At 37.7% G+C, this 144179-nt stretch overlaps 1 protein-coding gene and 1 pseudogene across 1 annotated transcript; one reads left to right on the top strand and one right to left on the bottom strand.

Moving 5' to 3' along the window:
- Positions 1-15445: 15445 nt before the first annotated feature.
- Positions 15446-32657, bottom strand: LOC140793635 (plant UBX domain-containing protein 4-like). Its single transcript, XM_073145241.1, has 4 exons — positions 32022-32657; positions 29351-29639; positions 16113-16208; positions 15446-16022 (listed from the first exon to the last, which is right to left on the bottom strand). The coding sequence occupies exons 1-4, from the start codon at positions 32465-32467 to the stop codon at positions 15639-15641; spliced, it is 1215 nt and encodes a 404-aa protein (XP_073001342.1). The 5' UTR covers positions 32468-32657; the 3' UTR covers positions 15446-15638.
- A 15274-nt stretch (positions 32658-47931) lies between these two features.
- Positions 47932-99211, top strand: LOC140793723 (uncharacterized; annotated as a pseudogene).
- The last annotated feature ends 44968 nt before the right edge of the window (positions 99212-144179 follow it).

The following is a 144179-nucleotide window of genomic DNA, read 5'->3' as shown; positions in this document are numbered from 1 at the left end:
GAGTCCCTTCTCATCCTTTGTTAATTAATTTTAGTATAAATGCCTAGCTGTCGTTTTTCTTTCTCTTATTGATTTCAATCTCATTAGTCAATTAGCCGGTCGGCGACCTTGGGTCGCCATTGCGTAGGTCCTAGGAGCTTCACCTCATGAAGTTCTCATGATTGCAGCCCTTCGTGGGCTCTTCTCGCCTTTGGAATAGGCCATATTACCAAGTGGCCTCTTCCGGGGTGAGATTGGCCACTATCGGTGCCATGTTCTCTCCTTGTCTAGTCAAAAGCTTTCCTTTTCAAGATGAAGCTCTCAGTGCCATCCTTTGGTGCCCTTATGGCTGGATTCGTCGGGTGACTCATCCCTCTAGCAACCGACCATGGCGTGGGGGCTTGACCGCTGTTGGCTGCCTCGGTCGACCTTGCGCCCCCTCGTGTGGAATGTGTGTGTCGTGTGGGTGAGTTTGGTCCTATGGGTGGTTGTGTTAGTGGCCGGGATCTCCGATGACCCCCTTCCCCGTTGTGGAGCCCTCCTTGCTTACGACTCCTTGCTCGGTCTCCAGTCGAGTCGCACCTCGGGTGTCGTACCCATCGTGGGTGTTAACCAATGCATTGGCCTTGGCTACCAATGGTGGGGCACGCTGGCAGCCACCTCCTTCCCCTTGTTAGTCATCTATTGGGTGAGAAGGAGGTGGCAAGGTGTGGTGTATGGGTGGGCTGCCTAGCCCTACTCGGGCTTGGTTGGATTGTGTGTAGCCCAAGCCAAATGGTGGGCTTGGGTTGTGGGCGGCCCAACCCAAGTGGTGTGTGTGGTCTGCAGGCAGCCTAGTCCAAGTTGTGGATGTAGCTTGGCCTAGGTTGCTTTATTGGTTAATTTGGGTTTTGAGTCTAAACTTAGTGAGTCAAGTTGGCGATCTTTGGACAGCCAGCCCATTTCTTTAGGCTTTGGGCTGACCCAAATTGATTAATTGTTTTTTCATCTCTTCTAATATATTTTTAAATTCTTTATTTAATATCAATGGAAATTACATTTAATTATTTTAGAAGGTCGCTTGCTTGATAATCATCATAGAATGAATCTGAGTTTAGCCAATTATTCTTTATCGTCTTTATCTTTTACTTTAGCCGTTAGATTGCCTTTATCTTTCTAGGAGTAGATCATAGCAGTAGAAGCATCCCAACCTTCTAAACCCTAGCCACCTTCCTCCTCCAGCAGCCACCCTACCTTACGGTCGTCCACCTCCACCCTTGGTTATCCACCACCCTTCGACGACCGCTGCAACATCGGTAATTTACTGTTCTGCCCTACCTGACCTTGCTCCACTAATTTAACCATAACTTTTCATCCAAATCTTTGATTAACTTCATTCTAAAGCTATTAGATCTGAGACTTCTACGGTTACTATCCCTCAAAATCTCAAGATCATCCTATGGACGGATCGTTCCAAATCTAGTTTGTAACAGAAAGGTAGGATGACGTAAACCTAGTTGTACCTAATAACATAGGGCGAGGGCGTCAATAAGCGACGGCTTATGATTTCCACACGGTGTTACGATGATGTGGAGCCGAGAACTTAGATGGTAGTATCAATGTGCGGTACAAGCCTATCTAATGGGCTTGTGGTTATGGTCTTTAGTTTACAATGGTAGATAATTGGTCATGTTGTGTATCAGTTGACGTGCTAGCGAGTTACCACTAGGATCTACCCTCATGTGGGTTTGTGTGGTCGAGTGTGAGTGTTGGTGTAGCCTACGGGCGTAGCTTTACTTGAGCCTAAGTTACAGGCTTGGTAGTCTAAGATGATGTATATCATGTGGTGTATAGCGTTGGCATGGCCTATGGGTGGAGCTTAGTGTGAGCTTGGGTTTGAGGATATGTTGGGCCAGATTGGCGCATGTCATGTTACTGTTTGCTAATGCATGTGTGCATTGGATGAGCATGATGAGTATGTGGTACTGATGTATTCTATTTGATTATAATGCACATATTCATATTTACATATTATTGCATCATTGTTATACTACTTATAGATTGTAGAAGTAGATACTTGTTGGGCTTTTATACTTACCACCTCCTAGTAGAAGTATTTTTAGATTGGTAGATGACCCTTAGCCCATGAAAGATCTAACGAAGACTAGTTTTAGTTCTTTTTATTTTTTTTATTTTTGTAAAAGTAAGCTAGATAGCTTGTGGGCATGGGCATAATTATCTTATTTTTCGAATATATATTTTGGGAGTTGTTATGGCCTTTGGTATTATAGGCTTAAATTTTTGTTTGTATTATTTGTAGAAATATGGGCTTTCCTTTTATTTATTGTGTTGAAACATTGACCAGCTGGTTATGTGGACATCACGTGAGTTCCACTCACTTAAGGGGCACATGTATTTGGTGACGACTGTTACAGTAATTTTCATTTCTTTATGCAATCCTAATTGAGAAAGATAGTTGAACGCTGCATTTTATGTCATAGCCTAGGCGATGCTGTTGACTGGATGATCTCTGTATCAGCCTGTGGAGCTATAATTAGGGCATCTCTTGGTGCTTGACCTATGCCACTTGATTGGGAGAGATCATGGCAGGTAAAGATTCCTTGCTCTTGATTGTCACGAGAGATGCGCATAATGCTTTAGATCATTCCAAACTATTGGTACTACTATGCCATTTTGATTTGATGCTAAGTGAAAATCTTCCTTGTAGGAATGGCTAATCTACGACACCTATGGTGTAATTACGGGATATTTTGTTGAGATGGCTGCATCGTGGATGCTTATATTAGTGCTCAGAAGACAAGTTCATCCCAAAGATGACTAACTTCTGGGTGATGAAGGGCCATGGACCATGTTAGTACATGTAGCATCAAGAATGGGCTGCATTATTTGCTGCTCATGAGTTCTCATTTTAATAGAAGGTTTTATCGTTCAGTTGTACCATGTATGATGTATGAGATAGATTTGAGACCTTTGTAATTTTTGATGATATCAATAGATTATTCAACCTTTCTCTCCTGTCGTGCGCCTCTGCGATACTTATTGTGCAACTATGATTACAGTAAATGATGACAAAAGTAGGTGTTCTTGCTTTTGGAATTCGACACTTTTGACTATTGGTAGTAATTTTACTAAGTTGGCAAGGCAAAGTTATTTGCTAGTTCCAAGTTTGCCACTGAAGCCTAATACTTGTATCATGTTTTTAATTTACAAGTGACATGTTTCTTGCAACTCTAAAAGCACAATCATGGATATAAACTAAGTACTTATTCTTTATTGTATACTGAAGAAAAAATCGCCATTGGCAACATCAACATCCAAAGGTTTCGATGTTTGTCTCCCTATCTCCTTAGTGGCTTTGAGTTTGAAAAGTTTAGGGGCATCAATGTAAGGAAAGTCAGTATCACCTCTGTAAGACCTTGGTGAGCTTAAAGTGCTTTCTGGATTCGCTGAGTTTGATTTGTACTTGTGAATCAAATGCATAAAAGATAACCCTTGACTTGGTGTTGTCTCCCCACTTTTGTACCCCGAAGTGAGGTCAATCCCTGCATCTCTAAGCCTTTTCTTCTCTTTTGCTACTTGTTGCCACTTCATAAGAGCTTTTGTTATCTATTCTTCAAAAATTGCCTTCTTCATGTGTGATCCCATCTACAAAAGAACATTAGCATCTAGTGGATTGGGATATAATAATATTGACATTCTGAAGTCTCTAAACTTAGTGAATAAATCAGGAATACAGAAACAAAAACAGCGATTGGCCCAGAGAATGCTATTGCATTATAAGGTCGCAATTGAACAGATCAAGCAAGTTTGAATTGACGTAACATGAAACCTATTAGTCCAAAAGCGCCATGGAGAGCGACAAAAGTTTACAGACCGCCTGTTCTTCTGCAGCTAACCCATTATAACCTTCACAGAAATAAATGCCAAATTTTCATTGTTTGCTCGAACTAAGCCCACAAACATAAAATGTTATTAACATTTACCCATGTCCATAAGAAGTGTGTTCAGCGTGAACTCCTATTAATTCGTGCACCATTTCACTTTTCTTATTTTTCATCCAAACTTCACCATTAATCATTGCAAGTGAGAGGCCATCTTGGTAAATTTTGAGCTAGTTTCGTTTCCTTGAAAAAGTTCGTTTATTTGCCGCCAAATTAATTCAGCGTGAACTACTATAAGTTTGTGCACCATTTCACTATCTTATTTTATATCCAAACTTCACCATAAATCTTTATAGAGGTTTCGTTTCCCGTGTGCTACTACGGGTGCTATAGCATTTTGAGCTTCATCTATCAGATTGTATCTATCCTTTCCCCACTTTTAGTTTCCTTTATTTTTCATTTTCTCTTTCTCTTGTAGCATGCCATTGGGAATAATGTCATTAGTGGGGAGATAGGGTAGCGCTACTTTCTACTTTCATCATGCCCATGTGACATTAAGTTACATAGAAGATTAATTAGAACACAAAAAGTCCTGATTTAATTAGCATATTTTACTAGTACATTATAGTAAATAACTTTCTCTTGTCCTTGTTATCAGTGTCATCCGCTCATCACAAATTCTAAAAAATATAGAAGAAAAAGAGAGTAAAGCACGTTTTACTACTTTTCACTTAATAACTGGACCTCTTTGCCTAAGCAAGCATTAATTACGTGTTTACATCAAATGGTGAAAGTTGGAAAGAGCACTGCATCTTAGTCTAGGTTTGATTTGCATCCTTTTTTTATTTGAGTAAGTAAGCTCGAGGTGTGTTCTACACCTAGTGCCTTAAAGTCTTCTGGCTTGGGAGTCACTAGCCCAACACTCGCTATATGGATCAACTAGAAAGCCTAATAGATAGACATTGCACAGTGTAACAAAATAATAATAAATGACAGTGACACTATGGTTTGGCTTGTGGTAGGATTGAGGAAAAAATATGAAAAGTGGACGCTAATTACCTTATGAAAATCTTGTGTTCTGTTATGCTAGTAAATGGGAGTAATACCTTAATGATTCATTCTACTAATTCGTTGATTGAGTGTTACTTGCTTCGACTACGTATTCTTATTTGAATAAAGCAAATGTGTATACATTGATGTTTGTGGGTAGCATCACTGCAAACTCTTATGAGACTAAACTCATCCACTAGGGTAACCTAGGGGTTTAAAAAAACTTGTTGCACATGCCAAGCATAACCGCAATTCCTGCCAAAGTAGTGTAGCTTATATTTCATTGTTATTAATTGCTAAAAGGTGTGATAACTCATATATTTTGTATACTAGAGTTTCGTGCTAAATTAAAAAAGTATTCATCTAATTTGTCAATTCCTTATAAAATTTCGGTTACATGGATAAATATGTAAAAAGAAATAAGTAGATTCTAATTATAATAATTGATTTAATGGGATTTCATTCAATTTTGTAGAATAGAGGAGCTTGATGAAACCTTTTCTAAAATATCTATGATGGCCGAAGAAAATGGAATAAAATTGTGACTAGAGCTAATATGGATAGAGATTGATGATTGAATTGGCAACCTAATTCGAATCCTACTGACACGTGTACGAGTTTGATTGCTAATAGATATTTCAGTATTCGGAGTCTATGGGCCAGAAATAGGCTCGAAGATAGATAAGGTAAATATGACAAATTTTGCTAATTTTGCCTTTCTTTAAAGCCCTTGATTGCTGCTTGAAGTTTCGATGGAGATATATAAATCTAAATTGACTGGAAGAAAAGGAGATGGAAAGTAAAATCCAAGTTGGGGATCAAAATCTAAAGTCAATAACCAAATCTGAATTGATTTAGTAAAAGCGAATCCTATTAGGTTTAGAAAAATTGAACCTAAAAATTGAAATAAAATAGAATGGAAATCTGAATACAACTCTAACTGTGAAAACCAAACTTAAGTTGATGAGAGAAAATCTGAATAAAAATAGAAGATGGAAAGCCGAGTAAGAGTAGGAAAAGTAAAAGCATAGCAAACCCAGTGATACAATTTTTTTAGCGTGGAAAACCTTTTAATGTGTCAAGAGGAAAAAAAAACCATGGCTTTGCCCGAACTGTATCAATCTATATTGTATTATTCGTAGAAATAAAAAAAATACTTACAACCCCTAAGATAGTCTATCATCTAAGTGTTGAAGTTTGCATCTTCAATCTTTTTCCCATGAACATTCTTTCACAAGTTATATGCGTTGACCTAACATTATATTTTAAAGTATTTTGTATCCACAAATTTGTGATTATATAATTTGCACTTACATTGCTATTACCAAAGGAGAGAGGATAAATCAAAGTTTATAAAAGAGGTCAGTCTTCCACTGAAAAAAGAAACTTTGGCTGGTTTTATCCTTGAAGAATTTTAGTTTTATTTTATTTTTATTTTCCTTTTCTCTCTTCTTCAAGCACCATTGTAGAAACTCTTGAATTATTTTTAATGAGAATATTGGTATTGTCATTATCCTATATTATTGGTGTTATAGTTGTGATGACAATGAGTGGCTAAATCTCTTTCCTGGAGAAAATAAAGCCTAATTTGAATGGCTATGTTAATGCTTATTTTTTTATGAATGTGATAGGTTACGAAACGATCTCTTCAAGATCTGGATTAATTGTAGAAAACAGTCCGCACAATTGAGGGACAATATTCACCAAATATTTTGTCATAGTCAGAAAATTATGAAACCAAATGGGATCGATCCGTAACTTCCTGATCTACGATTTTTATATTTATGCCCTTCGCAGATTCGAACTACAACTGAGACAAAAATACGATATAGTGCGGATAATGGTGGTGGTGACGGGTGGAGTGGATGTTAAGGTTATGGATGATAATGGAGATGAGGATGGATGGTTGATATTGTTTAAGGGATAAATATGAAGGGGAAGAAGTGATCGAGATACCAAGGAAGAGGGAGGACTCGACAGACGATGGAGATTAAAAGTTAGGAGAGACCTTGCCAACGGTAGAGGTGGTAGGTTAGTGAAGAGGAGGAGAGAGATTAGGGTAGAGAGAAGATAGAGAGGCAAGAAACTAATATTCTAATAGTATAATAATTTTGACTGCCATCCACATATTTATAGGGGCTAGCCAACAAGCCAAAATAACAATTGTTAACTCTAACCGATACAAACCTCATATAGACATTCAAATACGGCGTTCAAACGTGCCTGACCGAGTTCAAACGTGCATTTCGCATTCTTTATTTTTGCGAACCTAATGTAGGCGTTCGACCTATAGGAAATTTATTTTAATAAAAATAAATAACTAATACAATAAGAAAAGACTCTAACTAAGTGTATCAGCCCACCACGCTTCCCCCACCTTGCCCTCAAGGTGTAAAATCGGGGAAACGCTCCAAGATATTCGTCTCTAACTCCCATGTCGCCTCATCGAATGGCTTGCCAAGCCATTCAACTAGAACCTCCATCTCTAATCTGGTACCATGACGTCGGTGACGCCTAGCAAATACACGAACTAGCTCTACGATCTCTGTCTTCTCCAATGGCTCTGGTAGAACTGATCCAACAACCTCATGATTTCCAATCTACTCCCTCAGCAATGAAACATGGAAGACAGGATGTACTCTTGACCTTTTCAGCAGTTCCAAACGATATACAACCGGACAGATATGCTCTAACACCCGAAACGGACTAAAGTAGCGATGTGCTAACTTTTAGTTTTACATTTGACGTAAGGTCAACTGTCGATACTGTTGTACCCTCACAAATACCCAACTGTCGATGTCGAACTCCTGCTTCCGAGGGCTACGATCATAAACTTGTTTCATGTGATTTTGAGCAAGTTTAAGATGGGCACACAATTTCCTCAATGTGGCGTCTCTATCCATCAAAGCTAAGTCCACTTTCATCCGATCTGCAGATGCCACTAATCATAAGCGTGTAATGTCGGAGCAGTGCGCCCATACCACTTCGAATGGGGTTATGCCAATGCTGCTGTGGTAAGCGATGTTGTAAGACCACTCTGCCCATGGTAAGAACTCCAACCATCGTCTCAACATCTCTCCAACAAAGCACCTCAAGTACTGCTTAATATCTTAATTGACCACCTCAGTTTGGCCGTCCGTCTATGGATGGTAGGCTGAACTGAAGTTCAATTGAGTCCCTTGCAATCTAAAAAACTCTATCCAAAAGTCGCTCATAAATACACGATCACGATCCGAGATAATTGTGCGTGGCATGTCATGTAACCGAGCAACATCTCTAACAAAAAATTCAGCCACCGTCTTGGTTTAAGGGATAAATACTTGCTCAATCTGTCAACCACCATAAAAATAATAGAATAACCACATACCAATGGAAGACCTTCTATGAAATCCATAGAAATGTCTTTTCCAAACACGGTCCGGTATCAGTAGAGGCTGAAGTAATCCGGCCGGTTTCAATATTGTTGCCTTAGCCTTTTGACAGACTTCGTAAGCACGGACAAAGCTCCTCACATCCCACCTCAATCCTAGCCATGTGCAGCTTTGTGATATCCTCCTATAAGTCCTCAAGACACCCTCATGACCAGCCTCTGGAGTTTGGTGAAAGTGCTCCAACAATTTCTATCGCAATCCATCATTTGCGGGCACCCAAATACATTCGTGGTCAAGTAGCAAACCGCCACGATTCTCCAACTCTAGATGGCGCTCCGAATCATCCAATACCTTCTTCAACAATCTCAAAACATCTAGGTCAGATGTACATGCATACCTCAGCTCATCAAGGAAGGAAAAAGTAGGAGAAGAATAGGCTGCAAGCTTAGTGGTATCGGGTTGGCATGATAGTGCATCCGCCGCTCTATTTTCTATTATGTTCTTGCATTAAATTTCATAATCATACCTCAGCAATTTTGTGACCCATCTCTGCTGTGCCGAAGTGTAAATACACTGTCCCAAAAAGTATAAAAGGCTCCCTTGATCAATTCGGATAATGAATCGCCTACCAATGAAATAAGGCTTTTACTTTGTCACCGCATGTAGAATTGCCAACATCTCTCTCTCTTTGGTGAATTGCCAATAATTGCTGAGATTTTTATGATAAAGCCTTGCTAAGAAAGGCTATGGGACGTCCTCCTTGTATTAGTACAGCTCTTATGCCAACTTTCGACACATCACATTCCACAACGAACTCTTTGGTGAAGTTCGGTAGAGCTAGAACGGGCACCATTGTCATCGCTGTTTTTAGTTTTCAAAGGCTATAGTGGCTTCATCCGTCCATCTAAAAGAGTCCTTCCTCAGCACATATTTTGTGTTCTTTATATATGTGAATGTGATGCAGGCGTTCGCAATCACATTCGAACGCACATTTTGTACTCTCTGTATTTGCGAACCTGATGCAAGCGTTCGCAAGCGCATTCGAACGCACTCCACTCGCATTCGAATGCGACATACAGAAAACTTATTTTTCTATGAATTAAACACTAAAATAAGAATAAAAGACACTCTTAAAATTTATCCATGCTCGAGACGACATCGATAAAGTCTGAATCATATCAATCCACCACGCTTTTGCAACCTTGCCCTCAAGGTGTGGAATTAGGGAAGCGATCATTGAACTCTGACTCAAGCTCCGCCATGACTTGATGCTCTGCACTGGTTCCCCACATATCTGAAAATAGAGGAAGGGTTGGTGCTGAAAAGGATGCGAGCTCACTTGTGTCCGATTGGCGAGAAATGGCATCGGCCGCTCGGTTCTCGATCCCCTTTTTTTAGACTAGCTCGTAGTCATACCCAAGGAGTTTCATGACCCATCATTATTGTGCTAGAGTGTGCACACATTGCTCCATGAAGTAGGGTAAGCTACGCTGGTCCGTGCGGATAGTAAAGCGTTGGCCAATCAAGTAGGGTCGCCATTTGGTGACGGCGTGTAGAATTGCTAGCATTTCGCGTTTGTAGGTGGATAGCTGTCGCGATTGGTTTGACAATGCCTTGCTCATATAAGCCACAGGCCTGCCCTCTTGCATCAATACAGCTCCAATGCCTTCATCCGAAGCGTTGCATTCCACCACGAAGAGCTTGCTAAAATCTGGCAGAGCCAAAACCGGTACGGTAGATATCAGATCATCTAAAATTCACATGAGCAAACCTTTGATGCCATAATTCAGAATCATCTAAGGAAGAAGAATTATATATCAAGGTAGTATTCAAACACACATGGTAGCAATTATCTAAAGCCTAAATACCATGTACCATAATATTATCTTTTTGATCTACAATCACACATTGATTTTTAGAAAAACATACTTCATGACTAATACTCAAAAGATGTTTATTTAATCCCTCAATATATAGAACATTTTATAATCTAAGTAGTCCTAGAGTAATCACAACATCTCTACCTAGGACTCTAGTAGTGCTACCATCGCCAAAAATCGCACTGCCACCCTCAAAATCTTCTAAAGACTAGAGCAATGTTCTATCACAAGACATATGTCTAGAACAACCACTATCTATGTACCACATATTTGAATTTAAGGCCTTAAGAGCAATGTGCACAATATAACACTTAAGATCACTTGATCAACACCCGTCTAGTTTTCATACCAATTTTTTCAATATTTCTTACATTTCTCAAAACATAACAATTTGGTCTAATGCCTTAAAATACCACATTAATGACAAATAGGTACTTGATTCTTGTTTACTTGAGGTGTAGATTAATTTATTTTACTTGTAAGGAAATACCTCGAGTTTCAAGAACATGATATTCAGCTACACACTTCTAAATGCTTGCTGAAATAAAAGTAGTTTTAGTATTACTTATATTTCCTACATACCCAAGTTCATACCTATCTTTTTCGATGATTTGTGCATTTAGAATTTCATGCAGCTTGGTCTTTCCTTTCAAGAATGTAATAGTCCTGATGTTTCAAGTTTTGACTTCTCAAGAAGATCCTTAAGCTCCTTATTATCGTCTTCTATTTTTTTTTTCATTCCTTCTGTGATTTCACTCTTATCCTTTTCCAAATTTTCAACTCTTCAAGAGCTTTGTTTATTTTAAATTTGTAATTTGTCTTTTTTTGCTTTTGAAAGTTTCAACTTACCAAAAAATTTTATGTTGTTTTTCTTCAATTTATATGACTCCTAGTACAATCCATCATATGTCTTTTAAATATACATCTCTCCATCATTGCCCCCGTGCTCGACTGTGCTCAAATCGATGCAATAAAGGCTATAAAGTTTTCTTATTCCGATTCAAACTCATTGCATTTAGACTCATCTAAATCATCCAAATAACTTTCATTGTTTTCCCTTTTCTTTTCAATCGGTTTAAACATTCTTGTGCAATATGTCTAAAACCTTGACATTTATAACATTGGATTCCTCCACTAGCGCTCTTTCCTTTTTGCTTCAAATTCATAGGTTGAATTGGAGCACTAGACCCTTTGTTTTTGTTAAGAGACTTAGACTTATTGTTGTTAACAGGAAAATCTTTTGGTTTCTTAAATAATTTTTTACCCTTTTTAACAAAAGGGCCATCATCTCGAGATCGTATCATTAGGGCAACCCTTTTAAATTTTCTAGGTCGTAAAAGAGTAGCTTCAAACATTCGAATGTTCTCAACCAGTTGTTCAACTCTAATATTGTCAATATCCTTGTTCTCTTCAATAGTAGAAATCTTAGATTGAAATATCTTAGGTAAGTATCTAAGAATTTTCCTAACAATTTATTTTCAAGTATTTACTCTCTGAAATTAAAACTAGAGTTGACAACATCACTAAATTTGGGATAGAAATCATCAAACGACTCAATTTCCTCCATACGAAGGGTTTCAAAATTAGTTATAAGCCTATGAAGCTTGGATAAATTAACAGTGGTGGTACCCTCATGCAAAGTCTCAAGGATATTCTAATCATTCTTGTCAACTTCACAAATACAGATCCAGCAAAACACATCAAGAGTGACACACTAAATATTGCATTAATAGCTTACTATTCCAACCACATAGTTCATAATCATATTTATCCCACTTGTTTATGGATTTCGTTACTTCCTTTTGATCAACTATCATAGTAGGAGTCCAACCATGAACAACAGAAATCTAAACTTGTTCATTTATTAATTTTAGGATTGCTCAATTTCTCATTTTCCAATATGGATATTTTGATCCATCAAGCAAAGGAAGTCTAACCGTGGATTGCCTTTCTCTTGGAAAATGTCTTTCCTAGTATATCTTTCTTTAAAGTAAGAGAGACCTACTTTGTATCAACTGAAATAACTTAGGCTAACCCTAATTTGGATAAAATAACATTCTGTAGAAAAACTTAATTCTAAGTAAATAATTAGAAATTAAAAAGAAATACGAACACCACTAGATTTATGTGGAAGAACTCAAGCCTGGGTAAAACCAAATATCCTTTTCACTAAGATCAAATCAACCACTAGAATAATATAGAAGTTATAAGAATCGCTTACGGACAATCCGTTGAATCCCACATATATATTTAAAGATCTCTTGCTAGCTAAATCTCATGATGGATTACTTCTCGTGGTTAATAAACTAATCTTAGTGACCCTCGACAACAAAGTAAACTGTTTCAGGCCCATCGATAGTTACTTGTTTCAAATATGGATATAGTAGCAATGATCAGGATATCTCAGAAGAAGCTCGAATCTTTAATTTTTCTCGAATCACCAAAGAACCCCCCACAATCTCTCCTCAAGGGCTTCAATATATGTTCTCTTGTCAATTTCCCCAAACTAGGGTTTAATGACTTATATATGTGAGAGAATAACAACTAGAAAATCACTTTAAATCATATACATATAAGTCATCTCCGGCTCAGGCGTTTGAATGCACAAAAAGTTGTTCGAGTGCTTGGAATGTTTTCTGTACCTCTATCAAAACCATTTGAATGCCCTAGGGGCCATTCAAATGCCTTGAGATGTCTTATGCTCCTCTATTAAAATCATTCGAATGCTGAAGGGGTCATTCAAAGATACTAAAATGTTTTATGCGCCTTTGTCAAAACTATTTGAATTCTTGATACATCATTCGAATGCCCTACAACCCCTTCGTCTTGTTAAAAATGTTCGAACATTAGATTGGCCGTTCAAACCCCTATACTATCAGTTGCGTTTTTATATTTTAAATCTCCATTATCATGCTCTTCACAAAATATTCTAATTACATTTATGGTAAAATTTTTTGTTTATTTATTTGCCAAAAATAATCTAACATAATTCTTGCTTAATTACTAATTCAGGTAATTAATATTAAATATTAAGTCATGTTCCATGTATTTATTACATCTTATCTAATCATATAATTGTGTTATACTAAGTAATTAGCTCAATTACTGTGAGGTCATTATTAGCGGTGTAAATGAATTGAACATGATTGAGCCTAGGTATGATCAAGCTTGTCTTGAAATTAATTAAAAGCCTCAATATGGTGTTCAAGCTCAGCACGATCAAATTCAATCCGAGCCTGATTCTTGAGCCAAGCTAGAGCTTTAGACGAGCCAATCAATATAATATCAAATTCAAGCCTAATTGAATCGAAGACTTAATTATGCTGGTTGACTCAAGCTTGATTTAAGCTTAAATTTCATAAGGCTTGATCCAAACCTTAGGAAAAGAAAGAGCCTAAGAGATAGATTGGAATAATATATTTGAACCATTAGATCAAGATCTAATAGTTTCAAACTATACATAGTATAATATATTAATATAAATATTAAATCGAGCCCTATTGAGTGGGGTTTTAGCGAGCTAGCTTGTACTTAATTTAAAATTAATTTCTAGCTCAAATTAGCTATTTAGTCTCGACTTGCTTATACTAGAGTCAAGCCTAAATCAAACCTAACTCAAGCCAAGCCCGAGCTGAGCTAGAGTAACTCGATTATTTTGCCAACCGCACTCTTTATTAGTGTTGATTTATTATTTCTCTTCATTTTTTAAGACTTTAGACCTTCTACGTGATAATTCTTTCCTTATTTCCATACTAATAATATGAGTTTTTGATAGGTCAAATTTACTGCTTTTGTGTTATTCTGAATATTATTAATGAATTTGTTTTTGAAGTAGATGACATAGGCCCGGGTATCCCAAAGGAGAAGAGAGCTTTTTGTTTTTTAAGAATTATATTCAGTTCAAAGAATCATGAACAGGACGTGAAGGAACTAGATTAGGACTTGGAATTAATTGTCCAGTCTATATGAAGTGTTCAATTTAAACACTCAGTTAAGTTTGATTAATAGTTCTACTGTTTTGGCCTTTTTTGCACCAATATTATTTCTTCCTCACAATATTTATTATATGAATCCCTTTGTAGGTTCATCTGATGGGTGGTGAGATTAGTATTAAAGATAAAGCACCTGGTGAAATAAGGAACTTGTTTCAGATTCAGTATTCTTTTGAAGCCATGTGAATAGCCTTTTGATGACGCAGCAAAAAAAGATGGATCAAATAAGTTTCACTTACGAGCTACTTCAAGTATCAATGACGGTACTATAAAAAATGCAACAGTCCTTAGTTTGAGTTAGTGTGTCCATAAGGTTTTTAGCATGGAAGGACATCATGCTCTAATATTCATTCAAGGTGATGAAAGCAAGAATAATTCTACAAAGATTGATGGAGAGCATTGAGTAATAGGGGTGTAAACGAGCGGAACTTAAGCAAGTTGGGATCAGCTCTGCTCGACTCAGACTCGAAAGCTAGATTTTCCCCGCTGAAGTTCAATTCGACCGATAGTTCAATGGGCTTAATGAGCTTATTGAGCTGAACATAATAAAACAAATTCTAAAAGGGAAATAATTAAAAATTATAATTTCTAAAAGATAAAATTAGTGCATATAGTAATACAGGATTACAATAAATAATTAACATAAAAATTATAATCACTCATGTGAATATATTATAATGCATTCATCTAACTTGGATTTATGTATAGTATCAAGCCTAATCAAGCCAAGCTCGAGCAAGTCAATGCCGGCTCAACTCGGCTTGATTATATTTTCAGCTCGGCTTGGCTCGGCTCAATTATATTTTCAAGCCTAAAAGATTAGCTCTACTCAGGTAAGCTCATTTAGAGCTCAAGCTAAGCTATAAACAAGTAGAGCCCACAAGCCTCACTAGCTTTTTTTAGTAGCCCTAGCATTGAGATAATGCCGCATACCTTAATTTAGATATTCTCTATTCTATTCTTGAAGCCCTAATTCACTTGTGAAATAGAAATTATTTTTTTTTCTAAAATAAACCTCCTTATTCTAATATAGTAACCAAACAACTACTAATTCATCATTGTCTCTCCTCTTATTTTATACAACTTTTAATAATCAATTTAACAATAACTCAAAATTATCATTTTGCCTCTAGTTTAGACAATAGATAATTACTACTAGTACTTTACATCATTTTTATCATTTATTTTAAAATATCACTAATTCTCAATACAAATTTACCATTTTTCATTATTTTAATATCAATTTTATATCACATCAAATATAATTATTATTCTTTATCGTAGCATTCAACTAAACAATAGAATAACTTATACTGATATTATCCCTCTTCTTCTGAAAACAAAGAAGAAAATCATTCACATAATTTGCTCTTTAGACATCAAGAGTCTGCAAGTATCAATGTTGACAATTAATTATCAGAAAAATTTGAGCAAATACTTCAGTTTGACTATCATTTAGTATCAGTGAGCAATTAGTTTATAAAGCTACAGTTTCTGAATGACAACCGAGTTAGCTAGCCCTTCTTCCTCAATTGTCCTGGAAACATCATCAAGCTCCTTGGGGGGGAAACCAACAGTTTGTAGACGGTAAGTTCTTGCTGCTCCAGGCCTCGATGCATCAATAAATGACCGTATATCACCTATTGTATGGTGCGCATTGAAACGTACTATCATTCGAGTGCCATCAGCCAACCTTAACTGAATAGAGGTAGATGGCAAAGAAGCATCCACTGAAAGGCCAATGTTTGGGGAAGGAAGAGTGCTTGAGGCTGCAACTGAAACAACTGGCTCATGAATGGAGGTTTCGAGAGATCCACTTCCAAGAGTTCTTCCTACACCCTGAAATGGACTGCTGCGCCTCACTGGTTCCTGGATAAGAAAGAACAGAATGATGATATGATCGTGAGGCATTACTTAGCATGGGGAAACAGGTGGGCAAATTTAGAAAAGGATACCCACAGGGTAATTTTCTTCCCTCCGAATGAGATTGACACTAACAGCTGACCTCCTACCGGCTGGCTCAAGCTCTTTCGGGCATTCAGACTTCCTAATGCTCTGCACAGCGTAAACAACAGACAGGTAGTTAGCAGATAAAAGTTAGATCCCTAAAAGGTAAAAATTAGGCTAGAAGGCTTGTCAACTAAGATCTATTTAGCACAAAAGCGACAATAACAACTTTCACAACCTCATGTCAATAAAGCTTCTAAATAGAGAAATAATTTCTCTATAAAAGAAAGTCATGTAGAAGGGTTTAGAAGGGTTGGAACGGGATTTTGAAATTAATTTCTAGGAAGAACAATATCGAACTTTGGGTAGAACTTCACCATGCCTGATCTATCTAAGGATTGATTGAGTCAACCATAGGTCGCCAAAGGAGAGAAGAACAAAAAGAGAAAAAAAAGAGGTAAAGTAAAATTGGGCGGTCCGAACATTAATAATTGACATTGCAAGTTGGATTAAGGTTATATCCAACTTATGATCTGACCAGCATGTAGCGCACATTACAAAAAACTAAAATTGTGTCTACAACTAGTACTGCAATTGAAACAGCCAATACTAGGTCGAAAGCAAAGGAAACCCTACTTCAACCCTGTTTTGGATCAGTAATAGACAATACCAAATATGAATCAATATGGGCCAATACTTCAAAACATAGCAGAGATAATATGTCAATTAACTTTAACTTATTCATTCAAAGAAAAAGAAAAGATTAATAGAATAATGAAGCATTTAACAAGGAATTGTAGAACTATATCCAACTATAAGGGAAGAAAAAAAATGCAAGTGAGTGATTGATCAATGTCCCTTTGTAGGAAATGTAGATCTCTCCTTGCTTAAGATAAAATAAGATTTGTTTAGTGAAGCATGTAACTGTTGAGAAGCACCCTAAATCAAAAATGACTTAGTCATGATTCCACTGTCTCCACCGCAGATAGTTGTGCCAACCAGCATTGGATTTCTACCACTGATCAGTATAATCACTGCATAACCCCATCAGTAGTTCCTAAGCTATTAAAGCAGCAGAAGAGAATAATAGGTGGTCTAAATTATGGGATTTTGATGGTTTTGGAAAATATTGTTTGAAGGCCTTGGCATCCCAAGGCCAATTTTAAAAGCTTTTATTGTGAAAGATCCAATGGACTTAACCAATTTGAATGGGGATTAGAGAAAGCAGATAGCTATCAGACACCAGAAAATCTGGAACCACTCCAAACATAACAATAGATGCTTCATGCGAAGGAAGAAGATGAAAGCCTCTTTTCTTTGTTTATTGCAAATAAAACCATAGACATAGTCACAAATAGACTTCCATCCCCGTCCCCTTTTTACAAAGTGGCAGATGAAAAATCCTTAAGACACAAATTCCTTGTTTAATTATGTAAAAATAGACCTTACAATATAGCTACAAGTAAAACCTAACAATCTAATATTTTATTAACACAAAATTCCTTAAATTGAGCCCAACTAAGACCCAATTATAGAAGTTAGGAAAACAGATTACAGTAACCCAAATAAATATTGAAAAATTGAAGGAAAAAAATAGACTAAAATAGTTTTACTTGAGTTGATTGACACAAATAATACACCAAAAACCAATTGATGACTCTGTACTTCAAAATTTGACTCAGTCCTTATGGTCCTGCATCAAAACTTCTACATTCCATTAAAAGAATTTATCTAGGTAATGAGAAACTTGTCATTCTAAACTCTACTTCCTTGCGTGATAGATCATCTCGAGTTCTTATCTAAAATCTATGGTTCGAGGTTTTGATTTTAATTTTGGTTTCAACTAAGGTTCCGAAACTCGGTATTAGGATCAGAATCTACTACTAGAAAAAACGATACATATCGACCATATTGTTTATATTGGTCGTATTGGCTACCCATATCAGATTAAACTTTTTTAATTACGTAAAATTTTAAATATTATTTAATAATGTATGAAAATTTCTAAAAATTTAGAGAAAAAGTAAGAAAATTAAGATTAATCGTGTATAAAGCCTAAAAACTATTAATAAAAATCAACTCAAAACCATAATAAATTTTGAGCTAAATTTGATAAATTTCTATGCTCATAAATTACTATTGTAAAAGTAAGATGAAGAGAGTTTTTTCTCTTCATTATTGTTTTGCACCAATAAGAAAAGAGGAGTTAAAAGAGTGAATGAGAAAGAGAAAACAAAATGAAAAAGAAACACTCACCCGAGTTCACATAGTACAAAGTAGCTGGACGAGCTTACCGAATCGGCTGCCGTATGAACTCAGTGAAGTGTGAGGGGTAGGAGGAGAGTATTTATGAGAGATAGAGGGTAAAAACTGAAAATATGAAAAAAAAAAAGAGTTGGGGACATCAATTACTAATGTCTCCTTAAGTCAGATCTATTTTAGATTCAACTTGAATCTTTGAAAAAAATTAGTTTCAACCATATCGGCGAAAAAATGGTCACATCTCAAATCGAAACTAGTCACTAGACTAGTTTCTAGTTGGGATCAGGATTGGCTGTTTTGGAAACCATGGTTTCAACGATATTTAGAAAACAAAACATTTCGATCGATTTCAATTCTAGTTTCATTGTGTCAATTTCAAACTTATTCTGATAAAGTCTTCTTTAGCTGCACTACATGATAAATTCAAAATTTCTTCCTTAAATCCCATCAAAATGTAATTTTTCTTCTTTCATTCTCTGAAATTATTATTTTTTTTTTTTGCATTTTACAAACTAATTTAGGCTTTTTGGGTCTACAAATACTAGATCTACTTCAATTTTGCTAAATTTATCATTTGTAAAGGTCATTTTATATAGATCAAGATAAATATTCTCTAAAATATAGGAATAAAAGAAAATTAGATTTCTCCCAAATTTTAAAAAAATCCAAAATTAATAAGTCAAATTCATTCAAATTGGGTCAAAATCGATATAGGAACATATTATATTAACTCCATAAGACCTCTACAAGGCCGAGCTAGTGGTGGTCATTTGGGTATTGGACATACTAGCCGAGCTAGATCATCTTCAAAACCAGTTTATCCGTTAGAAGACTTCGGTCTAATTAATGATGATGAGACTAGATATGATAATAGTGATAATGATGTAATGATGATACTAATGACAATGGTGATAGAATGATGAGACTCAATCTGAGACTAGTGTTAGTGAAAATGAGGATGAGATATGCATCCCTATTATACAGCCTTCTCAAAAAAGCATTGTTTATACATATGAGAAAAACTTTACACATGTCACCTAAGATCAACACCACAAAGCCAAACATAGACAAACATAAGGTAGAGTTTATTAGAGATAAAAGAATAGGAAATGAACCATCTCAGACTCAACATAATTATAATCATATAAGGAAAAGACTTGATTCTATAAGTAGCAAGACATCAAAAAACACTCTTACTATACTTCATATCCATAACCTGCATATGATTATGGTGTGTATGTTCAATATGGATATCACATCATATGAGAATTATAAGCTTCATACTTATATGAAGAGTATAAGACTTACAATGAGTAATACTATCAATAAATAAGTTTCTAGAATTATCGATATTATTTGACTTACCATTCTCGCGTTATTCTGGTGCCGACAAATGAAATCTTTGATCCTCTCGGTCAATGATGGTCATGGCGACCGACACAGGGTATGCCAATGGCATACCGACACGTGACACGAGGGATGCCGCACGACACCCCTCCTAGCAGCGATCCACTCACCGTCAACCTCATTGTCAAGTTTTTCATTGTCGTCGTCGTTTGCATTGTCAAAGCTCGTCAATGAAGGCGTTGCTCGACCGACCCGGATACCCTAGCTCTCGAGGAAGAAAACCTCTTATATGGGTGAATAAAAACTTAAGTTGCAGATCTTAAAAGTCTTCTTCCTCCTCGAGAGCTAGGGTATCTGCATCGGTTGAGCAGCGCCTTCATCGACGAGCTCCTACAATACGAACGATGGCAACAACGATGTTAAAGAGTGAAGAGAAGTCGCCTCTTTTTCTGTCCCTCTTGTGGCACGGCCACTAAGTGTCGCAACATGTGCCATGCCATGCCAACCAGTGGTCAACACAAGCCGTCCTATGGCACGGTTATCCTTGCTCCCAGTCATTCTACAACTAGGTTTTGGTTTTAATTATGAAACTATTGTCAATTAACAAACGTATTTAGTTATATTATATGTTGAATAATGTTTATAATTGATTTTTACTATATATTTACAAAAATATTTTATTTACAAAAATAACCTAAGAATAAAAGAATCTAATGTAGGCTTTAATGCATATATTCAAATAAAAATATCTCTTGAATACGCTAATATAAAATTAGTTGTGTGTCAAAGGCATGCCAATGCGTGCCAATGCCAAGCAAGGAAGCTGAGGGGGTGCTGAACAACACGCCCCATGCTGACAAAGGATCAGCACGGCACGAGCCTTCGACATGACAACACTTGATAAAATGTAAGCAATCAAGTTGATATTGGGTTAGGTATTGGATTTAAGTCAAATTCAACTTGGAATCTAAAAAATTGTTACTAGGGTATGTAATTACTGTCAGCAAGTTTATAAGGAATTATACTATAGAGTAAGCATATTTGATGAGACTAACTGGACACAGAATTAAGACTTGCCCTAAAGTGAATGATCAATATATGATGGAAATGAAAAGAGTTGTAGAGAAGGCTTAGTTAAGAATAAAAAATGCAATGCCTAAGCAAGTTACTTTGCTGAAATGATGTGATTCGGACCACACTGAGTTATCTTGTGCATGGATACAACTTATGGATCTTATTTCTTATTTTATTTTAGTTGTTTTCTTCAGAAAATAAAGATTATGGATGTCACATTTGAACGCCCCATGCGAACGCCTGTATACGTTCGCATCGATAGAGAACGCAAATTGTGCGTTTGAATGTGCTCGACCCCGTTCGAGTGCACAAGTGTGACCGCCTGCATACGTTTGCATCGACAATGAATGCGAATTGCGCGTTCGACCCTATTCGAATGCGGTTGGAGAGAATACAATATTTCTAGGGTTATTACTTATTAGTTTGGCTTGTTAAGTTGGTCTCTTAAGATGTGGATGGCAACCTAAGGGATAATTATGAATGAATATTGAATTCTCTTCCCTTCTTTACCCTAACTCTTCTCCCTCCTTGTTTAAGCCCTAGTCGTGTGTCATCTCGTCGTTGGTTACCTCTAATCCCCCTCGACCATCAAATCCTCCCTTCTCCTTGGGATCTCAACCAACTTCTCTCCCCTCATTCTTATCCCTTCAATACCACGTGCCACCAAATCCATCACCATTATCACCATCATCACTATCACCCGTCATCTCCACCTTCACCACAATATTGTGTATTTTCGCCCAAGGTGCAGTCAAAATCTGCGAAGGGCATGAATATCAAAAACGTAGATCAAGAAGATACGAAACAATCATCACTGGTTTTGTAATTTTCTGACTACGAGAGAATATTTTGAAAATAATCTCCTCCGACTGCGCGGACTGCTTCACTACATCCGAGCTTGATCGGGAATGGACGCACGATCCATTACACGAAAGGTTATGATGTTATGATATTTTTGTGGCTTTATGTACCTATTGGTTATTGTATGAATAGCATATGCATTTTACGTATCCTTAATTATAGGATGACAATTTATAATTTTACATGTATTGTAAACTACATATATATAATTTATTTATTGTCATATCCTATCTGTATCCTGTTTTTTCAAGATTTGTCGTATCGTGTCGTGCCTATATCCTATGTTCGTTTTCGTGCTTCATTGGTTCAGGGTAGTTTGATTTTAGACATAACTACGGGCAAACAATTCGTAATTTACCAAAAAAAAAAATATATGTTCTGAGGGGTGTACATGCAAATATCAACTTTAGGGAAGAATACAAGCAAATTAAGGATTTTTTAAAGGTATACATGTAAAAGCCCCATTTATTTTTCTTTGCCTTACATGTGCATTGAGACCTCCACCTTAGGTCTGACTCCCAGGTTGTTCCTACATCATTAGGATTTTAGAAAATAATGATGGAATTAAACGACTGTTTTTTGTTCTCTATTTCTTCTTGAAGCTAGAAGATGTTTGTACAATTATTTGAATGCTCCTTTTCCTTGCCAACAACAATAATGAATGTAACCCCCAATCCTCAATTCCTACTTTTAAGATATATTTTTAGATTATGATGGAATCTGAGAAGATATCAATGTTTTCTTCAGATGACAATCTCAAAACTCTTCCTTATAATACACAACTTTCCTTCATGTGATCTTTAGGTATGTCAACTAAAGTATTAAACTATTAATGAAGCACAGATAAAAAATGTCATCTAATCTTCTATCCTAATCAGTGGTTTCACTTTAATAACTACATGAGTCTCCTAATTTCCATAAGAAAGTACTATAAGTTCTACAGAAAACTAGCATGCATTTGCATAAATTGGAATTTATACAAAATATATTCAGTAGGTTTTGGTGATCATTCAGTTTACACGCTACTAATAAGCATTAATTTATTAATTTGCTTTTATTTTAATATTTTGATATTTGAATGCTTTTATAAAATATTTTCTTAATCCAAGATTTCAATTATCTACAAATATCAATAATGATACTGAAATCTTGCTGGGAGTTAAAAAAGTAATCAGCAGACTAAAGTTTGATATTCATAAATAAATCATCATACTTTGAGTGAGTAGGAACCTATGAAACACGGACACTTCAAATAGCATGCCGTGTCCGTGTCCGACACTTGTCGGAAACTGACACTCGTCGGATACTCATTGGACTCGTGTTGAATATTTCTACCAAGGTTCCCAGTATCGGGATTGGGATCGGTATCGGCCGTCCAGAAAAACGATACGTATCGGCCGTTCGTATCGGATTGGACTATTTTTTAATTATATAAAATTCTAAATATTATTTAAAAATGCAGAAAAATTTAGAAAAAATGACAAAAAATAAGAAAACAAAAATTACTCACATATGAAGTATAAAAACTTAAAAAAATGTATTAACTTACTCAAAATTTAAAACTTTGTTGAATACCGAACTGGTTCTCGTAAATTTCTATAGTCTTCATCATCATAATCACCATAAGTTTGTAAATATTGATGTCTGGGACCTGATGCTCCAAAAAGTGATTCCATCATACTAGTCATATTGTATGGATCTTATTGTGTGACTTGCGTTTGAGCAGGATAATAACCAGCATTTGGATATTGTGCCTGAGAATACTGAGGATACTGAGAATAATAACTAGCATATGGATCTTGTGATGGCTCCAAACAATAAATACTCGATGTACCATAATCATAGCAACCAAAATGCATCTCATGACGACGTCGCTGATATGTATATATATTCTCAGTTTCTCTGTCTTCACTCCTTATGCCTCCTTGACTTTCCTCAACAAATGTAAATGGAACGATCTCACCACCATATGTATCATCAAGACTATGACTAGTACTAGTAGGTATACTATCTCTCGCTGCTGAATGACTCGTACCAGCCTCTGCCCTCGTCGTGGTCTCTCCTAATATTTGATCTAACCATGAGTTATCTCTGTCATCTAATAACCTGTCCTCTATTTCTCTGATCCATGGAGTCAAGGGGTCTTCTTCATCAAAAACATGATTTAAATCAATCAGTTGTTCATTTTCTGCCTTTCTTCTTAAATTTCTCTCCCTCAATCTCATATTATAATGACAAAAAACTAACTTCTCCAATCTTTCCATTGTCAATCGATTGCGTGTTTTTGTGTGGATTAAGGAAAAAGTTGTCCAATTTCTTTCACACTGTGATGAAGACACAGTTTGACTTAAAATCTTCTTTGCTATTAGCGTCAAATTTGGTGCCTCCTCCCATCCATAAATAGACCACCATTCAGCTGGAGTGTTATGAGATATAGGCTGCAAAGAACTTTAGCAAGATCTTGAATTGCCCACTCTCAATCTATATCTCTCCATCTAAAATCAGAAATATATTATTAGCTTATTGATTATATTGAAAGTTAAAACTTGAAACAAATAATAATAAAATTATTTAATTGAATCATAACTCACTTCTTTATCGCACAGGATTTATTTATGAATATTGGGCTCAAGCTTGCTGATTACCTTTCTAACCCCCAACAAGACTTCACTATCATTATTGACATTTTTAGAGAATTGAAATCTTGGATTAAGAAAATACCCTGTAGAAATTTAAAATTTGTAAATTGTAAACATTCAAATTTTTAAATATTCATAAAAAAAGTAAATTAAAACTTAAAACTTAAAAAGTTAAAAGCATGCTTACCAGCAGCATGTATATCTCTATGTAGTTGTTTGTTCCATCTAGAATCAATCATCTTCCACCACTTCCTATAACTTTAGCCTACATTTTTTTTTTATTGATTCTTAAGCTATGTCCATTGCCTCATATAAGAAACCCATCTTAGACTTGTCATCACTGTCTACAAGTCTTAATACTTTGACAAGAGGCTCAAATACTGCGGTGGCAATTGTAATATTATCCCAAAATGTATTTCCAAGAGCCATATTTTTCAAAGTTTCACCTAAAGATTTATCTTTAGGTTTCATATTCTTAATTTTCATAGACCACTCCTGTGATGTAAACATCCGCATAATATCATCCTTGTAGCGCATGATGCTCTCCAAGGCTAAAAAGTGAGTGGCAAATCTAGTGACGCCGGGTCTGATGATCTCCCTATCACTAGTCATCTGCCTGAGTAAATTAAGAACCCAACCATGGTTCTATATAAAATTTGTTAACCTCTGACCTTCACATATGACCATGTCAATTTCAGGCTCTTTTGTAATATCCTCTAACATCAGATCAATACAATGTGCAGCACATGGCGTCCAATATAATTGAGGTCTTTTAATCATCAGTAAATTTCCAGCAGCTTTATAATTTGCCTTATTATCAGTAACTACTTGGACTACTCTTTTTTCACCGATTTCTTGTACCACCTCATCCATCAACTGACAAATATAATCTGCATTTTTGAAATGAGCAGTAGCATCCACAGACTTCAAAAATATTGTCCCCATGCCAGAGTACACTAAGAAATTAATTATATTTCTTCTGTTTTGTGTACTCCACCCATCACACATCAGTGTACAACCAAATTCATCCCAATACCGTTTAAATGTCTCAATATAAGTATGAAGTTCATCTACCTCTGAGTCAAGATATTTAGTAGTAATATCATTTGAACTAGGAGGGGGAACACCAGGCCCTACTGATTGTATAGCATCCACCATAGTGTGATAGTAAGGGCTATCAGCTACATTGAAAGGAATATGGTTGTAGAAGAAAAATTTAGAGATAGCTCTACCAATGTGTTTCTTTGCATTTTTAATTCCTTTGAGAGCTGTCTTAATTGAAGTCTGTGTACGACCCCTTTTTTTTAGAGATATGTATCCATTGGTCTAATATTTTCAAACTCTGCTGTAACACCAGGAGTCCTATGGGTAGAACTGCTGCCCCCATATTCTTTCTCCTCGTATATTAACTGATCTAGATCTCTGAAAGTTACCACCAGTGCTTCTTCTCATCTCTTCCTCTTCTCTATGCATATTTTTGCTCTCTTTCATTGCCCTCCTCATCTGTCTGTCCTCCTCATCCTCCTCACTTTGCTCACTGCTATCATCATCAATGTGTACAGGATTATGCATCAATTCTTTACGAATCATTGACTCTCTTTGTTGTGCAGATTGTTTATCCTTTTTTTGCCAATTAAATGAGCCAACATCTCGCTTTCTAACTTCCAAAGACACTTGAGTGCAAGCTGCTACATTTCCTTGTCTTCCAAACCTAAATGTTCTTTCAAACTACCGACACCACCACTCATTTCCTTTCCACACCCGCTTTGCATTTAACGCGTTTTTTATCTTGCCCAATAGTCTTTGCAATGTTGCCACCCAATATCGGTATCATATGACTTCTCTTTTGGAGCCATTGATATTTTAGCTCGCAACTAAAAACATAAATAAAAATTAAAATAAAATATAGTCTCTACTTACTCTACTGCTACGAAGAAGCGAGCCAGAGAAGTCTCGCCGCAGCCTCACGAGTAAAGATGGTTGGTTCTTTGCGGCCAGCGAAGCAAGAGATCGAGGTCATCGGATAACGTCGCCGGGAGGTCGAGATCACCGGGAGAGATGGAGATCTACTCACTATTCGATCACCGGTGAAAGAGAGTAAGAGATCCGTGAGAAAGAGAAAAGAAAGAAAAAAAGAGAAAGAAAGAAAAGAGAGAGGAAAGAGAGGAAAAGAGAGAAAGAGAGAGAGAGAAAAGGGAGAGAGGAAGGTGGGGGGGGGTGGAGACATCAATTATTGATGTCCCCCGGGTCGGATCCGGGTCGGATCTGACCCGTTCCCACCCGTTTCGGCCGAAACGGCCGAAACCGCAACCGAAACCAGTCAGGGATCGGGATCGGCCGAAACTGGGAACCTTGATTTCTACAACATATCCCATATTTAAAAAATTATAGAATAAATTCGGACACTCCTTAGACACTTTTAGACACTCTTGAGAAACTTTTTGGACATAAGATTTATCATATACTATAAAAGTTAATAACATAAATTATCGATTTTAGGAAATTCTTGCATATGCTATAGAAATATAATGCAACAATCACAAGTTAGTTCATACAGGAAAATTAATTTTAATGCAAAATCACAAATTTGCCTATGCCATCTACTGTAGTTAAGTAATGGTAGTTAGTTATTTATTCTCAGGTAGTTAGATATTTATTCTTATAATATAGAATTGTATTATCACGTATTAGCATTATTATTTTTGGCTTTGTAGTATTGTATACGTTTTGTTTTATCTCATAAATAATTTATGCATGCTTGTGTATTTATACTATAAGTTTAGAAAAATATTTCTTTAAACGTATCGATAATATATATAATACTTTTATTTATTTATTTTGCCGTGTCCTAAACGTATCGTGTCCTGTTTTTTTAAGATTTGTCATATCCCCGTGTCCGTATCGTGTCGTATCCTTGTCCCATATTCATGTTTGTGCTTCTTAGGTAGGAACCTTCCTTCTCTGACCGATCAAGATAGATTGCAATTCATTGATCTAAGAGACGAGATATTGTATCTTACTCAAAACAACTCTAATCTTTCGTGATTTTGATGTCTATTCAAGCTCCTTTAACTCCAACTTTAGAAGCTATTCTTTCACTAGCACCTGCACCTACAAGACGACTATTATTATTTGCCATTCTAAAGGGTGTAGGCCAAAAAACGATTCATAAGTAGTTGTTCATAAAGTTGAAGTTATCAAATTTTGAGGAGTTGGCATCAATTTATACATGATTATCCTTTGGGATAGAGAAGTGAGTTATTATTCAATTAAATAATTTTCTTATTATTTGTTTCAAGTTTTAATATAATCAATTTCTTATAAAATATATTCCATAACATATTTCAAATAGAGAAATAGAGATTGAGAGCTGGCCAATTCAGTATTGCTAAAGTTGCTACAATTATATCTCATAGTAGTCCAACTGAATGGTAGTCAATTTATGGATAGGAGGCACCAAATTTGACATTAATAGCAAAGAAGATCTTAATTTAAACTGTGTCTTTATCACAATGTAAACGAAACTAGACTACTTTCTCCATAATCCACACCAAAACATGTAATCGATTGACAATTTAGAGAAATTAGAAAATTAATTTTCTGCCATTATAATATGAGATTGAGGGAGAAATTTAAAAAGGAAAACGAAAAATAATTAGCTGATTAATTTAAATCATATTTTTGATGAATAAGACTCTAACTCCATAAATCAGAGAAGTGGATGATAGATTATTAGATGATAGAGATAATTCATGGTTAGATGAGGCATTAAGAGACCATAACTAGAACAGAAGCGGGTACGAGCTGTTCGGCAGCGAGAGATAGTATAGCTACTAATGCCAGCGATAACCCTAATGACCTTAATGATACACTTGATGGTGAGATTGTCCCTTCCACATTTGTTGAGAGAAATCAAGAAGGCATAGAGATTGAAGACAAAAAAGTTGAGGATGTACATACATATCAACGATGTTGCTTCCTATGACTATGGTACATCAAGTATTCATTATTTAGAGCTATCACAAGATCTATATGCTGGTTATCATCCTTCTTAGTATCCTAAGTATTCTTAAACACAAAATCCACATTTTGATTATGATCATTAGAGAAAACAAGATCCATTTGACATGAATAAAACAATGCAATCACTCTTTGGAGCACTAGGCCATAGACATCATTATCTATAAACTTATGATAATTATGATGATGACAACCACAGAGATTTACGAGAGCCAGCTTAGTATTCATCAAAGTCAACTTTTGAGTAGGTTAGTACTTTTTTTAATTTTTAGGGTTCATATGTGAATAATAATTATTTTTTTCTTATTCTTTTGTCATATGTTCTAAATTTTTCAAAATTTTTCAAAATTTTTAAATAATATTTAGAATTTTACGTGAAAATCTTATCCAATCCGGACGACCGATACGACTGATCTAGCCGATAAGTATTGTTTTTTCGGAAGGCCTATCCTAATCCTAATCTCGATTATTCAAACCTTGTGTCATACATCTACACGACACAATTAACCGAGTATAATTTTAAATGAGTAAGACAACATGACAAACCATATCCAATTAAAATAATAAAGGGAGAGAGAGGAGAGGTTAACCGCAAAGGCATGGGAAAGATGCTTGTCAGTCATAGGAAGGAGAAGTCGACCTTGAGGGACAACTTAAGGGAGGAGTGAAGGTTGATTCTTGCAGAAGAGATCGATCAGCGCAACAATAAAGGGGCTACGGAATGGGACATCGACACCCGCGATGACAGCAGCAACGCCAACTGTGAATGATTTATACTCATTTATACTAAACCCATTGTTTAAAGGGTTCAGGTGTGTGTCGAGTTATCGGGTCGAGTCAACAATTGCCACGCTTAGGTAGACAAAAATATATATTTAACCATGGAGAAATGACAACTGAACTGCAACATTAATAACACAATGGGAACGATATAGAAGCATATAGCGAATAAAGTCTAAGGAGAGGTGCAACAGTACAACTGAAAATATGTGTTATGGTAAGTTAAATGATTTGTAAAAAACAAATCCCAACTATAGTAAAAATTACCTCTAGAAAAGATGCATTTTCAAGATCATCAAACCTTCTCAGTGGACCATCATTCACCGTGAATCCGTTGCTCCAGAAATAGATGTTGTGAATAGTATTTTTAGGCTGTTGAGTAGCAGATGATATTGTTTCACCTGATAAAAGTCTACTAGTCCCAATGAAGCTCCTTGAACTTGAAGGTGTTTGATGGGACTCAAAAGGTCCCTGCATGGCACCCATCTGCTTAGCTTGCTCAAATATTGAATCCACATCCCGGCCACCTCTTGAAGGATCTCGTACGAGCATCCCACTAGAAAAGTACATTACAAACAAGATGAACATTTTATGAGAAAAAGAATTATTTCAATTTACAAGAGACTTTGATATTGAACCAAAGGAAACTAAATAAACGATGATGAACGACAGTTGTTAGTAAAATCAAGCCAATAGGAAGGCGGAGTTGGTATTAACAGTAAGAACTATAAAGTATCTAAATTTTTTCACTCCACTACATTCAAGTTACATCATATATATATTTCAATTTAAATATTTAGGGGTTATATGGTAAAAAGATGATGACCATAGAGCTACGATACCAAATTGGAATCACGCTAATAGGTTTTCACAGCTTGAAGGGTTTCACTTCACACCAATCGACACTTCCCATGAAGGAAGTAAAAGGAGAAAAACTTATTTCTTAATTTCTTGGGCACAAAGTAATAAACATTGTTACAAAAACTTCATCCTCTTTTCTATTAGGGATGGACTAGAAACCCTTAATGGACTCAAATTCTTACTTGGATTAGGTCAAAAGAGACTTTACATGTATAGGTATCAATAAACCTAACCATATACTAACTTATTGACCCAAAAGGCCTTTAAGTGAACCTGAAACAGGCCTAAATACAAAGGCTACGAAAATATATGTAAATATATCAATAAATTTATAAAGTAACAAAAATAGCTTAATTGCAATTAGACTTGACTCACTAAAGACTCTCAAAGACTAACTATTGATTCACTAATCTAAAATATGTCATTGATCTTAATGCTCCTGCATCACATGATATCAAAAGAACTACTTCATGCAAATTGCTTTCTTGATGTGGATTTGGTGGATAATTTTTTTTGAATATCTCGGAAAAAATACTCTATTCTATCTTTTACATATGTGCTTCTTTTAGACAAAAAGACTTATATATATGTACAACCAAATCTTGGGAAAGGGGGATTCAACAAATTTTCAAAAAGTACAGCTCTTGTGCCTCTTATTTATTTCCCAATTCCCTTGTCACTAAGAACAAATAACACATGTATCGATGTAAAGACACCTTATTATCCTTACCAATACCATCACTCTACTCAACCAAATGGTATCAATGGAGTTGTCCTAGTTATGGCATAAGAAAGGAATGGCCAACCTCGTAGATATGAGATTACATGAAAATGATAGGTAGTTTTCAAGGTCAAGTAGTGGAACAACATAAGTTAATGAAATGATTGCTTGAAAAATCAAATAGAGAGATGGTGACCAATGGATAGATATCCATCACTACGATCTAATTACTTAGGTGGATGGTCTTGTACAATGAGGCAAAGAAGGTTGCTAGAAGCAGTAGATGAGCTAGAGATGTACAAAAATAAAGTAAAATGTCTTGGCTGCCATATATACACTTTAGAGTGATTTACTTCTTTTAGAGCATAAATAAGCATAGAAATAAGAATTTCTTCTTCTAGTACAAGTTTTATGAATAAAAGTTTCTCCCATATTTTTCAATCTCAATGAAGTTCTATTTGAAGTCTTTATCTACAATTATTCTTCTTTTCTTTGCTTAGTACCATGTGTATAACTATTACTTTAAATTTGTAAAGATACTTATTCCTAATTATTTTGAATCCTACAAGATACATACTCATTATTTTTATTCTACTTCTAGTCATTTTGTAAGTCAACCTTACCATTTTCCCTAACAACAGACTATATTTCAAGCCAACTTATTTCTCTCTTTCTGGACAAGCCTCTTTACATGTACTCTTTGAAAATATTGCATGAACCTTCCTGCATAACCTTTTCAATTTGTAGATTGTTAAATTCAGGTAGTCAAGTAGCAATCTGCCAAGTAAGCCAAATTCTCCTTATTAGTAGGCTTGGCATTGATTGAAAAGATAGATAACTAAGAAGTCGAATTACATTGTCATACAGTCTACTGCTTTATTTTACTCAAAATGAAATCAAAATCATTACAATACGCCTTTAAAGAACTAGTCAACCACAGAAAAGGGACCCAACCTAGATGGCATTTGTTTAACCTCATTCAGGAGACCTACACTATAGGCATTCAATATTCTTTGGCTATATCTTTCAAATTTCAGTAGTAAATGGTGTAGAATAATATATAATACACATTGAAAATTTATAGCAACTATAGGTCATTAGGTTGCTTAGAACAATGGATTTGACTATATCAAAAAATTACCTTCATACATCCATCCCCTCCACAATTTCATCTTCTACTGCCACTACCCACAACCCCCGTTCTCTCAATACTCCCCAATTGTTTAAACGCAAAAAGAAGACATATTATTTGCTTGTCAATTGAGAACAAACATAAAGTGAAAATAAAATTGGAAAGTAAAATAAAATAAAATCTTGTCTACCAATTTTTGCCGCAATGTAGAAAATTTATATCACCTCTTCTCGCCGCCAGTATAGTACTCCTGTGGCTCATCGGAATCACTATCCGACCCAGAATCCGCCTTCCTGTTGAGATCCGCGAGAGTTCGGATGGTAGATCGGCTTCCGGAAGCTTTCTTCTCCGCCCTTGATCCCGAACTCGAACTCACAGAGTGAACTGGAATTTTAACAGCGGCGGCGGCCTCGGCCTCCGGGGGTAGATAGTCTTCATCGTCGTCGTCGTCGTCGCCGTCGCCGCCGCCGCCGACTTCTTCTTCGCCTCCGGTACTTTGCTGGGGCAGAGGTGCGTCGAAGCGGTCGTCATCGTAGTAGGAGTGGACGGCGGAGTCAAGGTTCCAGTTGTGGCTCTCGAGGAAGAAGACCGCCTCCTCGCGGGTGGCGGAAGTGACGCCGCAGAAGGTGTCCACCAGAGATTTCTCCTCCTCCGCGCCTCGTCCCTCCATTTTCCTCCCTCGGTCTGGCGTGTCTTGCTGAACAAGCACCGGGAGTAATTGTGTGCTCCGGGAGGAGGAATAAATTGTTAATTCACGGGCCAGCCAGAGAGGTAAAGCCCATGAAATCTCTAGGTCTACGGGCTGAAGAAGATCGGCCTGAAATTGGATTAATTATTACATTTTGATCCTGAACAATGCTAATTTTAACTTTCACCGGTATTTTTTCTACTTTTCTTTTAGGTTAAATATATTTTATCATGTTTAAAATTACTTTATCCGTACTTTAAAAAATTTCATATCAGTCTTTAAATTTATAATTAAAGTGAGATCGTTAGTTTTTCTATTAAACTTATTATATTATATTTGTTAGATAAAACATTAAGATTTTTGAGATAATATAACTAAATGATCAAAATAGTCATGATGCTCAGTTAAATTTGACAGAAAAACTTTCTGAAGTATAGGGGCAAAGTGATTTTAGCCATAAGTATATGGTGATAAAATATATTTAACCATTTTCTTTTCTTTTCTTTTCTTTTTTTTTCGTCATAGATTAACTTCTTAAAATTTGGGTTGATATTTAACGAATTTTCTACCATAATATGTATATGTATGGTTGAAACTACGCATAGTCTTTATTGTGTTGATTATATGAAAGTCAAATCATACAAGGAGTCAAATCATAAATCAATAATAAAGTGTTATGACTGACTTAAAGGGGTCTAGTTGGTAAGATCGTCCTTTTTATTTTCTGCATTGTTAATTTTTGCATTTGGTTAGGTTGAGTCATATTAATTATGCATTGCTTGTGTATTTGGGCTCTTTAGTCATGGGCTTACTAAGTTTGCTGGTCAAGCAAGGGTAGCCACCAAATAGTGTGGTGAGCACCCAAGTGAAGGATATTAGATATTTGCCCTAGTTTCTCTCCTACTCTAGCTTTCTTTTTCTCTCTCTCCTTCTCTCTCTCCTAGCCTCCCTTCTCTAGCAGTCGACGATGCCCAGCTCTAGCAGCACCACCACCAGCTCCCTTCCTCCCTATTCGACTCTCTGCTACCTTTAGCAAGGTCAGACCTCCCTCCTCATCTCTCATACTTCTAGTTCTAGTAGTCATAGCTTCCTCTTCCAAGCTGTCCTTCCATTTCTAGCAGCCCTTTTACACCGCAGCCATCATCCACAACAGCTGCTATCCTCCATCCAACACTATCTTCCCCATTCACTCTCCCTTAGATCTAGTCTAGTTAGCTTCCTCCTCTTTAGCCCACCTCCTCTCAGCTCAACCAGCTCCCACATTCTCCATAGCTACCACCACAACCACCATTATTGCTACTATTGTTGTCATTCCCCAACCACTAACTCCTCCTCCACTCCCCTCCACTTTTCCTGTAACAACCTAGGCAAAAAAAAAAAATAAACAATCTAGGCTCGACGCGACCGGCCACATTGTGGCCAGCCTCATGCCTAAGCCGAACCTAGTAGGTGAGAAATTTTTCTCACCTGCCGTGGCAAGCCCTAGCGGCGCCACGCGTCTCTAGCCCGGCCTACTAGCTCAGCAGGCCTCTCTGCCGTCGCCATCCTTCCTCCACTGCCTTTCTCTTTCGGTCTCTCTCTCTTATTTACTCTCTCTCTCTCTCTCTCTCTCTCTCTCTTATTTACTCTCTCTCTCTCTCTTTCTCTCTTTCTCTTATCGATGATGGCCTACCGCTACCATCGCTGCCACCGTCGTCCTTGGAACCCACTGCTGCCACCTCTACCAAGTGCTAGTGAGCCTTCCTACTCCTCCACCTCCTCTCTCTCTCTTTCTCTCCCTTTCTTTCTCGTTGTCTCTCGGGTTCGTCGAAACTAAGCTGTCAACGAGAGGCCAACTACTGGCTAGCCAGCAGCAGTTGAGCCCCTCCCTACCGGCCCAGCTCTCCTCGCTCCCCTCCTCTCTCTCCCTCCCTCCTCTTCTTCCTTCTCTTCCTTTTTTCTTCTTTTTCTTTCTTCTTTTTATATTCTTCTTCTTCTTCTTCTTCTTCTTCTTCTTCTTCTTCTTCTTCTTCTTCTTCTTCAGTTTATCCTCCTCCTCTTTCTGCAACAATGCTGGGCTGAGCACTAGTGGTAATGCTCTCTTAAATTATTTTATTTTATTTTTGTTTATTTATTTATGTTTTTTCTTTCTTAATTAATGCAAATAGATTATTTAGACATTAATTATTTTATTAATAATATATATTTATCAATATGATTGTTATTAATTATAATTAGTATAATTAATGATTAATTATCTTATAAGCTATTACTTTTAAATATAGGTAATACTTATATTTATTTATCTATTTATATTTCTATTAGATTAATAGATAGATTTGTAAATTATAGTCATTAGATTTATAGAGGTATACTAATACTCTTATGATATACATTTTAAGCAATTCTAATAATTTATTATATATTATTATTTTGTAACAAATGAAATACTAGGCTTATTTATTTATTTATTATTTTATAAAGTAAAGACTATATAGTCCCTAATTATTCAAGATAGAGTGAGAACCACAACTTAGTTATAATTAGTTTTTTTATCTATATTTATAAGTTTATTTATAATATAAGTATATATATAATTATATATTTAGCCTTTTATTTTATTTTATAATGTCATTCCTAGACTATTTTATCTAAAAGGAGCAACCATTTTATTTTTAATTCATATCTGACCTTTTATAATAATAGTATATTCTTAACATTAGACATTTATTTATAATGTAAATCTAACTAGCTATAAAGATAAGTAGAAAATCTAAAACTTAATAAATCATCATATTTTACATGAACAGATTTTAATTAGATAAATGACTAATTTCATGTTACCTAAATATTTTTAAATTTCGAACCCCTTATGTGAGACCCCGTGGATCCTGTTAGCGATGTTTGACCATTGATTGGCGGACTTGAGGGATACATGTTTTGTATATTCTGATCAAACTATGAGTAGTCTTATCCCCTATACGCTTTTATCAAATTAGAATATATTATATAATTATGTATATGTATGTTTTTGCCTCTAGCATGATTATATGATCTTATCTAGAGATGATTTTAATTGAGCATATTTTATCATACATTCGATTAGATTGATCTTGGATATAAGTATCCTGGTGATATATAGAGATTATTAGAGATGATCTCTAGCATGAGTATACATGTGATAGATTGGTATGGGGATGCATGTGTTAGATATATGATTGGAGACTAGATTGCGACCTCCGCTATCCCTTGACAATCAAAGTATTGTTCAACTTGAAATATCCAATCCATAACTACCTTAGAATTTAGGAAAGTCTAAGTGTGCAGTTCTCCCCTGAATAGCATTGTCGGACTCACGAAAGATCATTGGTTCAAGTCTAAACCTTTGTGCATGTTGATCTCCTTCTCTAAATCCTCGAGCACGTCCATCACTATCTCCGAAGGGATCAACCTCATCCTCAAAGTGTCAATCCTCCTTATTGACGAAAAGCACCGGTGCCTCACACCTCTCGGGTTCCACCACCGTTTGTTTTAGGTTTTGTATTGGAGGTGGGGGATGATGTGTGGGCATAGGTAAGAGGGGATCATTGACACTAACATGTCGCACCTGGACCTGTGGGGTATCGGATCGGTGTGGATCCACCGCTGGTCCTTCTTGAGGTACCGATCTTCGTCGAGGAGATGACGAAGCCAATCAATTCATGACATATTCTTTTAGATCAATGTGATACTTTTGTATTGCATCAACTCTATGCAGCAATGTTTGGAAAATGCCCCCTAAGTTCATCCGCTAAGCCTATGTTCACACCCATGGACGTTGGTTGACTTGGTCTTACCGTGGTCGCTCCAAAGGAATCGGCCTCACGATTAGAGTTATCGTGCGTTGAGTCTTCCCTTGTCGGTGTGCTCTCCATTGGTCTCCTTATTGATGTCATCTTTATTGTTTCAACCATTAATGGAGGTATGAGGTTCGTCTAGCCCTAATACCAAATTGATGGGTTCTTGTACTAAAAGATAGGTTATGGAACGATTCCTTCAAGATCTAGATTTATTACTGGAATCAGTTCGTGCAATCGTGGAAAAATATTCATCAAATATTCAAACTACAACTTCGAACTGCAATTGGGACAAAAACATGAAAGAACGCGGGTGATGGGTGGAGTGAATGTTAGGGTTATGGAGGATTATGGAGATGAAGGTGGATGATGGCTGTGGTTAATGGATATAGACGAAGGGGAAGAAGTGGTTGAGATCCCAAAGAAAGGGGAGGAATCGACAGATGAGGGAGATTAGAAGTTAGGAGAGACCTTGCCAATGGTAGAGGTGGAAGGATGGTGAAGAGGGAGGAGGGAGATTAGAGTACAGAGAATAGAGAGAAGATAGGAGGCAAGAAATTAATAATCCAATAACATAATGAATTTGGCTGCCATCCACATATATATAAAGGCTAGCCAACAAGTTCTAAAACAATAAGTAACCTTAAATCTAGAGGATTCCCGCCGATCACATTCGAATGCGCCTGATCGCGTTCGAACGCACAAAAAGCATACTCTGTATGTGCGAACGCGATGTAGGCGTTCAAACACAGCCGACTGCATTCGAACGCGCAATACACGTTCTCTATATTTGCGAACTTGATGCAGGCGTTCAGAAGGGCATTCGAACGCGACCCCTCCTGCGTTCAAACACGACCTACAAAAATTTTATTTTAATAAAAATAAATAACTAATGCAATAAGAAAAAATCCTAATTAAATGTATCACGTATAGGTAGGCTTTCTGATTAGAGGAGAGATCTTTCCTTACCAAGAGGAGCCATTCATCTAAGCGATGGAGGGTGGCACTAAGCCAGAGGCCAAGGCGGCTAGCGAACCAAACTGCCCTTGCATGGTAGCTCCCGAGAAGAATATGCTCAACAGTCTCGTCATCCTCCTTGTAGATAGGGCATAAACTCTCTATAAGGGGTATTCGCTTGTGTAGTAGTTCACAAGTAAGCTGCCATTGATACATCACCAAATAAAGGTCTTGACCCGGGGAATAGCACTTCCCTTCCAGATGTCTCTCTAGAGGCCTCTCAAGTTCACGTTTGATGAGGAGCTGATGCCATCCCCTTCCGATAGGAACTTGTAATTCGACTTTGCACTGAATTCCCCTGAAGGGTCACCGGTCCAAATGAGTTTGTCAGCCGAAGGAGAGGAGCTGGAGTAGATGCGATTCTAAGGATTCTATTCGCTATTGTAGTAGAGAAAAGAGTTCGGATCTGCTGGGTGTTCTAGCCATGATCGTGTATTAGGTTGCTAACCTAGGAGATATTCTCTGGTAGGTTAATGTCATCGAGGTCTAGCTCTTGTACCAAGGGTCTTCCTGTATAGAGATAGAGTCCCCTCTGCCTATGGACCAGCATAATTTGCTTCCAACTAGATCCCTAGCTTTGACAATAGCTTGCCACACCCAGGAAGACTTCCCTTTCACCTTGGCTTTCCAAAATGACGTATTGGGTTATAATACTTTCGGAGCCATAGCCCAAGTACTTGTAGGATTTTTCATCAGTTTCCAAATCAGCTTAAGCTATTAGAGCTTCATTCATAGCTTGCAGTTGACGAACCCCTAGTCCGTCGTTCAGAAAGGGGCCTGCAAAGTAGACGCCAAGCTTTTAGGTAGAGATGTTTTTTTGCCATCGTAATATCCCCACTAGAAATCCCTCATCAACCTGTTGAGCTCCATGATGATCCTCTTCGGAAGGATGGTAGTAGCCATGAAGTATATTGGAAGGGAGCTAAGGACCGATTTGATCAGGACAAGTCTACCAGGCTTTAGTATAAGGTGGCAATTTCAGGCTAAAGAGAATAGCTGACTTGTCAAAGTTTATCTCTTGGCTAGAGAGGTTGTTGTAGGCTTTTATGGCTTCTTTAAGGTTTCTAGCTTCTTCCTCAGTGACAGCACCAAACAATAGGAGATCATCTGCAAACATGAGATGGGTGAGGTATGGAGCTCCTCTTGCCAGCCTGATACCCCTAATGCCAAGGTTGCTTTGCTCCTCCAAGAGAATTATGGATAGGATATTGGAGCCAAGAATAAATAGATAGGGACTTAGAGGGCACCCTTGTCGCAATCCTCTAGTGGGGTTAAAAAAACCATTCGATTGGCCATTGATTTCCATCGTGAGTGAAGAGGAGGTTATGCATGTGAGGACGCGGTCAGCAAACATGTCCGAAAAACCATAGATTCTGAGGTAGTCCCTAAGGAAGGTCCATTCCATGTGGTCGAAAGCCTTGGAGAGTTCAGCTTTGATCAGGAACTCGCCTCGCCTGCATTTTGAGATTTTCAGGTGCTCAATCATCTCCTGTGCGATGATTTGGTTATCAAGGATTTGCCGACCAGGATGAAGGCATTCTAGGCTGGTTCTATAAGATTGTGGAGCATTGGTTTCATTCTGGTTGCCAAGAGCTTCAAGATTATCTTGTAGCTTTTGTTACAGAAGCTTATTGGTCGGAAGTCTGAGACGCAAGCCGGAGAGTCCTTCTTTGGAATGAGGATGATACTGGTTTTGTTAAGAGCCTTGTCGAGGGTCCCTGAGGTAAAGAAGGACCTCACTTCAGCGCAGACTATTGGCTTTAGCTTTGCCCATAATAGATGATAGAAGCATGTAGTTAGACATTGGGCAATGGATCCAATCTCATTGTCAGAAGGGGGTCACTAGCATCATCTTTAGAGATCGTTGGAAAAGATACGCTTCTTAGCCTTTCACATTTTTGAATAGATGGAGGGTTGGACAAGGTGAAGAGAGTCTTAAAATGTATGAGGAAGGCTTCTCTGATCTCTTTCGAGTCTTGAGTCCAATTGTTATCCTAGACTTTGAGTTGGGAGATATGGTTCTTCCTCTTCCTAGCAGTTGCAGTGGCATGAAAAACTTGCTGTTTCTATCCCTCCACTGAAGCCATTTGACCTTGCTTCGTTGATGCCAGTAGATCTCCTCTTGAAGGAGGAGGCGCTCATGCTGGCTTCTCAAGCTTGCCTCCTTAACCCAATTTGAGTCATAGGTGGATTGGGTTTGGATTTGAAGGATTTCTTTTTCCAGGTTTTTTAGCTTCTCTTTGATATTACCAGCGTGAGCCTTGGCCCAACCTTTGATTCTTCTTATGAGAAATGCACCGTGATAAGGAATAGTCAGGGCCGTAGGAGCTGCTCTAGGTGTTCTTACAGTAGGGCATAAATGAACCAAGGGTAGTCCAATTCTCGAACCTGAATTTGTCTGGCGTTCTTCTAGCAACTAGGGCAGTGTTGAGGAGCAATGAGTTGTGGTCACTATATATGGTAGGCAAGTGGAGTACATGCGCTTGGGGGAAGAGAGTGCACCAAATAGGGGAGGCCAGAGCTCTGTCAAGTCACTCCCTGATAAGGCTACAAGGCACTCTTTTATTGGACCATGTGAACGCCGGTCCAACATAGCCTAGATCCACCAAGCCAGTAGTTGATCAATATGCACAAAGGTTCAGATCTAAACCAAGGGTCTTTCGCGAACTCGACAATGCTATTCAGGGGAGAACCGCATGCTTAGACTTTCCAAAATTTCAAGGCGGTGATCCAACGGATTGGGTGTTTCAAGTTGAACAATACTTGGATTATCAAGGGATAGCGGAGAGCACAAAAGTCCAGATGGCAAGCTTTCACCTCCAAGGAATGGCATTGCATCTGTATAGATCGGTTATTCGTGGTAGAGGATTTATCGGTTGGGCTGATTTTAGTAGGAGGATTATATGTAGATTTAGGATAGCGACATATGAAGATTTTGCTGCCACATTAAGCAAGATAGTTCAAAGGACGACCGTATTGGAGTACCAAATAGAATTTGAAAAAGTTAGTAATCGTTGTGAGCTACCTTGGCCCGAATCGACATTGATGAGCATATTTATTTCAGAGCTGCGAGAGAAGATACAGGTGGATGTTCGTGCTCTATGTCCTACCACTCTTGAGGAGGCCTTTGAGAAGGTTGTGAGGATGGAGCAAAAGCATAAGGCTCTCAAGATGACAGCAAAAATAAGTTGGGACAACCGAGATCGGCGGTTTGTACTTAGAATGCCGGTTGGAAATTCTATAAAATCAAAGGCAGCGGCTGCTAGTACTAGACCATGACCACCTTTGAGACCTTTTTTCGATGTTAGAGGAGGCACAAGACCCCCCTGTTCGAACTCTCACACCTGCCTAGGTAGAGGAGCGAAGAGCGAAGGGCCTTTGCTTTCGATGTGATGAATGTTTCGCCCCTGGTCATCGGTGTTCCAAATCGATCGGGAGTGTGATGCTCATTGATGGTTTCGAGGAGGATGATGAGGTTGCTGATGATGGAGAGTATCCATAGGAGGTCCATGAGGAGGCCATTGAAGAGGAAGGTATCCGAGCTGAAATATTGATGCATGCATATTCGGGTACTTTCGCGTCGAGGACGTTACGGGTGGATAGACTCGTTAGAAAGCATTGTGTGCACATCCTCATCGATTCCGAGAGTACACACAACTTTCTAGATGAGAGATTAGTAAGGAGATTGGGTTTGGATACCGAACTGACCATGGGGTTTGACGTTGCTATTGGAGACGGAACGAAGCTTAAGACGGAGAGTTTGTGTCGCTGGGTCGATATACGGGTGCAAGGACACGACATCATTGTAGACTTGTTTCCGTTGGCGCTGCGAGGAGCGAACATTGTCCTAGGCACTCAGTGGTTACAAAGCTTGGGATCCGACATATTTGATTTTCGGAGCATGTGGATAAAATTTAAACAAGGAAACAAACATGTGCAGCTTGATGGTGCTCAATCTTCGTTGATTCTTATGATGTAGCCTATGCTGGGGCTGCCTTGTGTGTATGATTTGGCATATCTTCTTTAGTTAGGTCTAGTAGGAGATAAGCCTCAAACGAGTTCAGGTACTACCATTGAATTGTCTAATTTATTAGATAACTTTTCGGGACTATTTGAGGAGCCACAAGAGTTGCCACCGAGGCGAACGGCGGACCACCGCATAGAGATTGTGCCTGGGACTGCACTGATGAATGTGAGGCCATATTGGTATCCACATGTGCAAAAAAAGTTATTTCCAAGATGGTAGCCGAGATGTTGGAGCAAGCCCTCATTCAACTAAATCATAGCTCATACTCATCCCCCGTGTTATTGGTGCGAAAAAAGGACGGGGCATGACATTTTTGTGTTGACTATCGGGCACTAAACGCTATTACCATCAAGGATCGGTATTTTATTCCGATTATAGATGAGCTACTGGATAAGCTTGCAGGGGTGACCATATTCAGTAAGCTTGACTTGAGGGCCGGGTATCATCAAATTAGAGTTCACCCGACGGGTGCACAAAACTGCATTTCAGACTCCGACGAGCATTACGAGTTTCGGGTGATGCCTTTTGGTCTCACCAATGCTCCAACTACCTTTCAAGCCTCATGAATGATATATTTCGGCCTCTATATGTCTTGGTATTTTTTGACGATATTTTGGTGTATAGTAGGACTGAATTGGAGCATTGGCAGTATTTGGAGGATGTGCTGAATTTGTTGAAGCAAAACCAATTGAAGATCAAGAAGTCCAAGTGCCTATAGGGAGTACCACAAGTGGAGTATTTATGCCACATCATTTCAGCGGATGGTGTAGCGGCAGATCCTCAAAAGGTTGCATGCACGACCGCTTAGCCTATTCTTACTACTACCACCGGATTGCGAGGATTTTTGGGGCTAACCGGATATTATCGCTGCTTCATCACCTGATATGGCAAGATCGCTGCTCCTCTCACTTGCTTATTGAAGAAGGACTCTTTTAGATGGACGGATGAAGCTACTACAGCCTTTAAAAAACTGAAAATAGCAATGACGACGACGCCCGTTCTAGCGCTACCGTCCTTCACCAAAGAGTTCATTGTGGAATGTGATGTGTCGGGAGTTGGCATAGGAGCTGTACTAATGCAAAGAAGACATCCCATAGCCTTTGTTAATAAGGCTTTGTCATAAAAATCTCAGCAATTATCGACTTATGAGAGAGAGATGTTGGTAATTTTGCATGCAGTGACAAAGTGGAGGCCTTATTTGATCGGTAAGCGATTCATTATATGAACCGATCAAAGGAGCCTTCCATATTTTATGGGACATCGTATTCACACTCCGGCACAGCAGAGATGGGTCACAAAATTGCTGGGGTATGATTATGAAATCCAATACAATAAGGGAATGGAAAATAGAGCGGCAGATGCACTATCACGCCAACCCAATATCGTCGAGCTCGCAGCATATTCTTCTTCTACTTTTCCCTTCCTTGACGAGCTAAGGTATGCATGTACATCTTACCCAGATATTTGAGATTGTTGCAGGAGGTGTTGGATGATCCGAAGCATGATGTAGGACAACGTCTTGATTGTAGAGTTGAGAAGAAAAAGTAGGGAGAAATAATCGAACGCAATCCATCAATCGGGGTGTCAGAATCCACCGAAGTTGGAATCCACCAACAAACACTCAATAGGCAAAAGCTCTCAAAATATTCATTAACCCATAGAAGATGATTACAAGCCTTTATATAGGCAAAATAAAGTAAAGATAAAAGACGAAAATAGCCATAGAAGGTGACTAGTCACAACCCTCATTAAGCCAAAAGGCCACGGGTGCAGCCCTTTTGTGCTTACGAGAATACACGTGACGGAAAGTGGTGTCCCCACCAACTCTCCCGGGGTGGAAGAAACTCGACCCAGTCGAGTGGCTCTAATAGTACTCCAAAATGTCAGGGTCAAGCTGTTGTAACTCCTCGCGAGTGATTCACGTACAATTAGACTTTGGTCGCCCATGCCATCGAACGAGAAAACGGTGAACCCCTCCTTCTGCAGTAGATGTTATTTGATCATCTAAAATAGCGTTTATCTTTTCTTGTGATGTGGATGGGAAAAGAGAAGTGGTAGGTGGACAGTAGGGATGTTTGGAAGGGTAGTAGATGTAGCATAGGGTTTCATAGGGATATGCATAGGTGGATGGTAGACTGCTAGATCCTCAATATTAAAAGTACAACTAATGCCATAATCAGGGGGAATATCAATGACATAAGCGTTAGCACCGACACGTTTCAGAACTTGGAAAGGTCTTGCACTACGGGAATGCAACTTCCGAACAGCTCCCAAAGGGAATCGTTCAGGTCTGAGACGAATCATAACATGATCTCCAACATCGAACTCCTTGGCACGTTTGTGCAAGTCAGCATGTATTTTATACTGGTGATTACTCACCTCAATCCGCTTAGTGATCTCTTGATGCAAAGAATGAACATGATGTGCAAATGCTTTGGCAGATTCAGAGACTCTAGAATGAGATGACATAGGCAACAAATCTAGAGGTTTGCGTGCTTTAAAATTATGAAGAACTTCAAATGGGCTCATGCGAATAGACTTATTAATGGAGTTATTATATACAAATTGGGCTATAGGAAGAATGGCATCCCAATTTTTGTTATGATTACCCACGAGACAGTGCAAAAGATTTCCAAGACTATGTACAATTAATGACCTCGGTTTGACCATCGGTTTGAGGCTAAAGAGGAGGAAGATGACGATGGGTTTGGATTGGGTTGTAGGTAAACGGGTCGATTTTGGGTAGGTTTCTACCAATTCACTAAGGCCAAAATATGGGCTAGGTTAGGCTGGTGGGCTTAGTTGGTTAGTGGTCTTTGGGTTTTGGAATGAGGAGAGGTTTAGGCTAGTGGGTTAATGGGATTAGGTTTTGGGTTGGTTGGGATTAGATTAGGAAAGTAGATAAGATAGGTATTTATCTTAAAATTAGGGGAACTAATTTTTAAAAATTGTGGAAACTAACCCCTAAAATTGTGGAAACCAAGCCCTAAAATTATGGAAATCAATCCCAAAATTATAGAAACTAATTTTCTAAAATTAAGGAAAGGTAAATAAGAAAAAGAAGAAAAAAAATTATCTTCTAAAATTAATTTCAAAATTTTTGAAATTCAATATTAAAGATAAAGATGAAACAAATAAACTGAATTTCGAAATTATTTTTTTTCTCTCTTTTTTTTTCAAAGAGCTCTTTTTCCTTTTTTCTCTCTTTTTTTTCAGAGAGCCCTTTTTTTTCTCTCTCTCTTTTTTTAAGAGAGCTTTTTTTTTAATCTAAAATGGGGAAAGAAAATCTATTGAATAAAGCTTACTTGTGATTATCTCCTTGTGTGGAGATTTGGTGATAGTAATGGTTTATTGTTTTCCTCCTTGAGGGTGATCTCCTCACATAACTCGGATCCGGATCCTAATTTTATCGGGCGATGGATCTCGTAGCGATCTAGTGTTTGTGGAGCGATTGATTTGACAAAGAAAAGATGAGGCGCTGCATAGAATCCAGGCGGTGGAGCGTCTATAAACTAGGAAACAATTTGCTTTAATAAACTAGGAAAAGATGACAATGTCTTGATTGTAGAGTTGAGAAGAAAAAATAGGGAGAAATAATTAAACCCGTGGAATCCACCAATTGGGGTGTCGAAATCCACCAACAAACACTCAATAGGCAAAAGCTCTCAAAATATTCATTAACCCATAAAAGATGATTACAAGCCTTTATATAGGCATAATAAAGTAAAAGACAAAAGATGAAAATAACCCTAGAAGGTGACTAGTCACAACCCTCTTTAAGCCAAAGGGCCACGGGTGCAGCCCTTTTGTGCTTACGAGAGTACACATGACAAAAAGTAGTGTCCCTACTAGAGCGCCATCAAGAGTTGGAGAATCGAGGCGGTTTGCTGCTGAACCGCAGTTGCATTCGGGTGCTTACAAATGATGGATTGCGGCAGAAATTATTGAAGCACTTCCACCAAACTCCAGAGGCTGGTAATGAGGGTGTCTTGAGAACGTATAGGAGGATATCTCAAAGTTGCACATGGCCAGGATTGAGATTAGATGTGAGGAGTTTTGTCCGTGCTTGTGAAGTCTGTCAAAGGGCTAAGGCAACCATATTAAAACTAGCTGAATTACTTCAGCCTTTACCTATACCATACCATGTTTGGGAAGAAATTTCTATGGACTTTCTAGAGAGTCTTCCGCTGGTACGTGATTATTCTGTTATCTTTGTGGTGGTTGACAAATTAAGCAAGTATGCACACTTTTCAGCATTGTCACATTTGTTTTCAACCAAGTCGGTGGCTGAAATTTTTGTGAGAGATGTTGCTCGGTTATATGGCATGCCACACTCGATTGTCTCGAATCGTAATCGTGTATTTATGAGCGACTTCTGGATGGAGTTTTTCAGATTGCAAGGGACTCGTTTGAACTTCCATTCGGCCTACCATTCATAGACGGACGGCCAAACTGAGGTGGTCAATCGAGGCATTGAGCAATACTTGAGATGCTTTGTTGGAGAGATGTCGAGACGATAGTTGGAGTTCTTACTATAGGCGGAGTAGTCTTACAACAGCACCTACCATAGCAGCATTGATATAACTCCATTTGAGGTGGTGTATGGACTCAGGGCTCCGACATTACGCGCTTATTATCCAGTGGCATTTGCAGATCGGACGGAGATGGACTTAGCTTTGATGGATAGAGACGCCATATTGAGGAGGTTGCGTGCACATCTTAAACTTGCTCAAAACTGCATGAAGCAAGTTTATGATCGTAGCCCTAGGATGTAGGAGTTCGACATCGGCAGTTTGGTGTTTTTGAGGGTGAAACTGTATCGACAGGTGACTTTGCGTTCGATACGTAACCAAAAGTTAGCTCATCGCTACTTTGGTCCATTTTGGGTGTTAGAGCATATTGGTCCGGTTGCATATCATTTGGAGTTGCCGGAGGAGTCGAAAGTGCATCCTGTCTTCCATGTTTCATTACCAAGGGAGAGCGGATTGGAGATCATGAGATCGTTGGATCAGTTCTATCAGAGCCATTGGAGGAGATAGAGATTGTAGAGCTAGCTCAAGTAATTGCTAGGCGCCGACGACGACATGGTACCGGATTGGAGATGGAGATTCTAGTAGAGTGGCTTGGCAAGCCATCCGATGAGGCAACATGGGAGTTGGAGACTAATATCTTGGAGTGTTTTCCCGACTTTTCACCTTGAGGGCAAGGTGGGGGAAGCGTGGTGGGCCGATATATTTAGTTAGGATCTCTTCTTATTGCATTAGTTATTTATTTTTATTAAAATAAAATTATTGTAGGTCGCGTTCGAGCGCAGGAGGTGTCATATTCGAACACCCTTGCGAACACCTAATTTAGGTTCACAAATATAGAGAACGCATAATGCGCATTCGAATGCGGTCGAGCGAGTTCGAACGCCGACATTCAAACACCTGTATTGCGTTGGCACATACAGAGAATGTCTTTTGTGCGTTCGAATGCGATCGGTGGGAATCCTCTAGAATTAGGGTTACTTATTATTTTAGGACTTGTTGGCTAGCCTTTATATATATTTGGATGGCAGCCAAATTTATTATGCTATTGGAGTATTGATTTCTTGCCTTTTTATCATCTTTCTACCCTAATCTCCCTCCTTCCTCTTCACCATCCTTCCACCTCTACTGTTGGCAAGGTTTCTCCTAACTTCTAATCTCCCTCGACTGTCAAGCCACCCCTCTTCTTTGGGATCTCGACCACTTCGTTCCCTTCATCTATATCCCTTAATCACATCCACCATCCATCTTCATCTCCATAATCATCCATGACCCTAACATCCACTTCATCCGTCACCACCACCATCACCCACGTTATTCCATGTTTTTGTCCTAGTTGCAGTTCGAATATGTGAAGGACATAAATACGAAAGTTGTAGAGCAGGAAGTTATGAATTTAATTCACTTGGTTTTATAATTTTCTGACTATATAAGAATATTTGGAGAATAATTTTCCACGGTTGTACGGACTATTTTCTGTAACCTATCTTTTGGTACAAGAACCTATCAATTTGGTATCAGAGCCTATCTTTTGGTACCATAACCCATCAACCTAGCCCATTTGGAGGAGTCGAGGCCCTCCGAGGCCACCGAAACCCCTATCCTTGTCACAAGCTTAAGGGCAATAGAGGAGGACAAGTACTTCAGTGGCAAGCCATGTAGCTGAACCCAGAATTCATTTGAGTTGAACAACCCAACTCTCAACCGGAGTGTCAAGCTTTAAACTGGTTAAGGACGAAGGGGTCCCGGTTGAATGACTAGGGTGCTCCAAGCTATGTTTTCTACCGATCGCTTTCCATAGTGAAAACCATTAGGAAGACTTGCTTACCCACTTCAATGAACTCGACTAGGCTCTTAAGGTTCCAGGCTTTGGACATGGAAGATTTGAGTCCTTGGGGGTTGTACATCCTATCATTGATTAGCTTGCTCACTAGACATAAGTTAGGATTTTTGCTAGGGACAATATTCTCTTTTAGGAGGGGGATTGTTTCTTCCATATTAGATTTAGAAAGGAGTGCAACATATTGGTGGAGAAGGGCTTCCTCCTTCTCTGTGGCCATGAGAGGCAATAGGGGAAGACACTGGCTCAAGCGAGCACAAGTCGTCCAAACAAGGAGGAGAATAGAGCTGGAGGGAAATGGGGAGGGCGACCAGGGTGGTAAGAGAGCTGGGAAGGATGACAGGAGACTAGGGGAGGTAGGGGAAGGCCGGGGTCATCGGAGGGACGCACTCACAGGGTGGGGATATCTGGGATTGTCAGAGGGAAGCACTCAGAATGGAAATTGTAATTAGATGATCCTAAACATCAACATTACCCCCACCAATTTCTAACCTGTGCCTAAAAATTTCTTTAGTTTAACCAATAATTTTCACATCTGAACGTACTTTTCCCCTTCTTACTATCAATGCTGATCAGTAAATGAATATGATCGAATCCAAACTTAGGCATAATTTTAATAGTGTATAATGGATATAGTTCCTCCCACTCAGTAGAAGTAAATATTCTGTCCAACAAAGCCAACACTGGAAATTCCCTCATGTTGGACCAAGTGAACTTCCACTCATCATCAATTCTCTAACTTTTAGTTTAAATAGAACAAGATTGAATTCCTCCTTTCCTTCTCACTTTTAGGTTTCCCTTTTTATTATAATTATGTCTTATGAAATTGAATCTCCCCCACAATCCAAACCCCATACCAGCTCTTTTTATTCTCAATCAGCTCTTCCTAGAACTTCTCCCTAGCCCCTCTATCTTTGAAATCCTGATGCGAACTGGGTCAGGTCTGATCACATCATGAGGACATTATGTTTGATGGATTGAGTTTATCAATCTTTTAATTAATTCATGATGTAAGCCCTTAAGACAAGTCTAGTTAAGTCATGTAAGTCCATAAGGCAAGTCCAATTAAGTCATGTAAGCCCATAAGATAAGTCTAATTAAGTCATGTAAGTCTTTAAGACAAGTCCAATTAGGTCATGTAAATCTTTAAAACAAATCCTAAATTGAGTTATGTAAGCCTTTAAGGCTAGTCCTAGTAGGACTTATTGTACCCGACTTCTCTATATATAGGGATTGAGTTTTTTTGTTTAATAATCTAAGTATCCAATGAAGAATTAAGAATTATGTTGTAGCCCTAAACTATCTTAGGAGTAAGAGTAAGATAATCTAGTAGTAGAAGTTAATTAATCATAGCAGTTTATTTTTCTAGGAGTAGATCTAACTTCGAACCTTAATTTTACCTCCAAATTCTAGCCACTATCACCTCCACAAGCCACCCTACCTTACGGCTGCCCATCACCACCTTTGGTCGTTCGCTACCTTCTGACAACCATCGCAACGTCGGATATTTTCACTTTTATCCCGTTCCGACCTTCCTTCACTATTTATTTTGAATTTTTTACTTTAATCTCAGATTTACGTGAAACTAAAGTCATTAGATTTGTAACTCGTGATGCTACCACTCATAAAAATCTCATTACTTTCTTACATCTAGATCGGTCCAGGTTTGGTTCATAATAGTGGTGTTAGAGCCACTATTTTTCGGTTATTGGTGAACACACGATCTAAGACAAATCCGAGGGAGATCGCTGCCATGGAGGACTAAGAACTCATCTCTCTACTAACTATGTTTTCCCCAGCGCCACCACCACCACCACCAGCCACCGTCAATGACGACTTATCGGTAGAGGCAAAGGCATTATTCAAAGAACTTTCGGCCAATTTGAAGAAGATGCAAACCTCCCTCAAGGACTTGATTCAAGCTTTGACGACAAGTATCTTAACCCAACACCACTACCTCCACCTTCAAGAACTAATAATGGTGAAACCATGGAGACCATCCAAATCGCTACAACCACCTCTCCTCCAGCCATGTGGAGCACCCTCCATCCGTACAAACCGAGCCCTCCACTACAACAACACTAGAGCAGCCCCCGGTGACAGCCGCGATGCCATCTTCCCCATGTACGATGGAAGGCAGGGCCAAAAATCCTAGCTTTCCATCGGCGGTGATCTAGGCCCTATCAGCCCAAACCATTATGACCAGCCACTTCTTTGGACCTTCTGCACTCAAGTCATGACCTAAACTACATGTGCTAAGACCCTGGCTCGAATCAATCGTGGCTAGCATTTAGGCCTGAGCCACCCGCGGCTAGGGTAGACTATGGCTCAAACAAGTAGGCCCTAGAGTAGAAACTATCGTAGGGCCCTCCATATGGTAGACAATATCCACACGAAGATCGAGGACATGCAATTTGAGAGCGACAGAATGTCTGGAAACCATCATCGATACCTTGAGGACACGATGGCCGAAAGCATGGTGAATTGATACGAACCGAATCAGGTTGGATCACATTATGAGGACATTAGGCTCGATAGATTGAGTCTATCTAATTCATGATGTAAGCCCTTAAGGTAAGTTTAGGTAAGTCATGTAAGCTTCTAAGGCAAGTCCAATTAATTTAAGTAAGCTCTTAAGACAAGTCTTCTTAACTTAAGTAAGTCTTTAAGGCAAGTCTAATTAAGTCATGTAAGCATTTAAAACAAATCCTAATTCGAGTTGTATAAGCCTTTAAGGCTAGTCCCAGTATGACTAATTCTACCCAACCTCTATATATAGAGGGGTTATACTCCTTTTTTTTAATTATCCAAGTATCTAATGAAGAATTAAGAATTATGTTTTAGCTCTTGACTATCTTAGGAGTAAGAGTAAGATAATCTAAGAGTAAAAATAATTAATAATAGCAATTTATTTTCCTACCAATAGATCTAACTTCTAACCCTAATTCTACCTCGAACCCTAACCACCAGCACCTCCACAAGCACCCTACCTTATGGCCGCCCACCACCACCCTTGGTTATTTGCCACCCTCTGACGACCGCTGCAACGTCGAATATTTTCAATTTTTGTCCCATTTTGACCTTTTCTATTTTTAACTTTTCACCTCAACCTTAGATTTATGTGAAACTAAAGTCATTAGATCTCGTGAGGCTACCACCCATAAAAATTTCAACTTTTTTTATATCTAGATCGGTCCAGCTCTGGTTCGTAATATTGGTATTAGAGTCACCATTCCTCTGTCATTAGTGAAGACAAATTCAAGGGAGATCTCTGCCATGGAGGACTAATAACTCATCTCTATATTTACTGGGTCTTCTTTAGCACCACCACCACCACCAGCCACCATCGATGATGAGACACCGACATAGGCAAGAGTAATATTCAAAGAACTTTCAGCCAATTTGAAGGAGATGCAAACTTCCCTCAAGGACTCAATCCAAGCCTTGATATCTTGACTCTATGCTGCCACCGCTGTCGGCCACCGTGGAACAGCTGCCATCTCCACCTTCAAGCCCTTACAGTGGTGAAACTGCGGAGACCATCCAAATTGTGACAACCACCCCTCCTTCGGCCACGGTGAAGCACCTTCCATCCCTACAGACTAAGCCCTCCGCCGCAACCCTAAGCGACGCTCGAATTTACGTGAAACCAAAGATGTTAGATTAGTAAATCGTGAGGATACCACTTATAAAAATCTATACGTCTGGATTGGTCCAGATTTGGATCGTAACAGGCCCATAAACATTAGTGAATAGCCACATCTGACCTCCGTTCCTATTTTTCATAACTATAGAAATCTCCGCAATATCATTATTCATCCCCATTAATGCACACTTAGATAATCTAACAGATGGAAAGACAACCCCATTGGTAATTCTAGCTATAACAACCCAAAATTTTAAAAATAAATAAATAAATAATATATTATAGATAATTATTTAGATAACGAGGGATTTAGTTTTATTTTTTTAATTTTAGGATTTAGATTAAATTAAGTTAAGATTTTATTTATACTTTAGGCTTTAAATAAGAAAGAATATTAGATACCAAATTCAATTAGGAATTTCATATCTTTTATATATAAAAAAGGAAGACTTAGGAGAGAAAACCCTAGAGGAGAGTCAAAGAGAGAGAGGGAGGCGGCATTGTAGCAATAGTGCCGTGTCGTACCAAAGAGAGATGATAGATAATACAGAGAATGAAAAAAAAAAGAAAAAGAAAAGAAAGGGAGAACGAATAGTAGCAGAGAAAGAGGGACGAAAAGAGAAGAGAAAGAAACGGAGCATATAATACCAATATTATACCAAAGAGAGAGAATAGCGAGAAAAGAGAAGGACAGTGGTGGGCACATTGGAATCGGACAATGATTAGGATTAAGCAATTGAGGCGTTCATATTTTCCTAAATTTTTATTATTTTAAATAATATAGAGTTGATGAATTAAAAAGTATTTCTTTTTATTTATTTTTATCATGTCCAATTTTATGAGGTAAAAAGTTTTAATACGATGATGTCAATTATGCTACATGTATAAAAAAATTAAGAAATTTATTATTTTAAGAATTTTTATTGAAGAATTACAGATGTCACGATTATTTATTTGAATTTCCTATATTTTTACAATAAAAAGAAATTATGATGAAGGAATTTCGGATTTAAGAAAATATTTAATATTATATTTATTTCTAGAAAACAAGGGAGGGAATCTTTTTTGTCATATATTTTATTTAAATAAAATTTAGGAGATCTTTATAAAAAGAACGATTTTTTTTTAGTTGATATAAGGTGATACGACTCGGTCGGATTGGATCCACTCGGGTTCATTCGGATGAGCCTATTTATCTAGTTTATGTTTGGTTGAGAGAATAAGGCCTTTTGCCAATGGGCCATTCGAACGCTAGGGACCCGCATTCGAACACGATCGTTCGAATGCTTGCACGCGTTCGCAACGATAAAGAACGGTATTTGCACGTTCGAATACGATTGAGCACATTCGAAAGTACCACGGTGAAAATTATTGGTTTGTTAGGGTTTTAACTTATTTGGGTCCCTAGGATGGGCTTTTATAAATATGTGGAGGAAACCCTAATTGGAGTATGATCAGATAATTGAAATTGGCATTGTGCCTTTATCTCCTTCTCAACTGTCTTTAGCCATTGGCGCCCTCTCCCACCTCCCTTCTTTCATCGCCTAAGTCTTTGGTCGGCCTCCTTTAACTCGTAATCCCCCTCTTCGACAACAACTTATCCTCTTTCACACCAAGGAGTTAACATAGCACTTTATCTAGCCATTGGAGGGCTAACAAGCTAGGGTTTATTTGACCTTCAGCCACTGTTTGGTCGATATCTCAAGATTTGACCGTCCAAACCCTACAATCTTAGATTCGTTGGATAGCTCTTTTCAAGAGTGACAACATATCCAAAATTTAGGAAGATTCATCAGTTGGATTGTTTGCATATCCCTTAGAATGTTACGAGCCTAATCGAGTCCAGAACTATTTCGGATCGGATCAAGCTGGTTCGTAACAACTAGTATTAGAGCCAACGTTCCTCGGACCGTCGTGGCTACCACAAGATCGAATGCAGCAAAGCAAACAAGCGATCAAGGTTTGGAGATGGACTGCATGGCTCCGTTAAGATCTCCATCCCCAAAGAGCTCATGAGGACGGACAGAGGGCCCTCCTGATCTCACGCAAACCTTGGCGCACATGGCGCAAACATATCAAGGGACACCTAATCACCAAAAGGTGCTTCTGGCCTCATTCCACATTGAAGATGTAGCGGTGAGATAGTTTCAAGCAGCACATTGCGCACGCGCTTTCACCACTTGGGAGGAGTTTGCCGATGCACTTTGTATGCGTTTCAGACCCTCCGACTATGAGGACTTCCAAGCCACCTTGACGAAGCTAACCCAAAAGACCTCTGTAAGAGCCTATCAAGAGGAGTTCGAAAGATTAGTAATCCAGTTCACGAGTGGTCGGACTCAGCTCTCAAAAGCACTTTTATCTCGGGGCTTCATCATGATATCAAAGCTACTCGTCCTACCACCTTGCTAGAGGCCTTCTCAACGGCACAAATGATGGAGGAAAAGATATGAGAGTTGAAGGCAATACACTAACTAAAGTGGACCACATTGGAGTCGACAACCATGGAGCAAACGCCATTGAGCAACTCGAGACCGCTAGCCTTGGGTGTGCCATATTCAGGCCTCGGCCAAATCCAAGCAGGCTAGCCCCACCTCGATGAAGATGCCCAATCAATGAAGCAACTACATAAGGATTGGAAACCACCATGGACACCTTGAGGACAAAGTGGTTGGAAGCGTGGTGAAATGATACAACTCAGTCGGATTGGATCCACTCGCGACATTGTGTTCAATTGGGATGAGCCTATTTATCGAGTTTATATTTATTGAGAGAATAAGGCCTTTTGCCAAGGGGGCATTCGAATGCTAGGGACTCGCGTTCGAACGCGATTGTTCAAACACCTGCATGCATTCGCAATGATAGAGAACGGTATTTGTGCGTTCGAACGCACTGTGGCAAAAATTATTGGTTTGTTAGGGTTTTAACTTAGTTGTTGGTTTGTTAGGATTTTAACTTAGTTGTTTAGGTCCCTAGGGTGAGCCTCTGTAAATATGTGGAGAAAATCCTAATTGGAGTATGATTTGATAATTGAAATTGGCATTGTACTTTTATCTCCTTCTTAACTGTCTTTAGCCATTAGCGCCCTCTCCCACCTCCCTTCTTTCATCGCCCAAGTCTTTGATCGGCCTCCTTTAACTCCTAATCCCCCTCTTCTACAACAACTTCTATGTAACACCTGAACCCTAAACACGTGCATGACACGAGCCCACACAGCACGTGCGTAGCACCTGACCATTTAGTTAGTTATTAACAATCAAATAACCCTACTTGGGCCCCACACAGGCCACAACACATCATCAAGAGCTTTTCACAACTATATATACACAACGGTAGTATATACATAATTATACAAGTACAAAGTCATCTACTAAAATATAGGACAAGGATATAGACACACTTTGAATAATGTCCACTAATACATCGGATAAGATAACTCATCTGACATATAACACTAACCACACTTTACTCCTCACTCATCGGCAAGACCTCTAAGGGAGTATCCTGCTCCTCTCGTTCACTTGGGTTTTTGGAAAGGAGAAAACACAGGGAGTCATGAGCTAAAGGCTTAGTGTCAAATGCAATGGTGTATAAATTATGATAATTACTCAATAATCAGGTGAAATTCTCCGTATCACAGTCAAACACCAACATCTCGGTATACCATAATCACACTAGACCATTGTACACAGTTAACACCCGGTATCCAATCTCAACATCATGTCCGAAGGCTCAGAGCATACTCCGCGACCCGCAAGAGTATCTCAAATATAATCATACCCCGCCACCCGCTAGGGTATCAACATCCATCCAGAGCGGGCACCCACATAGTTGATAGAAACCTCGTGATAGGGTATCACCACATACGCCCTAGCGAACGGCATGTGTCCGATTGTCTGTGCGCGCAGACTCAACTGACCTCGGACATGGGCCACGAGATATCGCATATCAGCGACCATAATCATCACTCTAGGCACCCCTAACCCTAGCACCTACTCGGGTATCCTCACACTTTCTATCAACTATCCTATTAATCTCATTTCATGCTTTCCTTCTAAATGCCAGATCACATGCATATATCCAGCACGATAACGAGTCAATACATAACAGGAATTTAGGTGGAATAGGAATTAAGAGAAAAATAATGCAATGCAAACTCTAACTATATTTCTAACACATGCATACTCATGTTAGTCTATCACATGCACACTCATACTAGAAATCACTCCGACACAAAGTCATAACAGTATAATCATCTCTAATCATCTCTATTTATCATCACCATACTCATATCCAAGATCAGCCTAATTCTATGCATGATAAAAATATGCTCGACTGTAATCATTTCTAGATAAAGTCATATAATCATGCTGGAGGCCAAAACATGCATGTACATAATATATATTATAACCTAATTTGAGAAAGGTGTATAGTGGATAAAACTACTCACCACCACTACAAATACTAAATAACCACTCATTCACGTTGCTACGACAATGATCAAGCCTCAATAGCTAAGTATACGGGGTCTTGAACAGGGGGGTCGAAATCTGAAACTATTTAAGTAGTATGATGTTAGCCGTTTATCTAATTAAAATCTGTTTATGTAATATATGATGATTTAGAAGGTTTTAGAATTTCTACTTATCTTTATAACTAGCTAGATTTTTAATTACAGATAAAAATAAAAATAAAAATATAGATGAAAATCTAACTATAATTATATCTTGATTAATTAGAGATTACTTTATAAAATAATAAATAAATACATAAGCCTAGTATTTTATTTGTTACAAAAATAACAATATATAATAAATTAATAGAATTATTTAAAATGTATATCATAAGAATATTAGAATATAAATCTAATAATTATAATTTACAAATCTATCTATTAATCTAATATACATATAAGTAAATAAATAAATAAATAAAGTATTACCTATATTTATGTGTAATAGTTTATAACCTAATTAATCATTAATTAATTTTAATTAACAATAATCATAATGATGAATATGTATTATTATTAAAATAAATAATGTCTAAATCTATTTGTATTAATTAAGACAAAAATACCTAAATAAATAAATAATAAAATTAAAAAGAATAAGGGATCACTAGTACTAGTGATGGGCTTGGCTCAACACTAGCAGCTCGGCCCGAAGATCGGCTAAAAGTCTTTGGGCCGAGCCCAAAGACTATTGCAGAAAAATATGAAGGGAAGAAGCAGAGAATAGAAGAAGGGAAGGAAAAGGAGAGAGGTGTGGACCCGGGCCGGCGGGGAGGGCACCGACCACTATTGGCCAGCCAGCGATTGGCCTCTCGTCGGCGGCTTAGCTCCGACGAGCCCGAACTCGGGCGAGAGAGAGAGAGAGAGAAGGAAAGAGAGGGAGAGTGAGAGGTCTCACTAGAGGCGGCGGTGGCTCCAGGGAAGGTGTCGGTAATGGAGAGAAAGTAGTGCGAGATAGAATAGAGAGAGTAGAGTGAGAGGGTGGCCAAGAGAGAGAGAGAGAGAGAGAGAGAGGCGGTGGAGGGGAAAGGGGTGGCGCGTGCCGGCCCGCCATGGCCAGGGGCCGTGGGCATGTGGCACCCTCACCTATATGGGCACAAGGCCCCACTTTTTTTTAACCCTACTTGGGTTATTACATTCTCCCCTTCACACCAAGGAGTTAACCTAGCACTTATCTAGCTATTGGAGGGCTAACAAGCTAGGGTTTATTTGACATTCGGCCACTATTTGGTCGATATCTCGAGATCTAACCATCCAAACCCTGCGATCTTGGATTCGTTGGATAGCTCTTTCTAAGAGCGACAACATATCCAAAATTCAGGAAGATTCGTCGGTTGGATTGTTTGAAGATCTCTTCGAAAATTATGAGCCTAATCGAGTCCGAACTATTTCAGATCAGATCAAGCTGGTTCGTAACATAAAGATTACCTATGAGATGAATGAGATCAAATATTATATTATTATTTATTCATGTTTCTTTATACAATATATATTTATATAGAAAATATAGATATCTTGATTTATCAATAATTTATATATAATTTATATTTAGAAATTTAGAGATATATTTGAGAAACTATTGGTCTCCTGATTTATGAATATAAATTATATTTAGAAGAATTGAAATCTTGATTATCGAAAGAATTATGACATTTGAGATTCAATATGAATTGGTATAATTGAATACTAATAAAAGTGAGAATTGGAACCCAAATTTCAAGAAGATAAGTTCAAGAAAAAGATTCTTGAAATTTAACGTTGCGACGTGCTACCAAGTGACTACGCAATTAGAAAAAATATTCTCAGATTTTCATTTGTAGTGACTTTAATCTTACTTGATGGCTAGTGAAAAAGTCAATATAGGACTATAGAGTTATCTACTATGACTCTAGACGGATTGGCTATCTAGAAAAGTTTCGAGCGCTAACTTGATGGTGACTAGTAGTGTGATGTGGGCACGGGATAGAATACCCATTAAAGGAAGACATTATGACATATTTACTAATTTTGATGAGTTTTCATGATAGTACACTTTTAATAGAGATAAATTCTTGTTATATTAATTTATCTAATATGAGATATTATGAATGATGTATAATTCAATTTAGCATATATTGAAATTTCAAAATTTAGTAAGAGAGATCATAAAATTATTTATTTTCTAATACGGCTTATATATGTCGTTATGATTCATTTTCTATTATTAGATGTATCATGTGTTGATATTTGTCATTAGATATATTTTTAGTAGAGATGGCTATTTGCTGGGCATCTAGGTCATGAGGACTTGTCATTTTGTAGGAATTTAAGAAGTCGATTAGGGAGAACTCTGAAGGATGAGTATTTTTTTGCCATGTCAACCTATTTTTTTGGATTTGACTAATGATTGGGTTTTCATGTTTCTTTGGGTTTTATCCTAGAGATTCATGGCCATCATGTTTCCAGATCAAGGCATGACACTAGCGCCTTTTATAGACTGCAACATTCTGGCACCAATCTTTTCATGTTTAGTCTCTAGCAAACATATAAAATCTAGCATCTCCTAATAAATCAACTCATTGACACTTTTCCTCTTCTCAAAGTATCAATTCATTTAATCACCTCTTTCTCCCCCTCTTGATCTCTTTTCTTCTCCAAAGACTGTATAAATTTTAAGGCTTTATCCGTCTCAAAAGCCTTTAAAATCTTAATATTCTCTCACTAATGCCACATAGAGAAGCTATAGCAATTAACTCATTGTTAGAAAATTGAGAAAATTAAATATGGTGTAAAAAGAAAACTTTCAAACCTAAAGATTTTCTTATGAGAGAAAGCTCCAATTCTTTGGACTTCCCGGCTTCTTCCACCACCTTTATAATGCTCATTTTCTTTATTCTTTGTTTTACTATGTGAATGCTTCTTCTAGTAGGTTGTTGAGATCTCTTTCCTTTTCTATTCCTCTCATAGTTCCTTATCTTTGGAGATTATTGTTATGAACCATATCTGGAATTATCCATTCATAGGAAAATTCTAAAATTTTTATGGGTGGTAGCCTCGGAAGTCACAGATCTAATGTAACGCCCTCGCCCGACATGAGCAAGAGCACGTGCATGTCCACGCGCCCACACGGCACGGGCGACGCACGCGATAGGTCGGATGGGCCCGTCACGCACAAATACACTCTTGTGCCCATATTATTATGACATTATCAAATAAAATTGCTAACATATCCATGCTCACATAATCCATTACCAAATAAATTATACTATCAATTAGATAAACTTGTTAACATATGAGTGTTCAAGTCCATAGCAACCATAATAGACATATACATAATCTAGCAAGGCCTACACAGGCCACGACAAACCATTAAGATACAACTAAAATCACTAATAGATGAGTACACTATAATCTGACTTGTATTATACAAATCATTGTCTCGTACAATAGAGTACAAATATCAAATAATGATACAACTCAATATTTGGATAAATTATCTTCTATACCATCTCACCTCTATAGCTCATCTCATCTTTGCTCTAAAATATCTCTTAAGGATATCTCAATTCGCTATCACGTACCATAATATCTAGGGGTTAGAAAAAAAAAAAGAGTCATGAGTAAAAGGCTCAGTGAATATACCTTACCTCAAATTAGTAATGCCAAATAAAGAATAAATCATATACTGGATAATATGAATCCGAAAGAGCATCACTGTCATGAATGAGTATATGAATGTGTCCTTAATAATAATATATAAATGAAAGGTAGATAACATATCATAATCCTCAATAATAAATAAATAATATGTCACACTATCATCATAACTCTCTCTCAAATATAACACATAATGCATGCCGACCATGACCATGCTATGATATCAAATGCAACCATATATGATGTATATTGACCACTCGATAATCAGGTAATCGATAGTAATGAAATCATATGCATTTCTCAACATCTCAATCATCAATGTCATCTCTATAAGTCATCATCATACTAGACCACTATGCACCGTCAACACTCGGTACCCGGTCTCAACATCATGCTCGAAGGCTCGAGCATACTGCTATCCGTAAGGAGTATCTCAAATATAATAATACCTGTCATTCGCTAAGGGTATCAACATCTATCTAGACTGTGCACCCTTCTAGTTGATAGAAATCTCGTGAGGATAATTCACCACATATGCCCTAGGGAATGGCATGTGTCCGAATTTCTATTGCGCATATAAACTAACAACCTCAAACGTAAGGCTATAGGATTGCGACTATGTCGAGCGATCAATCATCCACCAAGTACATCTTAACCCTCGTGCCCACTCGGGTATCTCACGCTTTCTATCAACTATCCTATTAATCACATTTCATACTTTCTTTCTAAATGATAGATCATATGCATATATCTAGTATGATAACAAGTTAATGCATAATAGGAATTTAGGTGGAATAGGAATCAAGAGAAAAATGATGCAATGTAGTTTCCAACCATGTAGTCAACACATGCATACTCATGCTACGAGACTAATTATAACAATATAGTTATCTCTAATCATCTCTATTTATCATCATCATACTCATATCCAAGATCAGTCTAATTACATGCATGATAAAATATGCTCGATTGTAATCATCTCCAGATAAAGTTATATAATCATGCTGGAGGCCAAAACATGCATGTACATAATATATAATATAACATAATTTGATAAAGGCGTTTAGGGGATAAGACTTTTCACAATCTGATTAGAAGACATGAACCCCGTATCCGCCACATCCGTCAACCAAGTGTCAACTCATCACTAACAAAATCTACGAGGTCTCAAATAAGGGGTTTAGGGTCTGAAAATATTTAAGTAACATTAGTTAGTCGTTTTTCCAATTAGGATTAGTTCAAATAGAATATAAAGCTTTATTAAGTTTAGAATTACTTCTTTTATTTTGTATATAATTAGATCCACATTATAGGTATGATTCAAATACTAATTCTATTATTATCATAAAATGCTAGTTATAATATAAGGGGGAGAGGTGTGTTTATTTTTATGTAAAAATATATACTTATCAAATAAAATAAAAGGCTAAATAACTATAAATAAGATATAAGTATAGACAAGATCTATTTATAATTAAATTTATAATTCTTACTCTATCTTGATTAATCAGGAACTATCTAGTCTTTACTTAATTACACAAAATAATAAATTAATTAATTAATAAGACTAGTATCTTATTCTACACACAACAGTATATAATAAATTAAAAAAATTACTTAAAATGTATATATATATATATATATATTATGAATATTAGTGTATATCTATAGATCTCATGACTATGGTTAAGGAACTGTTTATTAATCTAACAAAACACACACACACACACACACATATATATATATATATATATTAAGTAAACCAATATTTATATGTAACAATATAAAACATAATTAATCATTCATTTTTACTAATTATAATAAAGAATAAGCATATTAATGAATAATGTATAATAAATAATTTAAGTATTTCCAATATTTTATGCGTAATAGTTTATAACAATATAATCATTAATTATACTAATTATAATTAATAATAATTGTACTTGAAGAATATATATTATTATTACAATAATTGATATCTAAATAATCTATTTGCATTAATTAAGAAAAAATACCTAAATAATTAAATAAATAGAAATAGAAATAAAATAAATAAAAACATTGCCAACACAAAAAGAAGAGGAGGGACTTGAGGGAGAAGAGGAAGAAAGGAAGAAGAAGGAAGAGGAAGAAGAAAATAAGAAGAAGAAAGAAGAGAAGAGAGAGATGAGGGGAAGGAGGAGAGCCGGGCCGGCGAGGAGGGGCTCGGCCACTGCTGGCCAGTCGGTGGCCCGGTTCCAACGAACTCGAGAGAGAACGAGGAAGAAAGGGAGAGAGAGAGAGAGAGAGAGTGAGAGAGAGAGATATAGAGGGGAAGAGAGAGGCCGTGGCGGTGGCGATAGGGCTGGCCACGTCGTGCCCATGAAATTTTTATTTTTATTATTTTTTATTATTTTTTTATGATTGGGTTGTTACATTTTCTTTCCCCGCTTATAAAAATTTCAACTCCGAAATTTAAATCACGCTAGTATTGTAAGAAAATCAACATATCTAGTTCCACTACCTTCTAATCAAATCGATAATTTTCTAATCTCACTTTTTCAGATCGAGATCGATAATTCATAATTCGTTTATTATTTTACTCATTAATTCCTAACATTACACAACCACAAGTAACTTCCATATAAGGATAAATTCCTAGATCTAAGTCAGTCAAGTAATCACACCATATCCATAGACATCGATAATACCACTGGTCTACAAGAAAGAACGTACACTAATTCTACAATATAAAAAGTGTTGTCATCTATTAATTGTATCATTTTCTACTCCAAAATACCACAACATGTTCACTTCTATCACTTTTTTTGCTAATTGCAATCATACAGTAATAAAATCACATAATTACCTATGATAAAACTAAATTATCTCCAAGATCTACAGAATGTATACTCCGATCCCTAAACATGCTTAATGGATTATCCCTCAATACTATGACTAATACCGAGTAGCACAATAAATACATAATATTTTAAGAACGTCAGAAATATTTAACTCATGTTTCTCTTTCTAAATAGATTATGTTGCTAATCTAAACATACTCACCATTATCTGATATCATCATAGAATTTAAGCAATAGTACAAACTCTCTTATCCAAAGATACACTACTCATATACTTAAACCATTATGCACTTTACTAAACAAATCTGAATGAGATATCACAACTATTCATATAAGACTACTAAATCACAGTCTATGTTCATAATACATTCTTCAAAATACCATACAACTCATCAAATCCAACATATCAATGTTAATCATATTGCAATATCAAATAAAATTTATAGAGCCTTTTGATTCCCTATATTATCTTCCCTCTTAACCTGCAATATCTAAATAGTGAAATTCAAGCTACCTCAAGCAACATACATGATAAAAAAAATTATAATGATCTTTCTATCAATTATTTTCTATATCCAAACTATCTATTCATTAATTCATATAGTTCCAATCCAATCATGATCAACTCAATCACTATTGTAAAAGCAATAACTTCCTAGTAAATTCTGTCAAATAATCCAACAGTCTTTTCCAATCACTCGACAATATAATACTCAACTCATAAAATAAATCCATATCCATTTTCTCTTTTATTTTAAATCAACTCACATCCTCAATTTTGTAATTCCTTAAAAATAAAAAATTTACAAACTATAATAGAATTATCAATCCTATAATCATCATCTCCTAATCAGATATCTTTATCTTAAAACTCATATGGAAACTTGTAAGTCATTATAATTATTAAAATCAATCTCATCATTCTAAAAAGCTCGCTCAATAACTTCTCGTAATAATTTATCACATAAATCAAAGGTTATAGAAATACTAATATAATCACTTTCTATACATCACTATCTATTTATCGTCTAGCAATATAATAAACATCTGTCAATATACTAAATATGGTCCATCCTATAAAGCAATTAGGCCAACTTCCAAATCGATCATAATGCATAGTCATATCTGTCATATACTCTATATATAATTCTGTCTACATACCTCTCTAGTTGTATTATAAAGACAATATCATAATACCCAATTTTATACCCATATCAAAAAAATCATCGTATCTCATTTTTAATAAATAATCACCTAAACCTAATAAGTCCTCAAAAGTTTTAACTTAATATTCTATTACATCCTCCGAACAAAAGTTCACCACATATATTGAACATTTTAATCTTATAAGATTGTTCAAAATTATTTTAAAACATCATCAGTACCACATAGTAATCATAAATCAATATAAGTCTATATATTTTCGACTCAAATCCAACATTATCAAAAACACACAATCTACATGCTATAATATTCTTATCTTCTAAATCTATATCAAAACTAAATAGTAATGCATTTTTCCACTGTCATACAAGGTATATCAAGTGCTACCATCTTAGTAAATTACAATCACCCTATACGGTTTATCTCATTATCATTCTTCCACTTAATCATATCCATATAATTAGTAGTTTCTAAACTAAACTCACTTTCATGTCATCCAAAATTACATTAAATCTCAACTACTAAAATCATTCCTAATTTGTAACCTTAGTTCATGTCATATTTTCAATCTTTATTATCATCTTTGTAAACATCAAGTTAATAATGTAACAGAGACGTTAAACATCTATTTGCTAGTACAATCATAACTTTTATAACTACTAACACAAGCATCTTGCAAAGACAATCTATCATATCAATCATCCTAAAATTTTATAATCCCCAATCATATCATATCGTCTAACATATTTTCACAGTATAAGATCATCCAACTACAATCAATGATTAAAATCCACATAAAGATTCAAATGGGTCTTCCTGCACCTATACCTTTTTACATCATCTCCTAATCCCAAGTGTATCCATTAAAAAAACAAAATCCAAAATATGCAATATCTGTTCAAAATAACCTCAAATCTACTGATAATAATCTTTCTGCACAAAATATATATCTCCACATGTTTACAAATTTTTTTTTTACAGTTTATCACATCATATGAACATATCTATATTTCTGATATTATTCTCCACAGACTATAACACCGCAACATCAATAACATCAATACATGATTTATTAACATTTCTTCCTAGTCATTAGTCGCATAGATAAATTCTCAATATACCAATATCTAAAATTATTCCTATCAATATCGTCAAGCATCAAACTTAATAACCTCAACATTATAACTCAGGCATCTATCTCAATCAATTAATATCAAACTCATTGAGATCGACTACCAGCGTAACCCTAAACAAAATCAACAACTAGTGTACTTGATGGTTTGCTAGATCATCCTTAAATATAAGCTCTGATACCACCTGAATTGTAACGCCCCCGCCTAGCATGGGCATGTGCACGCTCACGCGCCGATATAGCACGTGCGGCGCAGTGATAGGTCGGGCGAGCCCGTCACGCACAGATGCACTCCTGTGCCCATATTATTATGACATCATCAAATAAAACCTGCTAACATATCCATGCTCATATAATCCATCACCAAATAAATTATACTATCAATTAGATAAACTTGTTAACATATGAATGTCTAAGTCCACAACAACCATACTACACAACTACATAATCTGGCAGGGCCTACACAAGTCACGACAAACTATCAAGATACAACTAAAATTACTAATACATGAGTACACTATAATCTGACCTGTATTATATAAATCATCATCTATATAATGGAGTACAAATATCAAGTAATGGTACAACTCAATATCTGGATAAACTATCTTCTATACCATCTCACGTCTATAGCTCACCTAATCTTTTCTCTAAAATATCTCCTAAGGATATCTCAAGTTGCTATCACGTACCATAATACCTTGGGGGTTAGAAAAAATAAAGAGATTTCTGAGCAAAATGCTCAATGAATAGACTTTACCCCGGATCAGTGATGCCAAACAGAGAGTAAATCATGTACTGGATAATATGAATCAAAAAGAGCATCATGTCATGAATGAGTATATGAATGTGTCCTCAATAATAATATATGAATGAAAGGTAGATAACATGTCATAACTAATATAGAGGGGAAGATAACATGTCATAACTAATAAAAGTATATAATCCTCGATAATAAATAAACAAATCTTCATGTCATACTATTATCATAATTCTCTCTCAAATATGATATATAATGCATGGCGGCTATGACCATGCTATGATATCAAATACAACCATATATGATATATATTGACCACTCGATAATCAAGTAATCAGATAATAATAAAATCATATGTATTTTTTAATATCTCAGTCATCAATGTCATCATCATACTATACCACTATACACAGTCCACACTCGGTACCCGGTCTCAACATCATGCTCGAAGTCTTAGAACATACTCTGCTATCCGCAAGGAGTATCACAAATATAACCATACCCTACCATCCACTAAGGGTATCAACATTCATCCATACCGAGCACCCTTCTAGCTGATATAAACCTAGTGAGGATAACTCACCACATATGCTCTAGCGAACGACAGGTGTCCGAATGTCTCCTGCGCACACAAACTAATGACTTCGAACGTAAGGCCATAGGATCGCGACTATGCCGAGCGATCAATCATCCACCAAGCACGTACTAATCCTCGCACCCATTCGGGTATCCTCACGCTTTCTATCAACTATCCTATTTTGGGGTGGGGGAGGGGGGGGATTGGGTTGTTACACCATAGCTATTTTTCCTCCTCTCTTCTATCTTTTGTGATTCCAAAATAGCCCAAAAAAGTGCCCCCAAGCCTAATTTTGAGATGGCTTTATATAGGAGCTGCAAAAGGGTTAAAACTAGAAACCCTAAAAAGGAAAATATATTTATGGAGATAGTAGAACAATTTTGGGATAATTTCCCAAACTTCAGAAATTCTAGCTATCTCAAATTGGTATGCAACAATAATTTAAGGAATCCAGCCATAGAAATCTGAATTTTAAACCCAAGTTGCGAGATTTCCTAATTTGATTTGGCAAGCTTGAATCTATGAGTTGGATTTAAGTTGTGCTCCTCAGTCCAGTCACTCCATATTCTACTTTGTGCAATCTGGTTTGAATTAAGCTAGTTTTCTTAGCATGAAATAATGGTCTTAGTAAGAATATACAATTAAATCTATAAAATAATTATTGTAAGATGGGAAATAGACTAACATTCAAGGTCTTTAAATGTACTTTTATGCTCTTATCACACCCCTCCAATTAGCTATTGTTAGTCTCTATCAATGAAGGCTTATATAATGAAGATGAGAGTGTAAAACAATGCTAAGCCTTTGTGTAGCTTATTCAAAAACTGAAAAAAAAAAACTAAACCACCATGCTAAAATATGCTCATTCTAACCCACTTTCGTAGGAAATCACGATTGTACTTAGCATGTACAACAAGCCGTTAAACCCCTAGGTTATCCTAGTGTATGAGTTTTATTGTGAAGGATTTCAGCGATGTTACCCACAAACATCTTATGAGTGCAATGAAAATGTAGAACATATAGGATGCAACAAATTCTAATATCCTTTTTTTAGTTTGTATAAACGTGATGCAGTTCTAAGTGGCACACAAAAATCAATACTTTTAGTATAAAATCTGTACACTTTGTCTAATACCTCTAACTTTGTGTGAAGCGATTGCCATAGTAGGGATAACAAGTTTGTGCTAAAAGAAATGCTATATGCATACATAATTTTCGTTCTCTCTCAAGTAAACACACTAATCCTACCTAAAACTTGATTACAAAAGATTTAAAATTTGAAGCTCTATGTTGCACCTCTTCCTTTGTTTGTTTTTCTTTTCTTACTTTTAGTTGTGACTATGGTTTGTTCAACTCCACTAAGCTCTAGACACAATCCTTTAGTGAGCATTGGACCAATGACTCCCGATCCCGATGGCTTAGGGCATTAGGTGTAGAAACACCCTTACATGTTTAATAACTCAAATCAGTCTACACTTTGAAGTCGAACTAGCCATTTTGATTTTAAAAATCTAACTCTCTTAAGTACTAGTTCGATCCTTTAGCGAGCATTGGACCAATGACTCCCAATCCAGATGGCTTAGGGCATTAGATGTAGAAACACCTTTACATGTTTAAAATCTCAGATTGACTGAATTACAGAGTCAGATTTATATTATAAGAACTTCATTATTTCATTATAAAATTTTACAAAAGATGTGGATAAGAATGAATTTTCTGGTTGAGTTTTCAAAAATGATTTGGTATGTTCACTCTCAAGTAGATGTAGCTCTGTATGCATTGATGCGAACCGGGTGAGATCGGATCACATCAAGAGGAGATTGAGCTCAGTGGATTGAGTCTAATTATCTTACCTGCATATTTACTTTAATTAGAGTCTTATTAATTTAGAATTTATTAGTTAGCTAATTCAGCTATGTGCAGTTTTGGAAAAATATTCAAAAGATATATCAAAAATGACCAAATTTTACGAAACTGCTTGGAGAAGATCAAAGACTTCTTGATCTACAACTTTCATATTCAAGATTTCTCTAGATTCGGACTCTGTGGCAGAACGAAGAATCAATCCGAGAAGAATAAGGAAGGCTGATTTATATCTTATGCAAGTCATGTTTATCTCTAGGTCATATTTATATCTTATGCAAGAACTTAAGGCAAGTCTAGTTAAGTTATGTAAGCTACTAAGACAAGTTCAAGTAAGTCATGTAAGTATATAAGGCAAGTCCTATTTCGAGTCATATAAGTCTTTAGGGTTAGCCTAAGGCAAGTCCTAGTTTGAGTCGTATAAGCCTTTAGGGCTTATACAGGGGCTGGTCGTATAAGTCCTAGCCCGAGGAGGACTCATTGTATCTTGACATCTATATATAAAGGGACTAGGCTTCTTTGTTTAGGCATGAAATTGAATGGAAGAAATATTGAGTTAAGTTAAGTTAAATTTATTTACCTTGCATTACTTATCGTCCTTATCTTTTACCCTAGTCGTTAGATCGTTGTTATTTCTAGGAGTAGATCTAAGTTAGAAACCTTAATTCTACCTCCAACCCGTAGCCACCATCACCTATCTCCACCAGCCACCCTATCCTATGGCCGTCCACCACCACTCTTGGTCGTCCGCCACCCCCCCCGACGACCGTCGCAACGTCGGATGTTTACTATTATGCCCTGTTCTAACTTTGCTCCACTATTTTAATTATATCTTTCCATCTAGAATCCAATTGACGTGAAACTAAAGCCATTAGAACTCTATCTCATGAGGCTACTACCACTTAAGTTTTCATAATCAGCTTATGGACGAATCGTTCTAGATCTAGTCCATAACATGCATATATTGTGTAAAGGTGTGTGTCATTTAGCTATTCCCCAAGCGGGCAACTACCCATCACTCTAATTAGAAATTTTAATCAAATTGTGGTGACTCCTTTATAAGCTTGAAATTGTATGATCTCGTACACTTCTTAAGCAAAACATCAAGTTGACACCAACTTTAAATTAAAATGTCTTTTTTTCTTAAATTTTGTGTTGGGAAATATATGAAATTAGTAGCAACTACATGCACAGAGAATAACGCAAAATAATATGGAAGTAAGTAATCTGGAGAAAAAAAGAAAGAAGAAGAGCAATGTTTAGAAAGGCGGCAGTGGATGGCGGTCGATCACCCCACCGCCTAGTGCCAAGGTGGAAGGCGGGTGACATGGTAGTTTAGCATTTTTATATTAATTATATATAGTATATTTATAATTTTTAATACTAATTTAATATATATATATATATATATATAATTTGTAATGATGTACTACGCCACAATATCAAATAACATAATCACAATTCACAATTCATAACTATAACAAGTTCACAAATATCACAACTAAATATCCAAAACAAATAATATGATCAAAGATTAGAATTTTTCAAATTCATAACAAGTTCCCAAGAATCACAACCAAATATCCAAAATAAATAACATGATCAAAGATTCAAAATTATCAAATTCACAATCGTCACACCCAAATATCTAACAAGTTCACAATCATTATAAGAATCACATTCATAACAAGTTCACAATCATCACAAAAATCACATTCATAATAAGTTCACATTCAAAATTAGAATTCTAGTCTTCTTCATAATTTTCATGTGGAGCTTTATTTGCCAATAAATTATCAATCGAATCATCATCAAGCTCTAGCTCAACATCATCATCATCCTCTATTTCCTCATCTGACTGGATCAATTGCTAATCTAGAGAAGTGGAAGGAGTGCTACTAGTAGTAGCTTGAGCAACTCTAACAATCCTCCTTGATGATAAAAATTCTTTCACCGGATGCTTCGTCACTATCTCTCAAGTTAACCCTTCACTTGGGAAGATCTCTTGCTCATGAGGATCATTATCAAACCAATAAATTGCATTATTTCTCTCTTTTGAAGCTACATGATCCTTCTCTTTTTGCTATCTTTCGATATTTCGTTCTTGCATTAAATTGTGCAAAAACTAGATCATTCAATCTCTTTACTTCCAACTATTTCTCTTATTGGAATGAATCTAAAAAGAAAGACCAAATTGATAGAAGTCAATTATAATTTAGAATTGACAACTTAATCAATACAATGATACATTACCCATTCAAATGAACTCTAATTTCTTTCACACCCGGACGAACTACATATCAAATTAAGAATCTTAACTGCCATATTTTTCATCTGAGGGGTGCTAGCTCCATATACGCTCCACCAATGAGCTAATAACCAAACAAATTAGAAAGTAACTTATCAACGTATTAATATATGTAAGTGATAAGGCTAAAAGACATATATTTTATTACATATGTTAAACTGTTAAATATACCTGAGTTGAATTTCTCATTATTAACTTCTCTTGCCAATCTTGCTAGTTGTCTCCCAAAAATTCCACTAGTATCCGTATATGCTTTCTTATACAGATCTAGATAGAAGTTTTCAACACAACTAAGAACACGAATACTATCCATTACATTAAATCACTTTTAATTTCATTACAATCTCTATAAAAATAGTATGAATTTAAATAGTATGTAGTAGTATGGAGATGTGTATCAAACTTTCCATTTATGTAGTAATCAATTGCATCAAGGAAAGGTTTGGAAGACGTCTCATTATTACAAAAAATCCCATTGGTGGTTTTCTTTCACCATCAACAACTTGAAGTAACTTTACCACGAGAGTGAAAATTTTAACTACTAATGCCACTTGCCTCCAAAATTGATTATTGAGAATAGTAGAGTAAGCTCTCTTTCCCTTAGCAATTTTTGACCATTTGCATATTGAATATTCATCAGAAGTAAACATAACCTTTAATTTTTTTTCCTTCTCCAAAAGACTTTGTAATGTGAGAAAAGATGGCAAATCTTATAATTTCGGGTCTCACGATCTCCCTTTTTTTGTGTGAATTGACGATCATACTTAATGTCTTATGATGTCCATAAATGAATACCATGACTTCCCCCCACGTTTAATTGCACCTTTAATCTTTCCTTCCTTGGATATCCTCTCTAATATTAAATCTATACAATGGGCAGCACAAGATGTCTAGTATATACGGGGATATTTATCTTTTAGCAACTATGCAATCAAGTAAAGTAGTAGCAAAGATTACCGATCTTTGGAGAACATTCTCCTCTCCCATATCTTTGATACCATTACAATAATATTTGATACACTTAGTTAGAGACTTTTTTTATTGTATTATTTATTTATTTTTATTAAAATAAATTTCCTGTAGGTCGCGTTCGAACGCAAAATGGGTCGCGTTCAAATGACTTTGGGAATGCCTGCATCAGATTCGCAAAAACAGAGAACGTGAAATGCATGTTCGAACAAGGTCGGGCATGTTCGAACACCGCGTTAGAAAGTCTGCATCAAGTTCGCATCGACAAATAACACCTTTTGTGCGTTCGAACGTGATCGGGTGCATTCGAACGTGATCGGCAGGAGTCCACTAGAATTAGGGATAATTATTATTATTTTGGCTTGTTGGCTAGCCTCTATAAATGTGTGGATGGTAGCCAAAATTATTATGCTATTAGAATATTAGTTTCTTGCCTCTCTATCTTCTCTGTACCCTAATCTCTCTCCTCCCAAAGAAGTGGTCGAGATCCCAAAGAAGAGGGGTGATTCGACAGACGAGGGAGATTAGAAGTGAGGAGAAACCTTACTAACGGTAGAGGTAGAAGGATGGTGAAGAGGGAGGAGGGAGGAGTCTAGAGAGAAGATGAGGCAAGAAATCAAGAATCCACTTCCAATATGAAGTTGGTTGCCATCCACATATTTATAGAGGATAGCCAACAAGTCCTAAAACAATATAAAACCCTAATTCTAGAGGGTTCTCGTCGATCACATTTGAACGCGCCCGATCGCGTTCGAACGCACTCAAAAGCCCCTTCTCTGGATTTGCAAACGCGACACAGGCGTTCACAAGTGATTCGAAAGCGGGCGTTCACAAACGCATTCACAAGGCATTCACAAACGCGAGCGTTTACAAGGCGTTCACAAGGCATTCACAAGCGTTCACAAGGTGTTCACAAGGGTTCACAAGCATTTGAACGCGACTCCACATGTATTCAAACGCGTCCTACAGGAACTTTATTTTAATGAAAATAAACACCTAATGCAATAAGATCCTAATTAAGTGTATCAGGCCACCACGCTGCCCCCACCTTGCCCTCAAGGTTAAAAGTCAAGGAAACGCTCCAAGATATTAGTCTCCAACTCCTATGTCGCCTCATCAGATGGCTTGCCGAGCCACTCAACTAGAATCTCCATCTCCAATCTAGTACCATGTCGTCGTCGGCGTCTAGCAAGTACTCGAACTGGCTCTACGATCTCTATCTCCTCTAATGGCTCCGGTAGAACCAATCCAACAATCTCATGATCTCCAATGTGCTCTCTCAATAATGAAACATGAAAGACAGGGTACACTCTCGATCCGGCAGCTCCAAATGATATGCAACCGGACCAATACGCTCCAACACCCGAATGCATCCGTGGTCCAGCAACAAACTGCCTCGATTCTCCAACTGTGGATGGCACTCCGGATCATCCATCACCTCCTGCAATAATCTCAAAATATTTGGGTCAGATGTGCATGCGACCTCGGCTCATCAAGGAAGGGAAAGGTAGGAGATGAATAGGCTGCAAGCTCGGCGGTATCGGGTTGGCACGATAGTGCATTCGCTGCTCTATTTTCCGTTCCCTTCTTGTATTGAATTACATAATCATACCCCAGCAATTTTGTGACCCATCTCTGCTGTGCCAAAGTGTACATGCGCTGTCCCATAAAGTATGGAAGGCTCCTTTGATCGGTTCGGATAATGAATCGTCTATCGATCAAATAAGGCCTCCACTTTAACACCACATGTAGAATTGCCAACATCTCTCTCTCATAAGTCAATAATTAATGATATTTTTGCGATAAAGCCTTACTAAGATAGGCAATAGGATGTCCTTCTTGCATTAAAACTGCTCCTATGCCAACACCCGATGCATCACACTCAACAATGAATTCTTTGGTGAAGTCTGGTAGCACTAGAATGGGTGCCATGGTCATTGCTATTTTCAATTTCTCAAAGGCTAAAGTGGCTTCATCCGTCCACCTAAAAGAGTCCTTCAACAAATAAGTGAGAGGAGCAGTGATCTTGCTATATTCGGCGATGAATCGACGATAATAACTAGTCAAACCCAAAAATCCTCTCAATCCGATGGTAGTAGTAGGAATAGGCCAAGAAGTCATACATGCAATCGTTTGAGGATCCGCCACTACACCATCCGCTAAAATGATGTGGCCTAAATACTCCACCTTCGGTACTCCCTATAGGCACTTGGACTTCTTGATCTTCAATTGGTTTTGTTCTAACAAATTCAGCACATTCTCCAAATGCCGCCAATGCTCCAATTCAGTCCTGCTATACACCAAAATATCGTCAAAAAATACCGAGACATACCTTCGTAAGAGAGGCCAAAATACATCATTCATGAGGCCTTGAAAGGTAGCTAGAGCATTGGTGAGACTAAAAGGCATCATTCGAAACTCATAATGCCCATCCAGAGTCCGAAATGCAGTTTTGTGCACATCCGCCGGGTGAACTCTAATTTGATGATACCCGGCCCTCAAGTCAAGCTTACTAAATATAGTCGCCCCTGCAAGCTCGTCCATTTCCTATCTTTTTTTCGCACCAAAAGCACGGGGGATGAGTATGAGCTACAACTTGGTTGTATAAGGCCTTGCTCCAACATCTCGACTCCAACATCTCGGCTACCACATGTGGATACCGATATGGCCTCACGTTCGCCGGTGCAGCCTCGAATGCAAACTCTATGCGATGGTTCGCCGCTCTCCTTGGTGGCAACTCTTGCGGCTCCTCAAACAGTCCAGAAAAGTTATCTAATAGATTAGACAATTCAATGATAGTACCTGAACTCGTTTGAGGCTCATTTCCTACTAGTCCTAACTATAGAAGATAGGCCAAATCATACGCACCAAGCAGCCCCACCATAGGCTGCATCGTAGGAATCGGCGAAGTGTGAACCCTATCAAGTCGCACATCTTTGTTTTCTTATTTATATTTCATCCACATGCTTCAAAAATCAAATGTGACGGGTCCCAAACTTTGTAATCACTGAGCACCAAGGACAATGTCCGCTCCTCGTAGCGCCAACGGATACAAGTCCACAATAATGTCGTGTCCTTGCACCCGTATATCGACTCGGCGACATAAGCTCTCCGCCCTAAGCTTCGTGCCGTCTCCAATAGCAACGTCAAACCCTGTAGTCGGTTCAGCATCCAAACCCAATCTCCTCACTAGCCTCTCGTCTAGAAAGTTGTGTGTACTCCCCGAATCGATAAGGATATGCACACAATACTTTCTAACGAGTCCGTCTACTCGTAATGTCCTCGGTGCAGAAGTACCCGAATATGCATGCATCGATATTTCAGCCTGGATATCCTCCTCCACACCCTCCTCCACAGTCTCCTCATGGGTCTCCTCTAGATACTCTCCATCATCAACTACCTCATCATCCTCCTCAGGACCATTGATAAGCATCACGCTCCTGATCGGTTTAGAACACTGATGACCGGGGATGAAACACTCATCACATCGAAAGCAAAGGCCCTTCGCTCTTCGCTCCTCCACCTTGGCAGGTGTGAGAGTTCGAATGAGGGGTCTTTTGCCTCCTCTAACGTCGGAAGAAGGTCTCAAATGTGGTCGTGGTCTAGTAGTCACAGCCGCTATTTTTGAAACCACAGAATTTCCAATCGATGTTCTAGGTACAAACATCCCATCTTGGTTGCCCCAATTGGTTTCCGCTTCCATCTTTAGAGCCCTATGCTTTTGTTCCATCCTCACGGCCTTCTCAAAGATCTCCTCAAGAGTAGTAGGACATAGAGCACGAACATCCGCTTGTATCTCCTCTCACAGCCTTAAAATAAATGTACTCATCAATTTACGTTCGGGCCACGGTGGCTCACAACGACTACTAACTCTTTCAAACTCAGCTTGGTACTCTAATACGGTAGTCCTTTGAACCATCTTACTTAATGTGGCAGTAAAATCTTCATGTCACTGTCCCAAATCCGCGTGTAATCCTCTTACAAAAATCAGCCCATCTAGTAAATCCACCACCACGAATAACCGACCTATACCAATGCAATGCCGTTCCTTGGAGGTGGAAGCTTGCCATCTGGACTTTTGCATCTTCCGTTGTATCTCGACAATCAAAATATTGTTCAACTTGAAACACCCAATTCGTTGGATCACTGCCATGGAATTTTAGAAAGTCCAAGCATGCGGTTCTCCCCCGAATAGCATTGTCGGGTTCGCGAAGGATTCTTGGTTCAGGTCTAAACCTTTGTGCATGTTGATCACCTTCTCTAAATCCTCGAGCACATACATCACCATATCCATAGGGATGAACCTCATCCTCATAGTGCAAATCCTCCTCATCGACGAAGCGCACCGGTGCCGCACGTCTCTCGGGTTCTTCCACCGCTGGTCTTGGGTTTTGTAACGGAGGTGGGGGATGATGTGAAGGCATAGGTAGGAGGGGATAATTGACACTCATATGATGCACCTGAACCTGTGGGGTATCGATTTTATAGGATCCTACCGCCGGTCCATCTTGAAACTCCGTTTGTCGTCGAGGAGATGACGAACCCAATCGATTCACGACATATTCAATGAATTCATTGTGATCATTTTGTATGTTGTCAACTCTATGCAACAATATTTGGAACATGCCCCTTAGTTCATCCATATTTGAACTCATGGACGTTGGTTGACTCGGTCCTACCGTGGTCACTCCAAAAGAATCGGCCTCATAGTTAGGATCATCGTGCATTAAGTCCTCCCTTGTCGGTGTGCTCTCCATAGGTCTCCTTGTTGATGTCATCTTCCTTGTTTTAACCATTAATAGAGGTTTGAGGTTTCCTTGCTGTGATACCAGTTGATAGGCTCTAATACCAATTGATAGGCTCTAATACTAATTGTTAGGCTCTGATATCAATTTGATAAGATTTGGAACCAAAGATAGGATACACTAAGATTCCTTCAAGATCTGAATTTATTATAGAAATCAGTCCATATAATCGAGGAAAAATATTCATCAGATATTCTTCGGTAGTCAGAAAATTACGAAACAGATTAGGTTGGATCTGGAGCTTCTTAATCTACAACTTTTGTATTTACACCCTTCATAGATTAGAACTGTAGCAGGGATGAAAATACGGAATAACGTGGGTGATGGTGGTGGTGACGGGTGGAGTGGATGTTAGGGTTATGGATAGGTATGGAGATGAGGGTGGATTGTGGAAGTGATTAAGGAAAGTAGACAAAGGGAATGAAGTGGTCGAGATCTCAAAGAAGAGGGGTGATTCGACAGACAAGGGAGATTAGAAGTGAGGAGAAACCTTGCCAACGGTAGAGGTGGAAGGATGGTGAAGAGGGAGGAGAGAGGAGTCTAGAGAGAAGATAGGAGGCAAGAAATCAAGAATCCAATTCGAATATGAAGTTGGTTGCCATCCACATATTTTTAGAGGCTAGTCAACAAGTCCTAAAACAATATGAAACCCTAATTCTAGAGGATTCCCGTCGATCGCGTTCGAACGCGCCCGATCGCGTTCGAACGCACTCAAAGCCCTCTTCTCTGGATTTACGAACGCGACACAGATGTTCACAAGTCGTTCGAATGCGGGCATTCACAAGTGCGTTCACAAGGTGTTCACAAACGCGGGCATTCACAAGACGTTCACAAAGCGTTCACAAGCCTTCACAAGGTGTTCACAAGGGTTCACAAGCGTTCGAACGCGACTCCACCTGCGTTCGAACGCGACCTACAGAAATTTTATTTTAATGAAAATAAATATCTGATGCAATAAGAAAAGATCCTAACTAAGTGTATCAGAATATTAGTTTTTTGCCTCTCTATCTCCTCTCTACTCTAATCTCTCTCCTCTCTCTTTACCAACCTATCACCTCTATTGTTGGCAAGGTCCTTCCAAATTTCTAATATCCCTCGTCTGTCAAGTCCTCCCAATTTTTTAGGATCTTAACCACTTTTTTCCCTTCATCTTTATCCATTAAACAACATCAACCATCCACCATCATCTCCATTATCATCCATAACCCTAACATCCACTCCACCCATCACTACCACCATCATATTATATTTTAGTCCCAGTTTCAGTTCGAATCTATGAAGGGCGTAAATACAAAAAATGTAGAACAGGAAGGTATGGATCGATCCAACTTAGTTTAATAATTTGCTGGCTACGGGAGAATATTTGGTGAATATTTTTCCTCGATTGCGCGGACTGCTTCCTACAATCAATCTCGATCTTGAAGGGATCGTTCCATAGCCTATCAATATTATAGATGTATTTACCTGTATGTGAGTTTTTAGAGCCATCAACAGAATGCAGAAAACTAGCCCCCAACTCACAACTAATACAAATTTATAATGCTTCTTCCTTTTTGATATCTCCAAGCATCAGTCAAAATTGAGCAATCATTTTTTTTCCATGCAACCCTATAATTCTCCAAATCATATTTTGTTTTAGCCACTTGCTTCTTCAAAAGTGGCTCACGTAATTCATGCATAGATGCTGGCTTATACCCTAGGTTATACTGACCAATTGCTTCCATTAATATATGACATGATTTATCATTGATAGCATTAAAAGAGATGCCATATTTATAAGCCTAGTGAGCTAAGTAGTAGTTCACTTTATCTCTTTTTTTTTTTTTTTTGCAAAGGATACATTTATGTTCGTCTATACCATCTTTCCCCACTATCTAACTACAACTTCTGGATCAATAGAGTTTATCCATAAGACCTCTACTCCTTGGTCTTTACTGCCAACATCTGAAATTTCTAAATCTTTATTCTCTTTACATATGTTTACTTATGCCTTTAATTATATTGCATCTCTTGATTTCTCTTCTTTTTTCTTTTGATTCTCCTGTAGATGATTTTTGATAATTTTTTTTGGCCTCATCACTAGCTTTTAGACAAGGCACAACATTGCCTCTAATGTGAGCAGTATGCTTCTTAAATCTACCAATTCCTCCCTTAGTGACCTTCCTACAGAATCTACATTTCACCGTGTTGGCATCATTTTTATTAGGAAGGTATCCATATATCCACCCTAGATCACTAGAGCCAATAGGCACAAAAAATTCAGATGATGTAGAGCCAATAGGTCGTCCACCATCACCCTTGGCCGTCCGCCACCCTTCGATGATTGCCGCAACGTCGGATATTTACCGTTTTGCCCTATTCTGACCTATCTCCACAGTTTTATTTTTAACTTTTTATCTCAACTCCAATTTAGGTGAAACTAGAGTCATTAGAATCCTAATTCACGAGGCTACCAACACCTAAATTTTTATAATTTGATTATGTCTAGATCATTCCATATTTGGTTCGTAACATTGGTATCAAAGTCGACGTTCCTCGGACAATGGTGAATACGTGATCCAAAGCTAACCTAGAGGAGATAGCGACCATGGAGGACCAAAAAATTGTCTTTACTTTTCTAGGAGTAGATCATAGCCATAGAACCTCCAAAGCTTCCAAATCCTAGCCATAACCTTCCACCAGTAGCTACCCTACCCTACAGCTGTCCACCACCACCCTTGGTTATCCGCCACCCTCCAACGACTGCCGCAACGTCGGATATTTACCGTTGAGGCTACTACCACCAAAATTTTCATAATTTTATTACGTCCGGATCATTCCAGATCTGGTTCATAACATAGATCTAGCCACAGATGTTGTTTGAGAGGAACTAATTGCTGTATCTGATTAGTTTTACTCTGTATATAAAATTGAGGCCATTGGGTAATTCACAAACTAATTAGCAAAATAATAATTAATTGGGTAATTGATTAATTGATTAATTTACAAGCTAACTAACATAAGAGACTAACAAACTAACTAATAGTCTAGCATATCAGATTAACAAAGTTACAAACTAACTAGGTTATCAGATTAATAGTTAAAGAAAAAAATTACTAAGTGCAGAAGTTTTTTTTTTTTTTTTGAATCAAGATATAAACAAATTCAAAACAATTCAAACTAATTAACTTCTCTAGCTTTCTAATTAGCAATTAATTCCTCTAGCATAACAAATTAACAATAATTACTAATTAAGCATTAGAAAACTAAGAGTGATAGTCAGAGTGTCCGACGTGAAAGAATTCAAAAACATCTACATTTAAATTACTAATTACAGTAATTAGTTTTCTAATTACTAATTACTAATTAGAAAACTAATCATTGTAATTAATAATTATAGTGAATCAATGATAGTCATTACTCACTACTCACTAGTCAAAGTGTTCAACAGTGTTAGTTTTCTAATTACTAATTAGAAAACTAACACTGTCGGCTTTCTTATCTACAATTAGCATTTAGCAAACTAATTAGCTCAATAGTCATTATTCATTATTAATTAATCTTAATCATTAATCAACTATTGAAACTGTGAAAAAAAAGCAAAAATTAAAGAAAACTAAAGAAGCAGAGAAGCAAAGCATTTCCTGCTTCTTTAGTTAATTAATCAAACCCTTTTATTGCTACAGTAAATCAGTAATTAAGTTTTAAATACTATAGCAGTAATTGAGAGAGGGAGACCAAAGAAGAGGGGGTCGGTGGAGGTTGAGGGAGGGGATTTTTAGGGCTCGTAGAGATCGAGAGTGAGGAGAGAGAAAGATGGGGTTAGTTTTATTAAATAGTTAACGAGTTTGAAGATCCGACTCGCTATCGAATCAAATCCATCACTATTGAGCTCTCCAGCAAAACAATTTAGCTCGCTGCCGGCTTGGGCTGTTTTCGGGACGGCCTGCTAACCCGCCTTGGCCAATTTTTAAAACACTAAAGAAAAGAACAAAAGAAGAAGGAAAGAAAATTTTGAAAAAAATTATACTCATGCCAAAAATAATCAAACATGCAATATGAAGTGTGTGCAGCCCACCCCCCACCCCCGCCCAACTAAAATCAACGTTTAAAATAAAATCAGAATGAGGATAAATTCGAAAGTGATAGATGTTACCTTGACGCGTAGAAGGCCAGCACAAAATTCAAAGTACCTACAAAAAAAGTTAGTAACTACAAAAAAGGAAACGTATATACATTTGTACAAATTTGCCTTCTTAATTATTCATGTTACATAGGCTCGACCAAATCATGCTCCTCCTCAACTTCAACCTCTAACATGTTTTCAAAAAATGGTTTGAGGTGCTGCCCATTCACTTTAAAGATTGAACCGTCTTGAGGATTTGTGAGTTCTACACCGTGAGGGAAAACCATTTTAACAATATATGTGCTAGTCCATTGGGATCTCAACTTACCTGAAAATAGATGCAATCTAGAATTGTACAAGAGGACCTTTTGGGAGGGTTCAAATGTTCGTCTAAGAATGTGTTTATCATGAAAATTTTTCATACAATCCTTAGCACGAGAAGAAGTATCATAGGAATCATTCATCAGTTCATCCAATTCATTAAGCTGAAGCTTACGTTGAAGCTTTTAATAGCCCAATAGGCTTTGTGTTCTAACTCAACTGGTAAGTGGCAAGATTTACCATAAACAAGCCGAAAAGGTGACATTCCAATGGATGATTTGAATGCGGTGCGATATGCCTAAAGCGCTCAATGAGGCGCAAAGACCAGTCCTTGCGATTTGGGTTAATTGTCTTCTGTAAAATATTTTTAATTTACCTATTTGCTATCTTAGCTTGGCCATTTGTTTGAGGGTGATAGGGGTTACAACTTTATGTGTGATGCCGTATTTACGCATAAGTTGCTCAAATGAGCCAATAAAATGTACAAATTTCCATGGGACATAGGAAAAGGTCCCGTAAAATCAATGCCCCAACAATCAAATAAATAATTCTACAACTAAGATTGGGTTAAGAGGCATGTTTCTCCTAAAGATAGCACCTAACTTTTGACAGTTTGTACAAATTTGACAAAAATCATATATGTCTTTAAACAATGTGGGCAAAAATTACAGAAATCTAAATTTTAGATTGTAAAACTTTAAAAGCCGTTTTCTTTGCTAAAAAATGACTACCACATGCTCCAGAATGGCAAAAATTAATGGCACTAGTAAAGTCATGATCTGAAATGCACATTCGAATTATTTAATCAGGTCAGTATTTGAAAATGTATGGATCATCCTAGAAATATTTCTTAATGCCCCTGAAGAATTTATTCTTATCTCGTGACGTCAATCATGAGGCAAGCAATCTGTGACAAAAAAAGTTCGCTATATTAGTATATCATGTTACTTTTTCTACACTAAATAAAGATTCATCGAGAAAAGTATCATTAAGAGAAATGAGTGTTTTAGCTTCTGGATAATCAAGTGGGACAGATGATCTGCCACCATAGTTTCTACTCCTTCTTATTCTTGATAGTGAGATGAAATTCTTGTAAGAATAAGATCTAGCTAAAGGGTCTCAATTTAGAGTCTTTCTTTGCTAATAAATACTTGAGAGCTGAGTGGTCAGTATAAACAGTAATATGCAAACCAATGAGATAACATCTAAAGTTTTCAAGTGCAAAAATCTATGGCTAGCAACTCTTTTCTATTGTCGAATAATAAATTATGCATTATTTAAAGTTCTACTAGCATTGAAAATGACACTTTGTTTCTTATCTTTGCGCTGTCCCAAAACAGCTCCTATAGCAAAATCACTAGCATCACACATTAATTCAAATGGTAAAGTCCAATCTAGTGGCTGAACAATGGGAGCTGAAATTAATGCTTTTCTCGAAGCTTCTCAAAAGCTTGATCACGATCAAGTGTCTAAGAAAATGTCACTTCTTTTAACAAAAGATTACATAAAGGTTTCAAAATTGCACTAAAATTTTTGATAGATCTGCAATAGAAACCAGCATGTCCATGAAACGATCTAATATGATGCAGAACAACATCTTAATTGTAGAATTGAGAAGAAAAAGTAGGGAGAAATAATCAAACCCGAAGAATCCACCAATCGGGGTGTCGGAATCCACCGACGTTGGAATCCACCAACAAATACTCAATAGGCAAAAACTCTCAAAATATTCATTAACCCATAAAAGATGATTACAAGCCTTTATATAGGCCAAATAATAAAAAGATAAAAGACGAAAATAGTCCTAGAAGGTGACTAAAAGACAAGATGAAAAAATAGCCCTAGAAGGTGACTAATCACAACCCTCGTTAAGCCAAAGGGCCACGGGTGCAGCCCTTTTGTGCTTACAAGAATAAATGTGACAAAAAGTGGTGTCCCCACCAACTCTCTCGGGTGGAAGAAACTCGACCCGGTCGAGTGGCTCGATAGTACTCCAAAATGTCAAGGTCAAGCTGCTGTAACTCCTCGCGAATGAGAAAACGATGAACCACTCCTTCTGCAGTAGATGTTATTTGATCATCTAAAATAACATCTATCTTTTCTTGTGATGTGAATGGGAAAGGAGAAGTAGTAGGTGGCATAGTAGGGATATTTGGAAGGGTAGTAGATGTAGCATAGGGTTCGGTGGGGATGTGCATAAGTGGATGGTAGGCTACTAGATCCTCAATATTAAAAGTACAACTAATACCATAATCAGGGGGAATATCAATGACATAAGCATTAGCACCAACACGTTGCAAAACTTGGAAAGGTCCTGCACTACGGGCATGCAACTTCCGAATAACTCTTGAAGGGAATCGCTCGGGTCTAAGATGAATCATAACATGATCTCCAACATCGAACTCCTTGGCATGTTTGTGCAAGTCGGCATGTAATTTATACTAGTGATACTCACCTCAATTCGCTTAGTGATCTCTTGATGCAAAGAATGAACATGAAGTGCAAATGTTTCGACAGATTGAGAGACTCTAGAATGAGATGGCATAGGCAACAGATCTAGAGATTTGCATGCTTTAAAACCATGAACAACTTCAAATGGGCTCATGCTAATAGACCTATTAATGGAGTTATTATATGCAAATTGGGCTATAGGAAGAATGGCATCCGAGTTTTTGTTATGATTACCCACGAAACAGCGCAAAAGATTTCCAAAACTACGATTAACAACCTCGGTTTGACCATCAGTTTGAGGATGATAGGCAGTAGAAAATTTTAATTTTGTGCCAACCATGTGCCATAAGGTTTTCCAAAAATAGCTCATAAAGCGAACATCCCTGTCGGAAACAATAGTTTTTGGAAGACCGTATAACTTGATGATATGGGGAAAGTACAATTTGGCCACTTGTGACGCATTAGAGGTCTTAGTACAAGGAATAAAATGGGCCATCTTAGAGAAGCAATCCACAACCACGAGGATTGAATCATGTTTTCCAAATGTGCGAGGCAAGCCCAGGACAAAATCCATACTAACGTCCTTCCATGGGTAATCAGGCACAGGTAATATAGTGTAAAGTTCAGTGTTTTGTTTTCTGTGCTTTGCTAACTGACAAGTCCTATATTGACCAACTAATTTTGCGACGTCACGTTTGAGACTTGGCCAGTAGAATTGGCGCTCCACTTCCTCAATGGTCTTATCATGTCCAAAATGACCCGATAGACCGCCGGCATGGATCTCCCAAACAAGGAAGTCACGCATGGACTTACGGGGAATACAAAGCTTGTTAGCCTTAAACAGGTAACCGTCTTGGAGGGAATAACTTTCCAAAGCTAAGTTTGGATCAGTCAGCAAAGTGAGAACGATTTCACCAAAGTCCGGACAAGTTGTATAATCTTCCTTCATTTTGTCAAACCCAGTGACTTTGATGCTAATGGTAGACAAAAGGTAAACCCTTCGGCTAAGCACATCAGCCGCCTTATTCTCAACCCCAGCTCTATGTTTGAGTACAAAAGTATACTCCTGTAAGAACTCGATCCAACGATCATGTCTCAAATTTAGTTTCTTCTTGAGAATTTAGGAATCGAAGAGCTTCGTGGTCGGAATAAAGCACAAATTCATGCGGAAGTAAATAATGGCGCTAATAGCGTAAAGCTTGAATAATCGCATAAAATTCCTTATCGTAAGTTGAGTACTTTTTCTTAGCCTCATTTAGTTTTTCGCTGAAATAGGCAACAGGATGGCGTTCCCTGGCTAAGGACACCGCCGATCCCGATGCCTAAGGCATCACATTCCACCTCGAAAGCTTTAGAAAAGTCAGGAAGACGCATTACAGGCGCTATTGTCATTTTCTTCTTAATCTCTTCAAAAGCTTTATCTACTGCCTTACTCCAATGAAAATCTCCTTTCTTCAAGCAAGCAGTGATCAGCGACATGATAGTACTAAACCCTCGAATGAAGCGGCGATAAAAAGTAGCAAGACCATGAAAGCTACGCACATCATGAATATTTTGTGGTTTCAGCCAATCAACAATTGCCTTGACCTTCTCAGGGTCAGCGCGGACTCCTTCTGAAGTAACTGCAAATCATAAGAAGATGACTTGATCGACAAGAAAAGAACACTTCTTCCTATTGCCATAGAGTTGAGCAACACGAAGCGTTAGATAGACTTGACACAAATGGTCCATATGAAGCTCTTTTGATCGACTATAAATCAAAATGTCATCAAAATATACCACAAGAAATTTGCCCATGAATGGGCGAAGCACTTGTGTCATAACACGCATGAAAGTGCTTGGGGTATTTGATAAACCGAAAGACATTACCAACCATTCATACAACCCGTCTTTCATCTTAAAAGCAATTTTCCATTCATCGCCTGGGCGAATTCGGATTTGGTGATAACCACTTTTAAGATCGATCTTAGAAAAAATTGAAACTCTCGCCATCATATCAAGCATGTCATCAAATCGTGGAATGGGAAAACGATATTTGATTGTTATTCTATTGATGGCTCGACTATCGACACACATACGCTAGGATCCATTCTTCTTTGGCGTGAGCAAGGCAGGCACAGCACAAGGGCTTAGGCTCTCGCGGATGAAACCATTCATAAGAAGTTCATTTACCTGATGTTGCAATTCAACATGTTCGTTGGGGCTCATTCGATAGTGTGGCAAGTTTGGGAGGGACGCTCTAGGGACAAAGTCAATTGCATGTTGGATATCGCGTAAAGGAGGCAATTGGTCCTAAGAGATCATCCGGAAACACATCTTGAAACTCATTTAGTATAGGAGCAGATTCGTCGGATGATGGAGTGAGGGTAGTGCTCTCAACTTCACGAGCCACCAAGGCAAACACAATAGAGCCTTGGTTTGCTTCCTTTTCAAATTCTTTAGAATTTATTATGTGCAAACCCTTTTTACTTTGAGCATTTTTCTTGTTATCTTTATTAATTATTTTAGAGCGCATAGGATTTATCGTAATCTTTTTGCCTTCAAAATTAAAAGAGCACGAGTTGGAACGCCCAAAAATAGTTACATTATGATCAAATAACCAAGGGTGGCCTAAAATAATATGCCCTACATTCATCGGCACAATGTCGCACCACATATCTTCCTTATAAGAAATGAAAGTGATAGGAACGAGGCATCTCTCATTTATAGCAATGAAAGAATCATTTACCCAAGATACCTTATAAGGATTCGGATGAGGTGTAGACTTTAACGCCAAAGTAGATATAATGTTAGAAGAGACGGCATTAATACAACTCCCACTGTCGATGATGACTTTGCAATCTTTAGTCCCATATTTAATGTAAGTGTGGAATATTGCATTCCTTCGCCAATCATCGATCTCCCGGGGTTGCGTCAAAGCGCAATGAACAACACCAACAGTATGGTCTCCATAATCACGATCTTCATCACTATCTTGGACATCATCAGGGTCAGGTTCATAAACTTGTTCATCGAGCTCATTTTCCCCGATAATGTCATCCTGTTCCCCAAGATAAAGGGTCTTTCGAGGACAGTTTGAGGCTACATGACCAACTTGTCAACATTTGTAACATCGACGGGGGTCATTAACAGGTGCAGTTTCATGGAGGGGCCCTTTCCCTTTGTCAGGTTGGGCAGGTGCGGCAGTTTGGGTAGTTCTGGTAGGTATCAATAGTGGTGGAGCTTTAACATCAGCAGGTGCGTAACTGGGAGGGGTGCGCCCAATTGGTCGCCTAGGCAATTGTTGCCTATTAACCATCTCGTAGTTCAACGCAAGAGTGTAAGCTTGGTCCAAGGAGGTAACCTCCTGAAAAACTAACTCTCTTCGAATGTCGTCGTTAAGGCCACGCCTAAAACGACTCAGTGTCATCATCTCATCCTCCACAATATTACACATCAGCATATATTCCTCAAATTGGGAGACATAATCGCTCACAGGCCTATTTCCTTGTTTAAAATTATTCCATTGATCCAAAAGGTTACCAAGATAAGAATGTGGCAAATATCTTTCTTTTAATTTTTCTTTCATTTTAGGCCAATGAATTATGGGAGGTTGGTTTCGTCGCACTAATAGTTGTTCTATACTTTGCCAAAACAGTTTGGCCCGGCCGACTAGTTTCATTTGGGCAAATCTAACGCGTCGGTTTTCTGGTAGATCATACCACTCAAAGAAATGGTCCATCTCACGGAGCCAGTCAGTAAATATAGCAGGATCTAAGCGACCGTCAAAAGTTGGGGCATCGACCTTAATATTTTTTATAATTTGATTGTCATGGTTTTGAGATTCTCTAAAGGCGACATTGCCTCTAAACCCCCTATTATTTTAAAAATCAAATGTATCTTCACGATAATTTTGCCTATGGGGTTCTCTCTCAGGACCTCTCTAATGGTGAGGGTAGTATGGAGCCTGTCGATGGGTCTTGACATTAGGAGCGACACGTGTGGCACCGACGTCACTCCTAGTCTCATGTTGGTCATGACCTATCTCAATAGCCTCAAGACGAGCATTGAAGTCGTCCAATCTAGTAGTAATGGTTTCAATGGACTCTTGTAAAAATCAACGAAAATCTTCCATGGTATTGGGTTCCATAACAGACTGGGATGAAGGGTGAAATACTCTCCTACCACTACGAAGGTTCATATAAAGTGTCTCTACCACTAAAGAAATAAATGCAATAAATGAATGATGATATGCAAGCTAAGAGATCACAGCGAACAATAAGGGAGTAATAACCAGAATAACCTACAGCCACTTATGAAGTTTTCAGGAAGAGCTAGTCAAACTCAACAGAAAAATTGTAAACCAGTAGTACAAGCTCCCGAGATCGAGACGGGGACTGCAGCTATGTCAAGACTTTCCCTTTAACCACGCAGGGGCTACAGCGACGAGAGTAGTAGATGGTAAAGATGGTGGTGAAGATGGTGGCACAGCAGAGCAAGGGCCGTGGAAATCGGCGGTGGCGTCGTCCGTGGAGGTCGGCGGCAGCGTCGGCGAACAGAGGAAGATGGGATGATGGATGTGACTGATGCCTGGGGCTAAAGAGGAGGAAGATGACGATGGGTTTGGATTAGGTTGGTTGGGATTAAGTTAGGGAAGTAGATAAGATAGGTATTTATCTTAAAATTAGGGAACTCATTTTCAAAAATTATGGAAAAGGTAAATAAGAAAAAGAAGAAAAATAATATCTTCTAAAATTAATTTCGAAATCTAAAATTAAAGATAAAGATGAAACAAACAAACTGAATTTTAGATTTTTTTTTCTCTTTTTTTTTTTTCAGAGAGCACTTTCTTTCTTTTTTTCTCTTTTTTTTTTTTCAGAGAGCTCTTTCTTCTTTTTTTAATCTAAAACGGGGAAAGAAAATTTATTGAATAAAGCTTACTTGTGATTATCTCCTTGTGATGGTAATGGTTTATTGTTTTCCTCCTTGAGGATGATCTCCTCGCGTAACTCGGATCCAGATCCTAATGTTATCGTGCGACGTATCTCGTAGCGATCTGGTGTTCGTGGAGCGATTGATCTGACGAAGATGAGGCGCTGCGTAGAATCCAGACGGTGGAGCGTCCATAAACTAGGAAACGGTCTGCTCTGATACCAAAACTGATGCAGAACAATGTTTTGATTGTAGAGTTGAGAAGAAAAAGTAGGGAGAAATAATCAAACCCGAAGAATCCACCAATCGAGGTGTCGGAATCCACCGACGTTGGAATCCACCAACAAACACTCAATAGGCAAAAGCTCTCAAAATATTCATTAACCCATAAAAGATGATTGCAAGCCTTTATATAGGCCAAATAAAGTAAAAGATAAAAGACGAAAATAGCCCTAGAAGGTGACTAAAAAATAAGATGAAAAAATAGCCCTAGAAGGTGACTAGTCACAACTCTCATTAAACCAAAGGCCATGGGTGCAGTCCTTTTATGTTTACGAGAATAAACGTGACAAAAAGTGGTGTCGCCACCACAATATTTTTAACGCTCCATAGGACAGGTAAATTAGCAATTGCATCGATCTTGGCCATGTTAACTTCAATTCCTTTAGATGAGACAATGTGGCCAAGAACAATACTTGAAGTGACCATGAAATAACACCTATTCAGGACTAGATTCTTTTCTTTACAACGAATTAATACTTTCTCCATTTTCCAAGACGTTCATCGAAAGACTCACCAAAAAGTAAAAAATCATCCATAAATATTTCAAGAAATCTTTCTACCATATAACTAAAAATACTCACCATACATTGTTAGAAAGTTGCTGGTGCATTGCAAAGACCAAAAGGTATGCACCTATATGCAAATGTGCCAAAAGGAGATGTGAATGTTGTTTTACCTTAGTCTTCTAGGGCAATTTCTATTTGATTGTATCCTGAATAGCCTTCCAAGAAACAATAATATGCATGGCCTGCTACGTGCTCGAGAATTTGATCAAGGAATGAAAGTGGAAAATGATTTGTCCTATCCCATTCAGCTTGGTAGTGATAGTTTGAAAAGCTACGCGTAAATTCTCAGGATCCTGTGCCCAATAGAGAACAGCCCTCAACCGATCTTAGCTCAAACATCCCAACAACTAATACTCAATAGACATACGCCAACCGGTGGTGGTGTACGTAGGAATCAATTCATCACTAGAATTCTTGACAATAGTGCGATCGACCGCGTTCGAACGCATAAAAGACTTTCTCTATGGATGCGAACTGATAAAGGTTTTCGCACGCAAGCATTCAAATGTGCCCGACGACATTCAAACGCACATTTTGCGTTCTTTATTTTTGCGAACTGATGTAGGTGTTCGCACAGGCGTTAGAATGCACTCCATTCCACGTTTGAACGTGAACTACAGAAAGTTTATTTCTCTGAAAATAAACAACTAATGCAATAAGAAAAGACTCTAGCAAGGTGTTTCAGCCCACCACGCTTCCCCCACCTTGTCCTCAAGGTGTAAAGTGATACGAATCACATCAAATCGAATCATATCAAAAGGAGATTAGGCTCAATGGATTGAGTCTAATTATCTTATTTGGTTATTTGGTTTAGTTAGACTCTTAATAGGTTAGAATTTTATCTAATTAGCTAAATTCACACAATTTTGACATCGACAATTGGGTGTTCGTGAGGGTGCAACCATACCGACAGGTGACCTTGCAACTGATGCGAAATCAGAAGTTAGCACATCGCTACTTTGGTCCATTTCGAGTGTTAGAGTGTATCGGTTCAGTTGCGTATCGCTTGGAGCTACATGAGGGGTCGAGAGTACATCCGGTCTTCTATGTTTCATTACTAGTTCGTGTACTTGCTAGATGCCGACGACGTCATGGTACCAGATTTGGGATTTAGGTACTAGTCGAGTGGCTTGGCAAACCATCCGAAAAGGTGACATGGGAGTTGGAGACGGACATCTTAGAGCATTTCTCTAACTTTATGATAGGCTCTGATACCACTTTGATAAACTCTGATACAAATTGATAGGCTCTAATACCAAATGATAGGCTTTGATATCAAATTGATAAGATCTGCAACCAAAAGATCGGCTACGAAATAATTCCTTAAGATCTAAATTTATTGTAGGAAGTAGTCTGCACAACTGTGGGAACATATTCGTCAGATATTCTATGGTAGCTATAAAATTATAAAATCAATTGGGTTAGATTCATAACTTCCTAATATACAATGTTCGTATTTATGCCCTTCACAGATTCAAACTGTAGCAGGGACAAAAATATGGAATAACGTGGGTGATGATGGTGGTGACGAGTGGAGTGGATGTTAGAGTACACGTATACAGAATACATAACAGTATTTATACAAAAGAAAATCTGACAGAATACATAATAGGGATACCTATTTCTCTTTTAGTTATGAGAACAATCCAACACTTGCTGGAGAGCTCAATAGTGATGGATTTGATTCGATAGCCAGTTGACCGCGGTGAGCCCCGGCGCCGCCACTACTCCTCCTCCACCGCCTTCTCTCTCTCTTCTCTCTCTCTCTCTCTCTCTCTCTCTCTCTCTCTCTCTCTCTCTCTCTCTCTCTCTCTCTCTCTCTCTCTCTCTCTCTCTCGGCCACCCTCTCACTCTACTCTCTCTCTTTATACCGGCACCTTCCTTGGAGCCGCCGTCGCCGGTGAGATCTCTCACTCCCCCTCTCTTTCCTTCTCTCTCTCTCTCTCTCTCTCTCTCTCTCTTGCTCGAGGTTGGGATCGTCGGAGCCGAGCCGCCCGCGAGAGGCCGGCCGCTGGCTGTCCAGCAGCGGCCGGTGCCCTCCCCGCCGGCCTGGGTCCGCAACCTCCTCTCTCACCTCTCTTTCTTGTCTTCCTCTTCTCTTCTTCTTCTTCTTCTTTCTTTCTTTCTTTCTTTCTTTCTTTCTTTTTCTCCTTCTTCCTCAGCTCCTTCTCTTTCCTTCTGCATAGTGTTGGGCTCGGCCCAGCACTGATGGCAGATGTAATTAATTTATTAATTAATTAGTTTATTTATGTTATTTATTTAGGTATTTTTCTTCTTAATTAATGTAAATTGATTATTTAGACATTAACTATTTTAATAATATTATATATCCTTCAATATAATTTTATTAATGATAATTTTTATAATTAATGATTAATTAGGTATAAATATAGGTAATAATTATATTTATTTATTTACATATCTATTAGATTAATAGATAGATTTGTAAATTATAATTATTAGATTTATATTCTAATACCCTCATCATATATATTTTAAGTATTTCTATTAATTTTATGATTATTCTTATTCTAATACCCTCATCATATATATTTTAAGTATTTCTATTAATTTTATGATTATTCTGCAACAAATAAAATACTAAGTTTATTTAGTTATTTATTTATTATTTTATTGAGTAAAGACTGCGTTGTCCCTAATTAATCAAGATAGTGTATGAATTATAAAATTAATTAAAATTAGACCACCTCTATACTTATTTAGCCTTTTATTTTATTTTATAATTATATATTTAGAAATACTCTTATATAAAATGAAACAGGCCTCTTCTCCTTATATTATAACTAACATTTTATAATAATAAAAAAATATAATATTTGAATCGTATCTATATTATAGACCTAGTTATGTAATAAAAAATAAAGAAAAGTGATTCTAAATCTAATAAACTTTTATATTTTAACTAAATTAATTCTAATTAGATAAACTGCTAACATCATACTACTTAAATATTTCAGATTACTCCCTTATTTGAGACCCCGTGGACCTTGCTAGCGATGAGTGTCACTTGGTTATCTGACGGACGTGAGAGATGCGTGGTTTGTATCTTCTAATCAGACGGTGAGTAGTCTTATCCCTTAGACGCCTTTCTCAAATTAGGTTATATTATATATTTGTGTATATACATGTTTTGGCCTCTAGCATGATTATATGATTTTATCTAGAGATGATTATAGTCGAGCATATTTTATCATGTATTTGATTATGCTGATTTGGAATATGAGTACATTGGTGATATATACAGAGATGATTCTACTGTTATGATTGTTTACCGAGTTGATCTGTATTTGTGTATATACATGTTTTGGCCTCTAGCTAAAATCAATGGAGACACACTTGATGAACAGAATATAAACAGAATTTTCTCATACAAAATATGGTATCCTGCAGGATTTATGAACAGAATGCTCATAGTATAAGGGTTTGATTTGCAAACAATATTAAACATGCACTATAGGTCTTCTAATACACAACAATAAGGTTGATACATAATACCTTTCTACCTGCATAGGCTTTAAATAAACCTAGAAAAAGTCCAGCATAGGGTCCAAAAAGGGAACATCAAGGTCTAGGCCTACTCGTATGTAGAAATATGAAACTTGAACAGAAATTCAACTATGAAAGGATTTACATTATAGTAAGATTATTCTAACTGTAGATACAAAATTGGTCTATAAGTAAGAAAAAATCTGTCATCCTCCAAATCCTTTTCCAACAATATGGTGTCAACACTACATCTAGCTAGATGATGTAATTATTTAAATAGGAAGATTTCGCAATAACAGCTATAAGAAAAAGTATCGAAATTTACCCGGAGGAGGAATTGTTTTGTCTCCTCAAAGTTAGATCTTAGTTGCTCCCCAAATGACCTTAAATCATCTGAAACTAGCAATTTGTCATATAAAGCGGCTATTCTGGGTCTCCCTTAGCAAAAACCATCTCAACCAAGTCTAACGTAACCCTGAAAAATGGCCACGCATTATACATCTCTTTGAGTATATGAAGGTTTCTGATGTCCTTTTGCAGTACATGCTTGAATGCTGCACCGAAGCCAAGCCACACAGGGAGGTGAAACCTTATCTGCGTCCAAGCAAAAATCCATGGGATAGCACGGAGGGATTCTATGCCCCCACTGTTGTAGCAAGAGGAGTAGTGACTAGTATCGCACTGTTGTATCAAGAGGAGGGGGAGGGACTGGGAATGGAGAAAAAGAAGAAATGTAGAAGAAAAGAAAGAAAGAAAGAAAAGAAGGAAGAAGAAGAAGAGAAGAGAAAGAGGAGGGGAGGGAGGTGCAGACCCAGGCCGGTGAGGAGGGCACCGGCCGCTACTGGCCAGCCAGCGGCCGACCTATCGCCGGTGGCTCAGCTCCGACGAGCCCAAGCTCGGGTGTGAGTGAGAGAGAGAGAGAGAGAGAGAGAGAGAGAGAGAAGGAGATAAAGGAGCTCACCGACGCTTGTGGAGGTGGCGGCGGTGGTTTCCAAGGACGGCGACGGCAGCGGTAACAATGGAAGAGAGAGAGAAAGAGAGTTTGAGAGAGAGAAAAGAGAGTGAGAGAGAGGGAGAGAAATATAAAAGGAGAGGCGATGGGGATGCCGACGTTGCGGCTGCAGCGCCGACGAGCCCGCCGGCTAGCTGGCCTAGTCTCGGTTGGCGGGCCGGCGGCATGGCACAAGGCCGACTACATTGTGGCCAACGTCATGCCATGCAAAATGGTTGTTACAGTTTCGGGGATAAGGATGAAGAGGGAGAAGTGGCCGAGATCCTGAGGAGGGAGGACTCGATAGACGAAGGAGATTAGAAGATAGATGAGACCTTGCCAACGGTAGAGATGGCTGGTTGATGAAGAGAGAGGAGGAAGATTAGGGTAGACAGAGTAGAGAAAGGATAGAGGAAGATAGAAACCAATATTCATTCATCATCATAATTTTGGTTGCCATCCACACCTTTATAGAGGCTAGCCAGCAAGCCAAAATAACAATTATTAATCCTAATACTAGTGGACTCTTGCCAATTGCATTCGAATGGGATCGACCGCGTTCGAACGCACAAAAGACTTTCTCTATGGATGCGAACTGATAAAGGTTTTCGCACGCAAGCATTCAAATGTGCCCGACGACATTCAAACGCACATTTTGCGTTCTTTATTTTTGCGAACTGATGTAGGTGTTCGCATAGGCGTTAGAATGCACTCCATTCCACGTTTGAACGTGAACTACAGAAAGTTTATTTCTCTGAAAATAAACAACTAATACAATAAGAAAAGACTCTAGCAAGGTGTTTCAGCCCACCACGCTTCCCCCACCTTGTCCTCAAGGTGTAAAGTGATACGAATCACATCAAATCGAATCATATCAAAAGGAGATTAGGCTCAATGGATTGAGTCTAATTATCTTATTTGGTTATTTGGTTTAGTTAGACTCTTAATAGGTTAGAATTTTATCTAATTAGCTAAATTCACACAATTTTGGGAAAATATTCGTAAAATATTTTACACATATCTAAATAATATCAAACCAATTGGATAAGGTCGCCAACCTCCAGATCTACAACTTTTATATTCATTACTTCTCCAGATTCAAAATCTATCTCGCGACAAAGTGAAAGCTTAATCTGAGAGGTAATCGAAGAAGATAAGAAATACTAGTTTAGTTGGTTTGTTAGGATTTCATATTGTTAAAGGACTTGTTAGCTAGCCTTTATAAATATGTGGATGGCAGCCAACTTCACTATAGAATTAGATTATTAATTTCTTGCCTCCTATCTTCTCTCTAAACTTCTCCCTCCTCCCTCTTCACCATCCTTCCACCTCTACCATTGGCAAGGTTTCTCCTAACTTCTAATCTCCCTCGACTGTCAAGCCACCCCTCTTCTTTGGGATCTCAACCACTTTGTTCCTTTCGTCTACCTCCCTTAATCACTTCCACAATCCACCCTCATCTCCATACCCATCCATAACCCTAACATCCACTCCACTCGTACTGAATATATGCATATGATCTGTCATTTAGAAGGAAAGCGTGAAATATGATTAATAGGATAATTGATAGAAAGCGTGAGGATACTCGAGTGAGTGTGAGGGTTAGGGCGTGCTTGGAGATGATTGATCGCTCGACATGGTCGTGATCTTGTTGGCCTTACGTCCAAGGTCGTTAGTCTGTGTGCATAGTAGACATTCGGATACATCATTCGCTAGGGCATATGTGGTAAGCTATCCTCACGAGGTTTCTATTAGCTAGGAGGGTGCTCGGTCTAGATGGATTTTAATACCCTTGCGGGTGGCGGGCTATAGTTATATTTGAGATACTCTTGTAGGTGGCGGCGTATGCTCTGAGCCTTCGGACATGATGGACCTCTAGTTAGAGTCTAGACTAGTGGTGAAAATAGCTCGGATATAAATCAGATAGTGCTCAATCCATATTCGGATTCATCTTTTAGTTTGGATACAGATTCACATACAAGTATTGGACGCATAGCAAAATCTAAAACCATATTCTAAATTTCTAACCAAACTGACAAAGATATAAACTAGATACGTATCAGCTTTTAAACGGATCGAATCTTTTGATTACCTAATTATCGAATCTTTTGATTTCTAACCATATGATTTCATTATCATTTGATTACTTAATTATCGAGTGATAAATATACATCATATATGATTGCATTTGATATCATAGCATGGTCATAGTTGGCATGCACCATGTGTCATATTTGAGAGAGAGTTGTGATAATAGTATGACATAGAGATCTATTTACTCATTGTCGAGGATTATATACTTTTATCAGTTATGACATTTATCTATATTTAATTTATGTATTATTGAGGATACATTCATATACTCATTCATGACATGATGATCTTTTTGATTCATATTATCCAATATATAATTTACTATCTGTTTGACATCACCGATTCATTGTAAGGTTTATTCACTGAGCTTTTTGCTCATGACTCTCTTATTTATTTTCTAACCCCCTCAGATATGTGATATGTGATAGAGATTTGAGATATCTTGAGGAGATATTTTAGAGCGAGGATGAGGTGAGTTATAGACGTGAGATGATATAGAAGATAGTTTAACCAGATATTGAGTTGTACCATTATTTGATATTTATATTTTATTGTATCAGACGGTGATTTGTATAATACATAGATTATAGTGTACTCGTGTATCAGTTGTTTAGTTGTATCTTGATAGTTTGTTATGACTTGTGTGGGTCCTACCAGATTATATAGTGGTCTAGTGTATATTATTGTAGACTTGGATATTTTTATATGTTAACAGATTTATTTAGTTGATAGTATGATTTATTTGATGTTAGATTATGTGAGCATTGATATGTTAGCAGGTAGTATTTGATGATGTTATGATTGTATGTGCACAGGAGTGTATCTATGCGTGATGGGCCCTGCCCGTCCTGTCGCGTGTGCCGCGCATGCCGTGTGGGCACGTGGGCGTGCACGTGCCAGTGTCGGGTGGGGGTGTTATAATTTTCCCCCACTCTAGCATATTTTTATCACAATTTTAGTCTGAATCTGTGAAGGGCCCAAAAGCGTAGATCAAGAAGTTACGGATCGACCACCCTTGATTTTATAATTTTCTGACTACAACAGAATATATGGTGAATATTTTTCCTCGGTTGCGCGGACTGCTTTCTGTAATCAATTCAGATATCGAAGAGGACGTTCTGTAACTTATCAACATGAAGGAACATTCAAGACCTATAAGAGATTGACACAAAATTATGTATGGGCTAGTGAGAAAAGAAGTACTAGCTTATGTCCGAGCTTGCAAAATTTGTCAATTCACCAAGGCAGACTCAACCAAACTGGTCGGGTTGCTGTAATCGCTACCCATTTCAAACCAGATTTGGAAAGATATGGTGATAGACTTCATTGTAAGGCATCCTAGGTCAGAGGGCATTCAGTGATAATGGTGGTGGTCGATCAATTGACGAAGAGTGCGCACTTTTCAGCTCCAGCGCACTCATACACTGCAAAAAAGATAGCAAAATTTTTTGTAAAAGAAGTAGCTCGATTGCCTGGCATGTCGAAATCTATAGTTTCAGATCATGACCCGATCTTCATGAGCCACTTTTGGCGAAAGTACTTCAAGCAGCAAGGAACTGAACTCAAGATGAGCTCGACATACCATCCTCAAACCGGCGGGCAATCTGAAGTAGTTAATACTACCTTGAGCAATATTTGCGGTGTTTTGTCAGGGCAACCTAAGAGATGGCTAGCTTATCTTCCTAGGGCTGAGTACTCATACAACATGGCTCACATCATGGATTTAAAATCTGGCATGTTATTTCTATCTTTTATGATGGTCAGATGCGTCAATTTGTTGAAATGACGTGCAACGATGAATTTCTTAGTAAATAAATGGAAGAAGAATGGGACTATTTTGACCATCTAGCAGAAAATACTCAATCATAGGATAGCACTGATCGATCCATGAGTCAAAATCGGTTTTCACTTAACTACATGGAGGTATGTACCATCTAACTAAAGAGAATGATATTGGAGCACGAGTAGCTAATCTTACAAGAAAGGTTGAGGCCATAGAGTTAAAAAAAGGTTAGTCCAATAATTAGACCTTCAAATATAGAGGATGTTTGTAGTATTTGTGATAGCAGTGGGCATCTACCTCAAGAATGCCCCACAATACCTGCATTTGAGGAGTTATTGCAAGAACAAATCAATGTAGTAAACTCTTACAAACGACCATTCTCCCCTTATTCTGAACATACAATCCAGGGTGGAGGAATCATCCCAACTTCAGTTGGAGGAACGATTCTAATTCTCAACCTAGACCAAATCCTTATATGGTTCAAACATCTAATGCACCATATGTGTCATTGCCGAAAATGGCATCCCTTGAAAATTCCTACAAGCATTAATTCAATCACAAGCTACATTTATGCAAGGACAAGTTCCATCTAATGCTCAAACTATGCAAGTATTCAATGAAATGAAGGGAACTCTTAGTGACATTTCACCTTCCTTATGCACACAAGAGAAAGGTAAGTTTCCTGCACAAACTATACCTAATCCTAAAGGTATGGACGGAGTTCATGAAGGAAAGCGAGGTGATTCTCAAGCTGAACATGCAAAGGCTGTCACTATTCTTAGAAGCAGCAAGGTTGTAGACAAAACGATCCGCGTGAAGAACAATGAAATCAGCACTTCAACTTCGAAAAATAATATTGTCAATGATGAGGTTGGTAAGTCAAAAGAAGAAGGTAATATCACTTCACTAGCCCCATTTCCTTATAGGTTGAGAACACCTAGCACATCTTCATCACAAATGATATATTTGATATCTTCAAACATGTACAAATCAACATTCCATTGCTGGAAGCTATTCCATATTATGCAAAGTTTTTGAAGGGCTTATGCACTGTTAAGCGTAAAATGAAGGTGCAAAAGAAAGCATTCTTTACTGAACAAGTGCCATTTTATAAAAGAATAGCCTTTTAAAATTATAAAGATCTGGGCTGCCCCACTATTTCATGCATAATAGGTAAGTTACAAATTAATAAAGCACTTTTAGAGGGGCGAGTGTAAATTTATTACCCTTTTTCGTCTGCAAACAACTAGGACTTGGAGAGCTTAAGCCTACATGCGTTACACTTCAGCTTGTAAACCGATCGATAAGGATACCAAAGGGTATTGTGGAGGATGTTCTTGTTCAAGTTAGTAAGTTTTACTTACCTATTAATTTTATTATTTTAGATACCGAACATGTTGTTGATGTATTGACACAAATTCCAATTATCTTGGGCCGTCCATTCTTAGTAATTACCAATGCTAATATATCTTGTAGGAGTGGGCGCATGGTAATCTCTTTCAGACATATGACGCTGGAATTCAATATCTTTCACGCTCCAAACCAGATGGCGACAACATTCATAAGGTGGATCTTATACAAACCATTGTTCAAGAGATTTTTAATGCATCTGATTCTCGTACATTTGTTAATTCATTTTCATATGTTAATGATGAGATTTTTACTGATTGGAATGATTGGAATTAATTTTAATGATGAGTTTTTCTAAAAAAAAATTTTGTAATGATTTTGAAAAAGAAGACGCTTGTTCTTTGTTAGCACATTTGGAGGAATTTAACTCCACATGCTGTTGTGCCTCCCCCTCCAAGTGTCACAACATCAAAAGTCGAGTTAAAACCTCTACCATTTGAGCTTAAGTATGTTTTTTTGGGATCAAATGAGACTTTGCCTCTTTTCAATTTATTTGCATTACAAGAATCTTAAGAGCATAAGCTTCTAAACATCCTAGCCCGACACAAGAATGCCTTGGCTGGATAATAGGAGATATCAAGAGAATTAAAGCTGTCCATTTGCATGCACAGGATTTACATAAAGGACAATGCAGAGCCTAGTAGGGAGATGCAAAGATGTTTAAATCGAAACATCAAAGAGGTAGTGCGAGCAGAAGTTCTCAAACTTCTTGATGTTGGGATAATTTACACTATCTTCGATAGTCATGAGTCCTACCCGTGTGGTCCTAAGAAGGCTGGTATCACTATTGTCAAGAATTCTAGTGATGAATTGATTCCTACGTACACCACCACCGGTTGGCGTATGTCTATTGAGTATTAGTTGTTGGGATGTTTGAGCTAAGATCGGTTGAGGGCTGTTCTCTATTGGGCACAGGATCCTGAGAATTTACGCGTAGCTTTTCAAACTATCACTACCAAGCTGAATGGGATAGGACAAATCATTTTCCACTTTCATTCCTTGATCAAATTCTCGAGCACGTAGCAGGCCATGCATATTATTGTTTCTTGGAAGGCTATTCAGGATACAATCAAATAGAAATTGCCCTAGAAGACTAAGGTAAAACAACATTCACATCTCCTTTTGGCACATTTGCATATAGGTGCATACCTTTTGGTCTTTGCAATGCACCAGCAACTTTCTAACAATGTATGGTGAGTATTTTTAGTTATATGGTAGAAAGATTTCTTGAAATATTTATGGATGATTTTTTACTTTTTGGTGAGTCTTTCGATGAACGTCTTGGAAAATGGAGAAAGTATTAATTCGTTGTAAAGAAAAGAATCTAGTCCTGAATAGGTGTCATTTCATGGTCACTTCAAGTATTGTTCTTGGCCACATTGTCTCATCTAAAGGAATTGAAGTTAACATGGCCAAGATCGATGCAATTGCTAATTTACCTGTCCTATGGAGCGTTAAAAATATTGCGGTGGCGACACCACTTTTTGTCACGTTTATTCTCGTAAACATAAAAGGACTGCACCCATGGCCTTTGGTTTAATGAGAGTTGTGACTAGTCACCTTCTAGGGCTATTTTTTCATCTTATTTTTTAGTCACCTTCTAGGGCTATTTTCGTCTTTTATCTTTTACTTTATTTGGCCTATATAAAGGCTTGCAATCATCTTTTATGGGTTAATGAATATTTTGAGAGCTTTTGCCTATTGAGTGTTTGTTGGTGGATTCCAACGTCGGTGGATTCCGACACCTCGATTGGTGGATTCTTCGGGTTTGATTATTTCTCCCTACTTTTTCTTCTCAACTCTACAATCAAAACATTGTTCTGCATCAGTTTTGGTATCAGAGCAGACCGTTTCCTAGTTTATGGACGCTCCACCGTCTGGATTCTACGCAGCGCCTCATCTTCGTCAGATCAATCGCTCCACGAACACCGGATCGCTACGAGATACGTCGCACGATAACATTAGGATCTGGATCCGAGTTACGCGAGGAGATCATCCTCAAGGAGGAAAACAATAAACCATTACCATCACAAGGAGATAATCACAAGTAAGCTTTATTCAATAAATTTTCTTTCCCCGTTTTAGATTAAAAAAAGAAGAAAGAGCTCTCTGAAAAAAAAAAAAAAAAAAAAAAAAAAAGAAAGAAAGCTCTCTCTGAAAAAAAAAAAAAGAAAAAAATCTAAAATTCAGTTTGTTTGTTTCATCTTTATCTTTAATTTTAGATTTCAAATTAATTTTAGAAGATATTATTTTTCTTCTTTTTCTTATTTACCTTTTCCATAATTTTTGAAAATGAGTTCCCTAATTTTAAGATAAATACCTATCTTATCTACTTCCCTAACTTAATCCCAACCAACCTAATCCAAACCCATCGTCATCTTCCTCCTCTTTAGCCCCAGGCATCAGTCACATCCATCATCCCATCTTCCTCTGTTCGCCGACGCTGCCGCCGACCTCCACGGACGACGCCACCGCCGATTTCCACGGCCCTTGCTCTGCTGTGCCACCATCTTCACCACCATCTTTACCATCTACTACTCTCGTCGCTGTAGCCCCTGCGTGGGCCTGCCACTGCTTCATCGCAATCGTCGCTGCCATTCTTGCAGCTCTTTGCCATCACAGCTGCCGCCGCTGTCCCTACCATCGCAGTCGTCGCCACAGTCACTGTTATTGGATTCCGGCCACCGTTATCATGACCACCATCTACAATGGATGTGCGACATTCGGTAACATCTATCCTTTCTTTACTGTTATTTGTTAGTCTTAAAATAACAACTATCTTTCTGTTGGTGTGAATCATAAACATATTAAGCCTGTTATTGCCTACCTATTTACATTGCTTAATTCATTTGTTTTATTTCAACAAGCGCTTGAGCCTGATATTGCCTACCTACTTCTTTTTGTTTGTTACAAAAAAAAACAATTAATATTAACGGTAGAACTAGCTAGGTTAAAGGGAAAGTCTTGACATAGCTGCAGTCCCCGTCTCGATCTCGGGAGCTTGTACTACTGGTTTACAATTTTTCTGCTGAGTTTGACTAGCTCTTCCTGAAAACTTCATAAGTGGCTGTAGGTTATTCTGGTTATTACTCCCTTATTGTTCGCTGTGATCTCTTAGCTTGCATATCATCATTCATTTATTGCATTTATTTCTTTAGTGGTAGAGACACTTTATATGAACCTTCGTAGTGGTAGGAGAGTATTTCACCCTTCATCCCAGTCTGTTATGGAACCCAATACCATGGAAGATTTTCGTCGATTTTTACAAGAGTCCATTGAAACCATTACTACTAGATTGGACGACTTCAATGCTCGTCTTGAGGCTATTGAGATAGGTCATGACCAACATGAGACTAGGAGTGACGTCGGTGCCACACGTGTCGCTCCTAATGTCAAGACCCATCGACAGGCTCCATACTACCCTCACCATTAGAGAGGTCCTGAGAGAGAACCCCATAGACAAAATTATCGTGAAGATACATTTGATTTTTAAAATAATAGGGGGTTTAGAGGCAATGTCGCCTTTAGAGAATCTCAAAACCACGACAATCAAATTATAAAAAATATTAAGGTGGATGCCCCAACTTTTGACGGTCGCTTAGATCCTGCTATATTTACTGACTGGCTCCGTGAGATGGACCATTTCTTTGAGTGGTATGATCTACCAGAAAACCGACGCGTTAGATTTGCCCAAATGAAACTAGTCGGCCGGGCCAAACTGTTTTGGCAAAGTATAGAACAACTATTAGTGCGACGAAACCAACCTCCCATAATTCATTGGCCTAAAATGAAAGAAAAATTAAAAGAAAAATATTTGCCACATTCTTATCTTGGTAACCTTTTGGATCAATGGAATAATTTTAAACAAGGAAATAGGCCTGTGAGCGATTATGTCTCCCAATTTGAGGAATATATGCTGATGTGTAATATTGTGGAGGATGAGATGATGACACTGAGTCGTTTTAGGCGTGGCCTTAACGACGACATTCGAAGAGAGTTAGTTTTTCAGGAGGTTACCTCCTTGGACCAAGCTTACACTCTTGCGTTGAACTACGAGATGGTTAATAGGCAACAATTGCCTAGGCGACCAATTGGGCGCACCCCTCCCAGTTACGCACCTGCTGATGTTAAAGCTCCACCACTATTGATACCTACCAGAACTACCCAAACTGCCGCACCTGCCCAACCTGACAAAGGGAAAGGGCCCCTCCATGAAACTGCACCTGTTAATGACCCCCGTCGATGTTACAAATGTTGACAAGTTGGTCATGTAGCCTCAAACTGTCCTCGAAAGACCCTTTATCTTGGGGAACAGGATGACATTATCGGGGAAAATGAGCTCGATGAACAAGTTTATGAACCTGACCCTGATGATGTCCAAGATAGTGATGAAGATCGTGATTATGGAGACCATACTGTTGGTGTTGTTCATTGCGCTTTGACGCAACCCCGGGAGATCGATGATTGGCGAAGGAATGCAATATTCCACACTTACATTAAATATGGGACTAAAGATTGCAAAGTCATCATCGACAGTGGGAGTTGTATTAATGCCGTCTCTTCTAACATTATATCTCGCCTGGTGTTAAAGTCTACACCTCATCCGAATCCTTATAAGGTATCTTGGGTAAATGATTCTTTCATTGCTATAAATGAGAGATGCCTCGTTCCTATCACTTTCATTTCTTATAAGGAAGATATGTGGTGCGACATTGTGCCGATGAATGTAGGGCATATTATTTTAGGCCACCCTTGGTTATTTGATCATAATGTAACTATTTTTGGGCGTTCCAACTCGTGCTCTTTTAATTTTGAAGGCAAAAAGATTACGATAAATCCTATGCGCTCTAAAATAATTAATAAAGATAACAAGAAAAATGCTCAAAGTAAAAAGGGTTTGCACATAATAAATTCTAAAGAATTTGAAAAGGAAGCAAACCAAGGCTCTATTGTGTTTGCCTTGGTGGCTCGTGAAGTTGAGAGCACTACCCTCACTCCATCATCCGACGAATCTGCTCCTATACTAAATGAGTTTCAAGATGTGTTTCCGGATGATCTGCCGGACCAATTGCCTCCTTTACGCGATATCCAACATGCAATTGACTTTGTCCCTAGAGCGTCCCTCCCAAACTTGCCACACTATCGAATGAGCCCCAACGAACATGTTGAATTGCAACATCAGGTAAATGAACTTCTTATGAAGGGTTTCATCCGCGAGAGCCTAAGCCCTTGTGCTGTGCCTGCCTTGCTCACGCCAAAGAAGGATGGATCCTAGCGTATGTGTGTCGATAGTCGAGCCATCAATAGAATAACAATCAAATATCGTTTTCCCATTCCACGATTTGATGACATGCTTGATATGATGGCGAGAGTTTCAATTTTTTCTAAGATCGATCTTAAAAGTGGTTATCACCAAATCCGAATTCGCCCAGGCGATGAATGGAAAATTGCTTTTAAGATGAAAGACGGGTTGTATGAATGGTTGGTAATGTCTTTCGGTTTATCAAATACCCCAAGCACTTTCATGCGTGTTATGACACAAGTGCTTCGCCCATTCATGGGCAAATTTCTTGTGGTATATTTTGATGACATTTTGATTTATAGTCGATCAAAAGAGCTTCATATGGACCATTTGTGTCAAGTCTATCTAACGCTTCGTGTTGCTCAACTCTATGGCAATAGGAAGAAGTGTTCTTTTCTTGTCGATCAAGTCATCTTCTTATGATTTGCGGTTACTTGAAAGGAGTCCGCGCCGACCCTGAGAAGGTCAAGGCAATTGTTGATTGGCTGAAACCACAAAATATTCATGATGTGCGTAGCTTTCATGGTCTTGCTACTTTTTATCGCCGCTTCATTCGAGGGTTTAGTACTATCATGTCGCTGATCACTGCTTGCTTGAAGAAAGGAGATTTTCATTGGAGTAAGGCAGTAGATAAAGCTTTTGAAGAGATTAAGAAGAAAATGACAATAGCGCCTGTAATGCGTCTTCCTGACTTTTCTAAAGCTTTCGAGGTGGAATGTGATGCCTTAGGCATCGGGATCGGCGGTGTCCTTAGCCAGGAACGCCATCCTGTTGCCTATTTCAGCGAAAAACTAAATGAGGCTAAGAAAAAGTACTCAACTTACGATAAGGAATTTTATGCGATTATTCAAGCTTTACGCTATTAGCGCCATTATTTACTTCCGCATGAATTTGTGCTTTATTCCGACCACGAAGCTCTTCGATTCCTAAATTCTCAGAAGAAACTAAATTTGAGACATGATCGTTGGATCGAGTTCTTACAGGAGTATACTTTTGTACTCAAACATAGAGCTGGGGTTGAGAATAAGGCGGCTGATGTGCTTAGCCGAAGGGTTTACCTTTTGTCTACCATTAGCATCAAAGTCACTAGGTTTGACAAAATGAAGGAAGATTATACAACTTGTCCGGACTTTGGTGAAATCGTTCTCACTTTGCTGACTGATCCAAACTTAGCTTTGGAAAGTTATTCCCTCCAAGACGGTTACCTGTTTAAGGCTAACAAGCTTTGTATTCCCCGTAAGTCCATGCGTGACTTCCTTGTTTGGGAGATCCATGCCGGCGGTCTATCGGGTCATTTTGGACATGATAAGACCATTGAGGAAGTGGAGCGCCAATTCTACTGGCCAAGTCTCAAACGTGACGTCGCAAAATTAGTTGGTCAATATAGGACTTGTCAGTTAGCAAAGCACAGAAAACAAAACACTGAACTTTACACTATATTACCTGTGCCTGATTACCCATGGAAGGACGTTAGTATGGATTTTGTCCTGGGGCTTGCCTCGCACATTTGGAAAACATGATTCAATCCTCGTGGTTGTGGATTGCTTCTCTAAGATGGCCCATTTTATTCCTTGTACTAAGACCTCTAATGCGTCACAAGTGGCCAAATTGTACTTTCCCCATATCATCAAGTTATACGGTCTTCCAAAAACTATTGTTTCCGACAGGGATGTTCGCTTTATGAGCTATTTTTGGAAAACCTTATGGCACATGGTTGGCACAAAATTAAAATTTTCTACTGCCTATCATCCTCAAACTGATGGTCAAACCGAGGTTGTTAATCGTAGTTTTGGAAATCTTTTGCGCTGTTTCGTGGGTAATCATAACAAAAACTCGGATGCCATTCTTCCTATAGCCCAATTTGCATATAATAACTCCATTAATAGGTCTATTAGCATGAGCCCATTTGAAGTTGTTCATGGTTTTAAAGCATGCAAATCTCTAGATCTGTTGCCTATGCCATCTCATTCTAGAGTCTCTCAATCTGTCGAAACATTTGCACTTCATGTTCATTCTTTGCATCAAGAGATCACTAAGCGAATTGAGGTGAGTATCACTAGTATAAATTACATGCCGACTTGCACAAACATGCCAAGGAGTTCGATGTTGGAGATCATGTTATGATTCATCTTAGACCCGAGCGATTCCCTTCAAGAGTTATTCGGAAGTTGCATGCCCGTAGTGCAGGACCTTTCCAAGTTTTGCAACGTGTTGGTGCTAATGCTTATGTCATTGATATTCCCCCTGATTATGGTATTAGTTGTACTTTTAATATTGAGGATCTAGTAGCCTACCATCCACTTATGCACATCCCCACCGAACCCTATGCTACATCTACTACCCTTCCAAATATCCCTACTATGCCACCTACTACTTCTCCTTTCCCATTCACATCACAAGAAAAGATAGATGTTATTTTAGATGATCAAATAACATCTACTGCAGAAGGAGTGGTTCATCGTTTTCTCATTCGCGAGGAGTTACAGCAGCTTGACCTTGACATTTTGGAGTACTATCAGAGCCACTCGACTGGGTCGAGTTTCTTCCACCCCGAGAGAGTTGGTGGGGACACCACTTTTTGTCACATTTATTCTTGTAAGCACAAAAGGGCTGCACCCGTGGCCCTTTGGCTTAACGAGGGTTGTGATTAGTCACCTTCTAGGGCTATTTTTTCATCTTGTCTTTTAGTCACCTTCTAGGACTATTTTCGTCTTTTATCTTTTTATTATTTGGCCTATATAAAGGCTTGTAATCATCTTTTATGGGTTAATGAATATTTTGAGAGTTTTTGCCTATTGAGTATTTGTTGGTGGATTCCAACGTCGGTGGATTCCGACACCCCGATTGGTGGATTCTTCGGGTTTGATTATTTCTCCCTACTTTTTCTTCTCAATTCTACAATTAAGATGTTGTTCTGCATCATATTAGATCGTTTCATGGACATGCTGGTTTCTATTGCAGATCTATCAAAAATTTTAGTGCAATTTTGAAACCTTTATGTAATCTTTTGTTAAAAGAAGTGACATTTTCTTAGACACTTGATCGTGATCAAGCTTTTGAGAAGCTTCGAGAAAAGCATTAATTTCAGCTCCCATTGTTCAGCCACTAGATTGGACTTTACCATTTGAATTAATGTGTGATGCTAGTGATTTTGCTATAGGAGCTGTTTTGGGACAGCGCAAAGATAAGAAACAAAGTGTCATTTTCAATGCTAGTAGAACTTTAAATAATGCATAATTTATTATTCGACAATAGAAAAAGAGTTGCTAGCCATAGATTTTTGCACTTGAAAACTTTAGATGTTATCTCATTGGTTTGCATATTACTGTTTATACTGACCACTCAGCTCTCAAGTATTTATTAGCAAAGAAAGACTCTAAATTGAGACCCTTTAGCTAGATCTTATTCTTACAAGAATTTCATCTCACTATCAAGAATAAGAAGGGAGTAGAAACTATGGTGGCAGATCATCTGTCCCACTTGATTATCCAGAAGCTAAAACACTCATTTCTCTTAATGATACTTTTCTCGATGAATCTTTATTTAGTGTAGAAAAAGTAACATGATATACTAATATAGCGAACTTTTTTTGTCACAGATTGCTTGCCTCATGATTGGACGTCACGAGATAAGAATAAATTCTTCAGGGGCATTAAGAAATATTTCTAGGATGATCCATACATTTTCAAATACTGACCTGATTAAATAATTCGAATGTGCATTTCAGATCATGACTTTACTAGTGCCATTAATTTTTGCCATTCTGGAGCATGTGGTAGTCATTTTTTAGCAAAGAAAACGGCTTTTAAAGTTTTACAATCTAAAATTTAGATTTCTGTAATTTTTGCCCACATTGTTTAAAGACATATATGATTTTTGTCAAATTTGTACAAACTGTCAAAAGTTAGGTGCTATCTTTAGGAGAAACATGCCTCTTAACCCAATCTTAGTTGTAGAATTATTTATTTGATTGTTGGGGCATTGATTTTACGGGACCTTTTCCTATGTCCCATGGAAATTTGTACATTTTATTGGCTCATTTGAGCAACTTATGCGTAAATACGGCATCACACATAAAGTTGTAACCCCTATCACCCTCAAACAAATGGCCAAGCTAAGATAGCAAATAGGTAAATTAAAAATATTTTACAGAAGACAATTAACCCAAATCGCAAGGACTGGTCTTTGCGCCTCATTGAGCGCTTTAGGCATATCGCACCGCATTCAAATCATCCATTGGAATGTCACCTTTTCGGCTTGTTTATGGTAAATCTTGCCACTTACCAGTTGAGTTAGAACACAAAGCCTATTGGGCTATTAAAAGCTTCAACGTAAGCTTCAGCTTAATGAATTGGATGAACTGATGAATGATTCCTATGATACTTCTTCTCGTGCTAAGGATTGTATGAAAAATTTTCATGATAAACACATTCTTAGACGAACATTTGAACCCTCCCAAAAGGTCCTCTTGTACAATTCTAGATTGCATCTATTTTCAGGTAAGTTGAGATCCCAATGGACTAGCACATATATTGTTAAAATGGTTTTCCCTCACGGTGTAGAACTCACAAATCCTCAAGACGGTTCAATCTTTAAAGTGAATGGGCAGCACCTCAAACCATTTTTTGAAAACATGTTAGAGGTTGAAGTTGAGGAGGAGCATGATTTGGTCGAGCCTATGTAACATGAATAATTAAGAAGGCAAATTTGTACAAATGTATATACGTTTCCTTTTTTGTAGTTACTAACTTTTTTGTAGGTACTTTGAATTTTGTGCTGGCCTTCTACGCGTCAAGGTAACATCTATCACTTTCGAATTTATCCTCATTCTGATTTTATTTTAAACGTTGATTTTAGTTGGGCGGGGGGTGGGGGGGGGGGTGGGCTGCACACACTTCATATTGCATGTTTGATTATTTTTGGCATGAGTATAATTTTTTTCAAAATTTTCTTTCCTTCTTCTTTTGTTCTTTTCTTTAGTGTTTTAAAAATTGGCCAAGGCGGGTTAGCAGGCCGTCCCGAAAACAGCCCAAGCCGGCAGCGAGCTAAATTGTTTTGCTGGAGAGCTCAATAGTGATGGATTTGATTCGATAGCGAGTCGGATCTTCAAACTCGTTAACTATTTAATAAAACTAACCCCATCTTTCTCTCTCCTCACTCTCGATCTCTACGAGCCCTAAAAATCCCCTCCCTCAACCTCCACCGACCCCCTCTTCTTTGGTCTCCCTCTCTCAATTACTGCTATAGTATTTAAAACTTAATTACTGATTTACTGTAGCAATAAAAGGGTTTGATTAATTAACTAAAGAAGCAGGAAATGCTTTGCTTCTCTGCTTCTTTAGTTTTCTTTAATTTTTGCTTTTTTTTCACAGTTTCAATAGTTGATTAATGATTAAGATTAATTAATAATGAATAATGACTATTGAGCTAATTAGTTTGCTAAATGCTAATTGTAGATAAGAAAGCCGACAGTGTTAGTTTTCTAATTAGTAATTAGAAAACTAACACTGTTGAACACTTTGACTAGTGAGTAGTGAGTAATGACTATCATTGATTCACTATAATTATTAATTACAATGATTAGTTTTCTAATTAGTAATTAGTAATTAGAAAACTAATTACTGTAATTAGTAATTTAAATGTAGATGTTTTTGAATTCTTTCACGTCGGACACTCTGACTATCACTCTTAGTTTTCTAATGCTTAATTAGTAATTATTGTTAATTTGTTATGCTAGAGGAATTAATTGCTAATTAGAAAGCTAGAGAAGTTAATTAGTTTGAATTGTTTTGAATTTGTTTATATCTTGATTCAAAAAAAAAAAAAAAACTTCTGCACTTAGTAATTTTTTTCTTTAACTATTAATCTGATAACCTAGTTAGTTTGTAACTTTGTTAATCTGATATGCTAGACTATTAGTTAGTTTGTTAGTCTCTTATGTTAGTTAGCTTGTAAATTAATCAATTAATCAATTACCCAATTAATTATTATTTTGCTAATTAGTTTGTGAATTACCCAATGGCCTCAATTTTATATACAGAGTAAAACTAATCAGATACAGCAATTAGTTCCTCTCAAACAACATCTGTGGCTAGATCTATGTTATGAACCAGATCTGGAATGATCCGGACGTAATAAAATTATGAAAATTTTGGTGGTGGTAGCCTCAACGGTAAATATCCGACGTTGCGGCAGTCGTTGGAGGGTGGCGGATAACCAAGGGTGGTGGTGGACAGCTGTAGGGTAGGGTAGCTACTGGTGGAAGGTTATGGCTAGGATTTGGAAGCTTTGGAGGTTCTATGGCTATGATCTACTCCTAGAAAAGTAAAGACAATTTTTGGTCCTCCATGGTCGCTATCTCCTCTAGGTTAGCTTTGGATCACGTATTCACCATTGTCCGAGGAACGTCGACTTTGATACCAATGTTACGAACCAAATATGGAATGATCTAGACATAATCAAATTATAAAAATTTAGGTGTTAGTAGCCTCGTGAATTAGGATTCTAATGACTCTAGTTTCACCTAAATTGGAGTTGAGATAAAAAGTTAAAAATAAAACTGTGGAGATAGGTCGAGAATAGGGCAAAACGGTAAATATCCGACGTTGCGGCAATCATCGAAGGGTGGCGGACGGCCAAGGGTGATGGTGGACGACCTATTGGCTCTACATCATCTGAATTTTTGTGCCTATTGGCTCTAGTGATCTAGGGTGGATATATGGATACCTTCCTAATAAAAATGATGCCAACACGGTGAAATGTAGATTCCGTAGGAAGGTCACTAAGGGAGGAATTGGTAGATTTAAGAAGCATACTGCTCACATTAGAGGCAATGTTGTGCCTTGTCTAAAAGCTAGTGATGAGGCCAAAAAAAATTATCAAAAATCATCTACAGGAGAATCAAAAGAAAAAAGAAGAGAAATCAAGAGATGCAATATAATTAAAGGCATAAGTAAACATATGTAAAGAGAATAAAGATTTAGAAATTTCAGATGTTGGCAGTAAAGACCAAGGAGTAGAGGTCTTATGGATAAACTCTATTGATCCAGAAGTTGTAGTTAGATAGTGGGGAAAGATGGTATAGACGAACATAAATGTATCCTTTGCAAAAAAAAAAAAAAAAAAAAAAAAAAAAAGAGATAAAGTGAACTACTACTTAGCTCACTGGGCTTATAAATATGGCATCTCTTTTAATGCTATCAATGATAAATCATGTCATATATTAATGGAAGCAATTGGTCAGTATAACCTAGGGTATAAGCCAGCATCTATGCATGAATTACGTGAGCCACTTTTGAAGAAGCAAGTGGCTAAAACAAAATATGATTTGGAGAATTATAGGGTTGCATGGAAAAAAAATGATTGCTCAATTTTGACTGATGCTTGGAGATATCAAAAAGGAAGAAGCATTATAAATTTGTATTAGTTGTGAGTTGGGGGCTAGTTTTCTGCATTCTGTTGATGGCTCTAAAAACTCACATACAGGTAAATACATCTATAATATTGATAGGCTATGGAACGATCCCTTCAAGATCGAGATTGATTGTAGGAAGCAGTCCGCGCAATCGAGGAAAAATATTCACCAAATATTCTCCCGTAGCCAGCAAATTATTAAACTAAGTTGGATCGATCCATACCTTCCTGTTCTACATTCTTTGTATTTACGCCCTTCATAGATTCGAACTGAAACTGGGACTAAAATATAATATGATGGTGGTAGTGATGGGTGGAGTGGATGTTAGGGTTATGGATGATAATGGAGATGATGGTGGATGGTTGATGTTGTTTAATGGATAAAGATGAAGGGAAAAAAGTGGTTAAGATCCTAAAAAATTGGGAGGACTTGACAGACGAGGGATATTAGAAATTTGGAAGGACCTTGCCAACAATAGAGGTGATAGGTTGGTAAAGAGAGAGGAGAGAGATTAGAGTAGAGAGGAGATAGAGAGGCAAAAAACTAATATTCTGATACACTTAGTTAGGATCTTTTCTTATTGCATCAGATATTTATTTTCATTAAAATAAAATTTCTGTAGGTCGCGTTCGAACGCAGGTGGAGTCGCGTTCGAACGCTTGTGAACCCTTGTGAACACCTTGTGAAGGCTTGTGAACGCCTTGTGAACGCTTTGTGAACGTCTTGTGAATGCCCGCGTTTGTGAACACCTTGTGAACGCACTTGTGAATGCCCGCATTCGAACGACTTGTGAACATCTGTGTCGCGTTCGTAAATCCAGAGAAGAGGGCTTTGAGTGCGTTCGAACGCGATCGGGCGCGTTCGAACGCGATCGACGGGAATCCTCTAGAATTAGGGTTTCATATTGTTTTAGGACTTGTTGACTAGCCTCTAAAAATATGTGGATGGCAACCAACTTCATATTCGAATTGGATTCTTGATTTCTTGCCTCCTATCTTCTCTCTAGACTCCTCTCTCCTCCCTCTTCACCATCCTTCCACCTCTACCGTTAGCAAGGTTTCTCCTCACTTCTAATCTCCCTTGTCTGTCGAATCACCCCTCTTCTTTGAGATCTCGACCACTTCATTCCCTTTGTCTACTTTCCTTAATCACTTCCACAATCCACCCTCATCTCCATACCTATCCATAACCCTAACATCCACTCCACCCGTCACCACCACCATCACCCACGTTATTCCGTATTTTCATCCCTGCTACAGTTCTAATCTATGAAGGGTGTAAATACAAAAGTTGTAGATTAAGAAGCTCCAGATCCAACCTAATCTGTTTCGTAATTTTCTGACTACCGAAGAATATCTGATGAATATTTTTCCTCGATTATATGGACTGATTTCTATAATAAATTCAGATCTTGAAGGAATCTTAGTGTATCCTATCTTTGGTTCCAAATCTTATCAAATTGATATCAGAGCCTAACAATTAGTATTAGAGCCTATCAATTGGTATTAGAGCCTATCAACTGGTATCACAAAGCAAGGAAACCTCAAACCTCTATTAATGGTTAAAACAAGGAAGATGACATCAACAAGGAGACCTATGGAGAGCACACCGACAAGGGAGGACTTAATGCACGATGATCCTAACTATGAGGCCGATTCTTTTGGAGTGACCACGGTAGGACCGAGTCAACCAACGTCCATGAGTTCAAATATGGATGAACTAAGGGGCATGTTCCAAATATTGTTGCATAGAGTTGACAACATACAAAATGATCACAATGAATTCATTGAATATGTCGTGAATCGATTGGGTTCGTCATCTCCTCGACGACAAACGGAGTTTCAAGATGGACCAGCGGTAGGATCCTATAAAATCGATACCCCACAGGTTCAGGTGCATCATATGAGTGTCAATTATCCCCTCCTACCTATGCCTTCACATCATCCCCCACCTCCGTTACAAAACCCAAGACCAGCGGTGGAAGAACCCGAGAGACGTGCGGCACCGGTGCGCTTCGTCGATGAGGAGGATTTGCACTATGAGGATGAGGTTCATCCCTATGGATATGGTGATGTATGTGCTCGAGGATTTAGAGAAGGTGATCAACATGCACAAAGGTTTAGACCTGAACCAAGAATCCTTCGCGAACCCGACAATGCTATTCGGGGGAGAACCGCATGCTTGGACTTTCTAAAATTCCATGGCAGTGATCCAACGAATTGGGTGTTTCAAGTTGAACAATATTTTGATTGTCGAGATACAACGGAAGATGCAAAAGTCCAGATGGCAAGCTTCCACCTCCAAGGAACGGCATTGCATTGGTATAGGTCGGTTATTCGTGGTGGTGGATTTACTAGATGGGCTGATTTTTGTAAGAGGATTACACGCGGATTTGGGACAGTGACATGAAGATTTTACTGCCACATTAAGTAAGATGGTTCAAAGGACTACCGTATTAGAGTACCAAGCTGAGTTTGAAAGAGTTAGTAGTCGTTGTGAGCCACCGTGGCCCGAACGTAAATTGATGAGTACATTTATTTTAAGGCTGTGAGAGGAGATACAAGCGGATGTTCGTGCTCTATGTCCTACTACTCTTGAGGAGATCTTTGAGAAGGCCGTGAGGATGGAACAAAAGCATAGGGCTCTAAAGATGGAAGCGGAAACCAATTGGGGCAACCAAGATGGGATGTTTGTACCTAGAACATCGATTGGAAATTCTGTGGTTTCAAAAATAGCGGCTGTGACTACTAGACCACGACCACATTTGAGACCTTCTTCCGACGTTAGAGGAGGCAAAAGACCCCTCATTCGAACTCTCACACCTGCCAAGGTGGAGGAGCGAAGAGCGAAGGGCCTTTGCTTTCGATGTGATGAGTGTTTCATCCCCGGTCATCAGTGTTCTAAACCGATCAGGAGCGTGATGCTTATCAATGGTCCTGAGGAGGATGATGAGGTAGTTGATGATGGAGAGTATCTAGAGGAGACCCATGAGGAGACTGTGGAGGAGGGTGTGGAGGAGGATATCCAGGCTGAAATATCGATGCATGCATATTCGGGTACTTCTGCACCGAGGACATTACGTAGTAGACGGACTCGTTAGAAAGTATTGTGTGCATATCCTTATCGATTCGGGAGTACACACAACTTTCTAGACGAGAGGCTAGTGAGGAGATTGGGTTTGGATGCTGAACCGACTACAGGGTTTGACGTTGCTATTGGAGACGGCACGAAGCTTAGGGCGGAGAGCTTATGTCGCCGAGTCGATATACGGGTGCAAGGACACGACATTATTGTGGACTTGTATCCGTTGGCGCTACGAGGAGCGGACATTGTCCTTGGTGCTCAGTGATTACAAAGTTTGGGACCCGTCACATTTGATTTTTGAAGCATGTGGATGAAATATAAATAAGAAAACAAAGATGTGCGACTTGATAGGGTTCACACTTCGCCGATTCCTACGATGCAGCCTATGGTGGGGCTGCTTGGTGCGTATGATTTGGCCTATCTTCTATAGTTAGGACTAGTAGGAAATGAGCCTCAAACGAGTTCAGGTACTATCATTGAATTGTCTAATCTATTAGATAACTTTTCTGGACTGTTTGAGGAGCCGCAAGAGTTGCCACCAAGGAGAGCGGCGAACCATCGCATAGAGTTTGCATTCGAGGCTGCACCGGCGAACGTGAGGCCATATCGGTATCCACATGTGGTAGCCGAGATGTTGGAGTCGAGATGTTGGAGCAAGGCCTTATACAACCAAGTTGTAGCTCATACTCATCCCCGTGCTTTTGGTGCGAAAAAAGATAGGAAATGGACGAGCTTGCGGGGGCGACTATATTTAGTAAGCTTGACTTGAGGGCCGGGTATCATCAAATTAGAGTTCACCCGGCGGATGTGCACAAAACTGCATTTCGGACTCGGATGGGCATTATGAGTTTCGAATGATGCCTTTTAGTCTCACCAATGCTCTAGCTACCTTTCAAGGCCTCATGAATGATGTATTTTGGCCTCTCTTACGAAGGTATGTCTCGGTATTTTTTGACGATATTTTGGTGTATAGCAGGACTGAATTGGAGCATTGGCGGCATTTGGAGAATGTGCTGAATTTGTTAGAACAAAACCAATTGAAGATCAAGAAGTCCAAGTGCCTATAGGGAGTACCGAAGGTGGAGTATTTAGGCCACATCATTTTAGCGGATGGTGTAGTGGCGGATCCTCAAACGATTGCATGTATGACTTCTTGGCCTATTCCTACTACTACCATCGGATTGAGAGGATTTTTGGGTTTGACTAGTTATTATCGTCGATTCATCGCCGAATATAGCAAGATCACTGCTCCTCTCACTTATTTGTTGAAGGACTCTTTTAGGTGGACGGATGAAGCCACTTTAGCCTTTGAGAAATTGAAAATAGCAATGACCATGGCACCCATTCTAGTGCTACCGAGACTTCACCAAAGAATTCATTGTTGAGTGTGATGCATCGGGTGTTGGCATAGGAGCAGTTTTAATGCAAGAAGGACATCCTATTGCCTATCTTAGTAAGGCTTTATCGCAAAAATATCATTAATTATTGACTTATGAGAGAGAGATGTTGGCAATTCTACATGTGGTGTTAAAGTGGAGGCCTTATTTGATCGATAGACGATTCATTATCCGAACCGATCAAAGGAGCCTTCCATACTTTATGGGACAGCGCATGTACACTCTGGCACAGCAGAGATGGGTCACAAAATTGCTGGGGTATGATTATGTAATTCAATACAAGAAGGGAACGGAAAATAGAGCAGCGAATGCACTATCGTGCCAACCCGATACCGCCGAGCTTGCAGCCTATTCATCTCCTACCTTTCCCTTCCTTGATGAGCTGAGGTCTGCATGCACATCTGACCCAAATATTTTGAGATTATTGCAGGAGGTGATGGATGACCTGGAGCGCCATCCCGAGTTGGAGAATCGAGGCGGTTTGCTGCTGGACCGCGGATGCATTCGGGTGTTGGAGCGTATTGGTCCGGTTGCATATCATTTGGAGCTGCCGGATCGAGAGTGTACCCTGTCTTTCATGTTTCATTATTGAGAGAGCACATTGGAGATCATGAGATTGTTGGATTGGTTCTACCGGAGCCATTAGAGGAGATAGAGATCGTAGAGCCAGTTCGAGTACTTGCTAGACGCCGACGACGACATGGTACTAGATTGGAGATGGAGATTCTAGTTGAGTGGCTCGGCAAGCCATCTGATGAGGCGACATAGGAGTTGGAGACTAATATCTTGGAGCGTTTCCTTGACTTTTAACCTTGAGGGCAAGGTGGGGGCAGCGTGGTGGCCTGATACACTTAATTAGGATCTTATTGCATTAGGTGTTTATTTTCATTAAAATAAAGTTCTGTAGGACGCGTTTGAATACATGTGGAGTCGCGTTCAAATGCTTGTGAACCCTTGTGAACACCTTGTGAACGCTTGTGAATGCCTTGTGAACGCCTTGTAAACGCTCGCGTTTGTGAATGCCTTGTGAATGCGTTTGTGAACGCCCGCTTTGAATCACTTGTGAACGCCCGTGTCGCGTTTGCAAATCCAGAGAAGGGGCTTTTGAGTGCGTTCGAACGCGATCGGGCGCGTTCAAATGTGATCGACGAGAACCCTCTAGAATTAGGGTTTTATATTGTTTTAGGACTTGTTGGCTATCCTCTATAAATATGTGGATGGCAACCAACTTCATATTGGAAGTGGATTCTTGATTTCTTGCCTCATCTTCTCTCTAGACTCCTCCCTCCTCCCTCTTCACCATCCTTCTACCTCTACCGTTAGTAAGGTTTCTCCTCACTTCTAATCTCCCTCGTCTGTCGAATCACCCCTCTTCTTTGGGATCTCGACCACTTCTTTGGGAGGAGAGAGATTAGGGTACAGAGAGAAGATAGAGAGGCAAGAAACTAATATTCTAATAGCATAATAATTTTGGCTACCATCCACACATTTATAGAGGCTAGCCAACAAGCCAAAATAATAATAATTATCCCTAATTCTAGTGGACTCCTGCCGATCACGTTCGAATGCACCCGATCACGTTCGAACGCACAAAAGGTGTTATTTGTCGATGCGAACTTGATGCAGACTTTCTAACGCGGTGTTCGAACATGCCCGACCTTGTTCGAACATGCATTTCACGTTCTCTGTTTTTGCGAATCTGATGCAGGCATTCCCAAAGTCATTTGAACGCGACCCATTTTGCGTTCGAACGCGACCTACAGGAAATTTATTTTAATAAAAATAAATAAATAATACAATAAAAAAAGTCTCTAACTAAGTGTATCAAATATTATTGTAATGGTATCAAAGATATGGGAGAGGAGAATGTTCTCCAAAGACTGGTAATGCTGCTACTACTTTAGCAGTTGCATAGTTGCTAAAAGATAAATATCCCTGTATATACTAGACATCTTGTGCTGCCCATTGTATAGATTTAATATTAGAGAGGATATCCAAGGAAGGAAAGATTAAAGGTGCAATTAAACGTGGGGGGAAGTCATGGTATTCATTTATGGACATCATAAGACATTAAGTATGATCGTCAATTCACACAAAAAAAGGGAGATCGTGAGACCCGAAATTATAAGATTTGCCATCTTTTCTCACATTACAAAGTCTTTTGGAGAAGGAAAAAAAATTAAAGGTTATGTTTACTTCTGATGAATATTCAATATGCAAATGGTCAAAAATTGCTAAGGGAAAGAGAGCTTACTCTACTATTCTCAATAATCAATTTTGGAGGCAAGTGGCATTAGTAGTTAAAATTTTCACTCTCGTGGTAAAGTTACTTCAAGTTGTTGATGGTGAAAGAAAACCACCAATGGGATTTTTGTAATAATGAGACGTCTTCCAAACCTTTCCTTGATGCAATTGATTACTACATAAATGGAAAGTTTGATACACATCTCCATACTACTACATACTATTTAAATTCATACTATTTTTATAGAGATTGTAATGAAATTAAAAGTGATTTAATGTAATGGATAGTATTCGTGTTCTTAGTTGTGTTGAAAACTTCTATCTAGATCTGTATAAGAAAGCATATACGGATACTAGTGGAATTTTTGGGAGACAACTAGCAAGATTGGCAAGAGAAGTTAATAATGAGAAATTCAACTCGGGTATATTTAACAGTTTTAACATATGTAATAAAATATATGTCTTTTAGCCTTATCACTTACATATATTAATACGTTGATAAGTTACTTTCTAATTTGTTTGGTTATTAGCTCATTGGTGGAGCGTATATGGAGCTAGCACCCCTCAGATGAAAAATATGGCAGTTAAGATTCTTAATTTGATATGTAGTTCGTCCGGGTGTGAAAGAAATTAGAGTTCATTTGAATGGGTAATGTATCATTGTATTGATTAAGTTGTCAATTCTAAATTATAATTGACTTCTATCAATTTGGTCTTTCTTTTTAGATTCATTCCAATAAGAGAAATAGTTGGAAGTAAAGAGATTGAATGATCTAGTTTTTGCACAATTTAATGCAAGAACGAAATATCGAAAGATAGCAAAAGAGAAGGATCATGTAGCTTCAAAAGAGAGAAATAATGCAATTTATTGGTTTGATAATGATCCTCATGAGCAAGAGATCTTCCCAAGTGAAGGGTTAACTTGAGAGATAGTGACAGAAGCATCTGGTGCGAAAGAATTTTTATCATCAAGGAGGATTGTTAGAGTTGCTCAAGCTACTACTAGTAGCACTCCTTCCACTTCTCTAGATTAGCAATTGATCTAGTCAGATGAGGAAATAGAGGATGATGATGATGTTGAGCTAGAGCTTGATGATGATTCGGTTGATAATTTATTGGCAAATAAAGCTCCACATGAAAACTATGAAGAAGACTAGAATTCTAATTTTGAATGTGAACTTATTATGAATGTGATTTTTGTGATGATTGTGAACTTGTTATGAATGTGATTCTTATAATGATTGTGAACTTGTTAGATATTTGGGTGTGACGATTGTGAATTTGATAATTTTGAATCTTTGATCATGTTATTTATTTTGGATATTTGGTTGTGATTCTTGGGAACTTGTTATGAATTTGAAAAATTCTAATCTTTGATCATATTATTTGTTTTGGATATTTAGTTGTGATATTTGTGAACTTGTTATAGTTATGAATTGTGAATTGTGATTATGTTATTTGATATTGTGGCGTAGTACATCATTACAAATTATATATATATATATATATATATATATATATTAAATTAGTATTAAAAATTATAAATATACTATATATAATTAATATAAAAATGCTAAACTACCATGTCACCCGCCTTCCACCTTGGCACTAGGTGGTGGGGTGATCGACCGCCATCCACTGCCGCCTTTCTAAACATTGCTCTTCTTCTTTTCTTTTTTTCTCCAGATTACTTACTTCCATATTATTTTGCGTTATTCTCTGTGCATGTAGTTGCTACTAATTTCATATATTTCCCAACACAAAATTTAAGAAAAAAAGACATTTTAATTTAAAGTTGGTGTCAACTTGATGTTTTGCTTAAGAAGTGTACGAGATCATACAATTTCAAGCTTATAAAGGAGTCACCACAATTTGATTAAAATTTCTAATTAGAGTGATGGGTAGTTGCCCGCTTGGGGAATAGCTAAATGACACACACCTTTACACAATATATGCATGTTATGGACTAGATCTAGAACGATTCGTCCATAAGCTGATTATGAAAACTTAAGTGGTAGTAGCCTCATGAGATAGAGTTCTAATGGCTTTAGTTTCACGTCAATTGGATTCTAGATGGAAAGATATAATTAAAATAGTGGAGCAAAGTTAGAACAGGGCATAATAGTAAACATCCGACGTTGCGACGGTTGTCGGGGGGTGGCGGACGACCAAGAGTGGTGGTGGACGGCCATAGGATAGGGTGGCTGGTGGAGATAGGTGATGGTGGCTACGGGTTGGAGGTAGAATTAAGGTTTCTAACTTAGATCTACTCCTAGAAATAACAACGATCTAACGACTAGGGTAAAAGATAAGGACGATAAGTAATGCAAGGTAAATAAATTTAACTTAACTTAACTCAATATTTCTTCCATTCAATTTCATGCCTAAACAAAGAAGCCTAGTCCCTTTATATATAGATGTCAGATACAATGAGTCCTCCTCGGGCTAGGACTTATACGACCAGCCCCTGTATAAGCCCTAAAGGCTTATACGACTCAAACTAGGACTTGCCTTAGGCTAACCCTAAAGACTTATATGACTCGAAATAGGACTTGCCTTATATACTTACATGACTTACTTGAACTTGTCTTAGTAGCTTACATAACTTAACTAGACTTGCCTTAAGTTCTTGCATAAGATATAAATATGACCTAGAGATAAACATGACTTGCATAAGATATAAATCAGCCTTCCTTATTCTTCTCGGATTGATTCTTCGTTCTGCCACAGAGTCCGAATCTAGAGAAATCTTGAATATGAAAGTTGTAGATCAAGAAGTCTTTGATCTTCTCCAAGCGAGTTTCGTAAAATTTGGTCATTTTTGATATATCCTTTGAATATTTTTCCAAAACTGCACATAGCTGAATTAGCTAACTAATAAATTCTAAATTAATAAGACTCTAATTAAAGTAAATATGCAGGTAAGATAATTAGACTCAATCCACTGAGCTCAATCTCCTCTTGATGTGATCCGATCTCACCCGGTTCGCATCAATGCATACAGAGCTACATCTACTTGAGAGTGAACATACCAAATCATTTTTGAAAACTCAACCAGAAAATTCATTCTTATCCACATCTTTTGTAAAATTTTATAATGAAATAACTGAAGTTCTTATAATATAAATCTGACTCTGTAATTCAGTCAATCTGAGATTTTAAACATGTAAAGGTGTTTCTACATCTAATGCCCTAAGCCATCTGGATTGGGAGTCATTGGTCCAATGCTCGCTAAAGGATCGAACTAGTACTTAAGAGAGTTAGATTTTTAAAATCAAAATGGCTAGTTCGACTTCAAAGTGTAGACTGATTTGAGTTATTAAACATGTAAGGGTGTTTCTACACCTAATGCCCTAAGCCATCGGGATCGGGAGTCATTGGTCCAATGCTCACTAAAGGATTGTGTCTAGAGCTTAGTGGAGTTGAACAAACCATAGTCACAACTAAAAGTAAGAAAAGAAAAACAAACAAAGGAAGAGGTGCAACATAGAGCTTCAAATTTTAAATCTTTTCTAATCAAGTTTTAGGTAGGATTAGTGTGTTTACTTGAGAGAGAACGAAAATTATGTATGCATATAGCATTTCTTTTAGCACAAACTTGTTATCCCTACTATGGCAATCGCTTCACACAAAGTTAGAGGTATTAGACAAAGTGTACAGATTTTATACTAAAAGTATTGATTTTTGTGTGCCACTTAGAACTGCATCACGTTTATACAAACTAAAAAAAGGATATTAGAATTTGTTGCATCCTATATGTTCTACATTTTCATTGCACTCATAAGATGTTTGTGGGTAACATCGCTGAAATCCTTCACAATAAAACTCATACACTAGGATAACCTAGGGGTTTAACGGCTTGTTGTACATGCTAAGTACAATCGTGATTTCCTACGAAAGTGGGTTAGAATGAGCATATTTTAGCATGGTGGTTTAGTTTTTTTTTTTCAGTTTTTGAATAAGCTACACAAAGGCTTAGCATTGTTTTACACTCTCATCTTCATTATATAAGCCTTCATTGATAGAGACTAACAATAGCTAATTGGAGGGGTGTGATAAGAGCATAAAAGTACATTTAAAGACCTTGAATGTTAGTCTATTTCCCATCTTACAATAATTATTTTATAGATTTAATTGTATATTCTTACTAAGACCATTATTTCATGCTAAGAAAACTAGCTTAATTCAAACCAGATTGCACAAAGTAGAATATGGAGTGACTGGACTGAGGAGCACAACTTAAATCCAACTCATAGATTCAAGCTTGCCAAATCAAATTAGGAAATCTCGCAACTTGGGTTTAAAATTCAGATTTCTATGGCTGGATTCCTTAAATTATTGTTGCATACCAATTTGAGATAGCTAGAATTTCTGAAGTTTGGGAAATTATCCCAAAATTGTTCTACTATCTCCATAAATATATTTTCCTTTTTTAGGGTTTCTAGTTTTAACCCTTTTGCAGCTCCTATATAAAGCCATCTCAAAATTAGGCTTGGGGGCACTTTTTCTGGGCTATTTTGGAATCACAAAAGATAGAAGAGAGGAGGAAAAATAGCTATGGTGTAACAACCCAATCCCCCCCCCCCCCACCCCAAAATAGGATAGTTGATAGAAAGCGTGAGGATACCCGAATGGGTGCGAGGATTAGTACGTGCTTGGTGGATGATTGATCGCTCGGCATAGTCGCGATCCTATGGCCTTACGTTCGAAGTCATTAGTTTGTGTGCGCAGGAGACATTCGGACACCTGTCGTTCGCTAGAGCATATGTGGTGAGTTATCCTCACTAGGTTTATATCAGCTAGAAGGGTGCTCGGTATGGATGAATGTTGATACCCTTAGTGGATGGTAGGGTATGGTTATATTTGTGATACTCCTTGCGGATAGCAGAGAGTATGTTCTAAGACTTCGAGCATGATGTTGAGATCGGGTACCGAGTGTGGACTGTGTATAGTGGTATAGTATGATGATGACATTGATGACTGAGATATTAAAAAATACATATGATTTTATTATTATCTGATTACTTGATTATCGAGTGGTCAATATATATCATATATGGTTGTATTTGATATCATAGCATGGTCATAGCCGCCATGCATTATATATCATATTTGAGAGAGAATTATGATAATAGTATGACATGAAGATTTGTTTATTTATTATCGAGGATTATATACTTTTATTAGTTATGACATGTTATTTTCCCCTCTATATTAGTTATGACATGTTATCTACCTTTCATTCATATATTATTATTGAGGACACATTCATATACTCATTCATGACATGATGCTCTTTTTGATTCATATTATCCAGTACATGATTTACTCTCTGTTTGGCATCACTGATCCGGGGTAAAGTCTATTCATTGAGCATTTTGCTCAGAAATCTCTTTATTTTTTCTAACCCCCAAGGTATTATGGTACGTGATAGCAACTTGAGATATCCTTAGGAGATATTTTAGAGAAAAGATTAGGTGAGCTATAGACGTGAGATGGTATAGAAGATAGTTTATCCAGATATTGAGTTGTACCATTACTTGATATTTGTACTCCATTATATAGATGATGATTTATATAATACAGGTCAGATTATAGTGTACTCATGTATTAGTAATTTTAGTTGTATCTTGATAGTTTGTCGTGACTTGTGTAGGCCCCGCCGGTTATGTAGTTGTGTAGTATGGTTGTTGTGGACTTAGACATTCATATGTTAACAAGTTTATCTAATTGATAGTATAATTTATTTGGTGATGGATTATATGAGCATGGATATGTTAGCAGGTTTTATTTGATGATGTCATAATAATATGGGCACAGGAGTGCATCTGTGCGTGACGGGCTCGCCCGACCTATCACTGCGCCGCACGTGCTATATCGGCGCGTGAGCGTGCACATGCCCATGCTAGGCGGGGGCGTTACAATTCAGGTGGTATCAGAGCTTATATTTAAGGATGATCTAGCAAACCATCAAGTACACTAGTTGTTGATTTTGTTTAGGGTTACGCTGGTAGTCGATCTCAATGAGTTTGATATTAATTGATTGAGATAGATGCCTGAGTTATAATGTTGAGGTTATTAAGTTTGATGCTTGACGATATTGATAGGAATAATTTTAGATATTGGTATATTGAGAATTTATCTATGCGACTAATGACTAGGAAGAAATGTTAATAAATCATGTATTGATGTTATTGATGTTGCGGTGTTATAGTCTCGTGGAGAATAATATCGAAATATAGATATGTTCATATGATGTGATAAACTGTAAAAAAAAAATTTGTAAACATGTGGAGATATATATTTTGTGCGAAAAGATTATTATCAGTAGATTTGAGGTTATTTTGAACAGATATTGCATATTTTGGATTTTGTTTTTTTAATGGATACACTTGGGATTAGGAGATGATGTAAAAAGGTATAGGTGCAGGAAGACCCATTTGAATCTTTATGTGGATTTTAATCATTGATTGTAGTTGGATGATCTTATACTGTGAAAATATGTTAGACGATATGATATGATTGGGGATTATAAAATTTTAGGATGATTGATATGATAGATTGTCTTTGCAAGATGCTTGTGTTAGTAGTTATAAAAGTTATGATTGTACTAGCAAATAGATGTTTAACGTCTCTGTTACATTATTAACTTGATGTTTACAAAGATGATAATAAAGATTGAAAATATGACATGAACTAAGGTTACAAATTAGGAATGATTTTAGTAGTTGAGATTTAATGTAATTTTGGATGACATGAAAGTGAGTTTAGTTTAGAAACTACTAATTATATGGATATGATTAAGTGGAAGAATGATAATGAGATAAACCGTATAGGGTGATTGTAATTTACTAAGATGGTAGCACTTGATATACCTTGTATGACAGTGGAAAAATGCATTACTATTTAGTTTTGATATAGATTTAGAAGATAAGAATATTATAGCATGTAGATTGTGTGTTTTTGATAATGTTGGATTTGAGTCGAAAATATATAGACTTATATTGATTTATGATTACTATGTGGTACTGATGATGTTTTAAAATAATTTTGAACAATCTTATAAGATTAAAATATTCAATATATGTGGTGAACTTTTGTTCGGAGGATGTAATAGAATATTAAGTTAAAACTTTTGAGGACTTATTAGGTTTAGGTGATTATTTATTAAAAATGAGATATGATGATTTTTTTGATATGGGTATAAAATTGGGTATTATGATATTGTCTTTATAATACAACTAGAGAGGTATGTAGACAGAATTATATATAGAGTATATGACAGATATGACTATGCATTATGATCGATTTGGAAGTTGGCCTAATTGCTTTATAGGATGGACCATATTTAGTATATTGACGGATGTTTATTATATTGCTAGACGATAAATAGATAGTGATGTATAGAAAGTGATTATATTAGTATTTCTATAACCTTTGATTTATGTGATAAATTATTACGAGAAGTTATTGAGCGAGCTTTTTAGAATGATGAGATTGATTTTAATAATTATAATGACTTACAAGTTTCCATATGAGTTTTAAGATAAAGATATCTGATTAGGAGATGATGATTATAGGATTGATAATTCTATTATAGTTTGTAAATTTTTATTTTTAAGGAATTACAAAATTGAGGATGTGAGTTGATTTAAAATAAAAGAGAAAATGGATATGGATTTATTTTATGAGTTGAGTATTATATTGTCGAGTGATTGGAAAAGACTGTTGGATTATTTGACAGAATTTACTAGGAAGTTATTGCTTTTACAATAGTGATTGAGTTGATCATGATTGGATTGGAACTATATGAATTAATGAATAGATAGTTTGGATATAGAAAATAATTGATAGAAAGATCATTATAATTTTTTTTTTATCATGTATGTTGCTTGAGGTAGCTTGAATTTCACTATTTAGATATTGCAGGTTAAGAGGGAAGATAATATAGGGAATCAAAAGGCTCTATAAATTTTATTTGATATTGCAATATGATTAACATTGATATGTTGGATTTGATGAGTTGTATGGTATTTTGAAGAATGTATTATGAACATAGACTGTGATTTAGTAGTCTTATATGAATAGTTGTGATATCTCATTCAGATTTGTTTAGTAAAGTGCATAATGGTTTAAGTATATGAGTAGTGTATCTTTGGATAAGAGAGTTTGTACTATTGCTTAAATTCTATGATGATATCGAGATAATGGTGAGTATGTTTAGATTAGCAACATAATCTATTTAGAAAGAGAAACATGAGTTAAATATTTCGACGTTCTTAAAATATTATGTATTTATTGTGCTACTCGGTATTAGTCATAGTATTGAGGGATAATCCATTAAGCATGTTTAGGGATCGGAGTATACATTCTGTAGATCTTGGAGATAATTTAGTTTTATCATAGGTAATTATGTGATTTTATTACTGTATGATTGCAATTAGCAAAAAAAGTGATAGAAGTGAACATGTTGTGGTATTTTGGAGTAGAAAATGATACAATTAATAGATGACAACACTTTTTATATTGTAGAATTAGTGTACGTTCTTTCTTGTAGACCGGTGGTATTATCGATGTCTATGGATATGGTGTGATTACTTGACTGACTTAGATCTAGGAATTTATCCTTATATGGAAGTTACTTGTGGTTGTGTAATGTTAGGAATTAATGAGTAAAATAATAAACGAATTATGAATTATCGATCTCGATCTTGAAAAAGTGAGATTAGAAAATTATCGATTTGATTAGAAGGTAGTGGAACTAGATATGTTGATTTTCTTACAATACTAGCGTGATTTAAATTTCGGAGTTGAAATTTTTATAAGCGGGGAAAGAAAATGTAACAACCCAATCATAAAAAAATAATAAAAAATAATAAAAATAAAAATTTCATGGGCACGACGTGGCCAGCCCTATCGCCACCGCCACGGCCTCTCTCTTCCCCTCTATATCTCTCTCTCTCACTCTCTCTCTCTCTCTCTCTCCCTTTCTTCCTCGTTCTCTCTCGAGTTCGTTGGAACCGGGCCACCGACTGGCCAGCAGTGGCCGAGCCCCTCCTCGCCGGCCCGGCTCTCCTCCTTCCCCTCATCTCTCTCTTCTCTTCTTTCTTCTTCTTATTTTCTTCTTCCTCTTCCTTCTTCTTCCTTTCTTCCTCTTCTCCCTCAAGTCCCTCCTCTTCTTTTTGTGTTGGCAATGTTTTTATTTATTTTATTTCTATTTCTATTTATTTAATTATTTAGGTATTTTTTCTTAATTAATGCAAATAGATTATTTAGATATCAATTATTGTAATAATAATATATATTCTTCAGTACAATTATTATTAATTATAATTAGTATAATTAATGATTATATTGTTATAAACTATTACGCATAAAATATTGGAAATACTTAAATTATTTATTATACATTATTCATTAATATGCTTATTCTTTATTATAATTAGTAAAAATGAATGATTAATTATGTTTTATATTGTTACATATAAATATTGGTTTACTTAATATATATATATATATATGTGTGTGTGTGTGTGTGTGTTTTGTTAGATTAATAAACAGTTCCTTAACCATAGTCATGAGATCTATAGATATACACTAATATTCATAATATATATATATATATATATACATTTTAAGTAATTTTTTTAATTTATTATATACTGTTGTGTGTAGAATAAGATACTAGTCTTATTAATTAATTAATTTATTATTTTGTGTAATTAAGTAAAGACTAGATAGTTCCTGATTAATCAAGATAGAGTAAGAATTATAAATTTAATTATAAATAGATCTTGTCTATACTTATATCTTATTTATAGTTATTTAGCCTTTTATTTTATTTGATAAGTATATATTTTTACATAAAAATAAACACACCTCTCCCCTTATATTATAACTAGCATTTTATGATAATAATAGAATTAGTATTTGAATCATACCTATAATGTGGATCTAATTATATACAAAATAAAAGAAGTAATTCTAAACTTAATAAAGCTTTATATTCTATTTGAACTAATCCTAATTGGAAAAACGACTAACTAATGTTACTTAAATATTTTCAGACCCTAAACCCCTTATTTGAGACCTCGTAGATTTTGTTAGTGATGAGTTGACACTTGGTTGACGGATGTGGCGGATACGGGGTTCATGTCTTCTAATCAGATTGTGAAAAGTCTTATCCCCTAAACGCCTTTATCAAATTATGTTATATTATATATTATGTACATGCATGTTTTGGCCTCCAGCATGATTATATAACTTTATCTGGAGATGATTACAATCGAGCATATTTTATCATGCATGTAATTAGACTGATCTTGGATATGAGTATGATGATGATAAATAGAGATGATTAGAGATAACTATATTGTTATAATTAGTCTGTAGCATGAGTATGCATGTGTTGACTACATGGTTGGAAACTACATTGCATCATTTTTCTCTTGATTCCTATTCCACCTAAATTCCTATTATGCATTAACTTGTTATCATACTAGATATATGCATATGATCTATCATTTAGAAAGAAAGTATGAAATGTGATTAATAGGATAGTTGATAGAAAGCGTGAGATACCCGAGTGGGCACGAGGGTTAAGATGTACTTGGTGGATGATTGATCGCTCGACATAGTCGCAATCCTATAGCCTTACGTTTGAGGTTGTTAGTTTATATGCGCAATAGAAATTCGGACACATGCCATTCCCTAGGGCATATGTGGTGAATTATCCTCACGAGATTTCTATCAACTAGAAGGGTGCACAGTCTAGATAGATGTTGATACCCTTAGCGAATGACAGGGTATTATTATATTTGAGATACTCCTTACGGATAGCAGAGTATGCTCTGAGCCTTCGAGCATGATGTTGAGACTGGGTACCGAGTGTTGACGGTGCATAGTGGTCTAGTATGATGATGACTTATAGAGATGACATTGATGATTGAGATGTTGAGAAATGCATATGATTTCATTACTATCTGATTACCTGATTATCGAGTGGTCAATATACATCATATATGGTTGCATTTGATATCATAGCATGGTCATGGTCGGCATGCATTATGTGTTATATTTGAGAGAGAGTTATGATGATAGTGTGACATATTATTTATTTATTATTGAGGATTATGATATGTTATCTACCTTTCATTTATATATTATTATTAAGGACACATTCATATACTCATTCATGACAGTGATGCTCTTTCGGATTTATATTATCCAGTATATGATTTATTCTTTATTTGGCATTACTAATTTGAGGTAAGGTATATTCACTGAGCCTTTTACTCATGACTCTCTTTTTTTTTCTAACCCCTAGATATTATGGTACGTGATAGCGAATTGAGATATCCTTAAGAGATATTTTAGAGCAAAGATGAGATGAGCTATAGAGGTGAGATGGTATAGAAGATAATTTATCCAAATATTGAGTTGTATCATTATTTGATATTTGTACTCTATTGTACAGACAATGATTTGTATAATACAAGTCAGATTATAGTGTACTCATCTATTAGTGATTTTAGTTGTATCTTAATGGTTTGTCGTGGCCTGTGTAGGCCTTGCTAGATTATGTATATGTCTATTATGGTTGCTATGGACTTGAACACTCATATGTTAACAAGTTTATCTAATTGATAGTATAATTTATTTGGTAATGGATTATGTGAGCATGGATATGTTAGCAATTTTATTTGATAATGTCATAATAATATGGGCACAAGAGTGTATTTGTGCGTGACGGGCCCATCCGACCTATCGCGTGCGTCGCCCGTGCCGTGTGGGCGCGTGGACATGCACGTGCTCTTGCTCATGTCGGGCGAGGGCGTTACATTAGATCTGTGACTTCCGAGGCTACCACCCATAAAAATTTTAGAATTTTCCTATGAATGGATAATTCCAGATATGGTTCATAACAATAATCTCCAAAGATAAGGAACTATGAGAGGAATAGAAAAGGAAAGAGATCTCAACAACCTACTAGAAGAAGCATTCACATAGTAAAACAAAGAATAAAGAAAATGAGCATTATAAAGGTGGTGGAAGAAGCCGGGAAGTCCAAAGAATGGAGCTTTCTCTCATAAGAAAATCTTTAGGTTTGAAAGTTTTCTTTTTTACACCATATTTAATTTTCTCAATTTTCTAACAATGAGTTAATTGCTATAGCTTCTCTATGTGGCATTAGTGAGAGAATATTAAGATTTTAAAGGCTTTTGAGACGGATAAAGCCTTAAAATTTATACAGTCTTTGGAGAAGAAAAGAGATCAAGAGGGGGAGAAAGAGGTGATTAAATGAATTGATACTTTGAGAAGAGGAAAAGTGTCAATGAGTTGATTTATTAGGAGATGCTAGATTTTATATGTTTGCTAGAGACTAAACATGAAAAGATTGGTGCCAGAATGTTGCAGTCTATAAAAGGCGCTAGTGTCATGCCTTGATCTGGAAACATGATGGCCATGAATCTCTAGGATAAAACCCAAAGAAACATGAAAACCCAATCATTAGTCAAATCCAAAAAAATAGGTTGACATGGCAAAAAAACTACTCATCCTTCAGTTCTCCCTAATCGACTTCTTAAATTCCTACAAAATGACAAGTCCTCATGACCTAGATGCCCAGCAAATAGCCATCTCTACTAAAAATATATCTAATGACAAATATCAACACATGATACATCTAATAATAGAAAATGAATCATAACGACATATATAAGCCGTATTAGAAAATAAATAATTTTATGATCTCTCTTACTAAATTTTGAAATTTCAATATATGCTAAATTGAATTATACATCATTCATAATATCTCATATTAGATAAATTAATATAACAAGAATTTATCTCTATTAAAAGTGTACTATCATGAAAACTCATCAAAATTAGTAAATATGTCATAATGTCTTCCTTTAATGGGTATTCTATCCCGTGCCCACATCACACTACTAGTCACCATCAAGTTAGCGCTCGAAACTTTTCTAGATAGCCAATCCGTCTAGAGTCATAGTAGATAACTCTATAGTCCTATATTGACTTTTTCACTAGCCATCAAGTAAGATTAAAGTCACTACAAATGAAAATCTGAGAATATTTTTTCTAATTGCGTAGTCACTTGGTAGCACGTCGCAACGTTAAATTTCAAGAATCTTTTTCTTGAACTTATCTTCTTGAAATTTGGGTTCTAATTCTCACTTTTATTAGTATTCAATTATACCAATTCATATTGAATCTCAAATGTCATAATTCTTTCGATAATCAAGATTTCAATTCTTCTAAATATAATTTATATTCATAAATCAGGAGACCAATAGTTTCTCAAATATATCTCTAAATTTCTAAATATAAATTATATATAAATTATTGATAAATCAAGATATCTATATTTTCTATATAAATATATATTGTATAAAGAAACATGAATAAATAATAATATAATATTTGATCTCATTCATCTCATAGGTAATCTTTATGTTACGAACCAGCTTGATCTGATCTGAAATAGTTCTGGACTCGATTAGGCTCATAATTTTCGAAGAGATCTTCAAACAATCCAACCGACGAATCTTCCTGAATTTTGGATATGTTGTCGCTCTTAGAAAGAGCTATCCAACGAATCCAAGATCGCAGGGTTTGGATGGTTAGATCTCGAGATATCGACCAAATAGTGGCCGAATGTCAAATAAACCCTAGCTTGTTAGCCCTCCAATAGCTAGATAAGTGCTAGGTTAACTCCTTGGTGTGAAGGGGGAGAATGTAATAACCCAAGTAGGGTTAAAAAAAAAGTGGGGCCTTGTGCCCATATAGGTGAGGGTGCCACATGCCCACGGCCAGCTGGCCATGGCGGGCCCCGGCACGGCCACCCCCTTTCCCCCACCACCGCTCTCTCTCTCTCTCTCTCTCTCTTGGCCACCCTCTCACTCTACTCTCTCTATTCTATCTCGCACTACTTTCTCTCCATTACCGACACCTTCCCTGGAGCCACCGCCGCCTCTAGTGAGACCTCTCACTCTCCCTCTCTTTCCTTCTCTCTCTCTCTCTCTCGCCCGAGTTCGGGCTCGTCGGAGCTAAGCCGCCGACGAGAGGCCAATCGCTGGCTGGCCAATAGTGGTCGGTGCCCTCCCCGCCGGCCCGGGTCCACACCTCTCTCCTTTTCCTTCCCTTCTTCTATTCTCTGCTTCTTCCCTTCATATTTTTCTGCAATAGTGCTGGGCTCGGCCCAGCACTTTAGTAGGCCAGTGCTGGGCCGAGCTGCTAGTGTTGAGCCAAGCCCATCACTAGTACTAGTGATCCCTTATTCTTTTTAATTTTATTATTTATTTATTTAGGTATTTTTGTCTTAATTAATACAAATAGATTTAGACATTATTTATTTTAATAATAATACATATTCATCATTATGATTATTGTTAATTAAAATTAATTAATGATTAATTAGGTTATAAACTATTACACATAAATATAGGTAATACTTTATTTATTTATTTATTTACTTATATGTATATTAGATTAATAGATAGATTTGTAAATTATAATTATTAGATTTATATTCTAATATTCTTATGATATACATTTTAAATAATTCTATTAATTTATTATATATTGTTATTTTTGTAACAAATAAAATACTAGGCTTATGTATTTATTTATTATTTTATAAAGTAATCTCTAATTAATCAAGATATAATTATAGTTAGATTTTCATCTATATTTTTATTTTTATTTTTATCTGTAATTAAAAATCTAGCTAGTTATAAAGATAAGTAGAAATTCTAAAATTATAAAATCAAGGGTGGTCGATCCGTAACTTCTTGATCTACGCTTTTGGGCCCTTCACAGATTCAGACTAAAATTGTGATAAAAATATGCTAGAGTGGGGGAAAATTATAACACCCCCACCCGACACTGGCACGTGCACGCCCACGTGCCCACACGGCATGTGCGGCACACGCGACAGGACGGGCGGGGCCCATCACGCATAGATACACTCCTGTGCACATACAATCATAACATCATCAAATACTACCTGCTAACATATCAATGCTCACATAATCTAACATCAAATAAATCATACTATCAACTAAATAAATCATTAACATATAAAAATATCCAAGTCTACAATAATATACACTAGACCACTATATAATCTGGTAGGACCCACACAAGTCATAACAAACTATCAAGATACAACTAAACAACTGATACACGAGTACACTATAATCTATGTATTATACAAATCACCGTCTGATACAATAAAATATAAATATCAAATAATGGTACAACTCAATATCTGGTTAAACTATCTTCTATATCATCTCACGTCTATAGCTCACCTCATCCTCGCTCTAAAATATCTCCTCAAGATATCTCAAATCTCTATCACATATCACATATCTGAGGGGGTTAGAAAATAAATAAGAGAGTCATGAGCAAAAAGCTCAGTGAATAAACCTTACAATGAATCGGTGATGTCAAACAGATAGTAAATTATATATTGGATAATATGAATCAAAAAGATCATCATGTCATGAATGAGTATATGAATGTATCCTCAATAATACATAAATTAAATATAGATAAATGTCATAACTGATAAAAGTATATAATCCTCGACAATGAGTAAATAGATCTCTATGTCATACTATTATCACAACTCTCTCTCAAATATGACACATGGTGCATGCCAACTATGACCATGCTATGATATCAAATGCAATCATATATGATGTATATTTATCACTCGATAATTAAGTAATCAAATGATAATGAAATCATATGGTTAGAAATCAAAAGATTCGATAATTAGGTAATCAAAAGATTCAATCCGTTTAAAAGCTGATACGTATCTAGTTTATATCTTTGTCAGTTTGGTTAGAAATTTAGAATATGGTTTTAGATTTTGCTATGCGTCCAATACTTGTATGTGAATCTGTATCCAAACTAAAAGATGAATCCGAATATGGATTGAGCACTATCGATTTATATCCGAGCTATTTTCACCACTAGTCTAGACTCTAACTAGAGGTCCATCATGTCCGAAGGCTCAGAGCATACGCCGCCACCTACAAGAGTATCTCAAATATAACTATAGCCCGCCACCCGCAAGGGTATTAAAATCCATCTAGACCGAGCACCCTCCTAGCTAATAGAAACCTCGTGAGGATAGCTTACCACATATGCCCTAGCGAATGATGTATCCGAATGTCTACTATGCACACAGACTAACGACCTTGGACGTAAGGCCAACAAGATCACGACCATGTCGAGCGATCAATCATCTCCAAGCACGCCCTAACCCTCACACCCACTCGAGTATCCTCACGCTTTCTATCAATTATCCTATTAATCATATTTCACGCTTTCCTTCTAAATGACAGATCATATGCATATATTCAGTACGATCAAGAGAAAAATGATGCAATGTAGTCTCCAACTATGTAGTCAACACATGCATACTCATGCTACATATCAACTGGACATAACCTTACAATAGTATAATTATCTCTTATCATCTCTATTTATCATCATCATACTCATATCCAAGTTCAGCCAAATTATATCAATAATAAAAATATGATCGACTGTAATCATCTCTAGATAAAGTCATATAATCATGCTGGAGGCCAAAACATGCATGTACATAATATATAATATAACCTAATTTGAGAAAGGCGTCTAGAGGATAAGACTACTCACCTCTTATTAGAAAACCTAACACAAGTATCCTCACGTCCATCAATCAACCGTCACACAGCACTAGCAAGGTCCACAAGGTCTCAAATAAGGGGTTCGGGATATGAAAATGTTTAAGTAACATAAAGTTAGTTATTTATCTGATTATAATCTGTTCGAGTAAAATTTAATATTTTATTAGGTTTAAAATTTATTAGATTCATAGGATAAGTTCAATTGTGATAATATTAATATGCTATTACCATAATTTATATTTATTTACTAAAAATCTTAGTTTGTTAATTATAGAATAAATAATAAGTAAATAGTAATTTATCTCCTTTTTGTAAATAACCAAGACGACTATATATAAAAATAATATTATTAATACTTATTTTGTAATACCTACTTTTATTTAATTAATCATAAAATATACGCAAAATAGTCATTATCCTATTATACCAAAATAATATGCAAGTCTACTATTCCATTTTATACAAACTATTAGACAATAATAATATACTAAAAATAGCTATAAAATATAAATTTAAATGTAAGATTATTATGAAAGAAACTAAATATATTAATCTAATAAATAATAACTAAACTATAAATAAATTTATAGGCCATGTTTATAATTAAAATTAATAAATTATCATACTAAAAATATTAGTAAAATTATATTAGTGAGTGTAAATTATCAAAATAATCAATTATCTAAATAGACTAATTTACCTAACATTAGAAAATAATTATATATGTATATATAAAATATAATCCTCTTTTGTTATAGTGCTGGGCCGAGCCCAGCACTGTTGTAGCAAGAGGAGGGGGAGGGACTGGGAATGGAGAAAAAGAAGAAATGTAGAAGAAAAGAAAGAAAGAAAGAAAAGAAGGAAGAAGAAGAAGAGAAGAGAAAGAGGAGGGGAGGGAGGTGCAGACCCAGGCGGTGAGGAGGGCACCCGCCGCATCTGCGCCGGCCGGCCGGCCGACCTATCGCCGGTGGCTCAGCTCCGACGAGCCCAAGCTCGGGTGTGAGTGAGAGAGAGAGAGAGAGAGAGAGAAGGGAGATAAAGGAGCTCACCGACGCTTGTGGAGGTGGCGGCGGTGGTTTCCAAGGACGGCGACGGCAGCGGTAACAATGGAAGAGAGAGAGAAAGAGAGTTTGAGAGAGAGAAAAGAGAGTGAGAGAGAGGGAGAGAAATATAAAAGGAGAGGCGATGGGGATGCCGACGTTGCGGCTGCAGCGCCGACGAGCCCGCCGAAGCTAGCTGGCCTAGTCTGGTTGGCCGGGCCAGCAGCATGGCACAAGGCCGACTACATTGTGGCCAACGTCATGCCATGCAAAATGGTTGTTACAGTTTTGGGGATAAGGATGAAGAGGGAGAAGTGGCCGAGATCCTGAGGAGGGAGGACTCGATAGACGAAGGAGATTAGAAGATAGATGAGACCTTGCCAACGGTAGAGATGGCTGGTTGATGAAGAGAGAGGAGGAAGATTAGGGTAGACAGAGTAGAGAAAGGATAGAGGAAGATAGAAACCAATATTCATTCATCATCATAATTTTGGTTGCCATCCACACCTTTATAGAGGCTAGCCAGCAAGCCAAAATAACAATTATTAATCCTAATACTAGTGGACTCTTGCCAATTGCATTCGAATGGGATCGACCGCGTTCGAACGCACAAAAGACTTTCTCTGGATGCGAACCGATAAAGGTTTTCGCACGCAAGCATTCAAATGTGCCCGACGACATTCAAACGCACATTTTGCGTTCTTTATTTTTGCGAACTGATGTAGGTGTTCGCACAGGCGTTAGAATGCACTCCATTCCACGTTTGAACGTGAACTACAGAAAGTTTATTTCTCTGAAAATAAACAACTAATGCAATAAGAAAAGACTCTAGCAAGGTGTTTCAGCCCACCACGCTTCCCCCACCTTGTCCTCAAGGTGTAAAGTGATACGAATCACATCAAATCGAATCATATCAAAAGGAGATTAGGCTCAATGGATTGAGTCTAATTATCTTATTTGGTTATTTGGTTTAGTTAGACTCTTAATAGGTTAGAATTTTATCTAATTAGCTAAATTCACACAATTTTGGGAAAATATTCGTAAAATATTTTACACATATCTAAATAATATCAAACCAATTGGATAAGGTCGCCAACCTCCAGATCTACAACTTTTATATTCATTACTTCTCCAGATTCAAAATCTATCTGCGACAAAGTGAAAGCTTAATCTGAGAGGTAATCGAAGAAGATAAGAAATACTAGTTTAGTTGGTTTGTTAGGATTTCATATTGTTAAAGGACTTGTTAGCTAGCCTTTATAAATATGTGGATGGCAGCCAACTTCACTATAGAATTAGATTATTAATTTCTTGCCTCCTATCTTCTCTCTAAACTTCTCCCTCCTCCCTCTTCACCATCCTTCCACCTCTACCATTGGCAAGGTTTCTCCTAACTTCTAATCTCCCTCGACTGTCAAGCCACCCCTCTTCTTTGGGATCTCAACCACTTTGTTCCTTTCGTCTACCTCCCTTAATCACTTCCACAATCCACCCTCATCTCCATACCCATCCATAACCCTAACATCCACTCCACTCGTCACCATCAACATCACCCGTTATTCCATATTTTCGTCCATGCTACAGTTGAATCTGCGAAGGACATAAATATGAATATCGTAGTTAGGAAGTTATGGATCCAACCCAATTGGTTTCGTAATTTTATGACTACCGGAGAATATCTGACGAATATTTTTCCACGGTTGCGCGTGCAATAAATTTAGATCTTAAGTAATTATTCCGTAGCGATCTTTTGATTCCAGATCTTATCAATTTGGTATCAGAGCCTCTCAATTGGTATCGAAGCTTATCAAAATGGTATCAGAGCCTATTAATTGGTATTAGAGCTTATCAAGTGGTATCAGAGTAGGCGAACCTCAGACCTCCATTAATGGTTGAAACAAGAAAGACGACATCAACAAGGAGACATATGGAGAGGACACCGACAAGGGAGGACTCAATGGACGATGATCCAAACTGAGAGGCTGATTCCTTTAGAGCGATCACGGTAGGACCGAGTCAACCAACGTCCATGGGTTCGAATATGGATGAACTAAGGGGCATGTTCCAAACATTGTTGCATAGAGTTGACAACATACAAAATGATCACAATGAATTCAAGGAATATGTCGTGAATCGATTGGGTTCGTCATCTCCTCGACGACGAACGGAGTTTCAAGATGGACCAGCGGTAGGACCCTATAAAATCGATACCCCATAGGTTCAGGTGCATCATATGAGTGTCAATGATCCCCTTCTACCTATGCCTTCACATCATCCCCCACCTCCATTACAAAACCCAAGACCAGCGGTTGTAGAACCCGAGAGACGTGCGGCACCGGTGCGCTTCATCGATGAGGAGGATTGGCACTATGAGGATGAGGTTGATCCCTATGGCGATGGTGATGTACGTGCTCGAGGATTTAGAGAAAGTGATCAACATGCACAAAGGTTTAGACCTGAACCAAGGATCTTTTGCAAACCCGACAACGCTATTCGGGGGAGAATCGCACGCTTGGACTTTCCAAAATTCCAAGGCTATGATCCAATGGATTGGGTGTTTCAAGTTGAACAATAATTTGATTGTCAAGGTACAGCGGAATATGCAAAAGTCCAGATGGCAAGCTTTCACCTCTAAGGAACGGCATTGCATTGGTATAGATCGGTTATTCATGGTGGTGGATTGATCGAATGGGCTGATTTTTGTAGGACGATTACACGTAAATTTGGGATAGCGGTATATGAAGATTTTGCTGCCACATTAAGCAAGATGGTTCAAAGGACTACAGTATTGGAGTACCAATCTAAGTTTGAAAGAGTTAGTAGTCATTGTGAGCCACCGTGGCCCGAACGTATATTGATGAGTACATTTATTTCAGGGTTGCGAGAGGAGATACAAGAAGATGTTCGTGCTACTCTTCAGGAGGCCTTTGAGAAGGCCATGAGGATAGAACAAAAGCATAGGCTCTAAAGATGGTAGCGAAAACCATTTGGGACAACTGATATGGGCTATTTGCTCCTACAACGCTAGTTGAAAATTCTACAGTTTTAAAAATAGCGGCTATGACTACTAGACCACGACCACCTTTGAGACATTCTTCCGGCGTTAGAGGAGGCACAAGACCCTCCATTCAACTCTCACACCTGCCTAGGTGGAGGAGCAAAGAGCGAAGGGCCTTTGCTTTCGATGTGATGAGCATTTCACCCCCGGTTATCGATGTTCTAAACCAATGAGGAGTGTGATGCTTATCGATGGTCCTGAGGAGGATGATGAGATTGATGATGATGGAGAGTGTCCAGAGGAGACCCATGAGGAGGCCGTTATGGAGGGCATTGAGGAAGATATCAAAGCTGAAATATTAATAGATGCATATTCGGGTACTTCCGTGTCGAGGACGTTACGAGTAGATAGACTCGTTAGAAAGCATTGTGTGCACATCCTCATCGATTTGGGGAGTACACACAACTTTCTAGATGAGAGGCTAATAGGGAGATTGGGTTTGGATGTAACCGACTATGGGGTTTGACGTTGCTATTGGAGACAGCACGAAGCTTAGGGCGGAGAGCTTGTGTCGCCGAGTCGGTATACGGGTGCAAGGACACGACATCATTGTGGACTTGTATCCGTTGGTGCTACGAAGAGCAGACATTGTCCTTGGTGCTCAGTGGTTACAGATTTTGGGACCCGACATATTTGATTTTCAAAGCATGTGGATGAAATATAAACAAGGAAACAAAGATGTGCAGCTTGATGGTGTTCGAACTTCGCTTGGTGCGTATGATTTGGCCTATCTTCTTCAGTTAGGACCAGCAGGAGATGAGCCTCAAACGAGTTCAAGTACTACAATTGAATTATCTAATTTATTAGATAACTTTTCTGGACTGTTTGAGGAGCCGCAAGAGTTGCCACCGAGGAGAGCGGTGGACCATCATATAGAGATTGCACCCAGGGCTGCACCGATGAACGTGAGGCCATATCGACATCCACATGTGCAAAAAGAAGTTATCTCAAAGATGGTAGCCGAGATGTTGGAGAAATGTCTCATACATCCAAGTCATAGATCATACTCATCCCCCGAGCTTTTGGTGCAGAAAAAGAATGAGACATGGCATTTTTGTGTCAACTATCGAGCACTAAACGCTATTATCGTCAAGGACCGGTATCCTATTTCGGTTATCAAGGAGTTGCTGGACGAGCTTGCAGGGGCGACTATATTTAGTAAGCTTAACTTAAGGGCCGGGTATCATCAAATTAGAGTTCACCTAGCGGATGTGCACAAAACTGCATTTCAGATTCCATACGGGCATTATGAGTTCTGAGTGATGCCTTTTGGTCTCACCAATGCTCCAACTACCTTTCAAGCTCTCATGAATGATATGTTTTGGCCTCTCTTGCAAAAAAATGTCTTGGCATTTTTTGACGATATTTTGGTGTATAATAATAGGACTGAATTGGAGTATTGACGGCATTTGGAGGATGTGCTGAAGCAAAAATAATTGAAGATCAAGAAGTCAAAGTCCCTATGGGAAGTACCACAAGTGGAGTATTTAGACCACATCATTTCAGCGGATGATGTAGCAACAGATCCTCAAAAGGTTGCATGTATGACCGCTTGGCCTATTCTTACTACTACCACCAGATTGAGAGGATTTTTGGAGCTGACCGAATATTATCATCGATTCATCGCCGGATATGCAATGACGACGGCACCCATTTTAGCTTTACTGGACTTCACCAAAGAGTTCATTGTAAAATGTGATGCATCAGGTGTTGGCATAGGAGCTGTACTAATGCAAGAAGGACATCTCATTGCCTATCTTAGTAAGACTTTATCATAAAAATCTCAGCAATTATCGACTTATGAAAGAGAGATGTTGGCAATTCTACATGCGGTGACAAAGTGAAGCAATTATTTGATCGGTAGACGATTCATTATCCGAACCGATCAAAGATGTCTTCCATACTTTATGGGATAGCGCATACACACTCCGGCACAGCAGAGATGGGTCACAAAATTGCTGGGATATGATTGTGAAATCCAATATAAGAAGGGAACGAAAAATAAAGCGGCGGATGCACTATCGTGCTAACCCGATACCGTTGAGCTTGCAGCTTATACTTCTCCTACCTTTCCCTTTCTTGACGAGCTGAGGTATGCATGTACTTCTGACCCAAATGTTTTGAGATTGTTGCAGGAGATGTTGAATGATCCGGAGTGCCATCCAGAGTTGGAGAATCGAGGCGGTTTGTTGTTGGACTGCGGATGCATTCGGGTGTTGGAGCGTATTTGTCCGATTGCATATTGTTTTGAGCTGCTGGAGGGGTTGAGAGTGCATCCTATCTTCCATGTTTCATTGCTCATTGGAGATTATGAAATCGTTGGATTAGTTCTACTAGAGCCATTAGAGGAGATAGAGATTGTAGAGCCAGTTCATGTACTTGCTAGGCGCCGACGATGACATGGTACCAAATTAGAGATGGAGATTCTAGTTGAGTGGTTTGGCAAGCCATTCGATGAGGTGACATGGGAGTTGGAGACTAACATTTTGGAGAGTTTCCCTGACTTTTCACCTTAAGGGCAAGGTGGGGCGAAGCGTGGTAGATTGATACGAATCAGATCAAATCGGATCACATCAAAAGGAGATTAGGCTCAATGGAGATTCTAGAAGAGTCTAATTATCTTATTTGGTTATTTGGTTTAGTTAAACTCTCAGTAGGTTAGGATTTTTTTTTAATTAGCTAAATCTAATTCTGCGCAATTTCAGGAAAATATTTGTAAAATATTCTACACATATCTAAATAATATAAAACTAGTTGGATAAGGTCGCCAACCTCCAGATCTACAACTTTTGTATTCATTACTTCTCCAGATTCAAAATCTATCTGTGACAAAGCGAAAGCTTAATTAGAGAGGTAATCAGGAAAGATTAGGAATACTGGTTTAGTTGGTTTGTTAGGGTTTCATATTGTTTTAGGACTTGTTGGCTAGCCTTTATAAATATGTGTATGGCAGTCAACTTCACTATGGAATTGGATTATTGATTTCTTGCCTCATATCTTCTCTCTAGAATTCTCCCTCCTCCCTCTTCACCATCCTTCCACCTCTACCGTTGGCAAGGTTTCTCCTAACTCTAATCTCCACCGACTGTCGAGCCACCCCTCTTCTTTGGAATCTCAACAACTTTGTTCCCTTCGTCTACTTCCCTTAATCACTTCCACAATCCACCCTCCATACCCATCCATAACTCTAACATCCACTCCACTCGTCACCACCATCATCACCCACGTTATTCCATATTTTTGTCCCTACTACAGTTTGAATCTGTGAAGGGCATAAATACGAACATTGTATATTAGGAAGTTATGAATCTAACCCAATTGATTTTATAATTTTATAGCTACCATAGAATATCTGACGAATATGTTCCCACAGTTGTGCAGACTACTTCCTACAATAAATTTAGATCTTAAGGAATTATTTCGTAGCCGATCTTTTGGTTGCAGATCTTATCAATTTGATATCAAAGCCTATCATTTGGTATTAGAGCCTATCAATTTGTATCAGAGTTTATCAAAGTGGTATCAGAGCCTATCATAAAGTTAGAGAAATGCTCTAAGATGTCCGTCTCCAACTCCCATGTCACCTTTTCGGATGGTTTGCCAAGCCACTCGACTAGTACCTAAATCCCAAATCTGGTACCATGACATCGTCGGCATCTAGCAAGTACACGAACTAGTAATGAAACATAGAAGACCGGATGTACTCTCGACCCCTCATGTAGCTCCAAGCGATACGCAACTGAACCGATACACTCTAACACTCGAAATGGACCAAAGTAGCGATGTGCTAACTTCTGATTTCGCATCAGTTGCAAGGTCACCTGTCGGTATGGTTGCACCCTCACGAACACCCAATTGTCGATGTCAAACTCTGCTCCCCATGGCTGCGATCATAAAATTACGTCATATTATTTTGAGCAAGTTTAAGATAGCCACACAACCTCCTCAATGTGACGTCTCTATCCATCAATGCCAAGTCCACCTCCGTCCGATCCGCAAATACCACAAGTTCATAGGTGCGTATTGTCGAAGCCGTGCGCCCATACACCACCTCGAATGGAGTCATGCAAATACTGCTGTGGTGGGCGGTGTTATAAGACCACTCCGCCAATAGTAAGAACTCCAACCATCATCTCGGCATCTCTCCATAAAGCACCGCTTATACTGCTCAATGCCTTAATTGACCACCTTGGTTTGGCCGTCCGTCTGTGGATGGTAGGCCAAACTAAAGTTTAATCGAGTCCATTACAATCTAAACAACTCTATCTAATAGTCGCTCAAAAATACACGATCACGATCGGAGACAATCGTGTGTGGCATGCCATGCAACCTAGCAACATCTCTCACAAAAATTTGAGCAACAGCTTGGCTGAGAATGGATGTGACAATGCAGAAAAGTGCGCATACTTGCTTCATTTGTCAATCACCACAAAAATAATAGAGTAGCCACGTACCAGTGGAAGACCTTCTATGAAATCCATAGAAATATCTTCCCAAACAAGGTCTAGTATCGATAGAGACTGAAGTAATCTAGCCGGTTTCAATGTGGTTGCTTTCGCCCTTTGATAGACTTTGCAAGTACGGACAAAACTCCTCACATCTCGCCTTAGTCCTAGCCATGTGCAGCTCTGTGATATCCTCCTATAAGTCCTCAAGACACCCTCATGACCAGCCTCCAGAGTTGGTGGAAGTTCTCCAACAATTTCTACTGTAATCCGTCATTTGCGGGCACTTGGATGCATTCGCGGTCCAACAGCAAACCACCTCGGTTTTCCAACTCCGGATGGCGCTACGGATCAACAACCTCATAACATCTGGGTCAGATGTACATGCATACCTCAGCTCGTCAAGAAAAGGAAAAATGGGAAAAGAAAATATTGTGAGCTCGGCGGTATCGGGTTGACGCGATAGTGCATCCGCCGCTCTATTTTCCGTCTCCTTCTTGTACTGAATTTCATAATCATACCCTAGCAATTTTATGACCCATTTCTTCTGTGCTTGAGTGTGAATTCACTATCCCATAAAGTATGGAAGGCTCTTTTGATCAGTTCGAATAATAAATCGTCTACCGATCAAATAAGGCCTCCACTTTGTCACCGCATGTAGAATTGTCAACATCTCCCTCTTGTAGGTCGATAATTATTGGGATTTTTGTGATAAAGCCTTCCTGAGAAAGGCTATGGGATGTCGTCCTTGCATTAATACAACTCCTATGCTAACTCCCAACGCATCGCATTCTACAACAAACTCTTTGGTGAAGTTCGGGCGTCGTTGTCATTGTTGCTTTTAATTTTCAAAGGCTATAGTGGCTTCCTCTATCCATCTAAAAGAGTCATTTCTCAGCAAAGAAGTGAGAGGAGCAGCAATCTTGCCATACCCAGCGATGAAGTGGCAATAATACCTGGTTAGCCTAAAGAAGCCGCGCAATCCTATGGTGGAAGTAGGGATCGGCTAATCATGCACGCCACCTTTTGAGGATCCACTGCCACTCTTTCCGCTGTGATGATGTGGCCTAAATACTCCACTTGTGGTACTCCCCATAGGCACTTGGACTTCTTAATCTTCAGCTAGTTTTGCTTCA

This window comes from Typha latifolia, chromosome 8, assembly GCF_019914945.1.
Source record: "Typha latifolia isolate L0001 chromosome 8, TyphaL0001v2, whole genome shotgun sequence".
In the NCBI taxonomy this organism is placed as follows: Eukaryota; Viridiplantae; Streptophyta; class Magnoliopsida; order Poales; family Typhaceae; genus Typha; species Typha latifolia.
Note: the sequence above shows the minus strand (reverse complement) of the source record. Positions and strands in the feature narration are given on the sequence as shown.

Coding starts and splice junctions, on each gene's coding strand:
- LOC140793635 (XM_073145241.1), bottom strand. CDS start 32,467: ATGGAGGGACGAGGCGCGGAGGAGGAGAAATCTCTGGTGGACACCTTC. Junction 16,209..29,350: donor AAAATGCATCTTTTCTAGAG/GTAATTTTTACT, acceptor TACGCTGTGCAG/AGCATTAGGAAGTCTGAATG. Junction 16,023..16,112: donor GGAGGGAAGAAAATTACCCT/GTGGGTATCCTT, acceptor TTTCTTATCCAG/GAACCAGTGAGGCGCAGCAG.